Raw genomic sequence first — 140,978 nt, 5'->3', positions numbered from 1 at the left:
CAGGAAACCCTACACCACTTCAGACAAATGGTTATCCAACATCTTCTTAAAAACTTCCAGTGTTGGAGCCTTTGCAACTTCTGGAGGCAAGTTGTTCCACTGATTAATTGTTCTCACTGTCAGGAAATTTCTCCTTAATTCCAGGTTGCTTCTCTCTTTATTTATTTATTTATTTTTCACATTTTTATACCGCCCTTCTCCGGGGACTCAGGTCGGTGTACAGCATAGATAAAACACAAATGCCAAAAAAATTAAAATACAATATATTGTTAAAAATCTAATTCGATAAGCTGAATACTTAAAATAGGTGTGTAAAATTATAAAAATAGAATAAAACCCATTTAAAACCCCACTAAAAAACCCTCGAATTAAAATTTATCATTAGGCCAGCCCTGCTTGATAAAAGAAAAAAGTTTTAAGCTCAGGCTTAAAGGTCCGGAGATCAGGGAGTAAGCGTAGCCCCACTGGTAGTTCATTGCACAGGGCTGGAGCCCCCACAGAGAAAGGTCTCCCCCTGGGGGCCGCCAGCCGACATTGTTTGGCCGACGGCACCCTGAGGAGGCCCTCCCTGTGAGAGCGCACCGGTCGATGGGAGGCTACTGGCGGCAGCAGGCGGTCCCGTAAGTATCCCAGTCCCAAGCCATGGAGCGCTTTAAAGGTGATGACCAAAACCTTGAATCGCACCCGGAAGACCACCGGCAACCAATGCAGCCTGCGCAGGAGAGGTGTTATATGGGAGCTGCGAGATGCTCCCTCTATCCCCCGTGCGGCCGCATTTTGTACCGGTTGGAGCCTCCTGGTGCTCTTCAAGGGGAGCCCCATGTAGAGAGCATTGCAGTAATCCAGGCAGTTTCCACCCATTGCTTCTTGTCCTGCCCTCTATTCTAATTGCTTTGTTTTCCCTGACTTGGATCAGTCCAGATGTGGGGCACTCCAGCCCCACCCCCCATGTTCCCTAATCAGCAAGGTCAGTAACAGAATAACAGAGTTGGAAGGGACCTTGGAGGTCTTCTAGTCAAACCCACGGCTCAAGCAGGAGACCTTATATCATTCTGGACAGATGGTTGTCCAATCTCTTCTTGGAAACCTGCATTGATGGAGCACCTACAACTTCTGAAGGCAACTTCTGCTCCCCTGATTAATTGGTCTGGGATTACAGAACAAGAGAGTTGAAAAGTCTTCTTGAAGGTCTTCTAGTCAACCCGCTGCTCAGACAAAAGAACCTGTACCATTTCTGACAAATAGTTGTCCAACCTCTTCTTAAAAACCTCCATTGTTGGAGCACCCACAACTTCTGGAGGGAAGCCATTCCAGTCCACTGGTTAATTGTTCTCAATGTCAGGAAATTTTGCTTAATTCCAGGTTGCTTCTCTCCTTGGTTAGTTTCAAACAAATGGCTACCCAGTCTCTTCTTGAAATCCTCCAGTAATGGAGCACCCACAACTTCTAGTGGCAAGCTGTTCCACTGGTTAATTGTCTTCACTGTTAGGAAATTCCTCCTTAATTCCAGGTTGCTTCTCTCCTTGATGAGTTTCCATCCTTGCTTCTTGTCCTGCCCTCTGGTGCTTTGGAGAATAGCTTGACTCCCTCTTCTTTGGGGCAACCCTTCAAATATTGGAAGACTGCGGTCCTCCTTTTCGTTAAACCAGAAATGATAGCCTCTGCTGGTTGCAGAGCTCTCTTGAGGTCTGCAGAGTGGGGCGTGAGGGACACAACCGCCTTCTGAAGAGAAAGAAGGCCTGAAGGAATACTTTCCAGAATTGAGACTCTAGAAAGAGTGCAGAGAAGAGCAACAAAAATGATTAGGGGACTGGAAGCTAAAACATAGGAAGAACATCTATGGAGATTCTCAGTCATTCAGGTCATGGTTGTCCCAAAGGTGATTTTTCAAGAGGCAACTGGACTTTCTTTGAAGAAGTTTTGCTTCTCATCAGGGCTGGGTTCTACTTACCTTTACAATTGGTTTGCAATGGGGCCGCATGCGCACGCATGTGCAGAAGCTTTCTGATGACGTCCGGGTCAGTGGGTAGTGCCTCCCACCAGTTTTACTACTGATTCTTGCAAACTGGTCCAAACCGGGGGCAACCCACCATTGCTTCTCATCCCAGAAGCTTCTTCAGCTCTGATTGGATGGTGAGGAATGGAAGGATTGATATTCCTTGCAGACAAAGCTGGTCATTTGCATCCTTTTAGAAGTTCATTGAGGCCACTTGGAGGTTTATCTATGCCCTCAGGCTTTGCACCACTCAATGGTTCTCTCAAAGGAGGCCAGTGACCAGCTGTCTGCAAGGAGTATCAATCCTTCCCTTCCCCACCATCCAGTCAGAGCTGAAGAAGCTTCTGGGATGAGAAGCAAAATGTCTTCAAAGAAGAAACAAGAAAGTCCAGTTGCCTCTTGAAAAACGCACCTTTGGGACATAGGAAGAAGGGTTTTCAGGAATTGGGTCTGTCTACTCCTTCAGCCCCCTGACTGCGAGGGGGTCAGGTCTGGAGCTTGCAAGCCACTCGGGTTAATGTGCAACGGAGAGATGCCATGCTACAAGAAGCAGGATGGGCACCCGTGGCTTTGCACCTTAATGGAGCCATCTGCAATTTGATCATTTACAGGAGGTGTCCTTGATGAGCTGCTTCTGTGTTGACATTAGCCTCAGCTGGATGCCCTCGGGGGGGCCACCAGAGGCTTCGCAGCTGCTTCCGTTCACTTCGACTGATATTCAGCGCTCAGCATCTTTGCAGCAATGTCCTCTTTCTTTGGGACAAGGCGGAAGAACAGCTGGATTTGTAGGACATGGAGGTCCTCTTATTTTAAAGTCTAGGCCGGGAGTGCCCAATCTCAGGGACTTCAAAACCTGTGGACTACAACTCCCAGAATCCCCCAGAGGGTGGTTCAACACTGGAAGTCTTTAAGAAGAGATTGGACAACCATTTGTCTGGAATGGCATAGGGTCTCTTGCTTGAGAAGGGGTTGGACTAGAAGACCTCCAAGGTCCCTTCCAAATTCTGTTATTCTGCAGAGAACCTCTTGACCCCAAGGACTTGAGATTAACCAGTGCTGACAAGAGAAAGTCCTGGGTGCCAGATTCTTAGAATAACAGAGTTGGAAGGGACCTTGGAGGTCTTCTAGTCCAACCCCCTGCTTAGGCAGGAAACCCTACACCACTTCAGACAAATGGCTGCCCAATCTCTTCTTTGAAACCTCCAGTGTCGGAGCATTCACAACTTCTGGAGGCAAGTTGTTCCACTCAAGTTCTTCTTTATCTTCTCCCCAACCAGATGCCCTCTGTCCCATCTCCTCCCCTTCTCTGGAGTTGAAAGACACCACAGGATTCTTCCTGCGAAGTCTCTTTCTCTACTCTTAACCCGACACGGAACAATTGCGGATTTTCAAAACAACGTTTTGAAAGTTCCAGCCTGTTTAATGAAAAGATCAGGAAATTGGGAATTGGCCAGACTGGGGCCCAAAGGACGTTCGAAGAAGCTGAGGTGTGAAGTGTTTAAACAAAGTAATAGTTCCTCTTGGTGAGTAAATACATGCAAACAGGGTGTAGTATCTTACAAAGAGCTTGGCAAATATTCCACCCAGGGGATTCCTAAAACAAACAGCGTGAAGAGCCCATCCAAGCTGACCTTCAGCCCAGGTCTTTGTTCCCTCAGAAACATCCACCTGCAGCACCTGAGGACCCTTGTCCCTTGTCCCACCGCCATTGCTACACCGGAGGGTATCTGCCTGCCTTCCAAGCAGGAGACTCAGTTAAGCTGTCCCTGCCCTTCCTGCAACCTTCGGAAGACACGGCTGCTGCACCCACCATCTGGGCCTGGGGAGGGGAGGGGTCAGCTGGCTGAGTGAAACCGAGATTGGAGAAAGGCAGGCAAGCTGAATGCAGGGTCCTTGGTGGTCTCTGCGTTTGGTGGCTTTCTAGGGAACATCTTCAGTGCTGGAAGACAGAGGGATGTGTGAGGAGGAGGAGGAGGAGGAGGAGGAGGAGGAGGAGGAGGAGGAGGAGGAGGAGGAGGAGGAGGAGGAAGAAGAAGAAGAAGAAGAAGAAGAAGAAGAAGAAGAAGAAGAAGAAGAAGAAGAAGAAGAAGAAGAAGAAGAAGAAGAAGAAGAAGAAGAAGAAGAAGAAGAAGAAATAATACGGGAGAAGGAAAAGAGAAGGAGAGTACGGAGAATGAGAAAGTGGAGAAGTAGAAGTAGAAGGAGGAGGAGGAGGAGGAGGAGGAGGAGGAGGAGGAGGAAGAAGAAGAAGAAGAAGAAGAAGAAGAAGAAGAAGAAGAAGAAGAAGAAGAAGAAGAAGAAGAAGAAGAAGAAGAAGAAGAAGAAGATGGGAGGAGGAGGAGGGGGGAGGGAAAGAATATAGGGAAGAGAAGGAGAATATAGACAGCAGCAGGAGGAGGAGGAGGAGGAGGAGGAGGAGGAGGAGGAGGAGGAGGAGGAGGAGGAGGAGGAGGAGGAGGAGGAGGAGGAGGAGGAGGAGGAGAAGGAGGAGGAGGAGGAGGAGAAGACGATGGCTGTGGGGTCCTTGGTTCTGTCTGAGCTTGGTGGTTTTCTTGCAGACCTTTCATTACCAAACTAGGTAACATCATCGGTGCCAGAAGAGAATGAATGTGTGGAGTGAAGGATAAAGAAAGGAGAATGGCTAGGAGAAGCAGCAGCAGCCTTCAGGAGGAGGAGAAGCATGAAGAAGGAAGGAAGGAAGGAAGGAAGGAAGGAAGGAAGGAAGGAAGGAAGGAAGGAAGGAAGGAAGGAAGGAAGGAAGGAAGGAAGGAAGGAAGGAAGACACTGGGATCCTTGGAGCTCTCTGAACTTGACTGTTTCATGGCAGACGTTTCTTGACCCAACTAAGTAATATTTTCACTTCTAGAACGGGGTAAGGGTTGCTCCCTGTTTATTTATCAGGGAGCTTGTCGGAGTGTTGTTCTCTTCTTGGTGGTTCCGCCATTATGCTGTTATTTACTGCAGCTACTGTATTTAAATGCAGAGCAACCATCTCGCCCTTGTAGCACTGATGATGTTACTTAGTTGGCCCATGAAACATCTTGAAAGAAACAACCAAGCTCAGGAAGGAAGGAAGGAAGGAAGGAAGGAAGGAAGGAAGGAAGGAAGGAAGGAAGGAAGGAAGGAAGGAAGGAAGGAAGGAAGGAAGGAAGGAAGGAAGGAAGGAAGGAAGGAAGGAAGGAGGTCTAACAGCTTGGTGCATTTTATACAAACTTGGTCCAGCATAGAAAGAAGAAAAGGAGAAATACTGACAAGATATCTGCAAATTTAAATCCTGCTGATTTCCTCAGGGAGAGGAGCACTGTTCCAATTTTTGAGGGGCTGCCCCAGAGAGGAGGAAGGGGGTCAAGCTATTTTCCAAGGCACCCGAAGGCCAAACAAGGAATAATGGATGGAAACTGACCAAGGAGAGATTCAACCTGGAATTAAGGAGGAATTTCCTGACAGTGAGGACAATCAACCGATGGAACAGAAGTTGCCTTTGGAAGTTGTGGGACTTTCATCACTGGAGGCTTTCAAGAAGAGACTGGACTGCCATCTGTCAGACATGATATAGGGTCTCCTAGCTGGGTGGGGGGGTTGGACTAAATGACCTATAAGGTCCCTTCCAGCTCTGTTAATCTGCAAATCTGAGCTGCAAAGCCAGCAAGCCAACATTCCTCTTAGAGGACCCGAAACACAGGTCTGAGAGGATGAATCCAGGAAGAGTTTCTGCCAATGGAACTTCCCAACTTTGGCAATTTTAAGACCCGTGGACTTCAATTCCCAGAATTTCCCTGCCAGCGCTGGCTGCGGAATCCTGGGAATTGAAATCCACGGATCTTAAAATTGCCAAGTTTGGGAAATCCTAACCTATTCCCTTCGTTTTTCACTTCTTCCTGACCCACATTCTCTCACTCTCTTCCTATTTCCCATACTCTTAACTTCTTCTTTCCCAGCCAGGAGGTCTACTCCAGTGCTACTCCAGCTAGCAATGGCTTTCAAAAACTCTCAAGCTAGGACAGATCTGAGTGCAAGGAGCTGGTAGCTGCAACGGCTTACTCATCCTCTTCCTTGGCATCTCTCCATCCTGCCCATGTTCCCCATGCCTCGAAACGGCTGCAGGGGGTAAGATGTAAATCTCCACCACCCTCCAGGTGCCTCTGGGTGTTCCCCAGGGGTGTCCCCTCTGGCCCCTCCCTCCGAAACCAGCTTGTCAATCAATTGTGCCCCATACAAAGGCCCAGGCCCAATCAACCACATCAACAAATATCACACTTCACTGGAGAATAACAGTCTCCGATGGGTGGAAATCAGGATTTGTAACTGGTTGGAAACTGGCACCAGCAGACAAATTGGGAAATCGCCCTTGCGACATTCGGCCAGAGTCACATGGGGTGCGGTGGGGTGTGTGTGTGTGGATCTCCGCTGTGGAACAGAAGAGCTGCCATCCAAACCCAGGAAGGTTATTGATGAAAATCTGTTTTCTAGAAAGGGTGCAGAGAAGAGCAACCAAGAGGATTAGGGGACTGGAGGCTAAAACGTATGGAGAACGGTTGCAGGAACTGGGTATGTCTAGTTTAATAAAAAGAAGGACTAGGGGAGACATGATAGCAGTGTTCCAATATCTCAGGGGTTGCCACAAAGAAGATTTGGGAATCAAGCTATTCTCCAAAGCACCTGAGGGCAGAACAAGAAGCAATGGGTGGAAACTAATCAAGGAGAGAAGCAACCTAGAACTAAGGAGAGATTTCATGACAATCAGAACAATTAAATCACTGGATCAACTTGCCTGCAGAAATTGTGAATGCTCCAACACTGGAAGTTTTTAAGAAGAGATTGGACAACTGTTTGTCTGAAGTGGTGTAGGGTTTTCTGCCTAAGCAGGGGGTTGGACTAGAAGACCTCTGAAGCAGAGGTGGGTTTCAGTAGGTTCTGACCCATTCTGGAGAACTGGTAGACGAAAGTTTGAGTAGTTCAGAGAACCGGTAACTACCATCTCTGACTGGCCCCACCCCCATCTATTCTCTGCCTCCCAAGTCCCAGCTGATCGGGAGGAAATTGAGATTTTGCAGTAACCTTCCCCTGCCCTGCCCACCAAGCCGGTAGTAAAAATTTTGAATCCCACCACTGCTCTGAAGTCCCTTGCAGTCCTATGATTCTAGGAGGGAGGGAGGGAGGGAGGGAGGAAGGAATTAAATGAATGCAAACTAATCCAGGAGAGAAGCAACCTAGAACTAAGGAGAAATTTCCTAACAGTTAGAACAATTACAATTGTTCTAACAGTTAGAACAAGTGGAACAACTTGCCACCAGAAGTTGTGGCTGCTCCATCACTGGAAGTTTTTAAGAGATTAGACAGCCATTTGTCTGGAATGCTATAAGGCAGGGGTGTCCAAACTTGGTCCCTTTAAGACTTTTGGACTTCAACTCCCAGAGTTCCTCAGCCAGCTTTGCTGGCTGAGGGACTCTGAGTTAAAGTCAAAGACAAGTTACACCCTACTCTATAAGGTGTCCTGCTTGAGCAGGGGGTTGGACTAGAAGATCTCTGAGGTCCCTTCCAGCTCAGTTATTCTGTTATTCTATTCATTCAGCTGTTGGCATTGTGAGCTAGGATGCCCTGGGCCACTCTGCCAGCAAAGGGCCGGGCACAGCCTTGCTTGGCTGCGTGCCAGGAGGACTCAATTATCTTTGTCATCTCAAATGATACTTTTACACACACGAATCCCAACACAATCAGGTGCGCTGTTGACAAATGGCAACAGGTGATGGAAGCGTTTGGCAGAAAGAGCATAGCGGGAACACAATACTTGCCGCCCGGGTCAACATGGGCAGCTCAGCAAGGAGGCAGGTGAGAGTGGATGGACTCTTTGCTTCTACTCCGGAGAAGAGGCAGATGCCACCCCAAACTGGGAGGTTTTGCGCAAAAGTTGGCAGAGAGCCATCCATCCCCCATGGCCCCACCACACCCCACCTTCCCCAGGTTGGGTTGAGATCCAATTTGGAAGATTTCCAGATGTTTCACAGGCACTCACAATGCTCGCCTCCTCTCCGAAGTTGGCCTCCTTGGAGGTCAGGCTGGCCCTGGCCAGGGGGTTAATTGTTCTCCTCCTGCTGCCTTCCAACTGGTAGTAGGGAGGTAGGGACCTGGAGAAGACCTCGAGCAACCGGCAAGCCGCAGCATTCATCGTTCATCTCTGCCAGTGCAGGTAACAAAGAACTGGAGGAATTGAGATAATGAGCAGCGGAGAAAGAAAAGAAATACTTGGAATATGGTAAATGAGGTGCCCTCGGAGCACGCAGAAGACTGATGAGCTCATTCAGCAAAGGAAGAATGGAAGGGCCCGTTTGCCAACAGAGGGCATCAATCTCGCTCATTCTTCACGGCTTCTGCTGCTCGGTTCCTCCTCCGACCTCTTCTGCAGGAGCCAAAAACTTCTGTGCATCCGCAAGGAAGGGAGGGTGCCTCCAGAAAGACCTGGAGAATGCTGTTGTCCAGCTTTAGAAGTCCACTTTTGGCCAGGGAGAAAGTCCCTTAGATCTGCAGCTGCAGCTGCCAAAAAAGCCAACCCAGTTCAAGGCTGCATCAACAGAGGGAGAGAATCAAGATCACGTGAAGGGTTAATGCCACTTTATAAGGCCTTGGAAAGGCTACACTGGGAATCCTGCAGCCAGTTTTGGTTGCCACGATGTAAAAAAAGATGTTGAGACTCTAGAAAGAGCGCAGAGAAGAGCAACAAAGATGATTACGGGACTGGAGGAGAAAACATAGGAAGAACAGTTGCAGGAACTGGGTATGTCTAGTCCAGGGATGACTCACCTTTTCCATACCGAGTGCCCAAAGCACGCAAATGCATGCACGCGAATCCCCAAAATGCAATAGGTGCATGGCCCCTGCGCATGTGCCCCGCCCTCCCATGCATGCGCTCCACGCCCCCCACCCCCCACCCTCTGCATATGTGCATGCGCAGCTGGCCGGTGGGAGGCATGCGCGCATACGCAGCGGAGCTAAACTGGGGCAACAACTCAAGTGCCATCAAAGAGAGCGCTGCATGCCACCTCTGGCACAGTGCCGTTAGTTCGCCATCACAGGTATAGTCTTATGAAAGGAAGGCCTAGCATTTGAGGGGCTGCTCCAAAGAAGAGAGGGTCCACCTATTCTCCAAAGCAGGGGGCTCCAACCTTGGTCCCTTTAAGACTTGTGGACTTCAACTCCCAGAGTTCCTCAGCCAGCTTTGCTGGCTGAGGGACTCTGGGAGTTGAAGTCCACAAGTCTTAAAGGGACCAAGGTTGGAGACCTCTGCTCCAAAGCACCTGAAGGTAGAACAAGAAGCAACGGGTGGAAACTAATCAAGGAGAGAAGCAACCTAGAACTAAGGAGAAATTTCCTGACAGTGAGAACAATTAACCAGTGGAACTACTTGCCTCCAGAAGTTGTGAATGCTCCAAGACTGGAATTTTTTTAAGAAGATGTTGGATAACCATGGGTGAAGTGGGTGTAGGGTTTCCTGCCTAAGCAAGGGGTTAGACTAGAAGACCTCCAAGGTCCCTTCCAACTCTTCTGTTCTATTTCTATCTTTCTTGTGCAGACTTGACCTGGAGTTTCTTTGAGCTCTTGTGTCTTGCATTCACAGGGTCTCTAAAGGAGGTCGTCACATCGGGCAACTTTAAGACCTCTGGACTTCAACTCCCAGAATACTTCCAAGGTCCCTTCTAACTCTTGTTACTCCTCAACTTACAGCAGTTCATTTAGTGACTGACGTTACCACGGCACTAAAAAAAGTCACTTATGACCGGTTTTCATACTTACGACCGTTTCATACTAGCCTCCCTGGGGTCACGGGATTAAAATTCAGATGCTTGGCAGCGGACTCACATTTATGACGGTTGCAGCATCCCGGCCCCCTTTTTGCGACCTTCTGACAATCAAAGTCTATGGGGAAGCCAGATTCACTGAATAACCGGGTTAAATGAGGAACTGCAATGATTCACTTAGGGACGGTGGCAAGAAAGGTCCCTAAAATGGGGAAAAAGTTGCTTAACAACTGTCTCGCTTAGCAACGGAAATTCTGGGCTGAATTGTGGTTGTAAGTCAAAGACTATCTCTCCTGAGTGAAGGTGAAACTTTGTCGATCATCAGCAGGTCCAGGAAGGACCTAGAAGATGCAGCCTGGAAGATTGTTAGACTGGTTCCTTTTAGTGATTTTCTTGCAGATGTTTCATGACCCAGTTGATGCTGAGCACTGATGATGTAACCTAGTTGGGTCATGCAATGCCTGCAAGAAAACCACCAAGGTCAGAGAGCACCAAGGACCCCACAGTTGTCATTGTCATCGTCGTCCTCCCCCTCCTCCTCCTTCCCCTCCTCTTCCTCTTCCTCCTCCTCCTCTCCTTTCTAGCACTGATGATGTTCCCTAGTTGGGTCATAAAATGTCTGCAAGAAAACAACCAAGCTCAGCTCAAAGCAACAAGGACTCCACATTTCAAGCCTGGCCTACAAATATTCTCTGCTTTGGAGAATTGCAGTTTTGTGTGTCCAGATGTTGTAGAACAAGGCCACTGGGTGAAGTCACTTTTGGGGCACCACCTGTTGGGGCACTGACCTTCGCTTATGCTAAATTGCACAATCCGGCCCCTGTGAACCAGAAACTTGCGTAGATCTCACCTAAATGGAGCAAAAGTCTTTGCCAAGCCCACATTTTTATTCTTCTGCAAGATTCTTCTTCTTCTTCTTCTATTTTTCTTCCCTGCAGAATCAATCATCCAGTCTGGAGCTGGGAGAAACCGAGCTGGCAAAAGCCCATGAAGGTCCTTTTGCAAAAAATCACACCGTAAAAAACACTTATACAATCGGAGCGAAACACAAACAGGAGTGGGCCAGAGACTGTTTGCCTTTGACTTAAGGCTCCTTTGAGCCGCTGCTCCGGGACGGGCTCAGCTTACAGAAATCACCATTGGTTGCTAATGGCCCCGTTTGCGGTGCTGCCGGCCTTTGCCAGCTGGGCTTGGCAGCCTGGGGCTGAACAAAGGCAGGGCAAGGAGTGCCCCACGCCCACCTCGGAGCACAGAACACTCGGCATTTCCTCCACCAACAGCAGCTCAAACCTGCAGGGGTGTCAGGAACTCCCCTCTTGGTATCCCTAGAACAGGGGTGGGTGGGTTAATTTTACGGGGTCACCACGCAGCGTTTCTGAGCCAGGAGAAAAAGAAATGGAGAGAAGCAAGGTAGAAATAATAATAATAATAATAATAACAACAACAACAACAACAACAACAACAACAATAACAACAACAACAACAGAGTTGGAAGGGACCTTGGAGGCCTTCTAGTCCAACCCCCTGCCCAGGCAGGAAACCCTACACCATCTCAGACAGATGGTTATCCAACATTTTCTTAAAAATTTCAAGTGTTGGAGCACTCACAACTTCTGAAGGCAAGTCGTTCCACTTATTGATTGTTCTAACTGTCAGGAAATTTCTCCTTAGTTCTAAGTTGCTTCTCTCCTTGATTAGTTTCCACCCATTGCTTCTTGTTCTACCCTCAGGTGCTTTGGAGAATAGCTTGATTCCCTCTTCTTTGTGGCAGCCCCTGAAATAGCTATCACGTCTCGCCTACTCTTTCTTTTCATTAAACTAGGCATACCCAGTTCCTGCAACCGTTCTTCATAGGTTTTAGCCTCCAGTCCCCTAATCATCTTTGTTGCTCTTCTCTGCACTCTTTCTAGAGTCTCAACATCTTTTTTACATCATGGAGACCAAAACTGGATGCAATATTCCAAGTGTGGCCTTACCAAGGCATTATAAAGTGGTATTAACACTTCACGTGATCTTGATTCTATCCCTCTGTTTATGCAGCCCAGAACTGTGTTGGCTTTTTTAGCAGCTGCTGCACACTGCTGGCTCATATCTAAATGGTTGTCCACTAGGACTCCAAGATCCCTCTTGGAATTTCCAATTCCAAGATTGGAATTCTAAGGGGGAATTTCCTGACTGTGAGAACAATTAATCAGTGGAACGACTTGCCACTAGAAGTTGTGGGTACCCCATCGCTGGAGGTTTTTAAGACGAGATTGGACAGCCATTTCTCTGAAATGGAATAGGATCCCCTGCTTGAGCAAGGGGCTGGACTAGAAGACCTCCAAGGTCCCTTCCAGTGATAGAGCAACCACAACGTCTGAAGGCAAGCCGTTCCACTGAATATAGAATAACAGAGCTGGAAGGGACCTCAGAGGTCTTCTAGTCCAGCCCTGTGCTCAAGCAGGAGACCCTATGCCCTTGATAGAGAACCTATGGCACCGGATGCCCGCTGGAGGCTGGAAACGGCCCATTTGCCGACTTCTGGTGGGCCCGGAAGGCCCATTTTTCATCCACCCCAAGCTCCTAGAACAGGGGTCTCCAACCTTGGTCCCTTTAAGACTTGTGGACTTCAACTCCCAGAGTTCCTCAGCTAGCTTTGCTTTGCTTGCTGAGGGACTCTGGGAGTTGAAGTCCACAAGTCTTAAAGGGACCAAGGTTGGAGACCCATGTTCTAGGAGCTTGAGGAGGGTGAAAAATGGGCTTACTGGGCCCACCGTGCCATCACATGCCAAAAGCCGGGGGAGCACAGCGGGGGGCTGCGTGCATGCACAGGGGGGGGAGAATGGGGCGCATTTAATTATGGGTGTGGGCACTTTTGACATGCGACGGCCATAAGATTAGCCATCACTGCCCTATGCTGTTTCAGACAAGTGGCTGTCCGGTCTCTTCTTAAAAGCCTCCCGCAATTGCTGCTCCTGATCCGAGCAATCTTCAAAAGTTCTCGTTGGAGCTTAGCCATAAAAGCCAGTCCTTCCCACTCAGCCCCAGCCCACCTCGCAGGGCTGTTGTTGTGGGGGGAAACAGGTGCAGGAAGGAGTATCAGATCTATTTATAATAAAAATAATAAAGGAGAGATATAAATAAATTGCAGCATTGAAGCAACGACGCCGTGATATCTTGACTTGTTCGTTTGCAATTCTTCCTGCCGACCTACACAATCCCCAGCAACTGCCAGAATGTTGCAGAATGTTGCCAGATGTGGGAGCGACTCTTCCTCCAGGTCAGTCAGGAAGGCATCGAGTGGTTGGGCCAGTCCAGGGTCTCTGAAGGCTACCAAATGGTCTTTTCCGGATCTAATCTGGATCGGTCATGGGGACAAGAGGTTTTGTCATCCAAACTTTCGGAGGCGAGACGGAGCCTGTCCTCAGGGAACTTCTCTCCAGCAGTCTGTGAACACAACGACAATCCTGCAACATTATCCTGGGACACTGAGATTTTGTGTTGTAAATGTTGTACCTTGATGAAGGTATCTTTTCTTTTATGTACACTGAGAGCATCTGCACCAAGACAAATTCCTTGTGTGTCCAATCACACTTGGCCAATAAAAATTCTATTCTATTCTATTCTATTCTATTCTATTCTATTCTATTCTATTCTATTCTATTCTATTCTATTCTATTCTATTCTATTCTATTTGGTGAAAATGTTCTTTTCTGGAGAAGCTCCTGCTTAGGGCCAAGGCAAGGGCGCCCCCTGGTGGAGATGCTCCTCTCCTTTCTTGTCCATCTTTCCTTTCTTCCCAAGCTCTAACTATTCCCTCAGTTCCAGTTCTTGAAACAGAAAGGCCAAATAAATTCATGACAACAGGTGCAAGTGCCCAATTGAGAAGGGAGGAAGACGTCTAAGTGTTGGGTGGCTTCAGTGGGGTTGGCTTCACCCCACCCAAGCAGGAGAACCCTACACCCTTTCTGACCGATGGCAGTCCAGTCTCTTCTTGAAAGCTTCCAGGGATGAAGCTCCCACAACTTCTGAAGGCAACCTCTGTTCCATGGGTTAATTGTTCTCACTGTCAGGAATTTCCTCCTTATTTCCAGGTTGAATCTCTCCTGGATCAGTTTCCATCCATTGTTCCTTGTCTGCCTTTCAGGTGCCTTGGAAAATAGCTTGACCCTCTTCCTCCTCTCTGGGGCAGCCACTCAAATATTGGAAGATGCTCTCCTTTTCTCCCCTGGTCCTTCTCTTCACTAGACTAGCCCTGCCCAGTTCCTACTGTTTTTTAATATGTGTTAGCCTCCAGTCCCCTAATCATCCTGGTTGCTCTTCTCTGCACTCTTTCTAGGGTTTCCACATTTTTTTTATAGTGTGGTGACCAAAACTGGATGCTGTGTTCTAGGTGTGGTCTTACTAAGGCTTTATAGAATGGTATTAGTACCTCCCCTGATCTTGATCTATTTCAAACCAGCAGTCCTTTCTGTCCAGAATGTGGACTTCACAAGAGTAGCCTTTGTCTTTTAAATGCAGATGGGCTGCTGAGTCTTGTCCCAATGGGATTGTTCTGCTATGTGTGCCATGCGTTTGTGAAGTGGCTGTTTTGTTTCTCCAATGTACAGATCTGCATGTGTCTCACTGCCTTGTGCTGAATATATATCACATCGCTTGGTTTGTGTCTCGGTGGAAAAGCTCCCGCCTTAGTGTAGTGTTGGGTTTAAAGTGTGCACGTATGTATCGTGACCATAGGACTTGCAAGGAATATAAATCCTTCCATTTGCCGCCATTCAGTCAGAACTGAAGAAGCTTCTTGGATGAGAAGCGAAATGTCTTCAAGCAAAAACAAAGAAAGTCCATTTGCCTTTGGGGCATTTTTGAGAAAACCACAGACAGCCAAGAAACAAACCAATGGACACCAACAGGTTGAACAGGTGAGGAAAGAAATGCCTGCAGCTCCTCTGAATTTGAATTCTCCTGCTGCTGCTTTTCCGCTCTTCAGCAGAGGAGGTTGGCCAAAGTTAGGGCAAGAGGAGCAGATTTGAGGGGGGACTCTCAGCAGCAGCCCCATCAGATCCCCCCCCCCCAGCCAGGGGTTCTGACATCTAGACTCAGTCCTGATCAATCCATCAATTGCTTCAACCATTTTTATTGGTTTATTGATTTGATTTGATTTGATTTGATTTCGGCAAACTGCAAACGGAATTAGAGTGGTTGAATTATCCTACAACTTTCAGGCTGCGTTCTTACAACACCCTGGCCCTCTTTTGCAGAATCAGCACACAGACACACAAACAAACACCCACAACTCTTGTTTTTCTCTGCAGTGCACCTGTTACAGGTTCAAACGTGCCTGTTTCAACCTCACAAACCTGGTGGGTATTTCTGTTCGGAGTTCCTTTGGGTCAGCTTCCTTTTGACTCCATTATTTTCTCGCAGGCAACGTGCAAAAGCAAAAAACCGGACTGACTCCGGAGCCCATTTCATGCAACTTCAGGGCCCCTTCCCAGAAAAAGGAAAGAGATTTTGATGAGGGGTGGAAAAGATTCAGTCTGGAAAGGGAGCTGACTGAGCGGTGCAAATCCCCAATATTTATTTTATTTGTGAATCTTGCACAATAGGCTATCTATCTCGTCCAAAGTGGCAAGAGGTTGTTCCAGGCAGAATTACAGAATGAGAGTTGGAAGGGACCTTGGAGGTCTTCTAGTCCAACCCCCTGATCAGGCAGGACACCTTGTGCCATCCAGGACAAATGGTTGTTTCAAACTCTTCTTAAAAACCTCCAGTGATGGAGCACCCACATCTTCTTGTGGCAAGCAGTTCCACTGATTAATTGTCCTCACTGTCAGGAAATTCCTCCTTAGGTCCAGGTTGCTTCTCTCCTTGCTTAGTTTCCATCCGTTGCTTTTTGTTCTACCCTCAGGTGCTTTGGAGAATAGGTTGAGGACCCCCCCCTTTTGGGGTGCAGCCCCTCAAAGATTGAATGACTGCTATCATGTCACCCATAGTCCTTCTCTTCATTAGACTACCCAGGTCCCTCAACCATTCAGAATAACAGAATTGGGAGGGACTTTGGAGTCTTCTAGTCCAGGGGTGTCAAACTCGATTTCATCGAGGGCCGCAGCAGGGTTGTGTTTGACCTCAGGGGTCCAGGGTTGGTGTGGCCAGGGTGGCTGTTGCCAGCTCAATGTCACTCGTGTTGGGGGCTGCCTGTGGTGGCCCCAGCACTCTGCCTGTGAAAATGGGTTCCCGAGCTCTGTTTTTGCCTGTGATGGCCCCCTGCAACTCTCTGCCCACAAAAACAGAGCTTGGGAGCTCCATTTTTGCTGGCACAGGCACTGCGGGCCGGTCCTTTGCTGTTTCCAGGGCGGCCCTGAGGGTCTATGTCCCTTCCAACTCTGTTAATCTGTTAATCTTAATCCATCTCCTTTTAAAGACCTTAAAGTGTTGGAGCGCCCACAACTTCTGGAAGGAAGTCCTTCCGCTGATAAATTGTTCTCACTGGCAGGAAATTCCTCTTTATTTCCAGGTTGCTCCTCCTCTCCTTTTAAAGAGCTTCCACCCTTACTTCTCAGAATAGAATACAGAATAAGGGCCTCTGGTGGCTCAGCAGACTAAGACAGTCTGTTATTAACACAGCTGCTTGCAATTACTGCAAGTTCAAGTCCCACCAGGCCCAAGGTTGACTCAGCCTTCCATCCTTTATAAGGTAGGTAAAATGAGGACCCAGATTGTTGGGGGCAATAAGTCGACTTCGTATATAATATACAAATGGATGAAGACTATTGCTTAACACAGTGTAAGCCACCCTGAGTCTTTGGAGAAGGGCAGGATATAAATGCAAATAATAAAAAAATAACAGAGTGGGAAGGGTCCTGGGAGGTCGTCTAGTCCGACCCCCTGTGCTCATGCAGGAGACCCTGAACCCTTTCAGACAGATGGCAATTGCAGGAAGAGAAGGGGATTTCTCTTCTCCAGTTCCTTCCTCTGACGGGCAGCCGTTTATTTGTTTTACAGCCAGTAAATGTATTTGATTTATTCTGCGCCGTTTCCCCGCGATCAGGCAGAGAATGGAGATTCCTATCGGGCCGAGCAACACCCCGTCCGGGAGTCCAGAGGAGGAGGAGGAGGAAGCGTCCAGCCCAGGTCCACCCAGCCCAACCCCCGGGAGGGCATTCCGACGGCTGGTTTGTCTGCATTTCTCTCCCTTTCTCTTCCCTTGCCTGTCGGGGAGGACAATTGCCCACGCGGGGGATCGGGGAAGGGGCTGAGTGATGCGAGGATACGCCCTGCCTGGAGAAGCGCCAGGGTTGTGGCGCCGGGTTCAAACCATGCTCGGGATCTGGCAGCTGTCCAAAGGCTTCTCTTTGAATGGATGGTGGGCAGGGGGTGGCTCGGGTGGGGTCCCTTTTTCCTGGTCTGGGAAGGAAGGAGAGACCCTCGCAGCCACCTGGCGTCCTTCTGCCGACAGGTGTGCCAATCCAATCCATGCAGAAAATAGAACATAGAATAACGGGGTTGGAAGGGACCTTGGAGGTCTTCTAGTCCAGCCCCCCCCCCCCCCACGTCCAAGATCATAGAATCATGAAATCAAAAGAGTAGAAAGGACCTTGGAGGTGTTCTTGTCCAACCCCCATCCAAGATCATGCAAAGAAGGGTTATTTTTAAAGAAGAGATTGGATACTCATGTCTGAAATAGTACAGGGGTTGGCCTAGAACAGGGGTCTCCAACCTTGGCAACTTTAAGCCGGGCTTTCTGGGAGTTGAAGTCCGCCAGGCTTAAAGTTGCCAAGGTTGGAGACCCTGCCCTGGCCTAGAAGACCTCCACCTTCCTTCCAAATTCTGTTATTCTGTTAAAATGCTGTCCTTCCCAAGCCATCTGACTTCCCTGCCGGGTGCACAGCGACACCTGCTGGCGGAGCCTCAAAGCACAGGGGCTCAGCTAACCCTGCTCTGCCAAACCGGCCAGATGGTCATTGAGTGAATCCAAGGTGGAGGTCAGATCTCAGCCAACTTCCCATAAGCAGCTGGAAAGCCGGCTCCGGTTCTGGTCACCCAAAATATCAAAAGGACGCTGAAAAACAGAGAAATGGGAAGAGAAGGTGAGGGAGGGTGAAATTCCTGCAGAGAAGGGAATGAGAGAGGGAGGGAGGAGGGAATGAGAGGAAGGAAGGAAGGTAGGGAGAGAGGGAGGAAGGAAGGAGATGGGAATGAGAAGAAAAGGAAGGAAAAAGGGAAAGAAAGGAAGAGAAAGAAAAGAAAAAAGAAGGAAAGAGAAAGAAAGAAAGAAAGAAAGAAAGAAAGAAAGAAAGAAAAGGAAGATGAAAGAAAGAAAAGAAATGAAGGAAGGAAAGAAGGATGGAGAGAGAGAGAGAGAGAGAGAGAAGGAAAGAAAGAGAGAGAGAGAGAGAGAAAGAAAAGAAAAGAAAAGAAAAGAAAAGAAAGAAAGAAAGAAAGAAAGAAAGAAATTTTTTGCCTGGGGAATAGAAGGCAGAAGAGATCATCTGGAAGATTGAGGGGAACTCCGTGCCAGAAGGGAGATAAAAGCAACTGGGGGGAGGAGGGGAAGGAGCTTTTCAGGGGAAGATCTGAGTTCAAATTCAGAGGGGATTTCCTGACCGTGAGAGCTACTTCACAGTAGAACAGCCTCCCTCCTGGAATCAGGGGAGGGGTCTCCATCAGTCCAAAATGTTAATCCTGGGAGTGGACTAGAAGATCTCTAAACCCCCAACTCTGTGATTTGATGTTCAGTACAGGTAATCCTTGACTTATGACCACGATAGAGCCCAAAATTTCCACTGCTAAGCAAGACAGTTGTTAAGTGAGTTTTCCCCCATTTTACGACCTTTCTTGCCACAGTTGTTTAGTGAATCTCTGCAGTGGTTAAGTAGGTAACATGGCTGGTAAGCGGATCTGGCTTCCCCGTGGACTTTGCTTGCCAGAAAGTGAAAAAAGGGGATCATGTGACTCTGGGACTCTGCAACCGTCATAAATGTGAGTCAGTTGCCAAGCCTCTGAATTCTGATCACGTCACCATGGGGGATAACTGCAACGGTCATAAGTGTGAAAAACAGTCCTAAGTCACTTTTTTCAGTGCCCTTGTAACTTTGAACGGTCACTAAATGAACCGTTGTAAGTAGAGGACTTACTAAGTAGAGTAAGTAAGTAGAGCACGCATGACGATAAAGTTGGACTTTAATTCCCAGAATTCCCCACCCAGCACTCTTTGAGATAAGTGTACCAGGTCCCATAGCTGGCTGGGGAATTCTGGGAGTTGAAGTCCACCCACCTTAAAGGGGCTGGGATTGAAAGGCAGTGGTGCCATAGACCTTCCGGCATGATTCAAGGCTGCCATATGGGAGACCCTCCAGGGGTCCCACCCCCTAACTGCCAGCCTGGGGTGCAGGGCATCTGGTCAAAGGGGTGGGGGGGGGCAGCATCTCTCCTCTCACAAATCCTCCTTTTGGTGTCTTTTTTTAACTTGGAGAACAGCTGCAGCCTCCAGCCGGCTTCCTTGGCCGGAGGCACCCGAGCTATTTCCAGGGTCTGCGTGTGTCTGGGCTGCGAAAATGCACTTTTTTTGGAGAAAAGCACTGGAGGAGGAGGAGGAGGAAGAAGGGTAATTATAGCAGCACCATTTTTAACTCCAAAAATATGGGGAAAAAATTTGGCATCCATTGTCAAGGCAGAGCAAAGCCGCCTCTATCAGCAACCTTGTTAGGAAATTATTCGTCATGTTTGCAGCCAGGACAACAGAAGGACTGAATTGATGGCTCAAAAAAGGGCATTTAAAAAAAAAAAACAAATTAGGGTCATTCTCAGAGGCTCCCCAGACAAGAAAGAGTCCCTTGTGAACCCACAACTCTCCTACTTTTAAATATCTTCCATTTCCCCTCCCCAAAAAATTCTCCTCTGTCTATTTCTGGAACTCTTCAGTAGCGTCCATTGTATGCGTCGAAGGACGATGGCTATTTTTTTTTTTAAAAAAATAGTTTTTGAATATTTTGAAAAGTGTATTAAAAAGAAACACTGGTGCTCTTTTCAGACCCTTGAAATTCCCCCTAGATGATATGGAGGGGGGGGGCGGTGCTAACAACAGCAGCGACAACCAGTTTTGCAAGAATTAAATATGGTAGGCGAGTATCAGCTGGAGAGTGAGTGAGGGGCCCTGCTGGAGCTTTGGACGGGACTCAAAACAGCCCAGGGTTTCCCCGTGTGTGTGTGTGTGTGTGTGTGTGTGTGTGTGTGTGATTCAAAGGGCCAGAGGAGAGTGGCCCAAATGGGCTTTGACTTTGTCTTGGGCTATTCCAGGGTGAATAAAAAGGGAATAGCTGTAAAAGAAAGGAAGGATGAAGCAGGGGAGGAGGAGGAGGCACAAAGTGAATATACAGCAGCTCAAGGAGGCCATACAAACTTATAAACTGGCTGTTTATTCCGTTCCTTTCTCTTTTTTTCCCTTTCTTTTCCTTTTCTTTTAAGGTTCCTCATCTGTTGAGATTCCTTCATTCCTCCCTTCCTTCCTTCTAAATTTCTTATCTCCTTCCTTCACTCCTTCCTCCTTCCTTTCTTTCCCTCCCTCGCTTCATCAATTTCTTGTTCCTTCCCTCCCTTGCTTCCTTCCTTCCTTCCTTCCTTCCTTCTCCTCCCTCCCTCCCTCCCTCACTCACTCACTCACTCACTCCTTCCTTCATCAATTTCTTGTCTCCTTCCTTTCTTCCTTCCTTCCTTCCTTCCCCTCCCTCCATCCCTTCTCCCTCATCTATCTATCTATCTGTCTTTCTTTCTTTCTTTCTTTCCTTCCTTCCTTTCTTCCTTCCTTCTCCTCCCTCCCTCCCTCCTTCCTTCATCAATTTCTTGTCTCCTTCCTTCCTTCTCCCTCCTCCCTCCCTCCCTCCCTCCCTCCCTCCCTCCCTTCTTTCTTTCTTTCTTTCTTTCTTTCTTTCTTTCTTTCTTTCTTTCTTTCTTTCCTTCCTTCCTTCCTTCCTTCCTTCCTTCCTTCCTTCCTTCCTTCCTTCCTTTCTCTCTGAAATGTTTTGGGTGCTCATCCCCCACCCCGTCCTGTGCTTTTAATTCCCAGTGTTGCCAAACAAAGCTCTTCTGCAGTTCCCCCCTCCTCCCTCCAAGGGTGCAGTTTTCTACATTATTTCCATAAATCCAGACATTTTCGCCCGGATTCCCCTCCCCCCACTCCTGCATTGTATTCTTCTCTTCCGTTTTTAACTGGGGAGCAGCATCTGCGAAAGTGAATTAAGGGCAAATTTTAAACTCCTGCCTTGCTTTGAAAATGCCCAATTATTGGAGATGACATTCGCACTGAAAGGCAAAGCAAACACAATTCTTTCTCCTTCCTAATGGCTCTGTTGATACCAATAAAACTCCTTCCGCAATTCCTGTTTCCATAATTACTAATTATTTCCCAACAATTGCAAACACGCAATCAGTATATCCAGAGCCCTTGACTTTGTTTGAAAGCAGACAAGCCTCTTTGAAACTGGGGGGCTCTTTGTGCCTGAAGGGGTCCCCGTCCTCGATATACGACCACAATTCAGCCCAGAATCTCTGCGGCTAAGCAAGACCGTTGTTAAATAACTTCTGCCTCATTTTATGACATTTCTTGCCATGGCTGTTAAGTGAATCACTGCAGTTGTTAAATTGGTAACACGATTGTTAAGCAAATCCGGCTTCCCCCATTGACTTTTGCTTGTCAGAACGTCTCAAAAGGTGATCACGTGACCCCGGGACGCTGCAACTGTTGTTCTGTCCTCCTCCGCCTCCGTCCGAATGATGGCTTAATTAGCCGGCACTATCAGCTCTGGCGGCAAAAGAGCCAGCGTCTGCCAAGAGCCCTCGTTATCTTCCACGACGCTGGTGAGTCACAAACCTCAGCTCTAGTCAATCCGTGGATTTGCCTGTTACAAAGAGACACAGCAGCTCTGGCTGCCTTTTATATCCTGTGGGGTGTGGCTCCATGACTCAGCACTTCCTAGGCCTGCCCCACCCCTGCTTCTGTTGTTCCCTCCTCTCCTGCCTACGAAACATAGGGTCCAGCCAGGCCTGATTGCCATCAGCCGGGTCTGGAGGCGTGGCCTGGGGGGGGAAAGAGTCAGGGGACGGAGGCCTTGTTATCTCCTCCACCTGGCCTGTTTCTGGCTCCTGGAGCTGAGCCAGGGAAGCCGGTGCTCCCGAGGTAAGTCCTGACGGCCCTTCCCCCTCACTTTCCAAGTCACTTTCTGGCAGGGGGCCCAGCTCGGGGGGGCACAGACACAACAACCGTTGCAACTATGAGTCAATTGCCAAATGTCTGGATTTTGATCATATGAACGTCGGAATGCGGCAACGGTCATGTGTGAAAAATGGCAATATTTTTCATATTTTTTGTAACTTTCAACGGTCAATAAATGAACTCTTGTAAATCAAGAGTTTTGCCTGTATTTACTGTGGCTTTCCTCGCTCCAGAGCAAAACTGGGTTTCAAGTCACTGGATAGGATTCGATTCAGTTTATGGGAATATCTGGGAGTGGGCTGGTTGTTACAGATACAGAGTGTTGGAAGGGACCTTGTAGGTCATCTAGTCCAACCCCCTGCCCAGGTAGGAGACCCTTCACCATTTCTGACACATGGCAGTCCGGTCTCTTCTTAAAAGCTTCCAGGGATGAAGCGCCCACAACTTCCAAAGGCAACTTCTGTTCCGTGGGTTGATTGTTCTCACTGTCAGAAAATTCCTCCTTATTGAAGGAGGTTGAATCTCTCCTTGTTCAGTTTCCATCCATTATTCCTTGTCTGGCCTTTGGATGCTTTGGAAAACAGCTTGACCCCCTTCTTCTCTGGGGCAGCCCCTCAAATATTGGAAGACGCTATCCTGTCTCCCTTGGTCCTTCTCTTCACTAGACTAGCCCTGCCCAGTTCCTGCAATCGTTCATCGTATGTTTTAAGCCTCCGGTCCCCTCATCATCCTGGTTGCTCTTCTCTGTACTCTTTATAGAGTCTCAACATCTTTTTTTATAGTGTGGTGACCGAAACTGGATGCAGCATTCTAGGTGTGGCCTTACTAAGGCTTACTAATTGTTGGGGGTTGTGAACCAGCAATCTCCCAGAGCAACAGCTCTTCCCGCCCCCCCCCACCAGCTGAGCCGGACGTCACACTGATGCCAAAAAACGAGAACAAAAATAGCATTTCTCTCCAACTCTGGCCACCCCCGCAGGGAGAGAGAATTGGGTGGAAAATTCTGAATCCTGACTGTGGTTGCCTCTGTAGGTGCCATTAATATAAAACGAGGTTTTCCCCGCCCCCTAAAAAATCTAATACAGGTAACCCTCAAGTTACAACAGTTCATTTAGTGATTGTTTATTACAATGGCGCCAAAACGTGATTTATGACCGTTTTTTCACACTTAATGACTGTTGCAGCGTCTCCCGTGGTCACGTGATCAGAATTCAAAGACCTGCTAGCTCATTGGTCTCCAACCTTGGTCCCTTTAAGACTTGTGGACTTCAACTCCCAGAGTCCCTCAGCCAGCTTTGCTGGCTGAGGGTCTCTGGGAGTTGAAGTCCACAAGTCTTAAAGGGACCAAGGTTGGAGACCAATGAGCTAGCTGGTCCGTATTTATGACGGTTGTAGTTTTCCTGTGGTCACGTGATCTCTTTTGCCCAGCTGAGGGTGGCTTTCTTGCAGACCTCTCACGACCCCACTAGGTAACATCATCAGAGCTAGAAGGGGGTGAGAACAATTAATCAGTGGAACGGCTTGCCACAAGAAGTTGCGGATGGCTCCAACACTGGTGGTTACTAAGAAGAGATTGGACAACCCTTTGTCTGAAGTGGTGTAGGGTCTCCTGCTCAAGAGATTGGCCCAACGTCACCCAGCTGCCTTTCAGGTCTAAAGCAGGACTCGAACTCATGCTCATTTGCAGTGCCCTGTGGTTTTAAAAAAAAAAACTGGGAGGTTTTTAAGACGAGATTGGACAGCCACTTGTCTGAAATGGCATAGGGCCCTCCTGTTTGAGCCGGGGGTTGGACTAGAAGACCTCCAAAGTCCCTTCCAACTCTATTATTCTGACTTCTGATGGTTTTACCAAAAACTGGTTGTCGGCACAACCGGCCCATAGCAAACCATTAACTCACCAAATATACTTTACAATCATGACGCTTCCTTAAGAGCGACCATAGAAAAACGTCATAAAATTGACTGACCCAATTTATGAGGTCACAATTTATGACCATGTCAGTCGTAAATCAAGGACTACCTGGGATTCCTTTGGGAAGCTGAAAGAGGCAGGTCTCCTCTTCCAAGCCAGTGCCAACGTCAGGGGCACAAAGGGGATAGATAGAAGGAGGGAGGCAGATTCAGGAGGGGGCTTGGGGTGGGGGTGGGGGGGTACATCCTGTTTCCCCTCTGATGACTTCTGCCGACAGCTTCAGGCAGGAATAAATCGAAATGCGCCGTGCGATGTGTGGGAGAACCACGCAGGAATCGCAACTCACAAACACAGATGCTTCTGGAGCCATTCACAGAAATGAAAATTTAATTTTCAACCACTTGGTTTCCAAGCGTTCATCCTCTTCTCTGTTCAAAATAAAATAAAATAAAATAAAATACAGCCCCTTAAAAAAGAAAAGAAAAGAAGACTCTTAAAAACGATTAAAATGTCTTTCCAGATGGCAACGGAGCCGAAGAGAATGGAAAACAAGTCTTGATAAATGAAAGCAACAATTAAAAACCCGTGGATTTGTTTGTTCATCTGAGAGTCCTCCCAGAAACCTTTCTGAGCATCGGCCAAAGAAATTGGGTGGGTGGGTGGGTGGCTTTTGCTGTGTTTAAGTTCTTCTACTGAGCCCCCTCAGCCTGTCTGCGGCTCTGAACCTAAAGCCGAAGTTCGGATGAGCCCACCTGACCTTCTCCCCTCGTTCACCTTCCCACTTTCTGCCTGGACTACCAGACCCAGAATTCCCAACCAAACATCCTGTCCCAACATGGCTGGAATGAAAGAGGAGGGGGGAACGCTGACCTCTAAAACAGGGAAGAACCGTGCCTTCTACAAGCCTCCATGATGGGGGACCTGTTATGGTGGAGACATTTCCCTCAGCTTCTCTTTCATGGCCTGCTCTTAGACATGGTCCTGGATTTCGAGAGACTTGAAATCTCCACCTTGGCCCAGGAAGGAAGTCCCTTGGGGGGGCAGTTGCCAAGCATCAGTCCCCTCCATAGGCAACCACCCACCCACACCCCACATAAATTGTCTCATTGACTGGTCCCGTGGCTTCCAGGAGGTCCTCCATGGAGGTCAGTCTTCCCTCCTTCCTTCTCAGATCTGGCGTTTCCCACCATCGGTGGTTAAAGGACATAGAAGTCATTGTTATTGGACACGTCTGCAAACTGCTGGAGACCCAGCGCAGCCACCTGGGGCTCCAAAGGATGCTTCTTGCCATTCTTCTGGAGGTGGACCACCGCCGAGTCTCCCAGCAGCGGCCTCTGGCATGGCATCTCCTGCTTGGGCTTGGCCGCCGCTTGGCCAGGGCTCTTGAATTGGCGCTTCTCGTTGGAGGAGGCCACGCAGCAGCGGCAGGCCAGGAACGGCTTGGGAGACTGTTTGGTCTTCCTTCTGGGCAAGGAGGCCAGCCCTCTTTGGACGGGGACCCCCTTGGCCTTCGGTGGTGGCCCTTTCAACCTGCTCCTCTTCTTCTGGGCCTGCTCCAGGCTGGTGTCTGAATGAGAGGAGCAGCTTTCGTTCCAGACGGTGTTGCCACAGGTGCCGAGACTCTGGAGAGGCAACGCTAGGCGTAAGGCTTTCCAGAACTTGGAGCCCAGGTGCTTGGACTTCTCACCTTTCCAGACCACGAAGGCTACGGATTCCTTCAGCTGCTGGACGCTCGGGTGGGCTCGTGGCAAAGGCTGGTACTCCACCACCACCAGCTTGGTGGCGATGTTGTTCTGGCAGAGGAGGCCGAGCTTGAACTCCAGAAGGCTGATGCTCTTCTCCAGAAGGTAGTCGGGGCTCAAGACCACAATCATCTTCCGGCTTTTCTGGATGAAGTCAAAGATGGCTTCGGTGATGTCTAAGCAGAAGAGGGAAAACAAAAGTGGTTAGAGAAGGGCAGCCCAAATCTTGATAGCCAGTCTTCCAATATCTGAGGAGCTGCCCCAAAGAAGAGGGCGGTCCACCTGTTCTCCAAAGCACCAGAAGGCAGGAGAAGAAGCAACGGATGGAAACCAATCAAGGAGAGAAGCAACCTGGAACTAAGGAGGAATTTCTTGACAGTGAGAATAATCAACTAGTGGAACAGAAGTTGCCTCCGGAAGTTGTGGATGCTTCAATACTGGAGAGAAGTTTGTCTGGAATGGTATACTCAAGCAGGGGGCTGGACTAGAAGACCTCCACAGTCCCTTCCAGCCCTAGGATTCTATGATCCAACCTAGAATTAAGGAGAAATTTCCTAACCATGAGAACAATTAACTAGTAGAATAGCTTGCCACAAGAAGTTATGGGTGCTACAACACTGGAGGCCTTTAAGAAGAGACTGGACTGTCAATTGTCTGAATTATCGGTATAAGTTCTCCTGCTTGAGCAGGGGCTGGACTAGAAGACCTCCAAGGTCCCTTCCAGCTCTAGGATTCTGTGATCAAACCTGGAACTAAGGAATAATTTCCTGACAGCGAGAACAATTAATCCCTGGGACAGAAGTTGTGGGAACTTCCATCACTGTAGATTTTTAAGAAGAGCCTAGACTTTTGTCTGAAATGGGATAGATTCTCCTGCTTGAGCAGGGGCTGGACTAGAAGACCTCCAAGGTCCCTTCCAGCTTCTTCTTATTCTCCACATGAGCCTTCCCAAGCCCCAGGCACATCACCCGTCTTGAACCACAACTCCCATCAAGTAGAAGAAGGTTACTTTGAACCTCTGGCTAGAAACCGGGTGAAGCTCGGCCACTGATCCAACCCGTGAAACAATAACCCTGACTGAATGGATCTACTTCTCCATAAGATCCCTCAGCACCCTCTCAGGAGTGAAAAGGTTGCAACCGATTCTCAGGGTGCCCACAAAGATGACCGGTGGGTTCAGCCCGGCCCTGCCACCCCCTCCCCAGTCTCCCCCACTGGGCTTGGCAGGAGAACCACAAAGTTTGGGCAGGAAGGCAGTCCTCAACATACGGCCACAACTCAGCCCAGGATTTTCATTTCTAAGCGAGACAGTTGCCAAGTGAATTTTGCCCCATTTGACGACCATTCTTCCCACCGTCGTTAAGTGAACCAGTCTGGTTGTTCAGTTAGTAACACGGCCGTTAAGTGAATCTGGCTTCCCCCGATCACTTTGCTTGTCATTGAGTTGCAAAAGGGGATCACGCGACCCCGGGACACTGCAACGGTCGTAAGTATGAGTCAGTTGGGAAGCGTCTGAATTTTGATCCCCTGACCCTGGGAAGGCTGCAACGGTCGTAAGTGGGGAAAACGGTCATAAGTCACTTTTTTTAGTGCTGTCATAACTTTGAACGCTCCCTAAACATTCTGGAAGGAAGAAGGATTTGTGGAGAGGAGGAGGAGAATTCCCCCTCCTTTCTAGCATGGATGATGTTCCCTAGTTGGGTCATGAAAGGTCTGCAAGAAAACCACCAAGCTCAGAGAGCACCAAGGACCCCACAGTCATTTTTGTCGTTGTCCTCCCCCCTCCTCCTCCTCTTCCTCCTCTTCCTCCTCCTCCTCCTCTCCCTTCTAGCACCGATGATGTTCCCTAGTTGGGTCATGAAATGTCTACAAGAAAACCACCAAGCTCAGAGGGCACTGAAGACCCACGGTGATCCCCCTCCTCCTCCTCCTCCTCACAAACCCTTCTCCCTTCTAGCACTGATGATGTTACGCAGTGGGGTCATAAAACATCTGCAAGAAAAGCACCCATTTCAATTTCAGAGAGCCCCAAGGAGCCCCAAATCCACCCCTGCCTGAACCCCAGATGTTCCCTGCTACAGGTACCCCGTGCGAAGAGGCCAGGAGCCTGGTTGGCCGATTCTCCCCTCCCCCGTTGCTGTGCAATGAGGATGCAGCCAAGCCAACCCTCTGAACCGTAGAAGGAAAGGCTAAACTAATGAAACCCATGTTTTATAATATCCCCAAAGCTGGTTTCCTTCTGCTCCTGTCCTGCTTGTTGCGGCTTTTGTTGTTTTTTTACCTTTTGGTTTGATGCATATTCTGACATAAAGCAAAATGAACTCACAAATTCTGTAAGAGCTCAAAAAGGCCCAGCATTTTCGCTCCCCCCCCCTAACTATTCAAGAAGGAAAGCCAGCGGAAAAGGACTTTGTGTTACAGATTCCTCTGAGCTCTGCTTATGAGCTAAAAGCCCGGCCATCTGAACGGAGTGGTCAATAGGAGAGAAGAGCGGGTTTAATTCCTAAAGTTAATGGCAAGAATCGCTTGTCTTCTTAAAGGCCTCCGACCTAATCTATCTGGACGGGCAGAACAATAGACTTTGGGAAGAGAGTAGATGCCTTTTCCTGGGGCAAATATTTCAAGGGAAAAAAAGAGAGGTGGGAGGAAGGGAACCCTCCGCCTCTAAAAATCAAAGAAATACTGAATTTTGAATGGCTTCATTCATTCCTCTGTGGATGTACGTACTAAGCAACAGTGTCCCTTGTATTTCTTTTCTTAATAATGGTGTTGCCTTATTCCTTTTTTTTTTTTAATCCATAGCCCCAAAACCGCAGCTCATAAAATGTTTTATGAAAGGGGTCCCCAGACTCATTTATTTTTCAATTCCCTAAATATTCCTCCGCCTTGATTTTTAGCGGTTTTAACTTCGGTCCTCCTACAGGTAGTCCTCGACTTAGGACCACAACTGAGCCCAAAATATCCACTGCTAAGCGAAGCAGTTGTTAAGCAAGCTTCGCTCCCTTTTACGACCTTTCTTGCCACAGTTGCTAAGTGAATCACTGCAGCTGTTAAGCTAGTCACATGGTCGTTAAGTGAATTTGGCTTCCCAGTTGCCTTTGCTTGGCAGGAGGTCGCAAAAAGGGATCACGTGACCCCCCCAGGACACTGTGACCGTCATAAATACGAGTCAGTAGGCTACAGTGGATTGAAAAACCTTCTCTTGAACTGGGGGTGAAAATCGTTAAACCCTCAACTCTATGATTTGATGTTCAATACAGGTAGTCCTCGACTTATGACCACTATTGAGCCCAACATTTCCACTGCTAAGCAAGACAGTCGTTAAGCGAGTTTTGCTCCCTTTTATGACCTTTCTTGCCACAGTTGTTGAGCGAATCGCTGCAGCTCTTAAGCTAGTCACATGGTCATTAAGTGAATCTGGCACTTTGCTTGCCAGAAGGTCGCAAAAGGGGATCACGTGACCCCGGGACACTGCGACCCTCATAAATACGAGCCAGAGGCCAAGCGTCTGAATTTGGGTCACGTGACCAGGGGATGCTGCAACGGTCGTAAGTGTGAAAAACGGTCATAAATCACTTTTTTCACTGCTGTTGTAAGGTCGACACAGCGGTCACTAAGTGAATTGTTGTTAAGTTGAGGACTTCTTGCATATTTGAAGGCAGGAATGCTGCATTCTGCGTGTGGTATTTGTACTCTTGACATGTTCTGTAAATAATTCAGGGTCCATGAGTACTAACCATCGTGTAACGCTATTCTAGAAAAGCCCAGAATCCATGTTCCACAGCAGCCACTGATGGGCCCAGGGGCAAATGCAACAGGGTCTTTTCTCCTTCGTTGGGTAGACCCCTTTTGGCCCTTCGGCTGGTCAGCTGCTGTTCAGGACGCCCAATTGGGAGATCTCAGAGGTGATGGGATGCTAGGCTCTCCTTCTTGGGCAGAGGGTTGGACTAGATGACTTACAAGGGCCCTTCCAGCTCTGGAGGGGGAGGGGTCTTATTCATGCCAGCCTTCATCGGGGTGAGTCCAACAACACATCAAAATGCAACCATGGGAAAGCTGGTGCTGACCCTCACAGGAAAGTCTAGTAGGAGAGAATATTTATGGGATGTAGATTGCTAGGGCTGGAAGGGACCTTGGAGGTCTTCTAGTCCAACCTCCGGCTCAGGGTGGGAATCTTATACCATCCCTTGTTAAATGATTGTCTTCTGCCTTTGGAAACCTCCAGTTGAACTGTGGGGGGGGGTCCTTGGTGCTTTCTCAGCTTGGGGGGTTTCTTGCAAATATGTCATGACCCAACTAGGTAATATCATCAGTGCTAGCTAGAAAGGAGTGGGGGGGGGAGAGGAGGAGGAGAACAACTGTGGGGTCCTTGTTGCTCTCTGGACATGGTGGTTTTCTTGCAGACATTTCATGACCCAACTAGGTAACTTCATCAGTGCTAGAAGGCAGTGGGGTTTGCAAAGGGGAGGGGGAGGAGGACTGTGGGGCTCTTGGTAGTCTCTGAGTTTGATTGTTTTCTTGCAAACATTTCATTACCCAACTAGGTAACATCATCAGTGGCACAATGGAGTGAGATTTGCAAAGAGGAGGAGGAGAAGAGGAGGAGGAGGAGGACCGTGGGATCCTTGGTGCTCTCTGAGCTTGGTGGTTTTCTTGCAGACATTTCATGACCCAACTAAGTAACTTCATCAGTTCTGGAAGGGAGTGGGGTTTACTTCCCATTTATAGACATACCCAACGTAGTTGGATAATGAAACACCTGCAAGAAAACCACCAAGCTCAGAGAGCACCAAGGGCCCTATGGTGCTAACCCTGACATAGGCTGGTGGTACCTTAAGGCTGGTTGACGTACCAATGGCCCATCAGATGGAGTCAGCATCTGGAGGATGATGGGGAATCCAGAGGCTGCTGTGATGTGGTTTGGTTGTCAGCAGACGCAAGGGAGGAAGGGCCATCTCGGGCATACAACCAGCTGCCCCATTGCTGATTCCCTCTCCTTCCTCTTTTCCCAGCCCTCCAAGGTGGCCAAGATATGTCTCCACCCCCAAATCCTGAGGTTCTCAAAGTTGATGTCCCACAAGAGGGAAGAGATGGCTTCAATCTAGATCAGAGGTCTTCAAACTTGGCAGCTTTAAGACTTGTGGACTTCAACTCCCAGAATTCTCCAGCCGGCTATGCTATGCTGGCTGGAGAATTCTGGGAGTTGAAGTCCTCAAGTCTTAAAGCTGCCAAGTTTGAAGACCTCTGATCTAGATGGAGCTCTGGGTCACTTAAGCTTCTCTTACCCTTCAGCTGGAGCTGAGAGGCAGGCGGCAGGGAGGGGACGGGGCTGAAGACAAGAGGAAGCCAACAAGGCTCCTCTTGTGTCAGAGTTGTGTGTGAGAAACTCTTTTTGGAACTTCATCCTGCTTCCGATGGAGCTTCACTGCACTCCGCAGATCCCAAAAGGCAACTGGGCTTTCTTTGTTTTTTCTTGAAGACATTTCATGACCCAACTAGGTAACATCATCAGTGGCACAATGGAGTGAGATTTGCAAAGAGGAGGAGGAAGAGGAGGGAGAGGAAGACTGTAGGGTCCTTGGTACTCTCTGAGCTTGGTGGTTTTCTGGCAGACATTTCATGACCCAACTAAGTAACATCATCAGTTCTGGAAGGAGTGGGGTTTACTTCCCATTTATAGACATACCCAACGTGGTTGATAATGAAACACCTGCAAGAAAACCACCAAGCTCAGAGGCACCAAGGGCCCTATGGTGCTAACCCTGACATAGGCTGGTGGTACCTTAAGGCTGGTTGACGTACCAATGGCCCATCAGATGGAGTCAGCATCTGGAGGATGATGGGAATCCAGAGGCTGCTGTGATGTGGTTTGGTTGTCAGCAGGCGCAAGGAGGAAGGGCCATCTCGGGCATACAACCAGCTGCCCCATTGCTGATTCCTCTCCTTCCTCTTTTCCCAGCCCTCCAAGGTGGCCAAGATATGTCTCCACCCCAAATCCTGAGGTTCTCAAAGTTGATGTCCCACAAGAGGAAGAGATGGCTTCAATCTAGATCAGAGGTCTTCAAACTTGGCAGCTTTAAGACTTGTGGACTTCAACTCCCAGAATTCTCCAGCCGGCTATGCTATGCTGGCTGGAGAATTCTGGGAGTTGAAGTCCTCAAGTCTTAAAGCTGCCAAGTTTGAAGACCTCTGATCTAGATGGAGCTCTGGGTCACTTAAGCTTCTCTTACCCTTCAGCTGGAGCTGAGAGGCAGGCGGCAGGGAGGGGACGGGGCTGAAGACAAGAGGAAGCCAACAAGGCTCCTCTTGTGTCAGAGTTGTGTGTGAGAAACTCTTTTTGGAACTTCATCCTGCTTCCGATGGAGCTTCACTGCACTCCGCAGATCCCAAAAGGCAACTGGGCTTTCTTTGTTTTTTCTTGAAGACATTTTGCTTCTCATCATGCAGGAAGCTTCTTCAGCTCTGACTGAACAGTGGAGGATGGAAGGATTTACATTCCTTGCAGATCCTCTGAGAGTCATTGGGGCTACTTGGAGATTTGTCTGTGCCCCTTAAGGTCCCCTGAATAGTGCAAATGGGCGTGTAACCTTCTTGGAACTGCTCAAAGACTGTGTTGTGGGACAGGAAAAGGGTGGTGTTGTATCTGCCCCCCACTCTGTGGAGAGAGCCAGGCTGGAGATAGATGGCCTCTAGGACCCCTTTTTCAAACCAGCGGTCCTCTTTGTCCAGAATGTGGACTTTGCTATCTTCCAAAGAGCAGCCTTGGTCTTTTAAATGCAGATGGGCTGGGAAAGACCAAGGCCGTTCTTCTGAAGACAGCAAAGTCCACATTCTGGACAGAGAGGACTCAGGTAAACCTCCAAGTGACCTCAACGACTCTCAGAGAGAGCACAAACGACCAGAGGATCTGCAAGGAATACAAATCCTTCCTCCACCGTTCAGTCAGAACTGAAGAAGTTTCTTGGATGAGAAGGAAAAGCTCTTCAAGGAAAAAGAAAGGAAGCCCAGCTGTCTTCTTTTTTTGGGGGGGGGGGAGAAGCATCTTTGGGACCTGGATGATTGAGACTCTCCAGAGACATTGTACCCCACAGGACTTGTTTTGGGGTAAATGTGCTTAGTAGAGCCATATATGTCTTCCTTTAACTCTGAGGAGGATTCTCCCTGTTGGACATTACTTGAGGTTCATCCATGCAAGACCATGCAGCTTCTCACCACTCCACAAGCTACTAATAACATTTCATGGAATCTTAGGCCTGGGAGGGACCTTAGAGGTCTTCTAGTCCAACCCCTGCCCACGATAATTGAATCCTAGGCCTGGAAAGGATCTTGGAGGGCTTCTAGTCCAAGCTACCCCTGCCCAAGATCATAGAATCAAAGAATCCTAGGGCTGGAGAGAACCTTGGAGGTCTTCTAAACCAATCCCCTGCCTAATAACATAGAATTCCAGGCTGGAAGGGACCTTAGAGGTCTTCTAGACCAACCATCTGCCCCAGATCATAAAATTAGAGCATCCTAGGGCTCGAAGGGACCTTGGAGGTCTTCTAGTCCACCCCTCTGCCCAAGGCAGGAGTCCTTATTCCAAGCCAGACAAATGGTTGTCCAATTTTTTCTTGAAGACCTCCAGTTTCTCAAATATAATATACCTCCTGAAATTGGGCTCTTGGGTGGTGTCGTACTACAACTCCCAAAATCCTCACCCACACTACCCCCCATTGGGTCCAGCCTCACATGCCAATGGGGTCTTGGGACGCGGTTAACGGTGATCAGATTCGGAAGGGGGAGCAAACAAGGGAACAGACCGCCTCCAAGGCACCTGTGGGTGGGACTGGGCAGGTCAGAAAAGTCAAGATGGCAGCCATCACCGTGTGATCAGACCCCCGTCCCACCCCTTTACCTGTGCAACACCCCCCCCAAAAGAGGAGGGGGTGAACTGTCAAACTGTAGCCAGCAACTTGGCTTTTTTGAACCCCCACCCCCACCACAACTCTCTCTCTCTCTCTCTCTCTCTCTCTCTCTCACACACACACACACATACACACCCCTGAAAGGGCAAGGGAAAAGCAACTGAAAACAGCAGGATGCATCAAAAGAAGCATTTTATTAAAATTCCAAACTGAAAAAAGGAATCAAAATTAGACAACACACAATGTTGTTGACCTCCGAGGCAGATGACATGAATGGAAGAAGAATGGACAATGGAAAAAATAAGAATAAGCAACTTAACAACTGTCGTGCTTAGCAACCAGAAAGTTTAGGGTCAATTGTGGTCATAAGTCAAGGACTATCTGTACTTCATATGCAAGGCACATGTGCATCGTGTCGGTCCATCTGTATCCATCTATCTCTATCTATCTCTTCCTGCCTTCCTGCCTGCCTCTGTCTATCATCTGTCTGTCCATCCGTCTGTCTGTCTCTCTCTCTCTACCCGTCCCTTCCTCCCTCCATCTATCTATGCCTATTTATCTCTTTCTGTTTCGGTCTGTCTCTGTCTATCATTTGTCTGTCTGTCCGTCCATCCATCCATGTTTGTCATCTATCTATCCTTGTCTGTCTGTATGTCTGTATTCATTCTATCTATCTATTTACATCTATCTATCTATCTATCTATCTATCTATCTATCTATCTATCTATCTATCTATCTATCTATCTATCATCTATTTAATTTCTGAACCACCCAGCTCCCTCAAATGGGGTCTCTGGCCATGATATAATAAAACATTAAAATATATAAACAGTAGCTATAAAAACCAAAATCTTAAAAATTCTAGAAGGAAGCCAGAACAATTCATGCCATGCTGACCAAAATAGATGCTGCTTTATCACCCGGATAAAGTTTTGATAAAAGGTGAAAGGCTGATGTGTTTTGACTTGGGGGAACCCCCCCCCTCCCTTGTTGACCATCCCTCCTCTTGCCAGACGCAGCTCCAATCTCGGCACTTTGCACGTGGGCCACGGTGTGGCTCAGGTTGTTAGAAGCCTGTTATTAAAACACAGCTGCTTGCAATTACTGCAGGTTCTAGTCCCACCAGGTCCAAGGTTGACTCAGCTTTCCATCCTTTATAAGGTAGGTAAAATGAGGACCCAGATTGTTGGGGGGGCAATAAGTTGACTTTGTAAATATACAAATAGAATGAGACTATTGCCTTACACACTGTAAGCCGTCCTGAGTCTCCGGAGAACGGCGGGATATAAATGTAAACACAAAAAAAACAACTCTTGGTGTTGTTGTTTTATGAGGAGTTAGCCTCTTAATCAAACCCAGCCCATCTGACCGGCTTCTGCGACAAGAGGTTAATTTATTGTCAGATTAGCCAGAGAAATGGGTGAATTTAACATCTAGGTTTGGTCTGTTGTATGAAGGCAAGTCTGGGATTTAAAAGTGGTCTCTCTCTGCAAGGTTGAATTGACTTTTGGACATCTGGACAGCATGGACTTATTAGCCACTGGAAGGTCCACCTGTCTAAACATCTGCACACCCATCATTCCAAAGGGCCTCTAGCCACTCACTGGGAAGAATTTGCAAGCAGGCCTTTGTGTGTCAATCTGTTATCCAGCAAATAATAATAATAATAATAATAATAATAAAAAAGAATAAATAAGGCAGGATGATAATGCGCAGTGCAAATGGGAAGGGGAGGATTTGGGAGGATAAGAAATAATAGCCCCTCCACAGCAGGGGTCTCCAACCTTGGTCCCTTTAAGACTTGTGGACTTCAACTCCCAGAGTTCCTCAGCCAGCTTTGCTGGCTGAGGGACTCTGGGAGTTGAAGTCCACAAGTCTTAAAGGGACCAAGGTTGGAGACCCCTGCTCCACAGGTTTGTAATTAATAAAAACTATCATAAATAAAAGCTGAGTGTAAACATGGAGGAAGAGGACAGTGGTGCTAGCTCTCTTGTTTTCTTGCAGACATCTCATGACCCAATTAAGTAACATCTTCAAGGAATAAGCAGGGAATAAGACCAGTGGAACAATCAAGCAGAAAACAACACCTAACTAAGGAACTACCAAGGGGAAAACTACACTCCCGTCAACACTGGCAGAGAAGACTACTGGGTATAAGTAGGGATCGAACCCCCCTCCTTTCTAGCACTGATAGTGTTCCCTAGTTGGGTCATGAAATGTCTGCAAGCAAACAACCAAGCTCAGGGAGCACCAAGCACCCCACAGTTCTTCCCTCCCCCTCCTCTCTGCAACCCCCTCTCCCTTCTAGCACTGATGATGTTCCCTAGTTGGGTCTTGAAACGTCTACAAGGAAAGCACCAAGTTCAGCAAGAACCAAGGATGCCACAGTCATTCTCTTCCTCCTCCTCCTCTCTGCAACCCCCTCTCCCTTCTAGCACTGAGGATGTTCCCCAGTTGGGTCATGAATCGTTTGCAATAAAATCACCATGACTTGGAGAGCACCATAGTTCTGGGTGAGTCGGACAGCCCTAAAGCCTGTTGATCCTCATTGATTTACATATCTGAATGGGATTCACAGGATTTCCTGCATGACTTCAACCTCTAACTACACACCCCAGCAATCTTTGGGGCTGGCAACAGGAGGGGGTTGGTAGGGGACCCCAGTGAGCTAAGCAACAACTTTGGGTTATGATCTCTCTCTCTCATTCTCTCTCTCTCTCTCTCTCTCTCTTACACACACACGAACACACCACTGAGTGTCCAGATCTGCCACCATCCCATAGCCAATCCGGTAATGCTATAATACAGAGACCAGGAGTTGGCAGAACAAAAGACCAAAAAATAAAATAAAAAATAAAATAGTTTTTGAAATTCTGCATGGGGATTTGCCCCTCGAGGCTCCTTGCTCGGCTACCGATAAATCTTCGCCCGCCATTCTTGAGTACAACCACTGAATCGGGTGCAACCAAGCCAGAAGCTCAGAGCTCCGGCTTGTGAGCAGGACTGGCCCTTCCGGGGTTGACCGACCCCTGAAAAAATGGCATTGGGCCAATTTAGAAGTTAAACCAACAGTGGTTCCAACAAGGCACCACAATCTGTCCCAAGCAGGCTGCTCTGGCCCAGCTGGCTGAGGAACTCTGGGAGTTGAAGTCCACAAGTCTTAAAGGGACCAAGGTTGGAGACCCCTGCTCTGGCCAGCTGGGACAATTTTGGAGACCCAAAAAGCTGCTTAAGTGAAAGCCCCTGTTCTGTTCCTTAAAAGGACCTTGAGCATTGAATAAAGCAATTCAAATTGTTTAGGAAGGGATCCATTCTGTGCAGCGTGTCACGTCCGTAACTGGGGACATATCCTGGACTTGAAGCCTCCATCTTGATGAAAAGAAGGAAGATCTCATCCTAGAAGTTGAAGAAATGTGACGTCCCAGATTCCACTCCTCCTCTCCCTTCTCCTCCCTACTTACCACTAATACTCTGCTACTAATACTTCAACTCCTGAATTCCTGCTTGGCTTACAACTTGGCTTGGCTTACAACTTGGCTTGGCTTACAACTTGGCTTGGCTTACAACTGCCTGCCTGGGAACCTTTCGAGATTCACTGCTGTTAAGTCCCTCCTGTAAAAAGTCCCTCTCATCCTAGCGGTTACCCACATGAGCTCTGGGATTATGGGGCGTGGGGGGCGGTCCCCAAATCTCCCCTTCCTCAACAGGCTGGTTTAGACAGCAAAGGGGCTACCCCACACTTTCCTGCACTCAGCACAAGAACCATCGCAGTGCACACCCAGCGCAACACGCCATTGTGAAGTGGTTTTTTTGGCCAAAGGAGGCCAAAAGCCAGCCAGGGTTTCCTGTCTCCAGCCCCGAGTCCTGAACGTGTCTGGATTGCAAAGTTTGCAGCGACTGACGGTTGTGGGAACGGAAATACGACACACCTGGAAAAGCTCAGGTGGAGGAAGGCCACTCTGGCCATTCGGGACAACTTTGGAAAGCTGCTTTAGTGTCCAAAGGAAGAGAGCACCTGCCTTCTCCAGTGACCCCTCTGGACCGAGAAGAAAAGGCCTTCAGGTGGACTTCTGTTTTTCCGTCGAAGAACTTGAGGGACACCACGAAAGAGTGAAAGGGAAACAAACGACACTGTGGTGCATCCTTACTACAATTGCACAGGTGTCCCAGACCGCCCGCCTTGCCTCAGCCGCCTGCAAGCTAGGTGGTGCGATTTGCAGGAGACGGGATGGACAGCTCGGCTTCCAATGCAGATGGGGCACCTTCAAAACAGGGCCAGTCCAGGTGGGCGCCTCTGGCCACGCCAGGCCAGAGGTGGAACGTGGATTCCCAGAGACTCCCCAAACCAAGCCCTCTGCTCTCCTCCCAAGCCCAGCTTTGGGGGTTCCTGGCCTCCCCTTTCCTTAGACGCCTTTTGGCGAAAGGGTGATGAGATCTTGTTGAGACGGAAGGTTCTTGGTTCTGCTCTTCACCGGCAATTCGACCAACAGCTCCTTCCAAAACCTTCCCATGGGGTAACGGGACTTCTCCCCTTTCCACTTAATGACGGTCAGGGCCGTCTTGGCTTGCCGGAGCTCCTTCACTTTGCTCTTCTTGATGGGCTTGTACTGGACAAGGATCACCTTGATGGTGCCCTTGGAAGCCATGTTCTCCAGGCCAGCCTTAAACTCCAGCAAAGCCTGGGTGCCCCGCAGGACGTAGTTGGGACTCAGCACTACCAAGAGACGGCGGCTTCTCTGGATGAAGCTCAGAGTTTCATCCGTGACAACTGAGAGAGAAAACAGGCACGTTAGGGACCGGCATGTAAGAACCTTCCCACAGCTGGGAGGAGCAAGGAGAAGTTCACAGTGTCAGCAGGAGATGCCACACGTCTCCTTTCTCAGATGTTACCTTCTCAAGCTCCTGGCCCTCAAGAGAACAAAGTAGGTATGGAGGAGAGCCAGAACACTTACAGTGTTGGAGCATTTACAACTTCTGCAGGCAAGTTGTTCCACTGATTAATTGTTCTCACTGTCAGGAAATTCCTCCTTAGTTCTACGTTGCTTCTCTTCTTGATTAGTTTCCATCCATTGCTTCTTCTCCTGCCTTCAGGTGCTTTGGAGAATAGCTTGACTGCCTCTTCTTTGTGTCAACCCCTGAGATATTGAAAGATTGCTATTATGGCAGCCCTAGTCCTTCTTGTCATTAAACTATGGGGAGAAACAGGCTCAAGCTTAATCCCTCCAAGACGGAGTGGCTGTGGATGCCGGCACCCCGATTCAGTCAGCTGCAGCCGCGGCTGGCTGTTGGAGGCGAGTTATTGGCCCCAAGGGAAAGGGTGCGCAACTTAGGTGTCCTCCTGGATGATCGGCTGTCGTTTGAAGATCATTTGACGGCCGTCTCCAGGGGGGCCTTCCACCAGGTCCGCCTGGTTCGGCAGTTGCGCCCCTTCCTTGATCGGGATGCCTTATGCACGGTCACTCATGCGCTCGTTACCTCTCGCTTGGATTACTGCAATGCTCTCTACATGGGGCTCCCCTTGAAGTGCACTCGGAGGCTTCAGTTAGTCCAGAATGCAGCTGCGCGGGTGATAGAGGGAGCCGCCCATGGCGCCCGTGTAACACCACTCCTGCGCAGACTGCACTGGCTGCCTGTGGCCTTTCGAGTGCACTTTAAGGTGTTGGTTACTACCTTTAAAGCGCTCCATGGCTTAGGACCTGGGTACTTACGGGACCGCCTGCTGCTACCACACGTCTCCCACCGACCCGTACGCTCCCATAGAGAGGGACTTCTCAGGGTGCCGTCCGCCAAACAATGCCGGCTGGCGGCCCCCAGGGGAAGGGCCTTCTCTGTGGGGGCTCCCACACTCTGGAACGAGCTTCCCCCGGGTTTACGTCAAATACCTGACCTTCGGACATTCCGTCGCGAACTGAAGACACATCTCTTTATCTGCGCGGGGCTGGCTTAAATTAGTTTTAATGGGAAATTTTATTAATTTTTAAATGGGGTTTTTTAGTATAGAAATTTTTAATCTCAGGCTAATTTAAATAAGTTTTTTAAATGGTATTTTAATCTGTATATTGTATTGTTTTATTTTGCCTGTACACTGCCCTGAGTCCTTCGGGAGAAGGGCGGTATAAAAATCAAATAAATAAATAAAATAAATAAATAAATAAACTAGATATGCCCAATTCCAGCAACCGTTCTTCATATGTTTTGGCTTCCAGTCCTCTAATCATCTTTGTTTTAATGCTTTAGGCATTGGGGTAAGTAAGGATGGTGTTGGGTACGGTGATGGTTGGGGCTAGATGTTGATTGCTTGAACTTTATTGTGATTATTCTAGTCCGAAAGGCAGAAGGAGAAACAACAGATGGAAACGAATCAAGGAGAGAAGCAATCAAAGAGAAAATTCCCGACAGTGAGAGCAATCAACCAGTGGAACGGCTTACCTCCAGAAATTGTGGATGCTTCACCACTGGAGGCTTTCAAGAAAATATTGGACAACAGTTTTTTTCAAATGGTGTAGGGCTTCCTGTCTGAGCAGGGGGTTGGACTAGAGGACCTCCAAGCTCCCTTCCAATTCTGCTATCCTGTCTCCCCTGGTCCTACTCTTCATTAAACTGGACATACCCAATTCCTACAACCATTTTTTTGTATGTTTCATCCTTCAGTCCCCTAATCCTCTTTGTTGCTCTTCTCTGCACTCTTTCCAGAGTCTCAACATCTTTTTTTACATCATGGTGATGTACACTGGATGCAGGATTCCAGGTGTGGCCTTACCAGGGCATTATACTCCTGGCACCTGCTCTGGTGATTGCAGAACAGTCTAGTTTTCATGTTTCCCTCCCAGTTTGGATCAAAGAGGGCCGGGCCAGATAATATATATATAATATATAACAACAGAGTTGGAAGGGACCTTGGAGGCCTTCTAGTCCAACCCCCTGCCCAGGCAGAAAACCCTACACCATCTCAACCAGATGGTTATCCAACATTTTCTTAAAACTTTCCAGTGTTGGAGCATTTACAACTTCTGCAGGCAAGTCGTTCCACTTATTAATTGTTCTAACTGTCAGGAAATTTCTCCTTAGTTCTAAGTTGCTTCTTTCCTTGATCAGTTTCCACCCATTGCTTCTTAAAGCCCAGAGTATTTTGTACATTGGAACAACTGCAATAGTCACAGCTGTTATTACTAATTGAGGAGAGTCCCAAGGGGGCTTTTTCAGGAGGCACCTCGACTTTGATGGTTGTTTTTTCTCTTGAAGACATTTCGCTTCTCATCCAAGAAGCTTCCTATATAAATCCTTCCATTCCCCACTATCCTGTCAGAGATACAGGTTAACAGAGTTGGAAGGGACCTTGTAGGTCATCTAGTTTAACCCCCCACCCCCACCCCCCAGCAGACCCTACACCATTTTTGACAGTCCAGTCTCTTCTTGAAAGCTTCCAGTGATAAAGAAGCTTCTTGGATGAGAAGCGAAACGTCTTCAAAAGAAAACAAAACAAAACAGAAAAGCCAGGTGCCTCTTGAGAAAGCACTTTTGGGACAACCATGTCCCGGAGGACTGAGAATCTCTACGGACTTTTAATCAAGGAGAGAAGCAACAAGTTCTAAGGAGGAATTTCCTGACAGTGAGAAAAATTAACCAGTGGAACAGAAATTGCCTTCAGAAGTTGTGGCTGCTCCATTAGTGGAGGTTTGTAAGAAGATATTGGACAACCAAAGGAACCAGGCGAAGATAGTGGTGGAAATGGTCCTTGAGGTTCTTCAACCCAGCCACCTCCTTGAGGCAAGGATCCAAGTTAAAATATATTGGACATATGGCTGTCCAGCCACCGTAGAGTCCAGTGGGGCCCATCTCTCTCTGGCTGTTGCAGTTTTCCCTAAAATTCCATCCGGATCGGCCTTTCTGTAGCTTAAATCCATTATTCTGAGAGCTGTACTTGGGAACGAGTGAGAACATCTGACCATCTTCTGTGTGGTCTCCTGTCAAGCACCGGGAAAGGGCCACCATCTGGCCTCCAGGTTAATCGCGCTCAGTTCCTCCATCACTTCTACTCCTACTTCTGGTCTACCTTGCTGCCTTTTTCTGAACTGTCCCCATCTTAAAATATAGCATCCAGAACGGGACCAAAAACATGAGTAGGTCAAAGAGATATCTTTGGTGGTCCCAAAGGTGCTTTTTCAGGAGGCAGCTGGACTTTCTTGTTTTTTTTTCTTTGAAGACGTTTTGCTTCTCCTCCAAGAAGCTTCTTCAGCTCTGACTGGATGGTGGGGAAGGGAAGGATTTATACCCCTTGTAGACAGCTGGTCATTTGCATCCTTTTAGTGGGTTGTTGAGGCCACTTGTAGGTTTATCTGTGTCCTCAGGAATAACTGGGACCTGGATGGCTGAGAATCTCTACAAATGTTTAGTTATACAGTTTGGGATGAAGACCCTTGGAATGGGGTGGGAGTAGGAAGGGATTTCCAGAGAAAACTTGCAGACTTACGGAAGCATTTGCATCACTCAGGTGGCCCTGAGGACACAGACAGGCCTCTTAAGTGGCCTCAAGGACCCTCTCAAAGGATGCAAATGACCAGCTGTCTGCAAGGAGTCTCAATCCTTCCATTCAGTCCCACCATCCAGTCAGAGCTGAGGAAGCTTCTGGGATGAGAAGTGAAACGTCTTCAAAGGAAAAACCAGAAAGTCCAGGTGCCTCTTGAAAAAGCACCTTTGGGACAACCAGGACCTGGAGGACTCTCTACAGTCTTTTGGCTACACAATTTGGGATGAAGACCCTTGGGTGGGAGTAGGAATGGATTTCCAGAGGAAAAACTGCAGACTACAGGAACTATTTGCCCCACTCAGGGGACCCTGAGGACACAGACAGACCTCCAAGTGGCCTCAAGGACCCTCTCAAAGGATGCAAATGACCAGCTGTCTGCAAGGAGTATCAATCCTTCCATTCAGTCCCACCATCCAGTCAGAGCTGAGGAAGCTTCTGGGATGAGAAGCAAAATATCTTCAAAAGAGAATATCCAGAAAGTCTAGTTGCCTCTGAAAAAGCACCTTTGGGACAACCGTGACCTGGTTGACTGAGAATCTCCATAGACTTATATCTCTGGTGGCTTCCCCTCAACTGGGCTGCTCCACTGAAGGTAGGCATGGAACAGGATGACCTTGGCTCTACATGCCCAGAATTTCAACCCTCTTCAAGAGAAGTTGAGAGAAAGACCGACGCCACAGACCTTGTTGTGACTCCAGCCCCCAAACCTGGCCCCATGCCTGAAAGTGACTCCGAGAGTGAGGGGGAAGGGCCGGTAAGGCTTACCTCGGGAGCACCGATTCCTTTGGCCCGGCTCCAGGAGCCAGAACCAGACCAGCCGGAGGACGTAATGAGGCCATCATCCCCTGATTCCTCCCTTCCCCAGGCTACGCCTTCAGACCCAGCTGATAATAATAATAATCAAGCTTGGCTTGACCTGCGCTTCAGAAGATTAGAGAGGCAGCATCATCAAAAGGAGCCCCACCCCACAGGATATATAAGGAGCTTTGGGACTGCTCTCACTCCACGGGAAGCAAAGTTTAGCTGATACGTTTCAAAAAGAGCTGAAAGTCATTTGTTTGAACTTTGGCAGGCAGCTGCGATTTCTCTGCCAGGACTGATAAGAGCCTTGAATCCACTGGCTGAAGGCCAGCTCGTGGGTCCGAAGTGGGGAAGGAGACAGAACAGACCTCCTGACCTACCATCTTAGCTTCTCCCTTCCGTAACCAGCTTCCTTCAGACCCAACATGGAGCCAAAGATGGCTGCGTTCCCCTAGCGCTTCTCCTTTCCTCAAGCTAGTCTCCTCTCCACGGGGCCTGCTGCAATTTCCCCTCAACTCGTTCCAATGACTTTAGGAGCATCCCCAGCCAAGATGGCAGCGCGTTGACCCACATTAAAAAGGGTTGAGGCTTCAATTATGCGGTTGGCAGTCTGATTTTTTGGGGGTGGGGGAATCCCCTCCTATAGGGACTCACTTAAAAGTGGTCAACCCTGCATTACATGCTAAAACAGAGGTCATCAAACTTGGCCGCTTTAAGACTTGTGGACTTCAACTCCCAGAATTCACGAGCCCAGCTATGCTATAATAATGCTGGAGAATTCTGGGAGTTGAAGTCCACAAGTCTTAAAGCGGCCAAGTTTGAAGACCTCTGTGCTAAAATATAATGAATATTGGTAGAAATGTTAAAATATTGCCAGAAGAACCAGGCTACTGGGGTTCTTCCCTCTCCTCCTGTCCAGATGCGCTTGGTGCTGCTATCCCTGGTACAATCCAGTCCAACTGGCTGTTGGTCTCTGCTGCTGGGAACCATGGGAGTCAGTGTCCCAATGGACTTCCGCTTGGGGAAGCTTTTCTAGAATTCCCAAATCTACCCTGTGCTCTTTTAAAACTAGGTTGCTTTTAGACACAGAGCTGGGGAAACATCATTTAAAAATCGGCAGTTCTGAATTTAATGGACCCCCCAGAACGTCTCTGAGCATAAACAACACCCCAACTCAGGAAATCTGAACATCTGGACCCAAATGTGTTTCCTGTTACCTTCGGTCACACCGTTCGCCTGCAGCATAAACTGGAAAAAGTATGTTGGACAATTAAAGCAAGGTCCACCTCACAGTGGAATTGCTATACTTTAAATCAGTGTTTCTCAACCTCAGGAATTTTAAGTTGGGAGAACTTCAACATCCATAATTCCCCAGCCAGCATCGGTGAAACCCAGAATCCCCGGTCCCAAGATGTGTGAACTTCAACTCCCAGAATTCCCTAGCACCAATGCATTCCTTTTGATGTGTATCCCCATTGTGTCCTGCATACTCTCTTTTAGTCCCTTCCTCTGCAATCTCTCTGCTCTAGGCGATAGGAGGGGGGGGGGGGGAAATTACAAGCATGGCTGACTGGGGAATTTGGGGAGTTGAAGTCCTCCCGTCTTAAAGTTCCTGCGGTTGAATGACACTACTTTAAGCCAAACATGGGCAACTTTTGGCATCTGTGGCTGACAAGGAATAATTTAGGAGACAAAGGAAGAATTGGCAGTAGTGCAGAATAAACATCAACTAAGCTTCCCATTTTTCCTATAGGGACCAGGCCAAACTCCCTTTCTTTCAAAACTGCTGTGCCTTTTTTAGGGTTTAGGTCTCAGTCTCCTCGTTTCCTTATCCCCCCCCCCCCAAAAAAAATCAGAGCTACAGTTTGCACTGAACCTCCCCAGCCTCCTTTCCTGTTTGGCCTCAGCTATCTTTGCAAAAGCTCCTCGTGTCCTCAGTTCTCCAGCCAGGAAGTGGGGGGGGGGAGGAAGCCCCAGTGATCAAAAGCCCTTCTGTTGGGGAAAGAGACGCAGCTGCCATCTCCAAAAAAAAAAACCAAACAAAAAAAACCCACAACCCTTTCACTCCAACCGAATTCCCTTGCAGAGCCAACAATTCCCTTCCTGGAAGGGGCTCTGGCCCCATCAGCCACAGCTGTGCATGCACATGGAGGGGTGTGTGTGTGCAGGAGCCAGAGAGAAAGGGGGAGGCAGCCCAGCCTGACCCCTCCAGAGAGAGGATTAGGGGTTTTGGGATACTCACTTCCCCCAGGGAGACTGTCTCGGTCAAAAATGCACAGCTTGTAGCCGTATTCGTTCTCCAAAACGCCCCGGAGAGTCAACAACACGAAGTCCTCTTCTTCCATATTCCTGGCGTAGGAGACGTAAATATCGTATTCCTTCCCATCTGGTGGCCGCAGGGAGTGAGTGAGAGAAAGAGAGAGAGAGAGAGGGAGGGAGGGAGGGAGAGGGAGAGAGAGAGGCAGAAAGAGTTAGGGGCAACCAATGTCTCCGGGGTCTTCCGACTCCATAAACTTGGCTGCTTATTAAGTCTGCATCCCCGGGTTGCAAATCAGGATTACAGAATGACAGAGTTGGAAGGGACCTCGGAGGGTCTTCTAGTCCGACCCATTTCTCATAATATAGGATAACAGAGTTGGAAGGGACCTCGGAGGTCATATAGTCTGACCCACTGCTCAGAATATAGAATAACAGAGTTGGAAGGGACCTCGGAGGTCTTCTAGTCCAACCCCCGGCTCAAACAGGAAAGGCCCTACGCCATTTCAGACAAGTGGCTGTCCAATCTCTTCTTAAAAATCTCCCGGGTTTTTTTTTTTTTAAAACCGCAGGACACTTCAAATGAGCGTGAGTTCGAGTCCCGCCTTAGGCCTGAAAGGCGGCTGGGTGACGTTGGGCCAAACTCTGTCTCTCAGCCCAGCCCACCTCACAGGGTTGTTGTTGCAGGGAAAATAGGAGGTGAAGGGAAGAGTATTAAGACGCCTGACTGAAGGGACAAGGGGACACGGCAGTGGGCCAAGCACAAGGCAGGAGGGGAAAAAGCCAAGACCCCTGTTGGAGACCCAAGGGAGGAAGACGACGGTCGCAGGCAAAGCAGAGGAAGGGCTCTGGAGGCCGAGGCTCCCTTACCAAGGACGGTTTCGTCAGTCCCAAAGTGAGCGCGGTAGAAGAGGACCATTTCCAGCCAGTAGAAGTGGTAAATGACCGTCAGAATGACCACCAGCAGCACAGTGGCCCCCAGGCCACAGGCGAGCTCCACGGTGTACCTCAAAACTGGGGCTGAAGGGAAGAGGAAGAGGAGGAGGAAGGAGAGGAGATGAGGAAGAAGGGGTATAAAGTGGAGGAGGAGGAGGAGGAATGAGATGAGGAGAGGAAAAGGAGGAAGAGGAAGAGGAAGAAGAGGAGGAAGGAGAGGAGATGAGGAGGAGGGGGTATAAAGTGGAGGAGGAAGAATGAGATGAGGAGGAAGGAGAGGAAAAGGAGGAAGAGGAAGAGGAAGAAGAGGTATGGAGGAGGAGGGAGGAGGAGAAGAAGGGGAAGGAGAAAGAGAAAGAGATTATTATTATTATTATTATTATTATTATTATTATTATTATTATCTTTATTCATTAAACATGAAACTCAGTCAACTGAACATTCAAAAATGCATCACAAATACCATTGACTGGTGCTAAGAAAACTGGTGTTTTCTTCTCCAGAAACACTACACTACTAACCAGAGCATACAAAACATTTGCTAGACCGATTCTCGAATACAGCTCGCCTGTTTGGAACCCTCACCACATCTCTGACATCAATACAATTGAACGTGTCCAGAAATATTTTATAAGAAGAGTTCTCCACTCCTCTGAATACAACAAAATACCTTATGCCACCAGATTTGAAATCTTGGGTTTAGAAAACTTAGAACTCCGCCGCCTTCGATAGGACCTGAGCTTAACTCATAGAATCATCTGTTACAACGTCCTTCCTGTCGAAGACTACTTCAGTTTTAATTGCAACAATACACGAGCACACAATAGATTCAAGCTTAATGTTAACCGCTCCAATCTTGATTGCAGAAAATATGACTTCAGTAACAGAGTTGTTAATGCTTGGAATGCACTACCTGACTCTGTGGTCTCTTCCCAAAATCCCCAAAGCTTTAACCAAAAACTGTCTACTATTGACCTCACCCCATTCCTAAGAGGTCTGTAAGGGGTGTGCATAAGAGCACCAACATGCCTACCGTTCCTGTCCTATTGTTTTCTTTCGTTATATCCAATTAATATAGTTATTACATATTCATACTTATATATATGCTTATATATTGTATAATTATTTCATGCTTATGCTTATATATACTGTGTGACAAAATAAATTAAATAAAAATAAAAATAAATAATTGTTGATAGAGGTTGCTGCCAGCGTCCTAGGTATCAACCAAGGATCTTCTTAAGATGTACAATGTTCCAAGTTTTAGCGCAGTTTTTGCTGTTCCGCTGGTGTTATTGCAGGAAGCTGCAATTTGTTGATGTATCTTATAAAATTTTTGGACATGGTTATTTTATTTACACAAAATGACAGTATACACAGCAAACAAGATAATTATGCTGGATTTTGTATCACAGATCACTAGTCGAACACTTCCCAAGCGTTTAGGACTGCGTGATGTATCGGCGAATTATGCGAGCAGATCATGCTCGCATAGCATGGTTGTTGTTGTTGTTATTATTATTACTACTATTATTATCTCTTTTATTATGATTATCATGATTATGATTATGATTATTATTTATTGGATTTTTATACCGCCCTTCTCCCGAAGGACTCAGGGCGGTTCACAGCCGAGATAAAACAGCAATAATATACAAATAAAACATAGATTAAAAAACTTATTAGACAAAGGCCAAATTAAAACATTTAAAATCATAAAAACCCCATAAAATTTATATCAAATATTAAAAGCTATTTAAAATTCCTATGCCAGTCCTGCGCGAATAAACAGATAAGTCTTCAGCTCGCGGCGGAAGGTCCAAAGGTCCAGCAATTGACGAAGTCCAGGGGGAAGTTCATTCCAGAGGGTGGGAGCCCCCACAGAGAAGGCCCTTCCCCTGGGGGCCGCCAGCCGACATTGCTTGGCGGGCGGCACCCTGAGAAGTCCCTCTCTGTGCAAGCATACGGGATGGTGGGAGGCATTCGGTAGCAGTAGGCGGTCCCGTAAGTACCCTGGTCCTAAGCCATGGAGCGCTTTAAAGGTAGTAACCAAAACCTTGAAGTGCACCCGAAAGACCACAGGTAGCCAGTGCAGCCTGCGCAGGAGTGGTGTTATATGGGAGCCATGTGCGGCTCCCTCTATCACCCGCGCAGCTGCATTCTGGACTAACTGAAGCCTCTGAGTGCACTTCAAGGGGAGCCCCATGTAGAGAGCATTGCAATAATCCAAGCGAGAGGTGAAAAGAGCATGAGTGACTGTGCATAACGCATCCCGATCAAGGAAGGGGCGCAACTGGCAAACCTGGTGAAAAGCTCTCCTGGAGACGGCCGTCAAATGATCTTCAAAAGACAGCCGTCCATCCAGGAGGACGCCCAAGTTGCGCACCCTCTCCATTGGGGCCAATGACTCGCCCCCAACAGTCAGCCACGGCTGCAGCTGACTGTACCGGGATGCCGGCATCCACAGTCACTCCGTCTTGGAAGGATTGAGCTTGAGCCTGTTTCTCCCCATCCAGACCCGTACGGCTTCGCTGGGGTGGCCTGGAATTTATTCATTAAACATGAAACTCAGTCAACTGAACATTTAAAAAGGTGTCACAAATATGATTGACTGGTGCTAATGGTTGATACGGGTTGCTGCCAGCATCCGAAGTTGTTGTTGTTGTTGCTGTTATTATTATTATTTTCACAACAAAAGTGAAACACCCTGAGGCTGGCCGTTTCTAGAAGATCAAAGCACCCCAACTATACCCTGACTTTTCAAACAAGAGACAGTTTCCCTGGAAGACCAACCTGCCCCCAAAGTGGACATGAACGGTGGGGGCTGGGGGGAGAGGACATCTAAACTTCTACTTAATTCCACCCAAAATCCCTCCTGGCGCACATCACTTGGGATCACTCGGGATCCATTCCCAAGCTAGTTCAGAAGCCAGGTGCCCCTCATCACCTTGAACGTGTCTCCTGCTTCTAAACTTCCACAGGATCCGAGGTAAAACATCTAAACCAGCGGTCCCCAAACTTGGCCGCTTTAAGACTTGTGGATTTCAACTCCCAGAATTCTCCAGCCAGCATAACTGAAGTCCACAAGTCTTAAAGCGGCCAAGTTTGAAGACCTCTGATCTAAATGATCAAGGAACGAGCCTCTACCCCACATCTTCAGCGAAACTCCAGGGGATCTGAGCCAAAAGATCCAAGGGCCGTGGGTGGCTCAGGCTGTAAGATAGCCTGTTATTAAAACACAGCTGCCTGCAATTACTGCAGGCTCGAGTCCCACCAGGCCCAAGGTTGACTCAGCCTTCCATCCTTTATAAGGTAGGTAAAATGAGGACCCAGATTGTTGGGGGGGCAATAAGTTGACTTTGTAAATATACAAATAGAATGAGACTATTGCCTTACACACTGTAAGCCACCCTGAGTCTTCGGAGAAGGGCGGGATATAAATGTAAATAAAATAAAATAAAAATAAAAATAAGTGATTCACAAAACTTCCAGCGCACCGCTCAGCTGCTACCGGCCGACGCTGCTTTCTCTGGCCGCTGCTACCATCATCTTTAGCCTCTGAGCCCAGCCGCCCTCCCTCTCCCCCACGAGGGTCTTCCCTTCCCAGCAACCCTACGGCTACCTGAACACACAGAGATCTTCCCTTCCAATCCAACCCCACTCCTCTGTTCCTGCTGTGAGTCCAGTCGGGAGTAGGAACCAAACCCAAATGAAGTTCAGAAGCACGCGAGAAGTTCTGGACCGGCGTTCAGCAGCTCACCTATTTCTTGTTGGGCCAAGCAAGGTTGAGATTTCTGATCTGTACAATAAGCCAGCAAAACCTGGCACAAATTTATTTCTTTAAATTTGCGGACTTCTCTAAGCGCACAAACCCTTTAAAAACCTAATTCCCGCCCCTCCATCTTCCAAGGGTCCTTGTTGCAAATGTGGCCTTGGAATCCTTGATTGACATATGCAAAAAAAGTTCGGACGCAGGGACAAGGGTCCCCAAATGGCACTAGCCAGGTATGTTGGCTTCGGATCGCATAATTCATAGTCAACATAATGTAGAAACGTTAAGAGTGGTGTGGTGGCCTAGAGGTGGAGCTCTTGCTTCACAATCAGGAGGTTGTGAGTTCGATCCTAGGTAGAGGCAGATATTTCTCTCTCTGGTCACAATGAGAATATATCTGCTGAACAAAACTTGGCATTGGCGACAGGAAGGGCATCCGGCCTGTAAACACTCTGCTAGCTCCATTCAGTTGCCCAGACTCCACTCTGCAAGGGATTATGGGTTGGTTAAAAGAAGAGGATAAAGTAGAAACGTAGATCTAGAGGCACTCAGCAAAGGGTGGACAAATAGGGGAAGGGGCTGCATCCTGATCTGCCTTCTTGGGGTGTCTCCTCTCTCTGGGAAGGGCAGCCCACCTAGAGGGGCTCCCGGGCAGCCCAGGGACTGGCCAGTCTATTTTGGAAAATGACTGGAGGCTTTCAAAAACAGACTGGACAACTCTTTGACTGGGACGGTGTAAGAAGCCTGCTTTGAACAGAGGGATGGACTAGAAAACCTCCAAGCTCCCTTCCAGCCCTAAGGCCTCCTTACGTTTCATCCTCACAACCGCCTGGGCGTGCACAATGCCTCTGTTGTTCTGCGCGAAGCACGTGAAATTGCGTTTCAAATCCTTCTCCGTCACACGGGGCACAATAAGCCTCTTTTCGATCTTGGTCCCTCCGATCGTTAATGGGGTCTCCCTAGAGAAGGTCCAGGAGAGAAAGAACATGGGAGTAGGAAGAGTGCAGAGAAGAGCAAGTAAGAGGATTAAAAGCCTGGAGAATTAAAATATACAAAAAAACAGTTGCAGGAACTGGGTTTGGCCAGTCTAGAGAAAAGGAGGACTAGGGGGGACATGATAGCAGTCTTCCAATATTTGAGGGGCTGCCACAAAGAAGAGGGAGTCAGTTTATTCTCCAAAGCAGCTGAAGGCAGGACAAGAAACAATGGATGGAAACTAATCGAGGAGAAAAGCAACCTGGAATTTAGGAAAAATTTCTTGACAGTGAGAATCATTAACCAATGGAACAGCTTGCCACAAGAAGTTGTGGACGCTCCAACACTGGTAGTTTTGCTGGCTGAGGAATTCTGGGAGTTGAAGTCCACAAGTCTTAAAGTTGTCAAGGTAGGAGACCCCTGCTTTAGCCTCTCCTGCTTGAGCTGGGGGTTGGACTAGAAGTTAAGGATTAAGGTACCAGGCTAGAAAGCAGGAGATAGGGAGTTCTGCTCCCACTTTAGGCATAGAAGCCTTCCGGCTGACTTTTGACCAATCACCAGTAGGCTGGGAGTTCTAGTCTTGCCTTAGCCATGAAAGCCAGGTGGGTGATCTTGGACAAATCACCAGGAGAAGGTAAATTCTAGTCCCGCCTTAGGCATGAAAGCCAGGTGGGTGACCTTGGGCCAAGAGACCCACCAGGGGCCTCTGGTGGCTCAGCAGACTAAGTCTGTCTGTTATTAACAGCAGCTGCTTGCAATTACTGCAGGTTCTAGTCCCACCAGGCCCAAGGTTGACTCAGCCTTCCATCCTTTATAAGGTAGGTAAAATGAGGACCCAGATTGTTGGGGGGCAATAAGTTGACTTTGTATATAATATACAAATGGATGAAGACTATTGCTTGACATAGTGTAAGCCGCCCTGAGTCTTCGGAGAAGGGCGGGATATAAATGCAAATTAAAAAAAAATCTCCCCAATTTCAGCTGTACCTCCCTCCCCCCCCACTGTCCCTAGAGAAAACCATGACCTTCCCCTTTGAGCCCACCGGACAGCCCTGGTCTCTTACGTGGTGGACACGTTGAACTTGAAGTCGGTGACATCATCTGAGTGTTTTCCATCAATGGCCCACCAGACCTCCTGGGGAGAGTCCTTCAGGAACGTGAAGGTGACCTCACAAGGGAGGCGGAGTTGTTCTCCTGGCACGGGAAAGAACAAGAAGGTTATCTCTCGTAAGGTCCACCCGGAAGCAGAACCATCTTCTGAAAGGGGTCCTCCTGGACCAGCCTGTCATCCCCTCAAGGAGGTTGGGACGACCCCATCTGTCCTCCCCATCCAATTCCCAAGCCAGGCAGCCTGAATGAAGGGAGTTTGCTGAACTATCAGTTTCAGAAGTTCCTGGAGAGGAAGGTTGTGGGAGCTTCATCCCTGGAAGCTTTCAAGAAGAAGACTGGACTGCCCTCTCTCTGACTGAAGTGGTGTAGGGTCTCCCGCTTGGGAGGGGAACCCTAACCCTATTCTGAATGGAAACTGAATTGCACTAGGAATCTGATGGCTGGACCATTACCTGGCTTGAGTTCATAGGCAATCCGCTTTGTTGGGGAGATGATCACTGGAGGCGTTGATTTTTCTGGTGCTCCTACAAACCGAGTTAAAAAAACAAAAAGTCAGAGAAGAGGCGCGTGGAATTAATTTCTTTCTGTAGCCTCCCTTATCTGTTTCCCAACCGTGGCAGCTTGAAGATGGGCAGGCTTCACCGCCCAGAATTTCCTGCCACTCATGCATTCCTTCTGATATGTATACTCATCTTGTAATCCCTTCCTCTGCAATCTCTCTGCTGCACGGGGTGGTTTTTCCCAGTCAGACATCTATGAGCTTTGCATTCCTTCATTTCTGCTACCACCGCTTCCACTTCTCCTTCTCCTCTTGGCTATTCCTTCTTTTTCATACCTCCAATCCTTTCTCTCTTCCCTGGACTGCATTGCCTCTCATCCTCAGCATCTGCCTGGAAGTGCTTTGAACTCTGAACTTCCCTGATTTATTTATTATTTATTTTATTTTATTTTATTTTTTTATTTTGTCAAATACATATTAAATAATATATATATAAGTATAAGCATGAATTGAATACAACTAAAGGGAACATTAGGACAGGGACGGTAGGCACGCTGGTGCTCTTATGCACGTCCCTTACAGACCTCTTAGGAATGGGGTGAGGTCAACAGTAGACAGTCTTAGGTTAAAGTTTTGGGGGTTTGGGGAAGAAACCACAGAGTCTGGTAGTGCATTCCAGGCATTAACAACTCTTTGGGGCCTTCTATATTTTAATCTTTAGGACAGTGTCTCTCTCAAGTTTAGTGGCTTGAGGGTCGGTGGATTTCAACTGCCAGAATCTCTCACCCAGCATGTGTGAACTTCATCAGCCAGAATCCCCAAGCCAACATGTGTGAACTTCAAACTCCCAGAATTCCCTGGCACAAATGCATTCCATTTAGTGTAATCCCCATTGTGGCCTGCTTACTCTCTTATCATCCCTTCCTCTGAAGTTTCTAGAGGATAGAAGAAGAAAAAAAAAAAAACCAGGCATGGCCAACTGGGGAATTCTGGGAGTGGAAGTCCACCCATTTTCAAGCAGGAAATGGAAGAGGAACACTGCTTTCAATCCAGCAGTTGAACACATCTCGATACCAGATAGGTTAAAATACGGGATACGCATCTTTCCATATCTCCGTTCACTGTATTTTGGGGGCATCCATAGCTTTAGACTGAACCCCAGGAATTGTAGTCACAGATCAGAAACCCTACACCTCAACTCAACTGATTCCCCTCTGGAAGGACCATGTCCAGCCACATTCTCCTTCCTTGGCACAGTCTCAGCACCAACAACCTTCTACACAACTGTAGTAACCTTCTACACAACACAAGTACAAAGAGGGTAAAAACTGTTTGAAACTCAAGAACCCCGAGGTTGCTCCAGGCTGTGCATCTTCGTTACAACGGGGAACCTACTGGAAGAAAAATCAAAGCAGGCTCCCAACACCTGTCAGGTTTCCTAAGGTTGAGAGTTGCCTGCCAGTTCTTTGATTGGTTGATTGGCACCCAACGGGCCGGAGAAGGGAGCGGAGAGCCTTGAGGAAGAGCCCAGCGAACCGTTACCAAAGAGATGAGACGAGAAATGTAGATGAAGTCTGGGAAAATGTGTGCAACTGTCTCAGACAAGACGCCTCTCTAATTCATGCGGTTACAAAAATAATATTTTTTTAATAAAAAAACCCTTGTTTTGTAAGCATCCCTACAAAGAGGGCTGGATTTGCATATCCGGGCTGAGCTTTTTAAAGTGCTAAATATTTCTGCAGGGCAGCTTAGCAACCAGCCCCCGAAGGATGCAAAGTTGCCACGACACCCCCAGACGCCAGCAAATTTTTTTTTTACTGCCAGCTGAGAGGCTCCAGATGTGAAGGAGCTGCTAGAAGGTACCGGGTTGGGGAAGCAGGCTTGCAAGAGAGGCTGGCAAGGAAGGCTCAGCCCACATCGAACCGAATCAGGATTTGAAAGCAGAGGAAGCAAGACTGAGGTTTTACCCCGTGCGTTTCGAGGGACTCACAATCAGGGGTGAAATCCAGCAGGTTCTGACAGGTTCTGGAGAACTGGTAGCGGAAATTTTGAACAGTTTGGAGAACCGGCAAATGCCACCTCTGGCAGGACCCAGAGTGGGGTGGGAATGGGGATTTTGCAGTATCCTTCTCCCAGGAGTGGGGAGGGAATGGGGATTTTGCAGTAACGTTCCCCTGCCACACCCACTGAGCCAAGCCCATCGAACTAAACCACGCCCACCAAGCCCCGCCCACAGAACCAGTAGTAATAAAATTTGGATTTCACCACTGACTCACAATGGATTGTGTTTCTGCAAAATAAATAAATAAATAACTTGAAATCAGTTGAAACCAGACTTGAAATCCTAGGCTTAGAAAACTTGGAACTCCGTCACCTTCGACAAGACCTAAGTTTAACTCATAGATCATCTATTACAATGTCCTTCCTGTCGAAGACTACTTCAGCTTTAATTGCAATAATACAAGAGCAACCAATAGATTTAAATTTAATGTCAACTGCTTTAATCTAGATTGCAGAAAATACGACTTATGTAACAGAATCATCAGTGCTTGGAATACTTTACCTGACTCTGTGGTCTCTTCCCATAATCCTAAAAGCTTTAACCAAAAACTTTCTACTATTGACCTCACCTCATTCCTAAGAGGACCATAAGGGGCGTGCATAAGCGCACAAACGTGCCTACCGTTCCTGTCCTATTGTTTTTCTTTTCTTCTTCCTATATATATATATATATATGCTTATACATCCTTATATTTACTCATATATGTGTTTATATACTATATAATCTTTTTGTATGATACCTACATATATTGTTGTGACAAAAATAAATAAATAAAATAAATAAATCTACCACTCATCGAGATAACAAGCAACCATGTTGCTGAGCCTGTCTGCTTTGCCCAGATGAGGCGAAAGTTTAATTTCTCTGCCCAGATGTGATATCCAATACACCCCCTAATGGTCTGTAGATATTCTCAATCATCCAGGTCCTGGTTGTCCCAAAGGTGCTTTTTCTGGAGGCAACTGGACTTTCTGGTTTTTCTTTTGAAGATGTTTCGCTTCTCACCCAAGAAGCTTCTTCAGCTCTGACTGGATGGTGGGACTGAATGGAAGGATTGATATTCCTTGCAGACAAAGATGGTCATTTGCATCCTTTGAGAGGGTCGTTGAGGCCGCTTGGAGGTTTGTCTGTGTCCTCAGGGTCACCTGAGTGGTGCAAATGGTTCCTGTAGTCTGCAATTTTGCCTCTGGAAATCCATTCCTCCTCCCACCCCATTCAAAGGGTCTTCATCCCAAATTGTATAGCTTAAAGGAGGACACAGATAAACCTCCAAGTGGCCTCAAGGACCCTCTAAAAGGATGCAAATGACCAGCTGTCTGCAAGGAGTATCAATCCTTCCATTCCCTACCATCCTTTCAGAGCTGAAGAAGCTTCTGGGATGAGAAGCGAAATGTCTTCAAAAGAAAAAACAAGAAAGTCCAGTTGCCTCCTGAAAAACCACCTTTGGGACAACCCCTAAGGCAACAACAAAGGAAGCGTCTCTGCAAATCATTCCAGCAAATGACACCCGTTAGAATACAAAACCTCACACCTGCCAAGAAGAAAAGCAGGCAAACTGCACAGCCAGGAAAACAAACAAACACTGTTTTCACACTTTTAGCAAGATTGGGGCACCGGTGATGGTTCAAGATCCTGGCTTATGGGTCACCAGTAGATCCCAGTTTCCCCACCCACTTCAGCCAGTAAAAGGCAAAGAGTCTTCTTCTCCCAGTTGTTAAAAACTCCAGGTGAGAAGGCAGGAGGTCATGAGTTCTAGTCCTGCCTTAAGCATGAAGAGCAGAATAATAGGAGTTGGAAGGGCCCTTGGAAGTCTTCTAGTCCAGGGATCTGCAAACTTGGCTCTTTTAAGACTTGTGGACTTCAACTCCCAAAGTTCCTCAGCCAGCTTTGCTGGGAGTTGAAGTCCACAAGTCTTAAAAGAGCCAAGTTTGCAGACCCCTGTTCTAATCCAATCTGCTGCCCCAAATTATGGAGGTTGGAGGTCTTCTAATCCAACCCAAAACAAGTTAAGAATGAGGACCCAGATTGTTGGGGGGGCAATAAATTGACTTTGTAAAAAATATACAAATAGAATGAGACTATTGCCTTATACACTGTAAGCCGCCCTGAGTCTTCGGAGAAGGGCGGGGTATAAATGTAAACAAAAACAAAAAAATAAACAAATCCTTGTGCCAGGAGAGACATTTAAAATTGCCCAGAACATTTAAAGCTGCCCCCACATGATGGGAGGGATGGGCAGCATGAAAAATTAATAAATCAATAAAAATTAAAGGAGGAAGACCAAGAACCTGCTTCCAGAAGTTGTGGCTGCTCCATCACTGGAGGCTTTTAAGAAGAGACTGGACAACCATTTGTCTGAAATGGGTATAGGGTCTGCTGCTTGAGCAGGGGGTTGGACTAGGAGACCTCTAATGTCCCTTCCAAAACTGTTATTCTGTTATTTGCTTCTGACGGTCAGGTTGCGGGAACCCCGGCCTCTCGATCTCAGGCTGGAGAGAAGCTAAGGCTGACCTGGAGCAAGGCTGAGCCTTAGGCAGTGAGTGGCCCCCGACCCCCACCTCACCCCCTTGCCTTTCCCCTAGATCAGGTGTCTCCAACTTTGGCCTCTTGAAGATGGGTGGACTTCAGCTCCCAGAATTCCTTAGCTAACTATGCCTGATGTTTGTTTTTTCCCCTCTCCCATCCACTAGAGAGGAGAGATTGCAGAGGAAGGGATTACAAGAGAATAAGCAGGCCACAATGGGGATACACATCAAAAAGAATGCATTAGTTTGAGGGAGTTCTGAGAGTTGAAGTCTGCATATCTTAAAAGGGCCAAGTTTGGAGTTTGGAGACCCTCTTGCCCTAATTCTCCTTACCTACCACCCTGACTCTCATCGTCCGTGTCAGGGAAAAATCCCGGCTGTTCTCCCGGTAACTTGCCACGCAGGTGTACTCGCCCTCGTATGTTGCTAGGACAATGCCAAAAGTGAGGTTGAGGCCATTGGGGATCCGATCATGATACTCATATTTCATCAGGTGGCACTCCTGGAATGGGGAGAGGATGGCAAACAGGGTCACACGCGAGTGTAAATTTTCAGAGTAGCAGCTGGCTACAAAACCGAAGCCATGGCCTGGATCCTGGGATGGAGATCAGACAACCAGGTGAGGCAGGTTAGGGAAAGACTGGATGGCTACGTTCCCACCCAACCTGAAGCTTGTTCGGATTGAACTCTGATCAGTTTCATGTCGGCTAGAAGGAGGTGTGAAACTAGGCAGGGCTTCCAGATCCGAGCAATTACACAACCGTGTAAAAACAGATTACAGATAGTCCTCAATTTATGCCAACAACTTAGCCCAAAATTTCAGTCGCTAAGCAAGCCTTGCTTCTTCTTCTTCTTCTTCTTCTTCTTCTTCTTCTTCTTCTTCTTCTTCTTCTTCTTCTTCTTCTTCTTCTTCTTCTTCTTCTTCTTCTTCTTATTATTATTATTATTATTATTATTATTATTATTATTATTATTATTATTTATTGAATTTCTAGACCGCCCTTCTCCCAAAGGACTCAGGGTGGTGTACAGCCAGGCTAAAAAACATACATAATATACAATTTAAAAACTAAATTAAAAAACTTATTACACAATTGGCCGAGAAATTAAAATAATTAAAATCTAAAAACCCCAATTTAAAACATAAATAGAATTTAAAATTTAAAAACTAAACAGTTTAAAAAGTTTAAGCTAGCCCCGCGCGAATAAACAAATATGTTTTCAATTCGTGGTGAAAGGTCTGATGGTCAGCTATTTTGCGTAAACCAGGGGGAAGTTCATTCCAAAGAGTAGGAGCCCCCACAGAGAAGGATCTTCCCCTGGGGGCTGCCAGCCAACATTGTTTGGCGGATGGCACCCTGAGAAGTCCCTCTCTGTGAGAGCGTACAGGACGGTGGGAGGCATGAGGTAACAGCAGGCGGTCCCGTAAGTACCCAGGCCCCAAGCCATGGAGCGCTTTGAAGGTGGTAACCAGAACCTTGAAATGCACCCGAAAGGCAACAGGTAGCCAGTGCAGTCTGCGCAGGAGAGGTGTTACATGGGAGCTACGTGGAACTCCCTCTATCACCCGCGCAGTTGCATTCTGGACCAACTGAAGCCTCTGAGTGCATCTCAGGGGGAGCCCCATGTAGAGAGCATTGCAATAATCCAGGCGAGAGGTAACGAGTGCGTGAGTGACCGTGCATAAGGCATCCCGATCAAGGAAGGGGCGCAACTGCCGAACCAGGCGAACCTGGTGGAAGGCCCTCCTGGAGACGGCCGTCAAATGATCTTCAAACGACAGCCGATCATCCAGGAGGACACCTAAGTTGCGCACCCTATCCTTTGGGGCCAGTAACTCGCCTCCAACAGTCAGCTGCGGCTGCGGCTGCAGCTGACTGAATCGGGATGCCGGCATCCACAGCCACTCCGTCTTGGAGGGATTAAGCTTGAGCCTGTTTCTCCCCATCCAGACCCGTACGGCTTCCACACACCGGGACAGCACTTCAACAGCTTCATTGGGGTGGCCTGGGGTGGAAAAGTACAGCTGAGTGTCGTCAGCGTACAGCTGATATCTCACCTCGAAGCCACTGATGATCTCACCCAGCGGCTTCATGTAGATGTTGAACAGGAGAGGCGAGAGAATCGACCCCTGTGGCACCCTACAAGTGAGGTGCTTCGCGGTCGACCTCTGACCCCCTGTCAACACCGTCTGCGACCGGTCGGAGAGATAGGAGGAGAACCACCGATAAACGGTGCCTCCCACTCCCAACCCCCCCAACCGGCGCAGCAGGATACCATGGTCAACAACTGTCCCATCAGCAACAGATATTTCCGGCTCATTTGTGATTGTAAATTGAAAACTATCAGTATATGAATCTCTCCTTAACAACCTCTTGCTTAACCTCGGGGATCCTAGTCCCAGTTGTGTGGTAAATCAAAGACTATCTATTTGCTACATAAATAAAGAAATAAAAATATTTCTGTTCCTTCCCTGTGTTGCCTTTTCTGACATTTTCGTGAGAAAAGGGTCATAGGGGAAGAGAGAAACACCTGGGCAACATCTCCTCAAATGTTCACATTGCACGTTGAATAACAGAATAAATTGGGAGGGACTTTGGAGATTAAATCAAAATAGAGCTGGAAGGGAGCTTGGAGGTCTTCTAGTCCAACCCCCTGCTCGGGCAGGAGATCCTATATCATTTCAGACAAGTGGCTGTCCAGTCTCTTCTTAAAAGCCTCCAACGATGGAGCGGCCACAACTTCTAGTGGCAAGCTGTTCCACTGGTTAATTGTTCTCACCGTCAGGAAATTTCTCCTTAATTCCAGGTTGCTTCTCTCCTTGGTTAGTTTCCGTCTGTTGCTCCTTGTCCTGCCTTCTGGTGCTTTCTTTGGGGCAGCCCCTCGGATCGATGCTTGTCATTGAGGCTGTCCCTGATGGCTGGCTATCGCTGCCCATCCCATCCTCCTCAGTCTCTGCGGGGCCCGTTGGAGAAAGAGGTTTTATGCCACTCCTGATAGAGTTTTATTAGCCGGATAAACGAGCTGTCATCTGCAAATTTATTTCCACTGGGGATTTAGTTGTGCTGGGCTAATAGATGGCAGAGATTTGAATTTTAATGGATGATGCCCTTCAGCCTAATGAAGTAATTTCTCTTGTCTCGTGGGAGGAAAGCTGGGATGGCTCAAAAGATAAACAGCTTTCTACCCAGACCCTTCAAACAAGTTGGGGGGTGCCAGCTGTTTTACAGGAACTGGGCCTGGCTGGTCTAGTGAAGAGAAGGACCAGAGGAGACGAAGCAGCATTTCCCAATATTTGAGGGGCTGCCACAGAGAGGAGGAAGGGGGTCAACCCATTCTCCAAGGCACCTGAAGGCCAGACAAGGAAGAATGGATGGAAACTGACCAAGGAGAGATTCAACCTGGAAATGAGGAATTTCCTGACTGTGAGAACCATCAACCCATGGAACAGAAGTTGCCTTCGGAGGAACTTCACCCCTGAAAACTTTCAAGAAGAGACTGGACTGCCATCGTTCAGAAAGGGTGTAGGGTTCTCCTGGTTGGGTGGGGGGTTGGACTAGATGACCTCCAAGGTCCCTTCCAATTCTTCTCTTCTCTTCTCTTCTCTTCTCTTCTCTTCTCTTCTCTTCTCTTCTCTTCTCTTCTCTTCTCTTCTCTTCTCTTCTCTTCTCTTCTCTTTAGACCAAGGGACTGGAGGCTATAAAACATATGATGAACTGTTGCAGGAACTGGGCATGGCTGGTCTAGAGAAGAGAAGGACCAGGGGAGACAGGAGAGCATCTTCCAATATTTGAGGGGCTGCCACAAAGAGGAGGAAGGGGGTCAAGCTGTTCTCCAAAGCACCTGAAGGCCAGACAAGGAAGAATGGCTGGAGACTGAACAAGGAGAGATTCAACCTGGAAATGAGGAGGAATTTCCTGACAATGGGAACAATCAACCGATGGAACAGAAGTTGCCTTCAGAAGTTCTGGGAGTTTCATCCTTGGAGGCATTCAAGAAGAGATTGGGCTGCCATCGGTCAGAAATGATGTAGGGTCCCCTGCTTGGGCGGGGGGGTTGGACTAGATGACCTACAAGATCCCTTTCAACCAGAGGTGGGTTTCAGCAGGTTCTGACCAGTTCTGGAGAACCAGTAGCGGAAATTTTGAGTAGTTCGGAGAACTGGTAAATACTACCTTTAACTGGCCCTGCTCCCATCTATTCTCTGCCCGAGTCCTAACTGATTGGGAGGAAATGGGGATTTTGCAGTATCCTTCCCCTGCCACACCCACCAAGCCACACCCACTAAGCCAAGCCACACCCACAAGCCACACCCACTAAGCCAAGCCACACCCACTAAGCCAAGCCACGCCTACCAAGTCACACCCACTAAGCCAAGCCACGCCCACCAAGCTACACCCACAGAACCGGTAGTAAAAAAAAATTGAATCCCACCATTGCTTCCAACTCTGTTAATCTGTACAAGTGCGACCGTGCACCAGAGTGAGGAATACAAATAATCCTTGACTTTTGACCACAATCGAGGCTAAAGTGTCTGTTGCTAAGCAAGACAGTTGTTCAGTGAGTTTTTGCCCCGTTTCCTGCCATGGTTGTTAAGCGAACCGCTGCCATTGTTCAGTTAGCCACACGGTTGTTAAGTGAATCGGGCTTCCCCCATTGACTTCGCCTGTCGGAGGATCGCAAAAAGGGATCACGTGACCCCTGGAACACTGCAAACGGTCATAAATGTGAGTCACTTGCCAAGCGGCTGATTTTTAATCATGTGACCCTGGGGGTCAGAGGCAGGAAGTGACCTTCGTTAAACAGAAAAACAGCAGGGGCTGAGATCTGACAGATCCCCCCACCCCCCACAAACTAGGGTTGAAATTCAGCAGGTTCTGACAGGTTCTGGAGAACCGGTAGTGGAAATTTTGAGTTAGTTTGGAGAACCAGCAAATGCCACCTCTGGCTGGCCCCAGAGTGGGGAGGGAATGGGGATTTTGCAGTATCTTTCCCCTGCCACGCCCACCAAGCCATGCCCACACAATCGGTAGTAAAAAAAAAAATTAATTCCTCGACTGCCCCAAACTGGACGTGAGATGGCTCAAAAGACCCGCAAAGTCTTCTCTTTGCAAAAGTCTCCAGCACTTGGAATTAAAACTAAGTTTTTACTTTAAAAAAACAAATGCACAGGTACAGACTAGGTCAGGGGTCTCCAACCTTGGTCCCTTTAAGACCTGTGGACTTCAACTCCCAGAGTTCCTCAGCCAGCTTTGCTGGCTGAGGGACTCTGGGAGTTAAAGTCCACAAGTCTTAAAGGGACCAAGGTTGGAGACCCTCTGGACTAGGTGAGATTTGGCTCAAAAGAGGGAACCAAGAGCAACCAAGAGGATTAGGGGACTTGAGGCTAAGACACATATTGGTCCGAATTGAGTATGTCTAGTCTAACAAAGAGAAGGGACCAAGAGTGACATGATAGCAGTGTTCCAATACTTGAGGGTCTGCCCCAAAGAAGAGGGGGTCCATTTATTCTCCAAAGCACCTGAAGGCAGGAAAAGAAACATGTCTACCCTGCGCCGTTCCAGACAAGTGGCTGTTCGGTCTCTTCTTAAAAACCTCCAGTGATGAAGAGGCACCCACAATTTCTGGTGGCAAGCAGTTCCACTGGTTAATTGTTTTCAACGTCAGGAAATTTCTCCTAGGTTGCTTCTCTCCTGGATTAGTTCCCATCCGTTGCTTCTTGTCCTGCCTTCTGGTGCTTTGGAGAATAGGAGGACCCCCTCTTCTTTGGGGCAGCCCCTCAAATATTGGAAGACTGCTATCATGTCCCCCAGGTCCTTCTTTTGCCCAGACTAGCCAAACCCAAATCCTGCAACCGTTCTTTGTATCTTTTAGCCTCCAGTCCCCTAATCATCTCAGTTGCTCTTCTCTGCACTTTTTGAAAATATGTGGGAAGCCGTCCGTGCAGACCAGAGGTGGGTTTCAGCAGGTTCTGACCCGTTCTGGAGAACCGGTAGCGGAAATTTTGAGTAATTCAAACACCCGGTAGTAAAAATTCTGACTGGCCCCACCCTCATCTATTCTCTGCCTCCCGAGTCCCAGCTGATTGGGAGGAAATGGGGATTTTTGCAGTAACCTTCCCCTGCCACACCCACCAAGCCACATCCACAGAACCGGTAGTATACATTTTTGAAACCCACCAATGGTGCAGACCCCAATCCACCAGGATCCCCCAGCTCCCCTGGACCCCCCAGCCCAGCCCTTAATCTTTCAAATGCTGTCCAGCTGGCTGAGAGGGGTGGTTTCCTTCCACACGGAGATCCTTCTCCACTCACTCACCTTGTACCAGCGGACCTGGGGCTCAAGTCCGGCGGGAATGAAGCTCTCCACATCAGGGCAGGTGAGGTTCCATTTGACCCTGTCGTAGTACATGAGGACCTCTTCCGGCTTGACCGCTTGGCTGAGGCAGGAGCCGGGGTCCTTGTGGACCACCTCCAAGGGGACGGCAATTTTGCTGCAGTAAGTGGCATTCCTGCAAGAAAGGCAGGCGGGGGGAAAGGGGGTGGTCACCAAAGAATGCGGTTGCCGGTCCAAGAGAAACAACAGTAACTGTCACACACACCACAAGGAGGTTAAGACCGCAAATATCGCTCTAGGGCAGAGGTCTTCAAGCTTGGCAGCTTTAAGACTTGTGGACTTCAACTCCCAGGATTCTCCAGCCAGCTATGCTGGCTGGAGAATCCTGGGAGTTGAAGTCCACAAGTCTTAAAGCTGTCAAGCTTGAAGACCTCTGCCCTAGGAAGCCTGTGGAACTCCAGGCCACAAGATCCTACAAGGGATTTTTGAGAGGTTACGTTTGCGGAAGGCAGACTCACAAACGCACGGCTAACCACACAAACACACATTTCAAGGTACCTTATGCAGAGCGTGGGAAACAGGAAGTTGGTAAAATTCAAATCAGGGAGTAAGAAAGTTCAAAAAAGTAAATTAACTTGACACTGGCTCCTTTTCTCTCTCTCCAGGTGGCCCTCCACGGACAGCCATTCGTTTAGTGACTGTTTGAGGTCACAACAAAAGGGATTTATGACCAGTCCTTGTCTTACGACCGTCACAGGACTCCCACAGTCCCCTGATCAAAATTTGGATGCTTGGCCAAACTGGCATCTATTTATGACGGTCGTGGCTTCCCTGGGACACGCAAATCCCCTTCTGTGACCTTCCCAGCCAACTTCTGACAAGCCAAAGTCAATGGGGGAAAGCTGCATTCATTTAATGACTGCATGACCCACTTAACAACTTCAGTGACTCGCTTAACAACCGGGGCAAGAAAGACCAAAAACGGGTGTGGCTCACTTAGCAACAGGCTCCATTGTGATCTTAAGTCGAGGGCTACCTGCATCACCAAGTGGGCAGAAGCCCCTCTTACCCCCAGCCCCTTTTCTGCTCGATGGATAAGCATTCCTGCTCACAACAGCCCACCCCTCCTCCACCAGCCCCCAGCCCCTCTCAAGCGTCCCCCCCCTCCATTTCACCCCATAATTAGAAGGGAATATCCGATCAAGGCAAACCAATTAATCTGCAGCTTTAGTTTTGTGTAACTCACAGCCGTTTGCTCCCCAGCCTCTGTCAAACACAATTACTGCAGCCCATGAAACGTTAATTTTTAAATCCATACTCCATATAATCTAACACGGGCCGCAAATCACTGAAAACATGTCCTTCTCTGCATATAATAACATAAGCCCACGCGTGTTTTGAACTCTTATCTCACCTTGGTTTGTTCTCCATCCTTTATCATCTTAATCTGCCTTTATATTGGCAACTTTAACCCTTGGCGGACTTCAACTCGCAGAATTCCCCAGCCAGCAAGCTCTATCTTTCACAGGAGGTCCTCAGACTTACGACCACAATGGAGCCCCAAATTTCCGTAGCTAAGAGAGACCCGGGTTAACAGAGCTCTTCCTCATTTTATCAGTGCAGCGAATCAGTGCAGTTGTTAAGCTAGTCACATGGTTGTTAGATAAATCTGGATTCCCCATGGATATTGCGACCGTCATAAATACGAGTCAGTTGCCAAATGCCTGAATTTTGATCACGTGACCAGGGGGATGCTACGACGGCCATAAGTGGGAAAAGAGTCATAAGTCACATTTTCAGTGCCGTCGTAACTTAAAACGGTGGGGTGGAAGTTGAGAACTACCTGTATTAGACTACAAGCCACCCAGCATCACCTCAAAGCATGATATGGGTGGCCTATAAATTCAATCAAGCAATATTAATCAAGCAATCAATCATAACCTGTTCACAAGACGACACCTGGAATACAGCATCCAGTTTTGGTCCCCACATTGCAAAAAAGAGGTTGAGACTTTTGGAAAAAGTGCAGAGAAAAGAAACTAAGATGATTAAAGGCCTGGAGACTAAAACGTATGAAAAACAGTGGCAGAATTTGGGTATGTCCAGTCTAGAGAAAAGAAGAATTGAGGGAGGGGACATGATAGCATCCTTCCAATATGGGGAGGGACTGCCCCAAAGAAGAGGAGGGGGTCCATCTATTTTCCAAAGCCCCAGAAGGCAGGATAAGAAGCAACGGATGGAAACTCATCAAGGAGAGAAGCAACCTGGAATTAAGGAGAAACTTCCTGACAATGAGGACCATTAAGCAGTGGAACTGCTTGCCACAAGAAGTTGTGGATGCTCCAACCTTGAAGGTTTTTAAGAAGAGACTGGACAGCCATTTGTTTGAAATAGTATAGGGTCTCCTGCTTGAGCAGGGGGTTGGACTAGAAGACCTCCAAGGTCCCTTCCAGCTCTATTCTGAATTTAAAATCATACATTTCATCCCAAAAGGGGACACAGCCCTGTTTTAATCCCTGTCTGGTGTCAAATGATTTGCAATTTGTTTTCTTTTCCCTTCTTCTGGAGTTACTGCCATGTGCCACCAAATCCCAAACTTCTCATTGTTCTTCAACCCTATTAAAACTCTCCTAGGATTTCTCCAAATCCCCAAATACGTAAATATTATTTTTCTTGTACCCAAAGATTACTCAACAAACTCAACCAAAAAAGAAAAAAAAATCTGCCTTGCACTGCTCGGGCATAAAATCCAGTGCAGAAACTCCTGATTTGCTCTTTTTTTATTTTTATTTATTAAATGTATATGCCTCCTCTAGCACCCTTTCATGCAAAATTCAGCCAGGCCTTTCCCCAGCAGGCTTCACAAACAAAATTTTTGCACGCCGAAAAGGACCCAGGAATGTTACACATGGGACATTATTTGTCGTGCGGCACAGACACAACCTTAAAGCAATCACACACGGACCCTCCCCAATAAGAAACCCACCACAGGTGGGTTTCGACAGGTTCTGACCTGTTCTGGAGAACCGGTAGCGGAAATTTTGAGTAGTTCGGAGAACCGCTAGTAAAAATTCTGACTGGCTCTGCTCCCATCTGTTCTCTGCCTCCCGAGTCCCAGCTGATTGGGAGGAAATGGGGATTTTGCAGTAACCTTCCCCTGGATTGGGGAGGGATTGGGGATTTTATAGTATCCTTCCCCTGGAGTGGGGTGGGAATGGAGTTTTTATAGTATGCTTCCCTGGAATGGGGTGGGAATGGAGATTTTACAGTATCCTTCCCATGCCACGCCCACCAAGCCTCGCCCACCAAGCCACGCACACAGAACCGGTAGTAAAAAAATTTGAAACCCACCACTGGAACCCACCCACCTCCCCGTTTACCCCAATTCCACCCTCTAACTAACAGCCTTTTCCAAACCTTCTTGCCGCATTTATGACTTTCTTTTAATCCATTTTTCTTTTCCCTGGACCCTCAAATTTATTGCATGCATTTCAATTGCGGACTTCGACAGCTCATTTCCATATAAATATTCCTTCCAGCTGTTCCCACATGAGTTCCCTCCCTGACCTTTCCTCTCTTGAATTTCTACTTCCATTTGCTGTGCTGGAGACTTTGTCCTTCGGCCTTTTCGCTCCCTTTCTAAACCGGTTTGACTCCCCTTTGCTTCATGTCTCTGGCGATTCTTAGTCCTCCAGGTCATGGCTGTCCGAAAGGTGCTTTTTTTCCAAGAGACAACTGGGTTTTCTGGGTTTTCTTTTCAGCTCAGAGCCGAGGAAGCTTCTTGGATAAGAAGCGAAACGTCTTCAAAGAAAAACCATAAAGTCCAGTTGCCTCCTGAAAAAGCACCTTTGGATCAGATCTGATTAGTGCTTGGAGGGCTGTAGGCTCGACAGGGAAGGTGGGAAAAATGTGACTTAAAAGAGGGGATTTGGGGCTTTTGGGGGGACTGTGGTGCTCTCTGAGCTTGATGATTTTATTTCTATAATATAACAACAGAGTTGGAAGGGACCTTGGAGGCCTTCTAGTCCAACCCCCTGCCCAGGCAGGAAACCCTACAGCATCTCAGTCAGATGGTTATCCAACATTTTCTTAAAACTTTCCAGTGTTGGAGCATTCACAATTTCTGCAGGCAAGTCGTTCCACTTATTGATTGTTCTAACTGTCAGGAAATTTCTCCTTAGTTCTAAGTTGCTTTTTTCCTTGATCAGTTTCCACCCATTGCTTTTCTTTTTCTTTTTTAATAAAGTTTTTTATTTTATACACATTAAAGACAAAAAACAAGACATACAACGTTAACATATACATATCACTATTTATCAGCTATTTCAAGGCAGTCCATTCCTATTATTTATACATATTTTAATTCTATCTTATTTTACTCTTATTCATCTGTTGTTCTTTATTTCATCTACATTTTACTTTGTTGTTCGGTTTTCTTATCTTGCCTATTTCCTAACCATTCGTACCATTTGCACCAGATCTTATAGTAATCTATTAGAGCTTGATGATTTTCTTGTAGACGTTTCATGACCCAACTAGAGAACGTAATCAGTGCTAAGATTACCACTGATGATGTCACCTTATTTGGGTCAGGAAACATCTGCAAGAAAATCATCAAGCTCAGACAGCATCAAGGATCCCCCCACTCCTCCTCCTCCTCCTCCTCCACCTCATTTTCCTCCTCTCTGTAAACCCCTCTCCCTTCCAGCACTGAAGATGTTCCCTAGTTGGGTCATGAAACGTCTGCAAGGAAACCCCCAAACTCAGACAGCACCAAGGACCCCACCGTTCTTCTCCTCCTTCCTCGGTCTCCTCCTCCTCCTTCTCCTCCCCTTAAAACTCACTTCCTCGTAACACTGATGATGTTCCCTAGTTGGATCATGTAAGGTCTGCAAGGAAACCGCCAAGCTCAGAGAGCACCAAGGATCCTCAAAATTCAACCCTGAGCTACAAAGATTCTCCTTTATTGAGAGACCACCTTGCTTGGATGAATTGTGGGAAGCATCACAAGGTTTCCTCTCCCCCTCCCCCTCCCCCTCCCCAAGGGAGCAGGAGAAGGAACAATTGTCAAGGCTTACCTGAGCATACAGGTGTAATTCCCGGTGTCGTTGAGCAGGGCCGGGCGGAACCAGAGCATGTCCTTCTCCTTGCTGATGTGGTTGTCGGGATGGCGGAAGTTGATGGGCTCCTCCAGGTCCTGGCCCTGCCCGATCCAGTACCAGATGAGGGTCAAGCCGGCCGAGTGGGCAGTGCTGTAGTTGTACTTCACAAAAGCCACAAAAAGGGGGCACTTGATCTTGGCCGGTTCCCCACTGTAGACCGGCTTGTGCTTCATGGTGTCGACCCCCCAGTCATCGCAGCGCTCTGGAACGGACCCCCCACAGCCCCCCCAAAAGAGAGGATTAAACACCGGTCACCTACATCAGATACCTGCTCTTTCCAACTCCCAAAGAGGTTTGTGGGGGTTGGACTAGATGACCTACAAGGTCCCTTCCAACTCTGTTAATCTAATAATTTAATAGGGGAACTCTTTCCCAAAATTCTCACAGGCCAGGGGAATTCTGGGAAGTGAAGTCCACTCACAGTGACCGTTGGACAGCCTGGATCAACCTCTTTCCTTTTCTTATCTCTTCACCTAACCTGCAAATCCAGAGCCTGAGTTTGGTGGGACTCGAACACGGACCCCAGAAACAATACTCAGGGGTAGAAGGGAATTATTAATACAGGTAGTATTAATCCCTGACTTGCGAGCTCAAAATTTGTGTTGCTAAGCAGGGCAATTGTTAAGTGAGCTTTGCCCCATTTTACGCCCTTCCTTGCCACAGTCGTTAAGTGAATCACTGCGGCTGTTAAATTAGTAACATGGTTGTTAAGTGAATCTGGCTCCCCCATTGACTTTGCTGGTTGGAAGATTGCAAAAGGAGATCGCCTGACCCTCTAGGACGAGGGTCTCCAACCTTGGCAATTTTAAGACTTGTGGACTTCAACTCCCAGAGTTCTTTGCTGGCTGAGGAATTCTGGGAGTTGAAGTCCACAAGTCTTAAAATTGCCAAGGTTGGAGACCCCTGCTCTAGGATGCTGCAACCGTCACAAGTACGAGTCAGTGGCTGAATTTTGACCATGGGATGGTCGTAAGTGTGAAAAATGGTCATAAATTACTTTTTTCAGAGCCGTTGTAACTTCAAACGATCACTAAATGAATGTACCACCTGTATAATAGGGGAAGTCAAGGACCACCTGTATAATAGGGGAAAACTCACTTAAAAACTGTCTCACTTAGCAGCAGAAATTTTAGGATCAATTGAGGTCATAGGTCAAGGACTATGTCTACTGGCCTAGGACGGACTGGGGCCTAACACCTGGGAAAAATCGAACAGCAATCCAGAGGGGTACCTAACCCTCTGGGCTGAGTTAGTTAGTTAGTTAGTTAGTTAGTTAGTTAGTTAGTTAGTTAGTTATTTTGTCATGTTTCTGTGGTGTATATTGGAGGTGGTGACCCTTTGAGAGCTCCATGCAACCGAATTTCATTTTAATCTATGCCAGTTAGTGAACATTTAAAGTGGCCATAAAGTTATTCTAAGTTCTAAGCACAGGCACCACTTGCCCCCCATAGGCAGGGCACCTTCTGATGCCCAGTTGGGCACCCCGTGGTGAGTCTCCCCGGCCTATTTTAATTCATTTTGAGACTCTAGAAAGAGTGCAGAGAAGAGCAGCCAAGATGATTAGGGGACTGGGAGCTAAAACACATGAAGAACGGTTGCTGGAATCAGGTTTAGCCAGTGATCTCCAAAGAGAACAACCTGTTCTCCAAAGCACCTGAAATCAGGAGAAGAAGCAACGGATGGAAACTAACCAAGGAGAGAAGCAACTTAGAACTAAGGAGGAATTTCCTAACAGTGAGGACAATCAACCAGTGGAACAGCTTGCCACAAGAAGTTGTAGGCGCTCCATCACTGGAGATTTTTAAGAAGAGACTGGACAGTCACTTGTCTGGAATGGTATAGGGTCTCCTGCTTGAGCAGGGGGCTGGACTAGAAGACCTCCAAGGTTCCTTCCCACTCTTTTATTCTCCTATTCTGTTCAACTGCATATCTAGAGCAAAGGATGGAAACTCATCAAGGAGAGAATCAACCTGGAACTAAGGAGGAATTTCCTGACGGTGAGAACAATCAACCAGTGGAACAGTTTGCCACAAGAAGTTGTAGGCAGGCGCTCTATCACTGGAGGTTTTTTAAGAAGAGATTGGACAACCATTTGTCTGAAATGGTATAGGGTTTCCTGCTTGAGCTGGGGGCTGGACTAGAAGACCTCCAAGGTCCCTTCCAACTCTGTTATTCTATTCTATTCTATTCTATTCTATTCTATTCTATTCTATTCTATTCTATTCTATTCTATTCTATTCTATTCTATTCTATTCTTCTCTACTCTACTCTACTCTACTCTACCCTACCCTACCCTACCCTACCCTATTCCTATTCCTATTCCTATTCCTATTCCTATTCCTATTCCTATTCCTATTTCTATTTCTCTTCTACTCTTTCATTTTTTCCCCATGCTCTCCTGAACCTCCCAGACAGCAAGCCAACTGACCCCCAAACCCGAAGAGGGAAATGAAATTAGCCGCAGGCCTTGCAGCTAAGCCCAGGCTTAATCCCTGCTTTGGATGCTGTCCCCGTCTTGTGACGAGGCTGGAGGGAGGTGGGGGGGGGGGAAATGGGGAAATTGTCAGGAGGAAATCCCTCCTCTTAGTTCACAGGAGGAGGGGCCCTGCGCAAGATGACAACGATAACCTCAGGAGGAGTCAGGACCCGGGGCTCGGGCGGTGTGTGTGTGTGTATATGTGTGTATGTGTGTGTGTGTAATGAAGAGGGGGCAGAGAATGGGGTCTGCCTCCTGGAAATTTAGAGGGTGGACATCAGGCTTATATGGAAGTCAGGCTTGTATGAGCTCAGGACAGCCGCCTCCTCCTCTTCGAATGCCCTTAAAAGCTCAGAGCTGGAAAGGGACCTCAAAAGGTCATCAAGTCCACCCCTTGCAGGATTCACGACACCATTCCGCTCGATAATTCTCCAGCCTCTGTTGGGAAATTCCTGGTGGAGGAAACCTCTCCACCCAGGAGCTTTTTCCAAGAATTTAGAGGATTTTTTTTCCCTCTCCAGAAAGTTTCATCTGCGGGGAAAGCCAGTTCACTTAACCACCGTGTGGCTGGCTAAACAATTGCCGCGATTTGCTTAACGACGGTGGCAAGGAAGTTCGTAAAACGGGGGCAAAACTCACTTGGCGGCTCTCTTGCTCTGACTCGCTTAGCAACAGAACCTTCGGGCTCCACTGTGGTCGTAAGCCGAGGACTACCCGCACGAAAACCAGAGACTGTAATTGAGCTTGTTGTCATCACTCTCACCATCAATAGCCCCAAACTTACACAAGGTTGTCATTGTACTCAGACACAGCAACGAAGAGGGATGGGTCGGTTTGGGGAAAGAATGAATCCTCCAGTGAAAAAGGAAAGATTGATGTGGCACAGAATACAGGGGGGGTCCTCGACGTACAACCATAACTGAGGCCAACGTTTCTGTTGCTAAGCGAGACAGTTGTTAAGTAAATTCTGTCCCATTTTAGGACCTTTCTTGGCACCGCGGTTAAGCGAATCAACGCAGTTGTGGAATTAGTTACACAACTGTTAAGTGAACCTGGCTTCCCCATTGACTTTGCTTTTCAGGTGGTCACAAACGGGGATCACTTGATCCCGGGAGACACTGCGACCGTCGTAAGTATGGGTCAGTTGCTAAGTATCCGAAGTTTGATCACGTGACCCCGGGGATGCTGCAACGGTCATAAATGTGAAGAATGATGAAAAGTCACTTTCTTCTGGTGCCGTTGTGACTTCAAACGGTCACTAAATTGAAGCGTTGTAAGTTGAGGACTACTTGTACTTCAAGAAGCGGAGGGCTGGGGTGCCAGATTTTCTGAGGGCCCCTTTTCTGATTTCTAAAGACCCTTCCCACCATTTACAGGGCCAACACACCTGTACTCGGGGGAAACCCGAGGGACCCTTTAAAAGAGGAGTCTCCGAATTAAATAAGTTGGAATTGTGTAAAGTCGGGACTGCTCGGTAACCACTCCCGAAGGGAAAGGGTAAGGAAAGAGGAGTAAAGAAGGAAGAAAGTAGGTAGGTAGGTAGGTAGGTAGGTAGGAAAGAAGGGAGGGAGAAGAAAGGATAGGAGGAGAAGAAGAAGGAGAAGATAGAGGGTTAGAAAGGATGGTAGTGAGAAGTGGGGAAGAGGAGGGGAAGTAGGAAAGCGAGGAGAAGGATGGTGGGGAAAGTAGAAGAAGGATGAGAAGGGTAGAAAGGATTAAGGGAGGGAGTGGCGGTCGAGCAGCCCTGATTGAGTATAATTTGAGTATAGGATCGATTGTTGGATAAGTGATTGTACTGTACACTGGTCAAATTGTGGGAATTATTATGGAAAAATAAAAATTTTGCCCTGGAAAAATAAAACAGGGGTCTCCAGCCTTGGCAACTTTAAGACTTTTGGACTTCAACTCCCAGAATTCTTTGCTGGCTGAGGAATTCTGGGGGTTGAAGTCCACAACTCTTAAAGTCGCCCAGGCTGGAGACCCCTGCTTTAAAGAAGAGCTTATGAAGCGTGGGAATCCTATGAAAGCAGCTGCATCTTTTGCATAAGAACAGCAACTGCATGAAGTTGGGAAAAGACATGGCTGCTTTAATAATCCCAAAGTGTGTGTGGGTGGGTGTGGGTGTGAGAGAGAGAGAGAGAGAGAGCGAGTGGGTGGGTGGCTTTCTCTTTCATAGCCCCACTGCAGAGTCCCGATTCTACCCAGCCCAGCCTGGATGATTTCAAGAAAACGAGGTAGAGGAACAGCCGGTTCATCCCTGGATGGAGAACCACTAGGCGATCCCAAGGCTGGGCTTGATACGGGTGAACTGGAAAAAAAAAAAACCTCTCAGGAAAGGACACGGGTGAACAAGTCCACGTTTCTGCCAAGACAACTCAAATACATCTTAACAGAATAACAGAGTTGGAAGGGACCTTGGAGGTCATCTAGTCCAACCCCCCACCCAAGCAGGACACCTCACCACACCATTTCTGACAATGTCTCTTCTTGAAATCCTCCAGTGATGAAGCTCCCACAACTTCTGAAGGCAACTTCTGTTCCACGGGTTGATCTTTCTCACAGTCAGAAAATTCCTCCTTATTTCTAGATTGAATCTCTCTTTGATCAGTTTCCATCCATTATTCCTAGTCTGGCCTTCAGGTGCCTTAGAAAACAGCTTGACCCCCTTCCTCCTCTCTGTGGCAGCCCCTCAAATATTGGAAGATGCTCTCCTGTCTCCCCTGGTCCTTCTCTTCACTAGACCAGCCAGGCCCAGTTCCTGCAACCGTTCATCGTAGGTTTTAGCCTCCAGTCAACCCCCTAATTCTCTTTGTAGCTCTCTGGATGTGTCCATGAAATCACATGGAATCAAATGAAATTTGAACTACAATATCCATAAATCTCAGCCAACGACTAGCAAATAGAGCTCCTTTCACTCTTCCGTCTCTCTGAGGGGTGAGATATGGTTGCATGAGATCATTTTCCATCATCAGATTCATTAAGATGAGTGCAAAGATGCGTTCTCTTGGCTGGGCTTTTTTGGGCAACTTTCCCGTTTTCCAAAGCTGGCCTTCTGTTCCCCCCTAACGACAACTCTCGCTAATTGTCCTTCTGTGCGCCTGGATTCAAAAGCAACTTTTTTAAACAATTCTCCAGGCCTGGTACCCATCTATCTTTATGTTCCCCTTTAATCTCTTCTCTTATCAGCTCTTTGCTTTCCCCATTTTTTAATCTCCTCTCTATCAGCTCTTTCGCTTTAAAGAAAAGTTCTCTTTGGAAGCCAAAACCTTAACCGGCACTAGGGATTCCTGACAATTTTCCAATTAGATAAATTAAATTTCCTCGTAGTTTCCAGTTGGTTCAATAACATTTCTTCCTTGCATTAAATTCTGGGCAATGCTTCAGATGACTCGTTTCTCAACCTCAGCAAATTTAACAGAGGGGTGGGTGGGCTTCGACTCCCAGAAATACCCCAGCTGGCACGATTTGAAGTTGCTCAAGACTATCACAAAGCTACAAAGATGATTAGGGGACTAGAGGGTAAAACATATGAAGAACGGTTGCAGGAATTGGGTATCTCTAGTTTAATGAAAAGGAGGACCAGGGGGGACATGATAGCAGTATTCCAGTATTTGAGGGGCTGCCCCAAAGAAGAGGGAGTCAAGCTATTCTCCAAAGCACCTGAAGGCAGGAGAAGAAGCAACAGATGGAAACGCATCAAGGAGAGAAGCAACCTGGAATTAAGGAGAAATTTCTTAACAGTGAGAACAATTAACCAATGGAACAACTTCCATGCAGAAGTTGTGGGTGCTCCATCAATGGAGGCTTTCAAGGAAGAGATTGGACAACCATTGGTCTAAAAATGATATAGGGTCTCCTGCTTGAGCAAGGGGCTGGACTAGAGGACCTCTAAGGCCTTTTCCAACTCTGTTATTCTGCTATTCTGTTATTCTGAGGGGCTGCCCCAAAGAAGAGGGGGGTCCACCTATTCTCCAAAGCACCAGAAGGCAGAACAAGAAACAATGGATGGAAACTAAGCAAGGAGGGAAGCAACCTGGAACTAAGGATGAATTTCCTAACAGTGCAGAGAAATAACCAGTGGAACTGCTTGCCACCAGAAATTGTGGGTGCTGTATCCCTGGAGGCTTTTAAAAAAGAAATTGGACAGTCATTTGTCTGAAATGGCATAGGATTTCCTGCCTGAGGAGGGGGTTGGACTAGAAGACCTCCGAGGTCCCTTCCATAATTAGTCTGTTATTCTTTTATGCCTTTTTATTCTGGTTGACTCTGTGAGTTGCCATGACACCCGAGTGAAATAGGATGTGTGGTTTGCACACTTCAGCAGATGCCACAAGTTCCCGGAATCTGAGAGGCCATTTTTAGCAGGAAACAGGCTGCCATTGGCAGGAACAGCTTTTTCAGGAAAAGTGGCATTAATCGAAATTTGCATGGGCACCCTCAGTTCTCCTGCAGATAAATAAATCTCTTTTAAAGGGAAAGAAAGCCATAACCCTCCTACCGATTTCTGTGTCACAACACGCAAAGCTTTTCCCAGGATGAAAAAACAGATCAAGAACAATTTGGATAGGGATTGTGAGAGGCAGCTTCTTCTCAATACAGGCAGTCCTCACTTAGCGACCGCAATCAGGAACACCAAGCAAAGAGGTTACTAAATGAGAAACCACGTGGTTTCCCTCTTTCCGGCTCCAAAATGACAAAAATACGCCTTGTCCTCGACTTACGCCCATTCGCTTAGTGACTATTACGACAGTGCTGGGAAAAGGGTTCACTTAACAACGGTGGCAAGGAAATTCGTAAGTCGAGTGCTTCCTCCATTCCCAATTGAACGAAAGGAGAATATGGTTGCACATCTTGACTGTGTTCATACACACAACACATGCAGGTCATCAAAAGGCCTGCGGGAGGCTCAGTTCAGCCCCCCGGGTTTAATCTTTGGGTGTGTGGGCACATCGGCCGCACCCCGTTTTGGTGTGTTGTGTGAATGCAGCCTTGTATCTTCAGGGGCTCAACTCGTGGGCGCACTCACCAGAGGTGCTGACCAGAAGGTCCGGCGCGTGGAGGCAGACGACAACCAGGAGGACTTGCTGGGCCCTCATCCTGCAGGGCAAACAAGAACAGAAAGGTAGAGGTGTTGAGGGAGAGTCTAGAGATTTATTTATTTTATTTATTTATGTTGTCGAGTACATATTAGATCAGGGGTCCCCAACCTTGGTCCCTTTAAGACTTGTGGACTTCAACTCCCAGAGTTCCTCAGCCAGCTTTGCTGGCTGAGGGACTCTGGGAGTTGAAGTCCACAAGTCTTAAAGGGACCAAGGTTGGAGACCCCTTTATTAGATAATATATATAAGTATAAGCATGAATTGAATACATAAAATGAATACAATTAAAGGGAACATTAGGACAGGGACGGTAGGCACGCAGGTGCTCTTATGCATGCCTCTTATTGGCCAACTGTTCTGCCTGGTGGCTCTATGGACCCCTTGGGGGTCCCTTGCAATGCCAGCCACGTGGTCACCCTGAGGAGAAGGAGAGCGGAGGGTGGAGGAGAAGGAGAAATGGTGGTGATGGGGAAGAGGAGGAGGAGGAGGAGGAAAACAAGGAGAAAGAGGAGGCATGATGGTGGTGGAAGAGAAGGAAAAGGAAGAGGAAAAGGGGAGGAGGAGGAGGGAGAAGGGAGGAAGGAGAAGGAGAAGGAGAAGGAGGAGAAAGAGAAGGAAGAGGAGAGGGGGAGGAGGAGGAGGGAGAAGGAAGGAAGGAGAAGGAGAAGAAGGAGGAGGAGAAGAAGGAGAAGGAGAAGGAAGAGGAAAAGGGGAGGAGGAGGAGAAGGAGGGAGGAAGGAGAAGGAGAAGAAGGAGCAGGAGAAGAAAGAGAAGGAAGAGGAAAAGGGGAGGAGGAGGAGGGAGAAGGAAGGAAGGAGAAGGAGAAGAAGGAGCAGGAGAAGAAGGAGAAGGAGAAGGAAGAGGAAAAGGGGAGGTGGAGGAGAGGGGGGGAGGAAGGAGAAGGAGAAGAGGGAGCAGGAGAAGAAAGAGAAGGAAGAGGAAAAGGGGAGGAGGAGGGGGGAGAAGGGAGGAAGGAGAAGGAGAAGGGAGAAGGAGAAGGAGAAGGGAGAAGGAAAACTGGTGGTGAAGGAGAAATGGTGGGAGGGAGAAGGAAAACAAGGAGAAAGAGGAAGAGGAGAAGGGAGGAAGGAGAGAGGGTAGGAAAACTGGTGGTGAAGGAAAAGAACTGGTGGTAGAAGAGGATGAGGGGGAAGAAAGGAGGAGGAGGAGAAGGAGAAGAAAGGAGGAGGAGAAGAAAAGGAGAAGAAAGGAGGAGGAGGAGGAGGAGGAGGAAGAGGAGGAGGAGGAGGAGGCCAGCCATAGAGATTCAGAGCAAGGAAGGAGACCCTCTCCTTGCTGGATGACATCTCAGGAGCCCCCTCCCTTCCTCCTTGCCCCTTCCCAGGCTTTGCATGCAAGGTCTGTTGCCCACTCCCTGCCCTCCCCCCCCTCTTATTTCTGGCGAGGCTTTGACCAAGATCTCCACCGCCTCCTTAACCAGGCCTAGCACCACCTTCAAAACCAGCCCTCTTCCCAAAGACAAACCCAGCCGAGGAAAGACGCCCACAAAACTGCCAGAGACGCAGCCAAGACGAGGAAGCCACCTCGAAGGGCTTCCCCGGAGCTACGACACAATCCTCCCCATCATTCCCTCGTCTGGCATTAACACGCATGTTCTTCCTGTTTCTCCAACTCGCACGTCACAGCTCAAGACACAGCAAGACACAGACTGAGTCAATTCCCCCCCCCTCCCACTCCGCAAGCTCGGGTGGCAAAGCAGGTCTACCAGGCTGGCGGTGGGCACAGAACCACCCCACGCAGGGTCTACAAGGACCCTTCTCTGTTTTTGTGTTTTTTTTTAAAAGGGGGCAATGCACAACATGCTTCCAAGTACAATCCTCACCCGGCAGCTTCACTACTCATGTCTGAGCATTCAGCACAAGTAGCAATGCAATAATATCTGATTATTATTTTATTTTTTAAGCAGTAGAAAAAAAACCCCACTAACCCTCCCTGAGGTCATTTTTTTGTTCCTCTTTGGGGGAAAACATTACTAAAAAAACAAGCTGTACGTATTTAGCATTCTTCACGACGTTTCCCCACCTTGGCAGCTTGACGATGTGTGGACTTCAAATCCCAGAATTCCCTAGCCAGCCATTTTTTTTCCTCCTACCCACTAAAGCGGAGAGATCGCAGAGGAAGGGATTACAAGAGAGTGAGCTATGCTGGCTGGGGAATTCTGGAAGTTGAGAAACGCTTGTTTTATAAACACACAAAGGAATTAAGTGTCTTTATTACACGTTCAGTGCATTGTATCATTTGGCTTGCTCATAAAAGTGCATGGGGAAAATAAAAACTTGGAAAGGTAGCCCATTCAGGCAAACACACTCATAAATTGAATTTACTTTGTCACTAAATGAATTGTTGTAAGTTGAGGGCTATGCGCGCTTCAGCGTCTCTTCTTCATCTTTTTCTTGTTTTTGCATGACTCTGTCTCCTAACTTCCCCGCCCCCGCTTTGCAGAAACTTAGTCCGTCAGGAAGAAACCCTGTTCCCTGAGGTGCTAGTTTTCCACATGCGGGGGCCTTTCCCAAGCCTCTCCCCTTGACCTTCCATCTGCGTGGCTTGAAGCAGGACCAGAGATGGAGTTTCATTCCTGCATCGGCCGGGGTCTCAAGACCTGGATTGTGAGAACTGAGCTGGGGGATAGGTAAGGAATGTTTAGCCATGCTGGCATTTTTAAAAAGCATTTGAAGCTTTTTCCCAGCGTTATACTTGTCCCCAGTGTGAGGGATGGACACTGATCCGGTCCTCCCCAGTTCTACAGGTAGACCTCGACTGTCAATGTAGGGTCTCCTTCTCGAGCAGCGGGTTGGACTAGAGGACCTCCAAGGTCCCTTCCAACTCTATTATTCTATGCTACTGGCATTTGGGGAATCATATGACCCCCAGGACGCTGCAACCGTCATAAATACACGCCAGGTGCCAAGTTTGAAAACGGACATGTCATTAAAAAAATAAAAGGAAAATAAAAACGCAACAATGATAACTAAATCAACCAACAGCCAATGGGTTGGACTCGATGGACCACAAAGGCATTTTTCTGCCGTCAGTTTTCTCTTTCTGTTTTTTTCAGTGCTGTTGTAACTTCGGTCACTAAACGAACGGTGATTAAGTCGAGGAGCACCCATACAAAGCCCCCAATGATCTCCCCCCCTCTTTGCAGCCCTAGAGGCTTGGAAAAGGGGCAGCTATGGGGGGGGGGTGACCTTTCCCTTCCTTGGCACAGCCTGCAGTTCTTCCTCTTCCAGATGTGAGTGTGGCACAGCCTCCCCCAACCTCCCCCCCCTTCCACGCTCAACTGGGACTTGTTTTTTTTTAATTATTATTTTTTATTTTAATTTGAATTTATATCCCGCCCTTCTCCGAAGACTCAGGGCGGCTTACAATGTGTTAAGCAATAGTCTTCATCCATTTGTATATTATATACAAAGTCAACTTTTATTGCCCCCAACAATCTGGGTCCTCATTTTACCTACCTTATAAAGGATGGAAGGCTGAGTCAACCTTGGGCCTGGTGGGGCTTGAACCTGCAGTAATTGCAAGCAGCTGTGTTAATAACAGACTGTCTTACCAGTCTGAGCCACAGAGGCCCCTGTGAGAGCTTAAATAAGGCCCATCCGGAGGGCGCCAGGTTGGGGAAAGAGACCCCAGACCTTCTCTTTGGATGCTCCCAGGTCTTTCCGTTTTGCAGAGATGCGAGTCTCTTCACCCCTCGGCATCATTTAGATGTGGGACCCTGCCTTCCCACACACTCCAGAAAAATACTTCCAGCTGCAAGGAAGATCTGGGGAGGGTCTTCCCAACCCGGACCTCCTCCCCCCTCCTTGGACATCTCCTGCTCGCTTTGTGTCTCAAGCACCTGGCGAAGGCTGCCTGGCAGCATTTTGTCATTCTGCAAACATAGCAACCGGAGCCAAAGGCCCTGGCAACCAACCTTTGCCAAAGCACTGGAAAATCTATTTTCATTTTCTCTTCATTACAAAGAGGCCACGGCGGGCTTCGAGACCACCTGGAAATGACCTCGAAGGACAAAAGGGGCTTGGGGTCATCAGTTCCAGGTTCAGACAGGCTCTGGGTCGATGGACATGCGTTGGGGGGCTCTGGGTCTGGGGGAATTTCGGCCCAGAGCAATTCGTGATGCTTGGTAAAATATGGTTTTTTTTAACAAAAATCACTTTAAAACCAATCCTTGCATTTAAAGCGAGGGAAAGTTGAATGGAGATCATGAGTGCCGTCATGGTTTCACTTAGCGTCCGCTTTGCTTAATGACAAATTTCTGATCATTGGGCTTGCTTAATGAGGATTACCCATAGGATTTTGTAAGAATGATCTTGAACTTTCCGAGCGTCCTTTGCAGGCTTGGCAAATTCATCGATGAGGTTTTTGTTTTTTAAAAAAGGAGTTCTTTATTATGGACATTTAAGAATTCAGAAATCTCTGTGAGAATTTGCCAGGGCCTTACTGCACATTCATAATATTACAATATTTTAATTGTGTCTCAACGAATTGCATCGATTGCTCCTGTAACGGTGAGTGGGTCTTCAGACTTGGCCTTTTTAAGAGCTCTGTGGAGGACAGGAGAGGATCTGGAAAGGATCTTGGAGGTTATCTAGTCCAATCCCCTGCCTGAGCAGGAGACCCAAGATCATTTCAGACAGGTGGATGTCTAGTTGCTTCTTAAAAACCTCCAGTGATACAGCGCCCATGATTTCTGGTGTCTACCTGTTCCACTGGTTAATTGTCCTCACTGTTAGGAAATTTCTCCTTAATTCCAGGTTTATTCTCTCCTTGATTAGTTTCCACCCGTTGCTTCTTGTCCTGCCTTCAGGGGCTTTGGAGAATAGCTTGACTCCCTCTTCTTTGGGGAAGCCCCTGAGATATTGGAACACTGCTATCATATCTCCCCTAGTCCTTCTTTTCGTTAAACTAGGCATACCCAGTTCCTGCAACCGTTCTTCGTATGTTTTAGCCTCCAGTCCCCTAATCATCTTCGTTGCTCTTCTCTGCACTCTTTCTAGAGTCTCCACACCTTTTTTGTAATGTGGTGACCAAAACTGGATCCACAGTATTCCAGGTGTGGCCTTACTAAGGCTTATAAAGTGCTGTGAATACTTCAAGTAATTTTTATTCCATGCCTTCGTTTACACAACCAAGGATTGTGTTGGCTTTTGTGGCTGCTGCCGCACGCAGCTGGCTCCTATTCAAGTGATAGAATAGAAGAATAGAATAGAATAGAATTTTTATTGGCCAAGTGTGATTGGACACACAAGGAATTTGTCTTGGTGCATATGCTCTCAGTGTACATAAAAGAAAAGATACGTTCATCAAGGTACAACATTTACAACACAATTAAGTTACAGTCATACAGTCATAAATGGGAGGAAATGGATGATGGGAACGATGAGAAGATTAATAGTAGTGCAGATTCAGTAAATAGTCTGACAGTGTTGAAGGAATTATTTGTTTAGCAGAGTGATGCCTTCGGGAAAAAACTGTTCTTGTGTCTAGTTGTTCTGGTGTGCAGTGCTCTATAGTGTCGTTTTGAGGGTAGGAGTTGAAACAGTTTATGTCCAGGATGCGAGTGATCTGCAAATATTTTCACGGCCCTCTTCTTGACTCGTGCAGTATACAGGTCCTCAATGGAAGGCAGGTTGGTAGCAATTATTTTTTCTGCAGTTCTAATGATCCTCTGAAGTCTGTGTGATCGTTCCCTAGGACTCCAAGGTCCCTCTCACAGTTCCTGTTTTTGAGCCAGGTCTCTCCTGATCTGTTGACATCCATTTCCTCATCCTGTCCTTTTAACAGACTCTTGGATTTGAGGCTCCGATTTAAAGATAATCCTCAATTTACAACTGTTCGTTTAGTGAATGTTCAAAGTTTTTTCCAGGCGCTGAAAAAAAGGGACTTATGATGGTTTTTCATACTTATGACCACTGCAGCATCCCCCTGGTCACGTGATCAAAAAATTCAGACTATGGCAACTGACTCGTACTTATGACGTCTGCCATGTCCCGGGGTCACGTGATCCCCTTTTGTGACCTTCTGACAAGCAGAGTCCGGGGGGGGGGGGAAGATGGATTCGCTTAACAACCGTGGCAAGAAAGGCTGTCAAATGGAGCAACTTAACAACTGTTTTGCTTAGCTATGGAAATTTTGGTCGTAAGTTGAGGACTACCTCCATTCCAAGAGAGGCTTTCTCCAATCAGCAAATGGGATCAGCGTTGAGGTGCAAAGCCTCTCTGAACTCTGCAGAGATGAGTGATGGAGAAGAAACCCACTGTTGTGTCTGCGCCCCCCGAGCTGGGGCCCCTGCCAGAAAGTGACTCAGAAAGTGAGGGGGAAGGGCCATCAGGACTTACCTTGGGAGCACCGGCTCCCCTGGCTCAGCTTCAGGAGCCAGAGGCAAGCCAGGTGGAGGAGATAACGAGGCCTCCATCCCCTGACTCTTTCCCCCCCCAGGCCACGCCTTCAGACCCGGCTGATGGCAATCAGGCCTGGCTGGACCCTAGGTTTCGTAGGCAGGAGAGGTGGGAACAACAGAAGCAAGAGTGGGGCAGGCCTAGGAAGTGCTGAGTCATGGAGCCACACCCCACAGGATATAAAAGCAGCAAGGGCTGCTATACCTCTTCGTAGCAGGCAAATCAACTGCTTAACTAGAGCTGAAGTACTGTTTGTTCCTGGTTGACTCATCGGCATCAAGAGAGATAACAGAGACACTTGGCAGACGCTCGCTAGTTTGCTGCCAGAAGCTGATAGTTGCCGGTTAATTAAGTCATCGCTCAGACTGAGGCGAGGGGGACAGAACACCCACCCAGATACAACCCAAAGCCCTCCCCCTCCCTGACTGCCCTCTAGGAAGGGACGATGTGTTCAGGTTGCATTCACACAACACACTCGCCCTGACCCAGTTTCTGCACCGATTCATTTTCTGGGTTCGCTGGCAAAATCAGTCAGGAATCAATTAACTTCCAGGCCCTCCAAAAACTCCAGAGAGAATTCCTGGAAGCCCCTGGGGGTTCTACAGTTCAACCTTGCGTCTTCCGTCAGGTCCTCAAAAGTCTGACACTCAGACAAACCAGCCATCGGGAGGCACACAGAGATAAGCAACGTCTCTGCATATCATTCAGAAGAGACGATCAAATTGCCCAAAGGGAAACAAAACCTTTGCCAGCAATCTACGTGCAGATCAAGATCAACACCAGGCCAACAATCAAGGAAAGGCCAACTCAGAGAAACAAACAGTAAACAACAGCTGAACCAAGGAACCAACAATTACACCCCTCTGGCCCTGACAGGGCAAGCTATATACAGTTATATACAGAGAGCAAACCCCCTCACTTCTAGCACTGATGGCATTACCTAGTTGGGTCATGAAACGTCTACAAGAAAACCACCAAGTTCAGCGAGCACCAAAGACCCCACAGTCCTCCTCCTCCTCCTCCTCTCTGCAAATCCTCTCCTTTCTAGTACTGATTGTACTACCAAGGGGAAAACTAAACCCCCACCAAGGCAGGGAAGACTACTGTGTATAAAAAGGGAGCATATCCCACTCCTTTCTAGCACTGATGATGTTCCCTAGTTGGGTCATGAAACATCTGCAAGAAAAACACCAGGCTCACAGAGCACTATGGACCCCACCCTCCTCCTCCTCCTCCTCCTCCTCCTCCTCCTCCTCCTCCTCCTCCTCCTCCTCCCTGGAAACCCCCCTCCCTTCTAGCACTGGTTGTGTTACCTAGTTGGTTATGAAATTGCAGGAAAACAACCAAGCTCAAAGATTCTTTTCTATTGGAAATCAACTAACTTATCGTTGGCTTAACCATAGCCACGTTTAGCATGCCATGCAAATGGAGTCCTTAAGCTGCCCCCTTCAGGGTGTGAAGTCATCCCAGCCAAAGCTGAGCTACCTTTTAGCAACCTGACAACCTGCCTGCAATTACTGCAGGTTCTAGTCCCACCAGGCCCAAGGTTGACCCAGCCTTCCATCCTTTATAAGGTAGGTAAAATGAGGACCCAGATTGTTGTTGGGGGCAATAAAGTTGACTTTGTATATAATATACAAATGGATGGAGACTGTTGCTTAACACAGTGTAAGCCGCCCTGAGTCTTCGGAGAAGGGCGGGATATAAATGCAAATAAAATAAAAAATAGGGAACAAATAAGCCATCAGGAAACAATATCAATATAAATTAGTGGCATCATCTTATTTTTACCCCACCTGCCAAGCCTTCTGATCCAATCAGTGCAGAAAATGCTGTTGCGTAATTGGTTTTCCAACAGTTGCCAAATCTGTTTTTTCCCTCATGCCTCGATCATCACCACTTAAGCAACAAGGCAGGAGAAGAGTATCTGCCAAGTGTGTCACAAGGGCCAGAAGAACCTGGGAGCAGCTTTCAAAGGGCATCTTTGGGCTCAAGCCAAGCCCAGCTGCACCTGTGCAATTATAGAGAGGAAGAGCCCAAGGAAGATGTTGAGACTCTAGAAAGAGTGCAGAGAAAAGCAACCAGGATGATGAGGGGACTGGAGGCTAAAACATATAAAGAACGGTTGCAGGAACTGGGCATGGCTGGTCTAGTGAAGAGAAGGACCAGGGGAGACAGGAGAGCAGCCTTCCAATATTTGAGGGGCTGCCCCAGAGAGGAGGAAGGGGGTCAAGCTGTTCTCCAAAGCACCTGAAGGCCAGACAAGGAACAATAGATGGAAACTGACCAAGGAAAGATTCAACCTGGAAATAAGGAGGAATTTTCTGACAGTGAGAACTTCACTGGGCCTCTTGTGGCTCAACAGGCTAATGTAGTCTGTTATTAACACAGCTGCCTGCAATTGCTCTAACATTCCAGTTGCTCTAACATCTGTAGCCATGAAAACCTTTGAAAGGCTAGTGCTTTCCTACCTGAAATCCATCACGGATCCGCTGTTAGACCCCTTGCAATTTGCATACCGAGCAAATAGATCAACAGATGATGCTGTTAATATGGCTCTGCACTACATCCTACAACATCTTGAGTCTCCAAAGACCTATGCAAGGGTCCTTTTTGTAGACTTTAGTTCAGCATTCAATACCATCATTCCAGACATTCTTCTAACTAAGCTAAACCAGCTACAGGTACCGGAACAGACTTGTAAGTGGATCACAAGCTTCCTAACAAACAGGAAGCAGCAGGTGAAGCTAAGCAAGATCACATCAAATACCTGTACAATTAGCACAGGGGCCCCCAAGGCTGTGTGCTCTCCCCACTTCTCTTCTCTCTGTATACCAATGACTGCATCTCCAATGATCCATTTGTTAAGCTACTGAAGTTCGCAGATGACACAACAGTGATTGGTCTCATTCGAGACAATGACGAATCCGCATATAGACGAGAGGTCGAACGACTAGCCTTGTGGTGCAACCAAAACAATCTGGAACTGAACACACACAAAACCGTAGAAATGGTGGTAGACTTTAGGAAAAACCCTTCCATACTTCCACCTCTCACAATACTTGACAACACAGTATCAACAGTAGAAACCTTCAAATTTCTGGGTTCTATCATATCGCAAGATCTCAAATGGACAGCTAACATCAAAACATCATTAAAAAAGGACAACAAAGAATGTTCTTTCTGCGCCAACTCAGTAAGCTCAAACTGCCCAAGGAGCTGCTGATCCAGTTCTACAGAGGAATTATTGAGTCTGTCATTTGCACCTCTATAACTGTCTGGTTCGGTTCTGCAACCCAACAAGAAAAACACAGACTTCAGAGGATAATTAGAACTGCAGAAAAAATAATTGCTACCAACTTGCCTTCCATTGAGGACCTGCATACTGCACGAATCAAGAAGAGGGCCGTGAAAATATTTGCAGATGCCTCACATCCTGGACATAAACTGTTTCAAGTCCTACCCTCAAAACGACGCTATAGAGCACTGCACACCAGAACAACTAGACACAAGAACAGTGTTTTCCCGAAGGCCATCACTCTGCTAAACAAATAATTCCCTCAACACTGTCAGACTATTTACTGAATCTGCACTACTATTAATCGTTTCATAGTTCCCATCACCAATCTCTTTCCACTTATGACTGTATAACTATAACTTGTTGCTGGCAATCCTTATGATTTATATTGATATATTGATCATCAATTGTGTTGTAAATGTTGTACCTTGATGAACGTATCTTTTCTTTTATGTACACTGAGAGCATATGCACCAAGACAAATTCCTTGTGTGTCCAATCACACTTGGCCAATAAAAATTCTATTCTATTCTATTCTATTCTATTACAATTACTGTGGGTTCGAGTCCCACCAGGCCCAAGGTTGACTCAGCCTTCCATCCTTTATAAGGTAGGTAAAATGAGGACCCAGATTGTTGGGGGGGGCAATAAATTGACTTTGTATATAAATATACAAATAGGATGAGACTATTGCCTTACACAATGTAAGCCGCCCTGAGTCTTCGGAGAAGGGCGGGATATAAATTCAAATAAAAAAAACAACAGAGAAGCAGTTGAATGGCTTAACTCCAGAAGGTGTGGGTGCTTCAACGCTGGATGTTTTTAAGAAGAGAATGGACAACCATTTGTCCCAAATGGTATCAGGTCTCCTGCTTGGGCAGAGGGTTGGACTAGAAGACCTCCAAGGTCCCTTCCAACTCTGTTATTCTAAATAAGTTAGGCTAAATCAGGCTAAGCATAAGGTCAAGCTATTCTCCAAAGCACCTGAAGGCAGGAGAATAAGCAACGATGGAAACTAATCAAGGAGAGAAGCAACCTGGAATTAAGGAGAAATTTCCTGACAGTTAGAAGAATTAATCAGTGGAACAGCTTGCCACAAGAAGTTGTGGGTGCTCCAACACTGGATGTTTTTAAGAAACCGGACAGTCACTCATCTAAGATGGTATAGGGTCCCTTCTTGAGCAAGAGGTTGATCTAGAAGACATCCAATGTCGCTTCCAACCCCATTATTCTGTATTCTATCAAGGACAAGAAGTAATGGGCAGAAGACCATTAGAGATCTAATACAGAATTAAGGAGAAAATTTCATTAACAGTGAGAACAATTAGTCAGAATGGCTTATCTTCAGAAATTGTCACTGCTGCATTACTGGAGGTTTTCAAGAAGAAATTGGACAACCATTTCTCCAGGATGGGGTTTCCTACTTGAGCAGGGGGTTGGTCTAGAAGACCTCCGAGATCCCTCCCAACTCTGTTATTCTCTATTCCAATATTGGGGGGGGGAGCTGTCACAAAGAAGAGGGAGGGGGGGGTGTCGACCTATTCTCCAAAGCACCTGAAGGAGGACAAGAAATAACAGATGGAAGCTTTTTAAATCCAACCTAGAACTAAGGCTAAAGGGAAATTTCCAGACAGTGGAAAGAGTGAACCAGTGGAATGGCTTGCCACCAGAGGCTGTGGGTGCTCCGTCTTCTCTAAAGAGGTTTTATAGGGTCTCCTGTCTGAGTAGGGGGTCAGACTAGAAGACCTCCAAGATCCCTTCCAACCCTCTTATTCTGTAATCTCCTTCAGATAAATTTCCAAGGAATCTCATCCTCAACATTTCAGCTCCTTTGGGTTCCTACAGTGGAAGCTGGAAAGGCTTTCCTTGGATAAGAGAAGAACAATTTCGCCCTGCTGGATGCCCCTTTAAGTGGGTGACCTCCCCCCCACCTCACTCCTTGGGTGGATATCATGGGGAGATCTACCTGCTTTTTTCCAGCTCTGAAAGGAACGGAGTTTAAATGCTCTAATCAAGGAATAATAATAATAATAATAATAATAATAATAATAATAATAATAATAATAATAATAATAATAATAATTATTATTATTATTATTATTATTATTATTATTATTAATATTAATATTAATATTTATATTTATATTTATATTTATATTTATATTTATATTTCTAGACCGACCTTCTCCCGAAGGACTCAGGGCGGTTTACAGCCGTATAAAAACAATATTACAAACATTAAAATATTTTAAAATGAAATATTTAAATTTAGGCTAACTCCATTTAAAACCCATTTAAAATTCCCAATTAAAACTATCAGGCCAGTCCTGCGCGATGAAACAGCCATGTTTTCAGCTCGCGTCGGAAAGTCCGGAGATCAGGGAGTTGGCGAATACCAGGTGGTAATTCGTTCCAGAGGGTTGTAGCCCCCACAGAGAAGGCCCTCCCCCTGGGGGTCGTCAGCCGACATTGTCTAGCCGACGGCACCCCAAGGAGGCCCACTCTGTGGGAGCGCACTGGTCGCTGGGAGGCCATCGGTCGCAGTAGGCGGTCCCATAGATAACCAGGTCCCATGCCATGAAGCGCTTTAAAGGTGGTAACCAATACCTTGAATTGCACCCGGAAGATCACCGGAAGCCAGTGCAGCCTACGCAGGAGTGGTGTTATATGGGAGCCTCGACTTGCTCCCTCTATCACCCGCGCGGCTGCATTCTGGACCAGCTGGAGCCTCCGGGTGCTCTTCAAAGGGGGGCCCCATGTAGAGAGCGTTACAGTAGTCCAGACAGGAGGTGACAAGGGCATGAGTGACCGTGCATAGGGCATAAATTGCAAAATTAAGCTGCGGACCATAAAGATTTCATCAGGGAGCTGTGAAGAGCTGGAGAAGCTACCGCAGTCGGGCAGTGGGAGGCGAGCAGAAAATGCAGGTGGGTGACCCAGACCTTGAGGGACCCCAACAGTGGCCCTATTTCTCTCGGTGTAGCCTCTGAACTGAATGAAAGCAGAAGCAACAGGGCTCCCTGTAGAGATTTCCCAGTTGGACTGGCGACCTATTTTCAATCAATCAATCAGAATAGAGCTGGAAGGGACTTCGGAGGTCCTCTAGTCCAGCCCCATGCTCAAGCAGGAGACCCTACACCATTTCAGACAGGTGGCTGCCCAGTCTTTTCTTAAAGACCTCCAGGGATGAAGCAGCCACAACTTCTGTAGGTGATTTCTGTTCCACTGGTTGATTGTCCTCCATGTCAGAAGTTTCTCCTTAATTCCAGGTTGCTTCTCTCCTTGGTTAGTTTCCATCTATTGCCCACCTTCCTTCCTTCCTTCCTTCCTTCCTTCCTTCCTTCCTTCCTTCCTTCCTTCCTTCCTTCCTTCCTTCCTTCCTTCCCTCCCTCCCTCCCTCCTTCCTTCCTTCCTTCAATTATCATAGAATTCTGGGCTTGGAAGAGACTCAGAGGTCTTCTAGTCCAGCCCCCTGCTCAAGCAGGAGACCATATATAATCCCAGACAAATGGCTGTCCAGTCTCTTCTTAAAAGCCTCCAGTGATGGAGCAGCCACAACTTCTGAAGGCAACTTCTGTTCCACTGGTTGATTGTCCTCACTGTTAGGAAGTTTCTCCTTAATTCCAGGGGAAGTGAAGAAAATGTTGGAAAGTGGATAGGAAGCAAATTGTTTTTCAGGGGAAAAATAAGTCCAGTTAAACTTCAGTTAAAACAATGAAGCTTGTGGGATGAAACAAAAGGAAAAACCAAGAAAGTCCAGTTTCCTTTTGGGGGAAAAAAACCAAAACTCTTTCGGGACAACCATGACCTGACCTGGATGATTAAGGAGGTAGGTCTCTGTTATTTGCTGGTCCTCAGAGAGTTTGCATGGCTGGTTTGAAGCCCAGCAAGTACTGGATCTGCCTCCTGAGGTTGTTTTGCATTCCAGAAGGTGAGTCATTGTTCTTTGGCCTTGTGCCATCCTGAACAATGCCTCAGTCCAGGATTACGGCCACTTCCTGGAACGGAAGCTGAGGACCGGCGTCTTCTTCATCAGGAGCAATTGGAGGTTTTGACTTCTCGTTCTTTTCTTTTGGGTTCATGTGAGGCACTGACTGACCCAGAGTGAAAGGGTCACAGTTTCTGCAACTCATTCAATGCGCTGCCTTCCCATGGCATAATGCACTACAGTAGAAGCCAAGGGGGGGTGGACTAGAAGAGCTCCAACTCTGTTATCCTATTAGGGTCCCCAGCTTGGGTGGGGGGTTGGACTGGATGACCTCCAAGGTCCCTTCCAACTCTGTCCTGAGTTTCTGTAAGGGTCTCCTGCTCGAGCAGGGGGGGTTGGACTAGATGATCTCCGAGGTCCCTTCCAAGTCTGACTGCAATGCCTGGGGGTGCCTGGGCTCATGTGTGCATCTGCAGCAGATCTAATACTGGCCCAAAGCTTCCGTTCTCCCCTCTTAATCGTCTTAATCTTAATCCTCATCTCTTCTCAAATCATCACTTCCACTTATTTTCTCTGGAGCGCACAAACATTCGCAAGCGTTCTTGCTCCAGAATTCAGGTCAATCCTTTTCTTACTACAACTCTGTAACGGAACCCAAGTCTGCGCCAAATCTTTGAAACTAGGGACTTGGAGGAACTGAAATTCGGGAAGAAAATTGAGAAGTCATTGGAGATTTTAAAGAAGAGATCCCTAAAATGCTCGAGGGGCTCCTGCTTCAGCTAGGGGTTGGATTAGAAGACCTCCAAGGTCCCTTCCAACTTTGTTCTTCTATTAGGGTCTCCTGCTTGGACGGGGGGTTGGACTAGTTGACCTCCAAGGTCCCTTCCAACTCTGTTATTCTGTTATTCTCCTCTTTCACTGTTATTCTGTCATTCTGTGAACATAATTTCTAAAGAACAGCTAGCAAAGGAAAAAGACACAGCTAGTCCTCAACTTACGACAACAATTCAACCCAAATTTTCATTGCTAAGCGGGACAGTTATTTTTGCCCCATTTCACAACCTTTCTTTCCACCGTCGTTAAATGAATCACTGCCAGCCGGTAGTCGTACAGTCGTTAAGCGAATCCGGCGTTTCCCCGTTGACTTTGCTTGTCAGAAGGTCGCAAAAGGGGATTGGGCGATGCCCCCCTCCCCCCGGGATGCTGCAACCGTCGTAAATACGAGTCAATTGCCAAGCGTCCAAATTCTGATCACGTGACGCTGCGGATGCTGCAACGGTCGTAAGTGTGAAAAACGGTCCTAAGTCACTTTTTGGGGGGGCCGTTGTCACTTTGAATGGTCACTAAACGAGTCAAGGACTGCCTGTGTGGAGTTTTCCATGATTTCATGGATGTGAAAAAAAAATTATTCAACTTTTTGAATAACTGGGCCTCTGGTGGCTCAGACTGGTAAGACAGTCTATTAACACAGCTGCCTGCAATTACTGCAGGTTCTAGTCCCACCAGGCGCAAGGTTGACTCAGCCTTCCATCCTTTATAACAGGGGTGCCCAAACTTGGTCCCTTTAAGACTTGTGGACTTCAACTCCCAGAGTTCCTCAGCCAGCTTTGCTGGCTGAGGGACTCTGGGAGTTGAAGTCCACAAGTCTTAAAGGGACCAAGTTTGGACACCCCTGCTTTATAAGGTAGGTAAAATGAGGACCCAGATTGTTGGGGGCAATAAGTTGACTTTGTATATAATATTGCTTAACATAGTGTAAGCTGCCCTGAGTCTTCGGAGAAGGGCGGGATATAAATGCAAATAAAAATAAAATAAATAAATAAAAATAAAATAAAACTGTTTCTGGAAGTTTTTACTGTGGGAGAAAATTGCAGGAGCCCCATTTGGGTTCCTTGAGTGAGGGGCTACAAAGGGGCTTCTGCTCAGCCCCCCCACTTCCTCCCCCCCCCCTCAGAGTCTCCCACTTTATGATATAAAGTTTGCTGGGAATGTATAGAAAGGGGCAAAGAGGAGACCCAACCAAAGGTGCTTTTTGAGGAGGCAACTCGACTTTCTGGGTTTTTCTTTTGAAGACGTTTTGCTTCGCATCCTCATCACTGAGAATCTCTACCGACTTTTGGCAAAAAGGAGAGTTTGCTTTGGCCCCCACAAACCCCCAAAACAGAGCAATCCAGGCAGAAAATCTCTCCCAGCAGCTGTTGCCTCCTGCATGTACTAAAAAAGAGAGAGAGAGAGAGAAATATAAAATAAAAGGCAGAAACCTCTCAAGGTCACCTTGCAAAAAATAAGAAAATGAAAGAATATCCCTGTGTTTTTTTTTTTACAGACTACAGGCGATGATGAATCATTCCGGCTCCTAATTTTGCAGTCCAAACCGTTCAGTGGAAATCCCAATTGCAGACAAGCAGATAAGGAATGGCCAGGCCTATAAATCACAGCAAAAGCTGGTTTTTGGGTTTTTTTTGCCCTTTTGAGAAAATCTCCAGACGGAGGAGGCCCCTTAAATGTGTGAAGCCGGAGAACTTTCGGTCTCTCCCAAATCAGGCCTCGTTGTTGGGACATATGTGAAGCCTTTGGCACTCCCGGCCAGCAATGAGCGTGCGGAAGTTCGGAGCAAGAGGAGAACCGGCCCTGCCACGACTCTGGAATGTGGCTGTGCAGGCAGGGCTGGGTGTTGTGAAACACCGATAGGTGACAAGACTGCTGGGTGAGCTGTTTTGGTCCATCCGAAGACACTGGTGGCTTGACGTTTGGTCTGGTGGTGAAGGCTCCAGGCTAGGAACCAGGAGACTGGGAGTTCTAGTCCAGGCTTAGCCACCAAGCCTAAGATGACTTTGGGCCAATCACCAGGAGATGGTGAGTTCTAGTTCCACCTTGGTCATGAAAGTCGCTGGGCGACTTTGGGCTAAGTACTAGGAAATGGTGAGTTCTAGTCCCACCTTAGGCCGCAAAGCCAGCTGGGTGACTTTGGGCCAATCACCAGGAGACGGTGAGTTCTAGTCTCATTTTAGACATGAAAGCTAGCTGGGTAACTTTGGGTCTATCACTATAGAGATGGTGAGTTCTAGTCCTGTCTTAGGCATGAAAGCCAGCTAGGTGATTTTTGGCCAATTGCCAGGAGATGGTGAATTCTAGTTCCACCATTGGCATGAAAGCAACTGGGTGACTCTAGGCCAATCACCAGGGAACGGTGAGTTCTAGTCCTGTCTTAGGCATGAAAGCCAGTGCAGTGATTTTGGGCCAATTGCCAGGAGACAGTGAGTTCTAGTCCCGCCTGAGACATCAAAGCCAGTTGGGTGACTTTGGGCCAATCGCCAAGGAGACCGTGAGTTCTAGTCCCACCTTAGGCATGAAAGCCAGCTGGGTAACTTTGGGCCAGCCCTTCTTTCTCAGCCCAACCCACCTCACAGGGTTAGGTTTTTTTAGGGAAAATAGGAAGAGGAAGGAGTTTTGGATATGTTCACCCCCTTGAGTTACTTATAAAGTAATAAAGGTGGGATATGAATGAGTAAAAAAATAAATAAAAATTTAAAAAGAACCGTAGATCTGATCCAAGATGGAATTCGGGCATCTTAGCCCTCCCGCAACCGTGGAAGGCGGTTGCATCTGTATCTCGAACTTCAAGAAAGCAGATTTTAATTAACTCAGCGCCATGCTAAGTCGGGCTTCAGAGCAGCAGAAGGTAATGGGAAAAGACCCTCGGGGAGGAGGGGGGGGAGATTCCTCAGGAAGGAGATATTAAAGCAAAATTGCAGATCATCCCGGAGAAGAAGAAAAATGAACGACTTCAAAACGAGCCCCTGTAGCGGCCTTAAAGAAAAAAAAAAACGAAGCTTGGAAACGATAAAAGGGAATTTGCACGGAACGGGAGGGACGTGAGGTCAGAAAGGAAGAAGAGCTTGGGCCAAAACCATACAGCGTTTGTCCCAAAAAAAAGAGAAAGTTCAGGAAGAGCTGAAGTTGGACGCCAAGAGCATCGAAAAGGGGAGGTTCAAAATCAAATTAAGAAGCCAGGAATTAAGGTGCAAAACCGCTGAGGTAAGGTGTCAAAATTCTCGAAGGCGACAGAGAAGAAGCAGAGAAGTTGTCAGTGGACTGAAAAATGAACCCAAAGGGACTCCAGGATGTTAGCCATGCTCAGCCTAGGAAAGGCACTTTTGAAGCCCTCCTAATTGGTGGCCTTCGTGACATGGCAGAACACCATTTCCAGCAGGTTACAACCCATCAGAGAGAAAAGCAGGCGGGAAATCTCAGCCTGCAGCTTCTTCTCCGGCAAACTAAAGTGAACTTTTCAGGAACTGAGCGCTCCAGGAAGAAACTCTGGGTGAGTTGCAGGCTTTCACACCAGACATCCTGTTTTCACAATAGCTGGCGATGTGCGTGGAGTCTGGGAACTCCAGCAATTAACTGGTACTCAAGGAAAAGAGAAGCAGGAAGAAGAGGGCAGTGCAGAAGGAGTGGTGGTGGAGGATGAATTACGGGAAGGAGGAATGGGTGGGGGTAAGAGGAGGAGGAATGGTGGTGGTGAAAGAGAAAGGAGAAAGGAGGAGGAGAAAGAGAAAGGAGAAGGTGCTGAAGGAGGAGAAAGAGAAAGGAGAAGGTGGTGGAGAAGGAGGAGGAGGAGAAGAAAGAAGAGGAAGAATTGTGGTGAAAGAGGAGAAGGAGAAAGGAGAAGGAGAAGGTGGAGGAGGGGAAAGAGGAGGAGGAGGAATGGTTGTGGCAAAAAAGGAAGAGGAGGAGGAAGGGTGGTAGTGAAAGAGGAAGAGAAAGAAAAGATGGAGAAGATGGAGGAGGAGGAAGAATGGTAATGGCAAAAGAGGAGGAGGAGGAGGAGAAAAAGGAAAAGACAAACTATGGTTGAAGGTGCACTGAAGACCATTTGTACCTGACAAACTCCCGCCTGTCTTTCGTAGCTCCATGGGCAGATGCCCCCTCATTTCTTCCAAACTCTCCCGGATCTCTGCCGATCCAAGGCCTGGGAAAAGGGTCACCGAGAGACGCACCCCAAAACCTTGCAAGATCCCATCAGACGCAGAGAACGTGGAGGCGGGGGAGGCGGGTGCAACATTCTTGCTTTTTAAATAAGCTCCTGCAACTTTCCTCCAGATGATTTCATTACATGGAGGCTTCATTAAGTTGCCCGCCATGAATCTCTCCCTTAATTTCTCCCAGACCAACATTGGAGCAATCAACGCTCCGAAGAGACACCCGGAATCATGAATCAGAGGCGGTGCTGGCCCCCGTCCAAGCCTTCCTTCGGAGGTCAATGGCTGGATCTTCTCAAGGAGAACAGACAAGCAGAGACCCACAAGACCCATCTTGAGTCAGCAGCGGTCCGGATCTTCAGCCAACACAACACACATTCACACTTCAAGCCCAAGAAGGCAGAAGCTTGTCCACCCCAAGGATAAAGCACCCAGACGCAAACTGAGCAACGAGGTAGATGCAGTACAGTGCAGAGAGCCCTGTGCAGATCTGTCCATTGGGAAAACAAAACAGCCACTTCACAAAGGCATGGCACAACATTCTGGGCTGCATAAACAGAGGGATAGAATCAAGATCACGTGAAGTGCTAGTACCACTTTATAATGCCTTGGTAAGGCCACACTTGGAATATTGCATCCAGTTTTGGTCCCCACGATGTAAAAAAGATGTTGAGACTCTAGAAAGAGTGCAGAGAAGAGCAACAAAGATGATTAGGGGACTGGAGGATAAAACATATGAAGAACGGTTGCAGGAACTGGGCATGTCTAGTTTAACAAAAAGAAGGACTAGGGGAGACATGATAGCTGTGTTCCAATATCTCAGGGGCTGCCACAAAGAAGAGGGAGTCGGGCTGTTCTCCAAAGCACCTGAGGGTAGAACAAGAAGCAATGGGTGGAAACTGATCAAAGAAAGAAGCAACTTAGAACTAAGGAGAAATTTCCTGACAGTTAGAACAATTAATAAGTGGAACGACTTGCCTTCAGAAGTTGTGAATGCTCCAACACTGGAAATTTTTAAGAAAATGTTGGATAACCATCTGACTGAGATGGTGTAGGGTTTCCTGCCTGGGCAGGGGGTTGGACTAGAAGGTCTCCAAGGTCCCTTCCAACTCTGATGTTATGTTATGTTATGTTAAACCCATCAGGACTAGATTCAGCAATCCATCTGCATTTAAAAGACACAGGCCACTCGTTTGAAGACAGCAAAGTCCTTATCTTGGACAGAGAGGGCAGCTATTTGAAAGAGGGGTCCAAGAGGCCATCTATGTCCAAATTGAATAGCTTCTCTCCACAGAGGGAGAAGGGATAGGATGTTATCTATCTCCTGTCAACCACACAGTCTTTTCAACAGTTCCAAGAAGGCTCCCCATCCATTTGCACCACTCAGATGATCTTGAGGACACAGATTAACCTCCAAGTGGCCTCACCGACTGGCTAAAAGAATGCAAATGACCAGCTGTCTGCAAGGAGCATATATGTCTGCAGAGATTCTCAGTCATCCGGGTCCTGGTTGTTCCAAAGTTGCTTTTTCATCAGGCAACTGGACTTTCTTGGGTTTTTTTGAAGACGTTTCTCTTCTCATCCCAGAAGCTTCTTCCGTTCTGACTGGATGGTGGGGAACGGAAGGACTGATACTCCTTGCAGACAGCTGGTCATTTGCCTCCTTTTAGAAGGTCTTTGAGGTCACTTGGAAGTCTGTCTGTGTCCTCAGGGTCACCTGAGTGGTGCAAAGAGTTCCTGTGGTCTGCAATTTTTCTCTCTCTGGAAATCCCTTCCTCCTCCCACCCCATTCCAAGGGTCTTCATCCTAAACTGTATAGCTAAAAAGTCAGAGCTGAAGAAGCTTCTTGGATGAGAAGCGAAACGTCTTCAAAGAAAACCAAAGAAGGTCCAGTTGCCTCTTGAAAAAAAGCACCTTTGGGATAACCAGGACCTGAATGACGGAGAATCTCCATAGACATCCAGAAGGAAGAGTATTCAGACATGAAACATCCCGAAAGGCCAGCCTAGGGGGAGATTAAGGGACCAGCAACCCCACACAACAAACGCTGTTCTCGCATCACGTCAAGATGCAGCCATGTTGGCCAACTGATCAGAATCAAAGTTGGGTTGTTCTTCTACCTTCAGCTTCATCTTGACTTTCAGAAACGAAAGCTCCAGGTGGCTTCCACACTACACTGAAGTCAGATTATGGGTAATCCTCAACTTTTGACCGCAAGTGAGCCCAATTTTCTGTTGCTAAGCAAGACATTAAATGAGTTTTACCGCCCCCCTTTTATGACCTTTCTTGCCACCATTGTTAAGTGAATCGCTGTTCTTAAATTAGTGACATGATTGAGTGCTTGTCAGAATGTCGCCAAAGGACACTGGACACTGGAACCCCTTATAAATAGGAGTCAGTTGCCAAGTTTCTGAATTTTGAACTCGTGACCATGGGGATGCTGCATTGGTCGTAAGTGTGAAAACGGTCATAGGTCACCTTTTCAGTGATGTTGTATCTTCAAACAGTCACTAAACAACTGGTTGTAAGTTGAGGATTTGCCGGTAGAGTCTCTGTTTCTAGTGCATCAAGCCAGTGGGTAAAAGCCCTACACCCAGAAGATAGCTTCACACAACCCCTGGAATCTGGGTTTAGCAAAATGCAATGATTGTGCTCACATGAAGGCAAGGTTTTCAACCTTGGCAAGTTGAGTAGATTTCGACTCCCAGAATTCCCCAGCCAGCCCGCCTCACTAATTGAATCAGGTTCTGCCCCATATTGGGAGGCAAACTCGCTTGTAGTTCTAGCAACTTGGAAGACTAAAACACAGAAGAACAGAACTGGAAGGGACCTTGGAAGTCTTCTATTCCAACCCCCTGCTCAGGCAGGAAACTTAAACCATTTCCAGACAAGTGCCTATCCAATCTCTTGGTCCAGTGATAGAGCAGCACCCACAACTTCTGGTGGCAAGTTGTTCCACTGGTTATTTTTCCTCACTGTTAGGAAGTTTCTCCTTAATTCCAGGTTGCTCCTCTCCTTGATTAGGGTTATAAGGCCTTATAGAGTGGTATTAGAATTTTTTTTTTATTGGCCAAGTGTGATTGGACACACAAGGAATTTGTCTTGGTGCATATGCTCTCAGTGTACATAAAAGAAAAGATACGTCCATCAAGGTACACTTCAAGTGACCAACCGAGACGCCACCACGAATGTCCCTCTGTCATTCTCATCTTAATCCGCCAGTCCGGACTCCGATGCAAAAGCTGACAGCTTCCAAATATCCTTAAAACTTCTCCCAGTTTGGCAGCCCTGGCAGCTGGAGAGGCCACCCCTGTGAGTAATTGCAGCCCGGATGCCCGCAGGGGAGAAAGAGACAGATTAATCTGTGCAAAATTCATTTCTCTCTCCTACGGTGACATCCCTGCAGGACAAATGTCACCATTTCTGAAACTGGACAGGCAGGAAGACAGGCAGCCAAGCACAAGTTTGAAAACTTTTTTTTTTTAAAAAAACCACAAATCCTCTTTTGAACACAGGGACTCCTCAACCGTACGACCACAACAGAGCTCCAAATTTCCGTGGCTAAGCTCGACGGCCGTGAAGAGAGTTTTCCCCCATTTTATGACCTTTCTCGGCACAGTCGTTAAGTGAATCGCCACAGTAGTACAGTCAGGAACACGGTTGTTAAGTGAATCCGGCTTCCCCATTCGCTTAGATCGCCAGACGGCAAAAGGGGGATTGCACGACACTGCGACCGTCATAAATATGAATCGGTTGCCAAGCGTCTGCATTTCGATCATGTGACCCTGGGGATGCCGCAACGGTCATAAGTATGAAAAACGGCCCTAGGTCCCTTTTTTCAGAGCCGTTGTAACTTCGAACGGTCACTAAACGAACGGTTGTAAGTCCAGGACAGCCTGCATTGCAAAAAGTTTGGGCCTCTGTCTGAATCACACGTGAATAATAATACTGATGCACACAGAAAAGAACCATTTCCTCGCTTGGGAAATTGCAAAACTCAGATTCGGCAAATGCCCGAGCAGCAATCCTGCCTAGTGGTGAGAGTCACGAATCACTCTTCACAAGTTTAAGGACAGGAACCGAGGGGCAAACGACACGGGTTTTGTAATTGGTTAAGGAACACAGTTCCTTTGCATTTTAATTTAATTTCTTTTCTCTCTTTTAAAACGGATGTTCAGGTTTATTAGCTTCTAACATTCCTAAACTGATAAACAAGCTGGAGACCAGCTCCAGATAAGAAAAAGTTTGTTAGTACAACTTGGGGGTCTGGTTTAGAATAGAATAGAATAGAATAGAATAGAATAGAATAGAATAGAATAGAATAGAATAGAATTTTTATTGGCCAAGTGTGATTGGACATTTATCTGTTTTGTGAACTCCAAGTAATCTTTTTTCCTTACAATGACGCTCCTTCTGATGTCAGACCTCATTTTAGGGAACCCGTGTGATATTATGGGATGCAAATATGTAACGTGTTTGTCTACATGTGACTGGCTGCCCCTGCAAAGCGGAGGGGGGCTGCTTTTACCCTTCTTCCAATCAACTTTCCTCTCGCCTTTTTCTTCGTCCTGTTAATTTATTTATTTTTTTATTAATTAAACTTTTATACCGCCCTTCTCCCGAAGGACTCAGGGCGGTGTACAGCCAAGATAAAAAGCAATAAGTATACAAAGTTAAAAATCAATTTAAAATACCTATTCAATAGTGGCCGAATTAAAACCGTCAAATTGACCAACCTAAAATACCCCATATAAAATTACAGAAGATTTAAAAATTTAAAATTTAAAATTTAGAAATTTAAAAAATCTAAAAAATCAGTCCAGTCCCGTTTGAATGAATAAATGAGTTTTTAATTCCCGACGAAAGGTCCGAAGGTCAGATATTTGGCGCAAACCGGGGGGAAGGTCGTTCCAGAGAGTAGGTGCTCCAACAAAGAAGGCCCTTCCCCTGGGGGCCGCCAGCTGGCATTGCTTGGCGGACGGCACCCTGAGAAGACCCTCTCTGTGAGAGCGTACGGGTCGATGGGAGGCATAAGGTAACAGCAGGCGGTCCCATAAGTACCCGGGCCCTAAGCCATGGAGCACTCTAAAGGTGGTAACCAGAACCTTGAAGCGCACCCGAAAGACCACAGGTAGCCAGTGCAGACTGCGCAGGAGTGGTGTTACCCGGGAGCAACGTGGTGCTCCCTCAATCACCCGCGCAGCTGCATTCTGGACTAGCTGAAGTCTCCGGGTGCACCTCAGGGGTAGCCCCATGTAGAGAGCATTGCAATAATCCAGGCGAGAAGTGACGAGAGCATGAGTGACCGTGCATAAGGCATCCTGGTCCAGAAAGGGGCGCAACTGGCGAATCAGGCGGACCTGGTAAAAAGCTCTCCTGGAGACGGCCGCCACATGGTCTTCAAACGACAGCCGTCCATCCAGGAGAACGCCCAAGTTGCGCACCCTTTCCGTCGGGGCCAATGACTCGCCCCCAACAGTCAGCTGTGGTTGCAGCTGACTGTACCGAGATGCCGGCATCCACAGCCACTCCGTCTTGGATGGATTGAGTCCGAGTCTGTTTCTCCCCATCCAGACCCGTACGGCTTCCAAACACCGGGACAGCACTTCAACAACTTCATTGGGGTGACCTGGGGTGGAGAAGTACAGCTGAGTGTCGTCAGCGTACTGATGGTACTTCACCCCAAAGCCACTGATGATCTCACCCAACGGCTTCATGTAGATGTTGAACAGAAGGGGCGAGAGAATCGACCCCTGCGGCACCCCACAAGTGAGGGCCCTCGCGGTCGACCTCCGCCCCCCTGTCAACACCGTCTGCGACCGGTCAGAGAGGTAGGAGGAGAACCACCGATAAACGGTGCCTCCCACTCCCAACCCCTCCAACCGGCGCAGCAAGATACCATGGTCGATGGTATCAAAAGCCGATGAGAGATCTAACAGGACCAAGGCAGAGGAGCAACCCCTGTCCCTGGCCCTCCAGAGGTCATCCACCAACGCGACCAAAGCTGTCTCCGTGCTATGCCCGGGCCGGAAGCCGGACTGGAACGGGTCTAGATAGACAGCTTCCTCCAGGTACTGAGGAAACTGCCATGCCACCACACTCTCTACAACCTTCGCGATAAAGCGAAGGTTGGAGACTGGACGGTAATTACCCAAAATAGCTGGGTCCAGGGAAGGCTTCTTGAGGAGGGGTCTCACCACCGCCTCTTTCAAGGCAGCGGGGAAGATCCCCTCCATCAAAGAAGCATTTATAATCCCCTGGAGCCAGCCTCGTGTCACCTCCTGAGTGGCCAGCACCAGCCAGGAGGGGCACGGGTCCAGTAAACATGTAGTGGCATGCAGCCTCCCCAGCAGCCTGTCCACGTCCTCGGGAGTCACAGAATCGAACTCATCCCAAACGGTATCAACAAGACGTGCCTCAGTCATCTCATCCGGATCATCGCAATCTTGGTCCAAGCTATCCCGGAGCTGAGCGATTTTATCGTATAGATAACCGTTAAACTCCTCGGCACGTCCCTGTAAGGGGTCATCCCGCTCCCCCTGGTGAAGGAGGGAACGGGTTACCCGGAACAGGGCGGCCGGGCGGTTATCTGCCGACGCAATGAGGGAGGAAGCGTAGGAGCGCCTCGCCACCCTCAGTGCCACTAGGTAGATCTTTGAAAAAGACCTAACTAGTGTCCGATCAGCTTCGGAACGGCTGGACCTCCAGGTGCTCTCTAGGCGTCTTCTCCGGCGTTTCATCTCTCTCAGCTCCTCAGAGAACCAAGGAGCTAATTGAGATCTGCGCCGGGTCAGAGGCCGCAAAGGCACGACACGGTCCAAAGCCCCAGCCGCGGCCTGTTCCCAGGCCGCGACTAGTTCTTCGGTCGTGCCGTGGGCAAGATCCTCAGGAAACGGCCCAAGCTCCGTCAGGAGCCTCTCAGGGTCCATCAGGCGCCTGGGATGGAATTATAATTTTATAATTATAATTATAAAAAGGAGTGTTAAGTGGGGTCTCAGGGGTCTCCCTCTTCTTTTTCATAGACATAGAGAGATCCCACTTCACCAGGGGACCCTCATAAACTGCTTCTAAATGAACTTCTGGCCCAGGTGCTTATTGGGAAGGTAAACTGAGGCAGAGGGCCAGATTTGGCTTTCAGAACTCAAGTAGCCCCAACTGCCTTCGCCTTCTTCGGGCTAAAATTATGGGTTTGGGGTTGTTATTTTTTTATAGAGGGGTTTTACCGCAGAACAAGTCACCTCTGGAAATGAAGCACCCTCTCTCCTTATCGCGCTTTATGAGAAAGCTTAAAATATATTTATTTACACACACACACACACACACACACCATTTGCTTGTGACTGCTTTGGTTGGTGTTTTCTACACATTGCACCTTGACACCAATTTTTTTAAAGGGATAGTTTTGCTTAACATCCACATGATTCACTTAACAACCTCAGTGATTCAATTAACAACCCCGACCAAAAAAAAACCCATCATCCAAAAGAGCCCAGCTCACCAAACAACCTCCTTGCTTAGTGACAAAAATTCTGGTCCCCCTGTTGGTTGTAAATCGAGAACTATCTATATCTCCATCTACCCTACCAGGTTGTTGTAAATGCCACAACCAACTCGCACAGCAAGAACTTGGGAAACTTTGCATGTTATTCTTCCGGAAAATGCAAAACCATTTTCACTCCAGGTTGACTGAACTCCCACCTCCAGATGTCTCTTAAAAGAACATTCTGCTTTTCTCTACTTTCAGACAAATGGTTGTCCAATCTTTGTTTAAAAAAATCTCCAGTGCTGGAGCACCGACTTCTGGAGACAAAGTTGTTCCACTGATTAATGATCTGGGATTACAAAATTACAGGTCATCTAGTCGAATCCTGTGCTCAGGCAGAAAACCTTAAATTGTTTCAGACAAATGAATCTCTTCTTAAAAATTTCCAGTGTTGCAGCATTCACAACTTCTGGAACCAATTAATTGTTCTCACTGTCAGGAAATTTCTCCTTAGTTCCAGGTTGGACCTCCCTCTGACTTAACTCCTAGAATTCCCCAGCCAGCATGCTTTAAGATTGCTAAATATAGAATCCTAAGGGACCTTGGAGGTCATCCAGTCCAATCCTCTGCTCAAGCAGGAGACCCTTTCCCACCCCAGTCACATAACTGTTTTAGTCTCTTCTTAAAAACCTGCAGTGATGGAGAACACACAAATTCTGAAGGCAAGTCATTCCACTGGTTGATTGTTCTCACTGTCAGGAAATTTCTCCTTAGTTCTAAGTTGCTTCTCTCCTTGATTAGTTTCCACCCATTGCTTCTTTTTTTTTTTCTTTACAAATTTTTTTTATTTTCCATAATAGTTCCCACAGTTTAACCAGTGTACAATACAATCACTTATACAACAATCGATCCTCTACTCAAATTATGCTCAATCCGGGCTGCTCGACCGCCACTCCCTCCCTTAATCCTTTCTACCCTTCTCATCCCTTCAACTTTCCCCACCATCCTTCTCCTCACTTTTCTACTTCCCCTCCTCTTCCCCACTTCTCACTACCATCCTTTCTAACCCTCTATCTTCTCCTCCTTCTTCTCCTCCTATCCTTTCTTCTCCCTCCCTTCTTTCCTACCTACCTACCTGCCTATCTACTTTCTTGGTTCTTTACTCCTCTTTCCTTACCCTTTCCCTTCGGTAGTGGTTACCGAGCAGCCCGACTTTACACCATTCCAACTTTTTTAATTCTACCATTATTTCTGTACAATGGCAATCAATCAAGATATAATCTTCCCCTTCCCCCCCCCTCATTTCTCCCCCTTCCCCCCCTCCCCCGAGACTTCCCAGAACAGAATACAGGGTATTGTAACTAACAAACATAATCTAGTCTAAAATATAACATAAAACATATTCCATTTCACACCATTACACCATCACACTATCAATTCCCTTCTTTCTTAAACTCTAATACATGTCAATTTCTAACTTCACTCAAAAACTAATTGATATTTTTTAATCTGATACCTATTTTGAATATAATCAATCCACTTTCTCCATTCCAAAATATTACTTCTTGTCCTGCCTTCAGGTGCTTTGGAGAACAGCCCGACTCCCTCTTCTTTGTGGCAGCCCCTGAGATATTGGAAGGCTGCTATCATGTCTCCCCTAGTCCTTCTTTTCATTAAACTAGACATACCCAGTTCCTGCAACCGTTCTTCCTATGTTTTCGTAAGCCTGCTCTCATGTCCCCCTCCCCCAATCCTTCTCTTCATTAGGCTAGTTAGACATAACATGATTCTATTCATTCCTAAGAATGAATCCATCTTTAAAACTCTTTATGATCTTTTAAAAACCACCAGTTCGGATCAGAGGCACCTTAGAGGTCAGAAGGAGCTTTTCCGACTGGCCAGTTTTCTTCCATAGCCACAGCTTGCGTGAGCTTCCGCTTTGGAATAAAACTGGCCAGTCGGAAAAGGCGCCACCAGGTGCCCTTCTGTCTTCCAGCCACCGTTGATTAATCCAGCTCTCCTCCTCCATAATTAAAATTCAAAAGCACCAGAAAAGGAATGAGGTTCACGCACGAAGTCAAAGCAGCTCTTGAACGATGGGAAAAGAGTCACATTCTAGGCCAGACTTTTTCCAAAAGGCAACTGGACTTTCTTTGTTTTTCTTTGAAGATGTTTCGCTTCTCATCCAAGAAGCTTCTTCGGTTCTGACTGAATGGTGGAGGATGAAGGATTTATATTCCTTGTGGTCATCTGGCCATTAGCACTATCTCTGAGAGTCGTTGAGGCCATTTGGAGTTTTAACTGTACTCTCGGGGTTGCCTGAATAGTGCAAATGGGTGTGAAACCTTCTTGGAACTACTGACTGCAAGGTGTATAAATCCTTCCATCCTCCACCATTCAGTCAGAACTGAAGAAGCTTCTTGGATGAGAAGCGAAACATCTTCAAGAAAAAAACGAAGAAAGCCCCATTGTGTTTTGAAAAAGCATCTTCAGAACAAACATGACCTGGATGACAGGGAATCTCCATAGAAGAATGGAGGTTGGCTAGCGCATAAACCAGAGCAGCTGCCTACATGCAAAATTTTAACCTGGTTAAAAATTAGTTTATTTCTGGATTTGCAAAACACCCAGTTTAGTTGGTGATCAAAGACCAGGTTCACTGATTTATTTGTTTAATTTATAGGCTGCCCTCTCCCCAATACGTTGATAATTTGGACAACCTCAAGACCAAGGTTAAAACTAATCAAGGTTAGCAGTTTGTGTTATTCCATGGCCAGCCAAGACAATTATACTTTTACTTTAAGGTTACTTTGGGAGCAAAGATATCAAGAATATTAAATGGACAGCCACAAGGTCCAAAGCCAAAGCTCAACATTTTAGATGCTTTGAAACAGGTGAAAATTCTATTTCACACCCATTTGCACTATTCAGGGGACTCCGAGGGTACAGATAAATCCCCAAGTGGCCTCAAGGACTCTCAGAGAGAGCACTAATGGCCAGAGGACTGCAAGGAATATAAATCCTCCCATCCTCCACCATTCAGTCAGAACCAAAGAAGCTCCTTGGATGAGAAGCGAAACGTCTTCAAAGAAAAACAAGAAAATCCAGTTGTGTTTTGGGGGGAGGGAAAAGCACCTCCTGATCTGATTGATTGAGACTCTCCTTGGGGGTGGGGTGGGGGGTCTTTGCATGTTTGTCACACGTTAGGGTTTTTACTTTTCCAAATCTCTGAAATCCAATCTCAGTGCAACTTCTGGAAAGGCTGTGCAGGTAAGCCAGTTTAAACCTGGTTCTTCTGCATTGCGGAAGCCTCCAACAGCTGCAAGCAGCAGGACTGGTGAACCATCTCTAGCCCCAAGGACAATGGACCTTCCTTGCCAGGCTCTTCTGCACGTGGAACCCCAACAGCTCATCTGCATTGCTGAGGCCTCCAACCACGGAAGCTGGTAATCTACCTAGAGCAGGGGTCTCCAACGTACCAACTTTAAGACTTATGGACTTCAACCTCCAGAATTCTCTGCTGGCTGGGGAATTCTGGAGGTTGAAGTCCATGAGTCTTAAAGTTGCCGAGTTTGGAGACTCCTAACCCAGAGGAACAAGGACACTGCAGCCAACCTTCCTCGCCCGCTCGACTTAACCACGTGCCAGCTTGGCAGCCTCGACCCCAAACCACATTTAGACCTTAGAAGAGAAGCCAAAAGGCAGGTGGACGCATGAGCTCATCCCCCTGGAACCGGTTGCCAAGAGGGTTGGCTCCCCCACGAGCGATAAAATCGGTGGCCGGAGGGCAGGCATGGCGTTGCCCGAGTGACAGATGGTGTCACCGTGCCTCCCGCCGTCTCTGGCGGCCACGCGAGCCAACAATTCTCTTCCCACCAACAGGGTCTTCAGCGAGTTGGCAGGAGGTCACCCGGCCGTTTCCTGGGCCCGGTGAAGAGGCCAAGATGGCATATGAGACAGGCAGAAATAAGTCAGGCTGTGCAGGTAAGCCAGTTTAAACCTGGTTCTTCTGCATTGCGGAAGCCTCCAACAGCTGCAAGCAGCAGGACTGGTGAACCATCTCTAGCCCCAAGGACAATGGACCTTCCTTGCCAGGCTCTTCTGCACGTGGAACCCCAACAGCTCATCTGCATTGCTGAGGCCTCCAACCACGGAAGCTGGTAATCTACCTAGAGCAGGGGTCTCCAACGTACCAACTTTAAGACTTATGGACTTCAACCTCCAGAATTCTCTGCTGGCTGGGGAATTCTGGAGGTTGGAGTCCATGAGTCTTAAAGTTGCCGAGTTTGGAGACCCCTAACCCAGAGGAACAAGGACACTGCAGCCAACCTTCCTCGCCCGCTCGACTTAACCACGTGCCAGCTTGGCAGCCTCGACCCCAAACCACATTTAGACCTTAGAAGAGAAGCCAAAAGGCAGGTGGACGCATGAGCTCATCCCCCTGGAACCGGTTGCCAAGAGGGTTGGCTCCCCACGGCGATAAAATCGGTGGCGGAGGGCAGGCATGGCGTTGCCCGAGTCACAGATGGTGTCGCCGTGCCTCCCGCCGTCCCTGGCGGCCACGCGAGCCAGCAATTCTCTTCCCACCAACAGGGTCTTCAGCGAGTTGGCAGGAGGTCACCCGGCCGTTTCCTGGGCCCGGTGAAGAGGCCAAGATGGCATATGAGACAGGCAGAAATAAGTCAGGCTGTGCAGGTAAGCCAGTTTAAACCTGGTTCTTCTGCATTGGAAGCCTCCAACAGCTGCAAGCAGCAGGACTGGTGAACCATCTCTAGCCCCAAGGACAATGGACCTTCCTTGCCAGGCTCTTCTGCACGTGGAACCCCAACAGCTCATCTGCATTGCTGAGGCCTCCAACCACGGAAGCTGGTAATCTACCTAGAGCAGGGGTCTCCAACGTACCAACTTTAAGACTTATGGACTTCAACCTCCAGAATTCTCTGCTGGCTGGGGAATTCTGGAGGTTGAAGTCCATGAGTCTTAAAGTTGCCGAGTTTGGAGACTCCTAACCCAGAGGAACAAGGACACTGCAGCCAACCTTCCTCGCCCGCTCGACTTAACCACGTGCCAGCTTGGCAGCCTCGACCCCAAACCACATTTAGACCTTAGAAGAGAAGCCAAAAGGCAGGTGGACGCATGAGCTCATCCCCCTGGAACCGGTTGCCAAGAGGGTTGGCTCCCCCACGAGCGATAAAATCGGTGGCCGGAGGGCAGGCATGGCGTTGCCCGAGTGACAGATGGTGTCACCGTGCCTCCCGCCGTCTCTGGCGGCCACGCGAGCCAGCAATTCTCTTCCCACCAACAGGGTCTTCAGCGAGTTGGCAGGAGGTCACCCGGCCGTTTCCTGGGCCCGGTGAAGAGGCCAAGATGGCATATGAGACAGGCAGAAATAAGTCAGGCTGTGCAAGGGGGCTAGCCGCACCAAAGACTGTAAAACGAAGTGTGTGTGTGTGTGTGTGAAGACCACTCGCAAAAGAAGTCCCTTGACAAGTCCAGGCTGGGAATGCAGTGATGGCCTGTGGTTTGCTTATTATCGTGTTGACCTTCTTAAGTGGATGTCACGCAGGCCAGCAGCATTTCCTCATTTCCTCATCAAGGGGTTGGGAGGGAAGAACCAGAAGAGCCAAAAAAAAGGAGGGGGGAGATTTTTGTGGCTTGGAGTTGAAGTGTGTGCTGGAAGAGAGGGGGCAGGGGTTGAAGAGAGGAGGAGGAGGAGGAGAGAGGAGGAAGAGAAGAGAAGAAAAGAGAAGAAAAGAGAAAAAAAGAAGAGAAGAAGAAAAATTGCCTTACACACTGTAAGCCGCCCTGAGTCTTCGGAGAAGGGCGGGATATAAATGTAAACAAAAAAAAAAGAGAGAGAACTGTGGGGTCCTTGGATCTCTCTGAGCTGGGTGGTTTCCTTGCAGACCTTTCATGACCCAGCTAGGTAACATCATCAGTGCTGGAAGGAGTGGGGCTTGTGGAGAGGAGGATGGGGAGGTGGGAGGAGGAGGAGGAGGAGGAGGAGGACCTTGGTCCTTGGTGCTCTCTGAACTTGGTGGTTTCCTTGCAGACCTTTCATGACCCAGCTAGGTAACATCATCAGTGCTGCATGGGAGGGGGTTTTACAGGGAGGAGGAGGAGGAGCAAACCTGCCTCTTTTCAATGGAAAAGCTGCTTCCCAATTTTAGCTACAAGGACCCTTTCACAAGGACTTGGCTTCCTCCCAGAAAGACCCACCTGCCCAGGGACAAATCCCCTTGCGGCTTTCTGTTCTCTCCTGGTTTGATGAATGGCAGAACGGAAGAGGTGGGGGGGGGACACCAACAAAAAAGGAGAGAGAGCCAACGAGCATAATCTCCTAAAAGCCAGGGCAGCGACTCAACTCCGTTTGCAAGCTCTGTGCGCTCCTGCCAACACGCCTGGCCGAAGGAATCCTTCTCCAAAATGCCAGCTGTTCTTCTCGTGGGAATCCATGGCTGGTCCTGGCTCCGAGGTCATGAATTGTCCTCACATGTCTCAGGCCGTTCAACCTCACCTACAAACTCCATGGCTTTAGCTGTTTAAAGCGCATTTGACAACAGAGCTGATCCTTGATTTACCATAGTTTGCTTAGTGACCGTTCAGAATTCCAAGGGCACCGACAAAAGTGACTTAGGACCGCTTGTTCATGCTTACAACCGTTGCATTACCTCCACGGTCACATGATCAAAATTCAGACACTCGGCAACTGACTCATACTTATGACAGTCGTAGCGTCTCGGGGTCATGTGATCCCCTTTTGTGACCTTCTGACAAACCAAATCAATGCGCTTAATAACCCGGTTACTGCAGGGATTCACTTAGCAACTGATGCAAAAAGGTTGTAAAATGGGGCAAAACGAATTTATCAAATGTCTCACTTAACAACGGAAATTCCAAGCCACACCCACAGAACCGGTAGTAAAAAAAATTTGAAACCCCACCACTGCCTGAATTTAAAGATGGTTTTCCACTCATCCACTCATTCCAATATCTCAGGGGCTGCCCCAAAGAAGAGGGAGTCGGGCTGTTCTCCAAAGCACCTGAGGGCAGGACAAGAAGCAATGGGCGGAAACTGATCAAGGAGAGAAGCAACTTAAGAACTAAGGAGAAATTTCTTGACAGTTAGAAAAATTAATAAGCGGAACGAGTTCCTGCAGAAGTTGTGAATGCTCCAACACTGGAAGTTTTTAAGAAAATGTTGGATAACCATCTGTCTGAGATGGTGTAGGGTTTCCTGCCTGGGCAAGGGGTTGGATATTACTATAACTCTGTTGTTGTTGTTGTTGTTGTTGTTGTTGTTGTTGTTGTTGTTGTTGTTATTATTATTATTATTATTATTATTATTATTATTATTATTATTATCCCCTTGTCCCAAAGGGCCTTTTCTTTCAAGAGGCAACTGGACTCTCTTGTTTTGCTTTGAAGACATTTCGCTTCTCATTCGAGAAGCTTCTTCAGTTCTGACCGGAGGGTGGGACTGAATGGAAGGATTTATATTCCTTGCAGACAGCTGGTCATTTGCATCCTTTTAGAGTGTCCTTGAGGCCTCTTGGAGGCTTGTCTGTGTCCTCAGGATCACCTAAATAGTGCAAATGGGTATGGATCCTCCTCAAAGGATCATGTTGTAGACTGGAGATAGATGAGGTCGTATCCCTCCCCCTCTGTTGAGAGAGGGGCTGTTCACCTTGGGCACAAAAGGCCACTTGGACCCCTCTTTCAAACCAGCGGTCCTCTCTGTCCAAAATGTGGACTTTGCTGTCTTCAAAAGAATGTCTTTTAAGTACAGATGGACTGCAGAATCTAATCCTGATGGGTTTGTTCTCTTATGTTGTGCCATGTGATTGTGAAGTGGGCCGGATAGCTCAGGCTGGTAAGGCCTGTTATTAAGAACACAAAGCCTGCAATTACTGCAGGTTCGAGCCCGGCCCAAGGTTGACCCAGCCTTCCATCCTTTATAAGGTAGGTAAAATGAGGACCCAGATTGTTGGGGGGGCAATAAATTGACTTTGTAAAAATATACAAATAGAATGAGACTGTTGCCTTACACACTGTAAGCCGCCCTGAGTCTTCGGAGAAGGGCGGGGTATAAATGTAAACAAACAAACAAAAAAAAGTGGCTGTTTTGTTTTCCCCAAAACAACAAAAAAGCACCTTTGGGACAACCATGACCTGGATGACTGAGAAACTCCATAGATGATCATCCCCTTCTTTAACCCTCACTCGATAATAAGCTTCTCTCAGTTAAGAAGTTGGCCAAGATGTTTGCGGAACATATTTTACAGGATGCATGGAACCCCCAAAAGGATCATCTCGGTGACTCTCGAGCAGGGGACGTAGCTGCCCGTGTTTCACTCTTGACACTGCCCTGTTGGGCAAACCCAGCCCCTGTTCTGATGAGTGTGGAAAAATCCCTGACAATTTCTCCACCTACACACACACACACAGGCACACACACAGAGAGAGCAAGATTTCCTTCTGCAGTAAGCAACACGCTGTCCAGATGCTTCAAACATGCGTGACGGAAACGGTTGATAACCTACAAGGGAAGATTGGATTTGTCCCACTGACTGCAAGAGACGAGATGACATGTTGGGGGGAAATCTAGGCGGAGGGTCTCCGCCCCCACCCCCATCTCTCTTAATCCTACACCATCTAAAACTCAACATTTTTGGTAACAAAAGCCAAGGACTCAATCTTTCCAAAGGAAGATTTCTAGCTCTCTTGGTGCAGAGCAAAGAATCGTTTCCATTATTAGTGTGGTTTGTCGCTCCGTAAACCAGGTGTTCAGACTGGATATATGGCCTTTTTGTCCACCCCTGGAGTCCGTCCCAAGGACCCAGGAGAGAGCAGATGTGGATGACGATGATTATTATTATTATTTATTTATATTTCTAGACCGCCCTTCTCCTGAAGGACTCAGGGCGGTTTACAGCCGTATAAAAACAATATTACAAACATTAAAATAATTTAAAATGAAATATTTAAATTTAGGCTAACTCCATTTAAAACCCATTTAAAATTCCCAATTAAAACTATCAGGCCAGTCCTGCGCGATGAAACAGCCATGTTTTCAGCTCGCGTCGGAAAGTCCGGAGATCAGGGAGTTGGCGAATACCAGGTGGTAATTCGTTCCAGAGGGTTGGAGCCCCCACAGAGAAGGCCCTTCCCCTGGGGGTCGCCAGCCGACATTGTCTAGCCGACGGCACCCCAAGGAGGCCCACTCTGTGGGAGCGCACTGGTCGCTGGGAGGCCGTCGGTCGCAGTAGGCGGTCCCGTAGATAACCAGGTCCCATGCCATGAAGCGCTTTAAAGGTGGTAACCAATACCTTGAATTGCACCCGGAAGATCACCGGAAGCCAGTGCAGCCTACGCAGGAGTGGTGTTATATGGGAGCCTCGACTTGCTCCCTCTATCACCTGCGCAGCTGCATTCTGGACCAGCTGAAGCCTCCGGGTGCTCTTCAAGGGGAGCCCCATGTAAAGAGCATTACAGTAGTCCAGACGGGAGGTAACAAGGGCATGAGTGACCATGCATGATGGATGCTGTTACAGATATTGTCCCAGGATGGAAGCTGTTCCAAGTAAAGCCGCCTTTTGCAATTGACAGATGGCAAATTTGTCAATGACGATGGGGCTCAAGCGTTTATATTTAGCAATAGCAATACCACGCAGACTTACACACAGCTTCACAATGCTTTATAGCCCTCTCTAACAGTTCACAGAGACAGCATCTTGCACCCAACAATTTGGGTCCTCATTTTACTGACCTTGGGAGGATGGAAGGCTGAGTCAACCTTGAGCCAATCAGGATTGAACTCCTGGCTGCGAGCAGAGTTTTCCTGCAATGCTCTATTCTAATCACTGTGCCACCACGGACGGACGGAAGGAAGGAAGGAAAGAAGGAAGGAGGGAGGGAGGGAGGGAGGGAGGGAGGAAGGAAGGAAGGAAAGAAGGAAGGAAGGAGGGAGGGAGGGAGGAAGGAAGGAAGGAAGGAAGGAAGGAAAGAAGGAAGGAGGGAGGGAGGGAGGAAGGAAGGAAGGAAGGACGGATGGAAGGAAGGAAGGAAAGAAGGAAGGAGGGAGGGAGGGAGGGAGGAGGGAAGGAAGAAAGGAAGGAAGGAAGGAAGGAGGGAGGGAGGGAGGGAGGGAGGAAGGAAGGAAGGAAGGAAGGACAGACGGAAGGAAGGAAGGAAGGAAAGAAGGAGGGAGGGAGGGAGGGAGGAGGGAAGGAAGGAAGGAGGGAAGGAAGGAAGGAAGGAAGGAAGGAAGGAAGGAAGGAAGGAAGAAAGGAAGGAAGGAAGGAAGGAAGGAAGAGCACTTAGACTTATCCACTGCTTTGTAGTGCTTTACAACCCTCTCTAAGCAGTTTACAGAGTCAACCTATTGCCGCCAACAATCTGGGCCCTCATTTTACCAACCTCGGAAGGACGGAAGGCTGACGCAAGCTTGAGCCGGTAAGGATCGAACTGCTGGCAGCCGGCAGTCAGCAGAAGTAGCCTGCAATACCACATTCCAACCACTGCACCACCACGGCTCTTAATATTATTGTTCTTGTTGTTGTTGCTCCCATAGTCAGCCAGATGTTTAGTCTGGATTTGGCCTTTTTGTACACTTATCAAATCCTTGCCAAGGACCCGGGAGAAGCAGATGTGGTTGTTAAAAGTTCTTGTCGCAGGATTTAAGCTGTTCCGAGTGAAGCTGCCTTTTGCAATTGACTGGTGGGGATTCTGTCACGTGATGATCCAGATATTTTGGGGTTGCACCCAAGGCGCCTATCACTATTGGGGCTACTTCTGCTTTCTTTTGCCACAGTCATTCTATTTCTACTTGCAGGTCTTTGTATTTTGTGATCTTCTCCTGTTCTTTCTCTTCTCTTCTGCTGTCTTCAGGCACTGCAACATTCACTATCCATATTTTTCTGTTTTTCTTATCAAAAATGTTTCTGTCTGGGGCGTTGTGTGGCAGGTTCCTGTCTGTTTGAAATCTAAAATCCTAGAGCAATTTAGCTCCTTTATTATTCTACTACTGTCTGAGAGGCATGCTGGCCTAGTAGTGAAGACACTCGCCTCCCACTTGGAAGGTTGAGAGTTCAATCCTACCTAGCAGCAATTATTTCCCTCCTAGGATGCAAAGAAAAAATATCTGCTGCTAACTCCATGTGGTGTCAGGAAGGGCATCCAGCCTGTAAGCGCTCAGCTCTATTCAATCGCCCTGATTCTACCCCCAATTAAGGGATTACACGATTGTAAAGGGGAATTTTAAAAAATTTTCTATGACTTTCTCTATTTTATGGTCCCACCAGTTGTCGATGGAGCTTCTCAGTCATCCAGGTCCTTGTTATCCCAAAGGTGCTTTTTCAAAACGCAACTGGACTTTCTGGTTTTTCTTTGAAAACATTTCGCTTCTCATCCAAGGAGCTTCTTCAGCTCTTCAGAGAAGCGAAACGAACAAGAAAGACCAGTTGCCTCTTTGAAAAAACACCTCTGGGACAGCCCCACCAGTTCTTGCCTGCAGGCAAATGATATTTCTCACAGATCTTCCTATGCACCATTGTTGCTACTTTATCATGCTGCTGCTTGTGGTCAGTCTGTGCGATCTTCTTGCAACTGCTTACCAGGTGATTCACTGCTTCTTCAGCTTCTTTGCAAAGGTGGCACTTGCTGTCTTCTCAATTCTGGCTTGGATGTATGTATATACTTTAGTCATTAAACATAAAACTCAGTCAATTGAACGTTCAAAAATGCATCACAAATACCATTGACTGGTGCTAATGGTTGATATTGGTTGCTGCCAGCATCCTAGGTATCAATCAAGTACCTTCTTAAGATGTACGATGTTCCAAGTAGCACAGTTTTTTGCAGTTCCGCTGGTGTTATTGTGAAGCAGGACCCCAATGCTTTAATAATACAAGTGCCTTATGTTTATTTGTTAGGATTATAACAAGATGTATTAGAGATAGAAGTCGACGTGTCACATAAAAGCGGAAGTATATTGTTGGCAGAGGTGTGGTGTTGCAAGCTTTCTGTAAAGCACAGGAATATTTCTACATGCTGTTCTTTGTAACCTGTTCCAGTAACTATATGTGGTAAGAAAGGAGCATCGATAGCAACATATGCATCAACATATGTATCCGGATGGTGTATGATAATGGTAGTCCATATATGGGCTTTTGTCTGTGACAACCAATTAGAATAGAATAGAATAGAATAGAATAGAATAGAATAGAATGGAATGGAATGGAATGGAATGGAATGGAATGGAATAGAATAGAATAGAATTTTTATTGGCCAAGTGTGATTGGACACACAAGGAATTTGTCTTGGTGCATATGCTCTCAGTGTACATAAAAGAAAAGATACCTTCATCAAGGTACAACATTTACAACACAATTGATGGTCAATATATCAATATAAATCATAAGGATTGCCAGCAACAAGTTACAGTCATACAGTCATAAGTGGAAAGAGATGGGTGATGGGAACTATGAGAAGATTAATAGTAGTGCAGATTCAGTAAATAGTCTGACAGTGTTGAGGGAATTATTTGTTTAGCAGAGTGATGGCCTTCGGGAAAAAACTGTTCTTGTGTCTAGTTGTTCTGGTGTCCAGTGCTCTATAGCGTTGTTTTGATATTAGGATAACTTCTTCTTTTTCTTATGTGATATCTGTAACCAAAGGTATAAACGATTATGCTTGAGCCTTGCTCGAGGCTCAGACCTTTGTTTTCCACCTGAGTGGGGGTCTGTGTCCTATTTGCGCAAATAATAAATTAATTCTTGTTTCTCAAATCCTTCGTGATCTTGTCTCCTCACTTTAAGACGAAAGATTTCTATTATAATTGCAGGAAGCTGCAATTTCTTGATGTATCTTATAAAATTCTTGGACATAGTAAAATATTATTCATCTGGAATGGTATAGGGTCTCCTGCTTGAGCAGGGGGTTGGACTAGAAGACCTTCAAGGCCCCTTCCAACTTTGTGATTCCGTTATTATTAAATTTATTTGCTACCCATCTTACGGTTTAAGGTGACTGTTACGCAGAATGGAAACTTTGATTTGTAATGGTGAAATTCCACCAAGATTATGTTCTCGCTCGATCACACCCTACTGGCTCTCCCAGATCCCATCTGATCTTCAGCATATAGAATTAATCTACTTTCTGGATTTGCATAAGTGCACCAAATCATAATTTTCACAAAAGGGCTGGGTTCAAGCATATTCACTCCGCCACCAAAAATAAAAGCAGAGTTTTCCAAAATGTTTATCTGAGAGTTATCGGCTCTGCTCGTTTTAGCACACAGAAGGGCGTATTTTTGGAAGGGGATCTGAATATATATATATAAAAAAAAAAACAGAAAAAACCTTCCACAATCTGGCTCCTGTAGCTAAAAAGTCCTCTATTTGACGGAGGTTATTTTAAAACCGAAATGCATCAGTTAGTTTTTGCAACGGGGATCTGTGCCAACTTCGTAAAAGTTATTAGGTTCACCCCAACACCTGTGTTGATTTGACACACTGTCAAGGCCTTCCTTTCACCGATTGCTTTCTCTCCTTCCAAGGTTTTCTCAAGGCACAAAAGTAGCACACCACAAAAGAGACATGTAAAAAACCCATTAATACGGGGGTTTCAAAGAAACAAAGTTCTGATTTCTTTGGATTTTTTTTCCAGAGCCAAAAAAGAGAACATTCACAACATATTTTGTACGTTGCAGACTTCGGTGGTATTGATTTTATCTTCTCTTTTTTTTTTTTTTGCAGCAATTCCTGAAGAGCTCTCTCTTCCAGCCACAGGCTCAGCCACACACATCATTTGCAAAAAAATAAAAGCAATGGGTGCATTTCCACAACTTGCTAAGCTGATCTAGGCTTAACCTTGGGGGTTTTTTTTTCTCTCTCTCTCAAATAATGCATGTGGTTAATGTGTGGTGTGAACCCAACCTTGGTTAATTTGGGAACTAACATTGTACACAAAACCAAGCAAAAGCGTTTAATCCAGCAAGTCAGGCAGGCACGATGGGTAAATTCTTTGCACCCTGCCAGAAAATAGCAATTAGTCCAGGTACTTCCTCGTTTAGGACCTTGCAAGCTGCACTTTGGGAAATTGTGTTGTAGGCTTTGGGTGATTTCGCATGATCTCAAATAATAATAATAAATAAAATAATAATAATAATAATAATAATAATAATAATAATAATAATAATAATAATAATAATAATAATAATGATGATGTTTTAATTTGTATACCACCCTTCTCCCGAAGGACTCAGGGCGGTGAACAGGCAAATAAAATACAAACAAACATACTCAATAATTAAAACAACCCTTAAAAAACTGATTCAAATATGCCAGAAAATTTAAAATAACATTACACCCCATAAAATTACAGAAATTTAAAACCCATCAACAATTCAATTAAAATTTAAAATTAAAATCAGGCCAGTCCAGCCATATGAAATAAATAGGTTTTAAGTTCGCGGCGAAAGGTCCTAAGGTCAGGTAATTGTCGAAGCCCAAGGGGAAGCTTGTTCCACAGGGTCGGAGCCCCCACAGAGAAGACCCTCCTCCTGGGGGCCGCCAGTCGACACTGTTTGGCTGACGGCACCCTGAGGAGTCCCTCTCTGTGGGAACGTACCGGACGCTGGGAGATAGAAGACGGCAGTAGATGGTCCCGTAAGTAGCCTGGTCCTAAGCCATGGAGCGCTTTAAAGGTGGTAACCAATACCTTGAAGCGCACCTGGAAAACAACAGGCAGCCAGTGCAGTCTGCGCAGGATAGATGTTAGGTGGGAGCTCCGAACCGCTCCCTCAATAACCCGCGCAGCCGCGTTCTGAACTAGCTGAAGTCTCCAGGTTGACTTCACATGTCCTCCCTCTGCCAGCTTCTGATATTCTGAGGGAGGCTGAAGGCGGGGAGAGAAGTGACGGACAGGAGATTCGGTTGTTGGTTGGGGCAGGAGAAGGAGTGGGGGAGTCAAGAGAGGAAGTAGCCGAGAATCCCTACGTAGCCACAAATGGACTTAATCCAAACTCTCTTGAATCCTATTAACCCCTATTTAACCCCTATTTAGCATAAACCAGGTAGTCCTTGAATTACAGGAGTTTGTTTAGCGACCGTTCAAAGTTACAACAGCACTGAAAAAAGTGACTTACGACCATTTTTCGCACTTACGTCCGTTGGTCACGTAATCAAAATTCAACCACTTGTCAACTGACTCATATTTATGACGGTAGTAGTGTCCCCGGGGTCACATGATCCCCTTTGGCGGCCTTCCGACAAGCAAAGTCAGCTGGGAAGCCAGATTCACTTAACGAACGGGTGGCTAACTTAACAACTGCAGTGATTCGCTTAACAACCGTGGCAAGACATGTCTCAAAACGGGGCAAAACTCACTTAACTGTCTCGCTTAGCAGTGGAAATTTTGGGCTCCCTCGCAGTCGTACGTCAGGGATTCCTTGTAGATGCACTAAATGCAGGATGTCCTCGACTTACAAGCATTCATTTAGTGACTGTAGTTACGACGGCACCGAAAAGGGGACTTATGACTGGTTTTCAAAACCACGGCAGTTACGAGCTCAAAATTGGAATGCGAGGCAACCGACACGTATTCATCCCAAAGTGCCGCTTGTGTGGCGTTTAGCCAGCCGGCTGACCGCAGAGAGCCACATTCACGGACCTCACTCAAACCGGAGCACAAAAGCCAGCGAGGATCCTGGGCGGGGGGGGAAAGGGGGGGAATCTGTCTTGGGGGCAGAATTATTCCACATTTTTATTAATGATCTGGCTGGCATGACTGATGGGCTGCTTATCCAATTTGCAGAAGAGACAGAACATGGCAACTACCCATGGCAACCACGCTAGACGGCAGGCTAAACTGGGCAGGTTGGCAGGCTGGGCTGAGAGCACAAGATGTCCTTCCAGAGGGAGACATGGAAGGCATTACAGTCCTCGAGATACGACCACCATCGGAAGCTGGGACTGCCATCCCTCAGCGAAGCGGTCACGGAGTCGTGCCTGATTCTACGACCTTTTCGGTGTTGGTCATTAAACAGATTCAACTTCCCCACTGATTTCGCTTGCAGGAAACCAGCTGGGGAGATCAGACCTACAGATCACGTAACCGTGGGGACGCTGCAAATGTTATAAGAGCGAGGACCGGTTGTAAGTCGCTTTTTCCAGTCCTGCTATAACTTCACATAGATACGAAACGAACGGTTCTAACTTGAGGACTCCCTGCCACTTTCTGTGGGCAGAACAAAACATTCCCGCATCGTGCTCGGCTTACTGAATCAATCTATTTTTCTGGGGTTTTTTGCAATACCCTAAATCAGGAGTCTGCAAACTTGGCTCTTTTAAGACTTGTGGACTTCAACTCCCAGCTTTGCTGGCTGAGGAACTCTGGGAGTTGAAGTCCACAAGTCTTAAAAGAGCCAAGTTTGCAGACCCCTGCCCTAAATTAAGCAAGCACGACAATTGCTGAGGGTCCAAATCTGACCACATAACCACGGGCACGGGGAATGGTTCTAAGGCCAAAAACCAATTGCAATTCACTTTTTCGAGCACCATCGTAACTTCAGACATTTGCTAAATGAATGGTTGGAAGTATAGGTACAGAAGGAAAATACAAGGCATGCATCCAAGTTGTGAGGGGAGGGGGGTTAGGGTTAGGGTCTCATGGCTTGGAAAGTCTACATGTAAGAAGTTTGGGGACATGACACAACTGTTAGAAGAGTGAACACACTTCTGAGTTGCATTAGAGGAAGCATTGCCACCAAAAATTGTCACATTATTATTCCCCTGGTCCTATTAGTGAGGTTGTACCCGGAGCCCTTCATATAATATAACATCCAGTTCTGGCCACCATGATGCAAAAACGATGTTGAGACTCTGGAAAGAGTGCAGAGAAGAGCAAAAAGATTATCGGTAACTATGAGAAAGATCTTAAGAATCCTGGTGGACGATCACTTAAATATGAGCCAGCCAGCCGTGTGCTGCAGCAGCCCAAAAAGCTAATGTAATCCTAGGCTACATTAACAGAGAGATAGAATCAAGACGGTGGTAAAATCCAAATGTTTTTACTACCGGTTCTGTGGGTGTGGCTTGGTGGGTGTGGCAGGGGAAGGATGCTGCAAAATCCCCATTCCCTCCTCACTCCTGGGGGAAGAATATTGCAAAATCTCCATTCCCACCCCACTCGGGGACCAGCCAGAGGTGGTATTTGCCAGTTCTCTGAATTACTCAAAATTACTGCTACCGGTTCTCCAGAACCTGTCAGAATCTGTTGGGTTTCACCCCTGAATCAAGATCACATGAAGCGTTAATACTGCTTTATAAGGCCTGGGTAAAAATCACACTTGGAATATGGCATCCAGGTTTGGTCACCACACTATAAAAAAAATGTTGAGACTCTAGAAAAAGTGCAGAGAAGAGCAATCAAGAGGATGAGGGGACTGGAGACTAAAACATAGAACGGTTGCAGGAATTCGGTATGTCTAGTTTAATGAAAAGAAGGACTAGGGGAGACATGATAGCAGTCTTCCAATATCTCAGGGGCTGCCACAAAGAAGTGGGAGTCAAGCTATTCTCCAAAGCACCAGAAGGCAGGATAAGGGAGATAGGGCGGTATACAAATGTGATAAATAAATAAATAAATAAATAAATAAATAAATAAATAAATAAATAAATAAATAAATAAATAAATAAATAAATAAGAAGCAACGAGTGGAAACTAACCAAGGAGAGAAACAACCTGGAATTAAGGAGAAACTTCCTGACAGTGAGGACAATTAGCCAGTGGAACAGCTTGCCACAAGAAGTTGTCCTTGCTTCATCACTGGAGGTTCTTTAACAAGAGACTGGACAGCTACTTGTCTGAAATGGTGTAGGGTCTCCTGCTTGAGCAGGGGGTTGGATTAGAAGACCTGCAAGGTCCCTTCCAACTCCGTTATTCTGTTATTCAGTGGAATGGCTGGTTTCCAGATGTTGTGGGTGCTCCATCGCTGGAGACTTTCAAAAAGAGACAACCATTTTTGTGACGCGGCACAGGGCGTTCTGCTTGAGCCAAAGGTTGGGCTAGAAGACCTCCAAGGTCCCTTCTTATCCTATTATTCTACGTTCCACGTTCTATAATTCTGGATACTCATTTCCCCAAAAGTTACTGTATTGCCCGGTTAGGGCAGGTTGACTGGACAGCCAGGCAGAGGTTGCTGGGGGCTGAGGACCGGGAGAGGTTCAGCCAAGGGAAAAAGCACACTTGAGCTGAGAAATTATATACCCAGATTTAGATATATATATATATCAAGGAAAGCCCCGGGGAAGAAAGCCGAGAACCCTTTTCCATGGCTACCGAAAGTAGGGCAAGAAATAATGAGGATAAGTTTGCAGCTGCCTCCTTTTTTTTTTTTTTTTTTTAATATTATGGAAAACTTCCTAATAGGTAAAAAAAATCTGTGTAATAGCAGAGCAGCTGACACGAGAGCTGAGCAGCGACTTGACAACTTTCAAATGGACGGACTTCAATTCCCAGAATTCCCCAGCCAGCATGGACTACAGGCGGCCCCACAATGGAGCTTCGGCTGCTCAGTAATAGTAATAATAACAATAATAACAATAATAATAATAATAACAATAATAACAATAACAATAACAATAATAATAATAATAATAATAATAATTTAATTTTTATAATGAGCCAGTGACGTGCACTTTGCTCCATTTTATGACCTTTCTTGCCACCGTTCTTAAGTGAATCGCTGCAGTCGTTAAGCAAGTCACCTGGTTGTTCAGTGAATCCGGCTTCCCCGTTGACTTCGCTCGGCAGAAGGTCACAAAAGGGGAATCATGTCACCACGGGGACATCGCCACCGTCATAACTATGAGTCGGTTGCCAGGTGTCTGAATTTTGCGCACGTGACCCTGGGGATGGGGCAGAGGTCGTAACTGTGAAAAATGGTCCTAAGTCACTTTTTTCAGCACCGTTGTAACTTGAAACACTCACTAAGCGAACTGTTGTAAGTAGAGCCTGTATGTGCAGTTCAGGGAGTTGTGGGTATCCTGATGTGCTGTCTGAACATCTGGAGAACATCTCAACCTTAACAATTTTAAGGTGGCTGGCCCTCAACTCCCAGAATTCCTCAGCCGGTGGCCATTTTCAGGTAGATGGACTTCAACTCCCAGAATTCCCCATCTGCCTGGCCATTTTCAGATAGGTGGACTTCAATTCCCAGAATTCCCCAGCCGGCTGCCCACTTTCAGATAGGTGGACTTCAATTCCCAGAGTTCCCCATCTGCCTGGCCACTTTCAGATAGGTGGACTTCAGCACAGCCGGCTGGAGAATTCTGGTATTCTGGGAATTGAAGTCCCCCCATTTGAATGAGGCAGAGGCTAAGAAACACAACAAAAGTTGTGTGTTCTTCATTTCTGAGGTTGTTAAGGAGAGCCTGGAAAATCACCTCAGCTGAAAGTTTAATTGCATTTTTTTCCCCTGCAAGCTTCCAAGGGTCAGACTCAATGACCTTTGCCTTCCCTTAGCTCTCCAACTCCACAGCTCTACGACAGGCCTTTCCAAGCAGCCAACACCAGAGCGTACGCATTTGACAAACATCACAACAACATCTTGCGTGTGGTGAAATTAATCTGCCTGTAAGGTCTCCTTGCCCCAAAGTTGTTAAAGCATCTCCTTAAAAAATCTCTGACGGTTTCGAAAGGAGACACACATTCACAAACGATGGAAAAGACACAAATGTTATCCACGGGGCCGATGGACCACAACCCACAAAACGAGCAGCTGTGCAGACAGTCCTCGACTTACAACGGTCTGTTTAGTGACCATTCAAAATTACAACAACATTGAAAAAAACGGACGGTTTTTCAAACTGACAACCGTTGTATTATCCCTATTGTCAGTCTCGCGATCAAAATTCAGACGCTTGACCACTGACTCGGGTTTATGGCGGTCGCAATGTCTCCAGGGATTATGCAACCCCCCTTTTGCGACCTTCTGACCAGCCAAGTCCATGGGGAAGCACCAGATTCACTTAACGACCGGGTTAGTAGCTTAAGAACTGTGGTGAATCACTTAACAACCGTGGGAAGGAAGGACCTCAAAGGAGGCAAAGTTAAAAGGAGACAGTTACTTAGGAACTGTCTCGCCTAGCAACAGAAATTTTGGGCTCGGTTTGAGGTCATAAGTCAAGGACCAACTGTTATGACCAGAGCACAAGCAAAGATGCAGCTCTACTAAGTGATCCGAGCTGAATGTGTGACCCATTTCCAACCACAGGTGCTGCCAGAACGGAAGACAGAAAATCTGATGCTGAATAAATTTAATTCCCAGTCCCCAGGTTGTAATTTGCTGGATTTTAGCCTCCCCGCAACCCTGAAATATGGAAGCTCAGACGCTTTGCATATTCTAAAAGGATCCCATGAGGACCAGGGGAAGGGAAGGGAAGGGAAGGGAAGGGAAGGGGAAAAAAACAAAACACAGACTGGCTCGTAACTTGCATAACTGACCTGCTGCAACGGCGCTTGTGAGCTGCAGACTGCAGACCCTGATCTCACACAACCCAGCCGAGGCTCCCACCACTCTCCCCGCTCGGCCAGGCTCCCTGCGCAGCAAACCTGCCAGAAGATCAAGGGGATGAAGGGCTGCCCCAGAGCAGGACCCATGGCAGGAAACTTTGGCTAGGAAGCCGGGAAGAATATTAATAAAAGGATATAGGAAGGGGGATGGGGGATGCGGGGTGGGAAGGGATGGGATACAATGCGATGGAATAGAATAAATACTGGAATGAATAATTAGACTAGACTAGACTAGACTAGACTAGACTAGACTAGACTAGAATAGAATAGAATAGAATAGAATAGGAAATGTGCAATGGAATGGAATGGAATGGAATGGAATGGAATAGAATAGAATAGAATAGAATAGAATAGAATAGAATAGAACAGACAGTATAAATAGAGGCACAGAATCAAAATCATGTGAATTATTAGTACCACTTTATAAAGCCTCAGTAAGGCCACACCTAAAATACTGCAACCAGTTTTGGTCACCACGTTACAAAAAAAGATGTTGAGACTTTGGAAAAAGTGCAGAGAAGAGCAACTAAGAGGGTTAAAGGCCTGGAAACTAAAACACATGAAGGACGGTTTCAGGATTTGGGTTTGGCCAGTCTAGAGAAAAGAAGGACCAGGGGAGACATGATGGCAGTCTTCCAGTATTTGAGGGGCTGCCCACAAAGAAGAGGGGGTCAAATTATTCTCCAAAGCACCAGAAGGCAGGACAAGAAGCAACAGATGGAAACTAATCAAGAAGAGAAGCAACCAGGAATTAAGGACAAACTTCCTAACAGTGAGGACCATTAGCCAGTGGAACTGCTTGCCATAAGAAGTTGTGGGTGCTCCGTCACTGGAGGTTTTCAAGAAGAGACTGGACAGCCACTGGTCTGAAATGGCATAGGACCTCCAGTCTGAGAAAGGGGGTTGGACTAGAAGACCTCCAAGGTCCCTTCCAACTCTATTCTGATTGATTGAGATGACTTTATTTGGCTAAGTGTGATTAGACACACAAGGAATTTGTCTGTGGTGCAGAAACTCCAAAATGTGCATGCAGACCAACAGAATAATGATAATCATAATATATTGGCATATAAGAAGGATTATTGAAGAAGTGGCTCTTCATTCCGGTTGCTTTCGAGCATTCCTCCAACTTCCTGGAAGCATCTGGGTCAGAAGTCTAGGTAGTCCTCAATTTGCAGTGGTTCATTTAGTGACCATTTGAAGTTACAGCGGCACTGAAAAAAGTGATTTATTGCAGGTTTTTTTACACTTAACAATCGTTGCAGCATTTCCGTGGTTGCATGGTCAAAATTTGGACACGTGGCAACTGGCTCACATTTATGGCGGTCGTGGAGTCCCGGGGTCACGTGATCCCCTTTTGCGACCTTCCGACAAGCAAAACCAGTGAGGAAGCCGGGTTCACTTAACGACCGTATGACTCACTTAAGAACAGCAGGGAGTCCCTTAACAACTGTGGCAAGAAAGGTCATAAAATAGGGCAAAAAACTCACTTAACAACCATTGACATTTTGGGCTCAATTGTGGTCTTACATCGAGGACTGCCTGTAGAGAAGGAAGGTGAAGGGAAACGGGCCCTGCCTGCAAGTCGGCCTCACAAATGGGCTGGGAAGTGGCTCAGGCTGTTAATGCAGTCTGTTATTAACACAGCTGCTTGCAATTACTGCAGGCTCGAATCCCACCAGGCCCAAGGTTGACTCAGCCTTCCATCCTTTATAAGGTAGGTAAAATGAGGACCCAGATTGTTGGGGGGGCAATAAGTTGACTTTGTATATAATATACAAATGGATGAAGACTATTGCTTAACACATTGTAAGCCGCCCTGAGTCTTCGGAGAAGGGCGGGATATAAATTCAAACAAAAATAAATAAATTAAATTAAATTAAATTAAAAACTAATCCCCACTCCTTCCCTCAACCCCTTCCCCCACGCATCCGGCTCTCTCCTTTTCCCATCTTGTGTTAATGCTTTTTTTTTTTTGTCTGCTCTGTGGTCTTACATTTGGCAATTTGAATGTTTTCTTCTAATGTTTATTACGCTGTAAGACGCCCAGAGTTAATTTTATTTAAATAAAATTAAAATGGAATGGAATGGAATGGAATAGAAATGAATAGAAATGAACAGAAATGAACAGAACAGAACAGAATAGAAATAGAAATAGAAATAGAAATATATAATGAAATGAAAAAATCCAGGCAGGGAAGGAGGAAGACCCACCAGGGAGACAAGGAAATTATGCATCATAGAGAAAGCAACTTTGGGTGCCAGCATAGGGAGGGGGCTGCACTCAGCTGCACAAAAATAAAATCCACAACCCGGCAAAAATGACTTTTTTCTCTTTCTCTGCCTTTCTTGTCCTCTCACAAAATATTCCCTTTGCTCTTTTAATTCTTTTTTTTTTCTCCAGGTCCAAAACCGATTGTCAAATGTAGGCAGTTCTTGCTTTACGACCATTCGTTCAGGGGCCATAGGAAGTTTCAACGGCACTGAAAAAGGGACATGGCCGCATTCCCACAATCGCAGGATCGAAATTCGGGTGTTTCGCCACTGACGGTCGTAGCATCCAGGGTTGTGTGATCACCATTTGCAAACTTCCCAGCCGGTTTTCAAGAAACAAGGGATTCACTTACTGACCAGGTGATTTATCTAACAACTGCAGTGATTTCCTTAAGAATTGTGGCCAAAAAAAAGGCCATAAAATGAGGCACAAATTATTTAACAACCATCTTGCTCAGCAAGATTTGGGAAATTCTAGCCCCCAATATGCCTCCATTGCACAAGCAACTAATGAAGCTTATTTAATAAGTTTCTCAGCTGAAGGCTACTCAGTTTGGTCTGCTGGTTAAGGCACCGGGTTAGAAAGCAAGAAATTGGGAATTCTAGATCCGCCTGAATCCTGAAAGCCAGCTGGGTGACTTTAAGCCAATCACCAGGAGATGGTGAGTTCTAGTCCCGCTTTATGCATGAAAGCCAGTTAGGTGACTTTGGGCCAATCACCAGGAAACTGGGATTTCTAGTCCCACCTTAGGCATGCCAGATGGCTGGGTGACTTTGTGCCAATCACCAGGAGACAGGGAGTTCTAGTCCCGCTTTATGCATGAAAGCCGGCTAGGTGGCTTTGGGCCAATCACCAGGAGACAGTCAGTTCTAGTCCCACCATAGCAGGGGTGAAATCCAGCAGGTTCTGACAGGTTCTGGAGAACCGGTAGCAGAAATTTTGAGCAGTTCGGAGAACCGGCAAATACCACCTCTGGCTGGCTCCAGAGTGGGGTGGGAATGGAGATTTTGCAGTATCCTTCCCCTGCCACGCCCACCAAGCCAAACCCACAGAACCGATAACAAAAAATTTGGATTTCACTACTGCACCTTAGGCATGCCAGATGGCTGGATGACTTTGGGCCAATCACCAGGGGATGGGGAGTTCTAGTTCCGCCTTAGGCATGAAAGCTGGTTGGGTGACTTTGGGCCAATCCCTCTCTCTCTCTCTCTCAGCCCAACCTTCCTCACAGGGTTGCTGTTGTGGGAAAATAGGAGGAAGGTGTGTTGGATATGATCGCTGCTCTGAGTTATTTGTAAAAAATAATAAAGGGAGGATACAAATAAACCAAATCAACTAAATAAAAAATAAAATTAAAAATTAAAAAAAAGATAAAAACAAAATAAATAAAATAAAATAATAAATAAAATAAAATAAACATTAAAAATAAAAAGTAAGATAAAAATAAAGAAATTATAAAATAAAATAAGGTAGAATAGAATAATAACTTTATTGTCACTTTGAATGTACACTGATCAGCAGACGTTATTAAAATGAAATTTCGTTGCATCCGGCTCTCAAAGGATTCCCACCTCCAATATACATTGCATCAGCATGACAGAATTAATGAATAAATGGATAAATGAATAAATAAATACAAAATTATGTATATATATACCCACATATATTATATCACACACACACACACACACACACAAAATAATAAACTAAATAAAAATAAATAAAAATAAAATAAAATAGTCACAGACTGATACAGGACCGAACCCTCCGCAAGATGGAAAGGGGAAAACCCTTAGCACAACCACAGGAGGAACAGGGGGGGGGGGGTGTCGTGTCTCCCACAGCAGCAGCCAACAACCTCCCGCCTCCCAGGCCAGAAGCAAAGCCAAGCAAGGCCAGGCAGCCCAGAAGGGGATCCTTCAGCAAGAACACCCCCATCCCCAGAACCAAAAAACCCCTCCTTTCATCTAAGGAGACCCCTCCCCTCCTATTGAGGTCACTTGAAGACCTCATGGCTGCATTCACACAACAGTCAAAGCCATCCTTTGGGGTCAAACACCAGATTTCAACGGCAGGGGGGAGACAGAAACAAGGGGGGAGGGGGGCGTCAGAAGGGGACGATGGACCCAGCTTCCTAACCCATGTGCTCAAAACCGTGAAAACATGATTCTTCCTTGGTTCCATGTTTGGACTGTCCCAGAGATCCCCAAGCAAGGCGCAAGATCCCTCCCGAACCGCACACAATGTTCCTGCGACATTGACCAGGTGAAGAGGTCAGAAGAATAGAATAGAATAGAATAGAATAGAATAGAATAGAATAGAATAGAGGAAGAGGAAAGAAGGAAGAATAGAATAGAATAGAATAGAATAGAATAGAATAGAATAGAATAGAATAGAATAGAATAGAATAGAATAGAACAGAACAGAACAGAACAGAATAGAATAGAATAGAATTTTATTGGCCAAGTGTGATTGGACAGACAAGGAAATTGTCTTGGTGCAGATGCTCTCAGTGTACATAAAAGAAAAGATACCTTCATCAAGGTACAACAAATAGGAATAAAATAGAATAGAATAGAATAGAATAGAATAGAATAGAATAGAATAGAATAGAATAGAATAGAATTAAGAATAGAAATAGAAATAGAAATAATAGAACAGAACAGAACAGAACAGAACAGAACAGAACAGAACAGAATAGAATAGAATAGAATAGAATAGAATAGAATAGAATAGAATAGAATAGAATTCTTTATTGGCCAAGTGTGATTGGACACACAAGGAAATTGTCTTGGTGCAGATGCTCTCAGTGAGCATAAAAAGACAAGATACCTCCGTCAAGGCACAACACTTACAACACTTAATGATAGTCATAGGCTACAAATAAGCAAATCAGGAAAAGGGGAAAAGAAAAGGTGGAAAAAGGACCACAGGTGACTCACTCCTAACTCCGTTGGCCCTTTTCACACAATACGCTCCATCCGGTTTCTGCATGGATGCCTTTTGAAAACACCCAAAAAGCACCGGTGTCCAAGATTGGGCGCTTTAAAGACCTGTGGACTTCAACTCCCAGAATTCCCCAGCCATTTTTGCTGGCTGGGGAATTCTGGGAGTTGAAGTCCACAAAAGTCTTAAAGCGCCCAGGCTCGGCCACCCAAGCAAAGCCCGTTCAGCCTTAACCAGGTTAGCACAAGCCACCTTTCCCAAGCCTTCCCGGACCAGACCTGCCAAGCCCCATCTTGGACCAACCTCCCATCATCCGCAGCCGCCGCCACCGCGCGCCTCGCCTCGCCTCGTCTTTCTTACCTGGCGGAGCTGTCTCCGAGAGCGTCGGACGCATCAAAGAGAAGGCGGCTACTCCGGGCGAGCGGGCAGCGGCAGCGGCAGCATCCCCGGGCTTGAAGGGGAGAGAAGCGGGAAAGAGGGACGGCCGGTCACAAACGCAGGCTGGCAGCGGGCGGGGGCGGGGGCGGGGGGTCCGACTAGAGGACCTCGTGGGGTCCCTTCCAACCCGGCGCTTGGACGCATGCCGATTTCAGCAGCTTCTCCACGTCGCTTCCCAAGACCCCGCCGTCCGGGAAAGCCCGGACGGCTCCTCGCCCATCAATGGCGCACCCGCCAGCCGCCCCCGCCGGGAGAAAAGAGCCGAATCGAGCCCGACTGAAGGGGCTTCACTTCTTTTCCCTTCCCTTCTCCGGCAAGGCCGAGCCGATCCCCCGGTCCGCAGCTGGGATGGCAAGGCGGAGAACGAGGCGCCCGCCCGCTTGCTTCCAGCCACCGATCGCCGGCTCAGCCGCTTCGGGATCTGCCCCACTTCCCCGCCGCCGAGCTCCGCCCCTCGGGCGCGCTGATTGGAGGAGGAGGAGCCGCCCAGGACACACCCCCTCCCCGCCCCCTCACACCCCCTCCCCGGGCAGAGGAGGTGGAGGAGTTGCGGGGGCGGCTGCGGGCTCTCTGCTGCTTCTACTGCCGCCACCGGTTGCGCAAGGCTGGCGCTGGAAAGTCCGCGCTGGGCGGGGAGGGGGGGGAGAAGGAACTACAACGCCCATCGTCCACCGCCCCGGGGGTTGGGGGAGTCCCAGGGACGGGAGGAGGGGGACGTGGGAGGAGTGGGGGGGGCGTTTTTTCCAACCCTACCCCTGCAAGACTTGCCCGGCTGCCGGCGATGCGCCTGGAGGGACCCTCGCTCCGCGCTTTCGGGCCGAAGGATGCGCGATCTCGAGGGAAGCGAGGACGGTGTGGTTGTGGGTCTGCGTGTGTGTGTGCAAGGAAACACACACGCTCTGGCTTTCCCTTCCTTCCCTTGCCTGGCCGCCCCGCCTTCTGGAGCTTTGCACAACCCCGCCGCGCTTCCTGGCGTGCGAGAGGCGGATCCGTTTGCAACCCTGCGGAGAAGATCCCAACCTGAGAGGATCCGTGCAGCTGCCGGCGGGGCTGAGCCGAGGGGGTGCGGGGGTGGGGGTTTCTTGCAGACGTTTTGGGACCCCACTAGGGAACATCATCAGTGTTAGAAGGGAGGGGGGGTTTGCAGAGAGAAGGAAGACGAAAGCAAAACAACTGTCTCGCTTAGTAACAAAAAACTGGGGCTCCATTGTGGTCGCAAGCCGAGGAGCAGTCTCCAGGGGTCATGTGAGAGAGGCAAGGAAGAAGGCTGGATTCAAATGTGTGTAAAAAGTGAGTAAGACAACTCAGAGCCCTTGGGGGGGGGGAATGAAGAGAAAAAGGAGGGATTTAAATGACAAGGAAGTAGATCTCAGCTGGATCTTGGGAGGAAGATCCCTGGGCAGGGAGGGAGGGATGGATGGAAAGAGCAGCTGCACAGGCCTCTTGCCAGGGCCGCTCTCCTCTCGGATTCCTGCCCTGGCAAAGGGTCAGACTAGATGGTCTCTGGGGAACCCCCCCCCCTTTCGCCTTGTATGATTCTGTCCTTCGGTCACAGCCGGGAGGAAACTTAATTCAAAGAGAGGAATTCCGGAAGGAAATGCGTAGTACACGACCCCCACACCAACACTCTCATCTATAAAGAATTGATCTACACACAAAAACACACCCATAGAAACAGAAAACTGATCACAACTGCCCTGAGAGTTTTCTTCTTCTTCTTCTTCTTCTTTTTAATTTTAATTTTTTTGTGGCAGTTCTCGACTTACAACCACAATGGACCCCGGAATTTATGTTGCTAAGTCAAGATATTTGTTAAGTGAGTTTTGCCCCATTTTAGGACCTTTCTTGCCACGGTTGTTCAGTGAATCACTGCAGTTGTAACACGGTCGTTAAGTGAATCCAGCTTCCCCCACCCCCCCATGGACTTGGCTCGTTGGAAGGTCGCAAAAGGGGATCACGTGACCAGAGGGACACTGCGACCGTCATAAATGTGAACCAGTTGTCAAGCATCGTCATGTAAATCATATGACCCTGGGGATGCTGCACCGGTCATAAGTGTGAAAAACAATCTTAAGTCTCTCTTTTCCGTGCCGTCGTAACATTGAACGGTCACTAAACAAACTGTTGTAAGTCGAGGACTACCTGAATTTATCCCAAGCATGTTTAAATTCAAATTCCTGACGATGGAGCCACCACCTCTGTTGGACGTTGGTTCCAAAGCTTCCACCCAGGTCCTTGACTTACAACCGTTCATTTAGTGACCGTTGGAAGTTACAAAAATATTACTTCTGATACGTATTTCACACTTATGACTGTTGCCGCCTCCTTTGGTCACGTGATCAAAATTCAGACACTGAGCAACTGATTTATATTTACGACGGTCGCAGTGTGACCGACTTCTGACAGGCGAAGTCAACTGGGAAGCCAGATTCGCTTAACGACCACAGAGATTCACTTAACAACGGTGGCGAGAAAGATTGTAAAATGGGGCAAAAGTGACTTGATAACTGTCTCAGTTAGTAACATAATTTTGGGGCCTCAATTGTGGTCGTAAGTCAAGGACCTGTATTCTTTCTCATATGACTCTTGAGCTTCCCTCTGGTCACTTCGAATTTTTAACTTCCTGTTCTTAATTTTTGCTTCAAATTTTTTTTATTAATTTTTTGTTAATTACATTTCTCAGTGCTTAATACACATCGTGTTGTCTCCCTGTTCTTAATTTTTGTTTAATATTGAAAATGCTGCCTTCGGGAACAATAATTCACACCCTTCATATATTTAATATATTAATTTATACATTACACACACACACACATATATAATATATATTTAAAAGTTCCAATCCTCTCCCTCCTTATAGGCTAGACCCAGGCAGTCCTCAAATTACGACCAGAAATTCAGAGCAGAATTTCCGTTGCTAAGTGAATCATGGCCAATTCCGTGAACTTTTTTTGGGGGGGGGGGAAACGAAGTCACAATTTTCTTTTAAGCAAATCGCCGGCGTTAAGCGAATCACTCAATGAATCCGGCTTCCCACTTTGCATCTTAGAAACCGCCTGGGAAGGTCACCAGCGCCTGACCGCAGGACTATAAAACGGTCACAACTATGAGTCAGACACCTGAATTTTGATCCCCATGGGGGGGGGGTCATGGCTGCTACAGTCATAAGTGAGAGGATTAAGTCGCTTTTTTCAGAGCTGTTTTGAGTTTGGATGGTCACTAAAGGGTAAGTCGTAAGTGGGGAACTACCTGTGTTAAATATTCCTCATCCTCTCCTTCAAAATGGACTAGTCTAGAAGACCTCCAAGGTCCCTTCCAACTCTGTTATTCTAAAATTGCCTCAACTCAGAGGTACGTTGTCATGGCCTTGGGGGGGGGAGTGGGGGGCTTCCTCCCACTCACCTCATTTTAGCAAAATGACCCTTCCTCAAATCATGTTTCCCTCACCTTGACTGGCTACAGATCCTTGTTTAAAGAGTCCAAGTTTGTGGCTGGTTGCAACTCTCTCCATCACGCAAAGTCTTAAATTAAAGAATGGGAAATGGCTGCAATTAAAACCCCATCGGTGATTTATTCCGCTCTCTCATTTCAGCACCCCTGCGGAGATAACTGGCAGGAGGAAACTCAAGGAGCCCACATTATTTTAAATTAAACAATCGCTGCTTCTCCCCAGCAGAGAAATTTAAAAAATAAAAATATTGTGGCCTCCAGATTCCTAACTTCTAATTTTTTTTTTTCCGGGAGAACATTTCCTTTGTACTTTGGCGCTTTGATGAATCCGCTAATGAGCTCCACTTTTATAAAAGTGCTTTAGATACGCCGGAGAGACCGTCTTCCAGTCCCCCAAAACTTAAATTCTCCACTTCCAGCCACACCAGAATTAAATCTGGGAGCCCAACAGATTCGGGAGCAGCTTTTAAAAAGCCACAAAATTTGGTCTCCAGGTGTGTTTAATGGCCAAAGCTTTTAATGGCCAAAGCTTTAAATGAAGGACAACAATTAAAAAAAGGAAATGGAAATGAGGTGAGATTTTGCAGCAGGGAAGAAAAAAGAATTAAAAAAACAATAACAGAATGACAAAAATTGGAAGGGGCCTTGGAGGTCTTCTAGTCCAACCCCTTGCATGAGCAGGAGACTCTACATGATTTCAGACAAATGGTTATCCAGGAAAAAAACACCAATCCAAGCTTCATATCTGTATTATTATTATTAGTGGTAGTAGTAGTAGTGTTGTTATTGTTATTGTTGTTATTGTTTTATTTTTTAAATTAGATTATTATCATACTCTACAGATAATCCTGGACCTACAACAGTTTGTTCAATGACCGAAGTTACAACTGCACTGAAAAAAGTGATTTTAAGACCATTTTTCACACTTATGACCATTGCAACATCCCAAGGATCATGTGATCAAACATCAGCTGCTTGGCAACTGACTCATATTTATGATGGTCGCAATGCCCTGGTTTTGTGTGACCCCCTTTTGCGACCTTCTGACGAGCAAAGTCAACAGGGGAAGCCAGATTCCCTTAACAACCGTGTTACTTGTTTAACAACGATGGCTAGGATGGTCGTAAGATGGGGCAAAACTCACTGAAAAACCATCTCGCTTAGCAACCTAAGTTTTGGGCTCAATTGTGGTCATAAATCAAGCACAACCTGCGTTAATTTACAAGTAATTCAAGACAGCGAGCATACCTTCAAACAGCTTCCTCCTCCTTTTTTCCCCACAACAACAACCCTGTGAGGTGGATTGGGCTGAGAGAGAAGGACTTTCCTGTTCAAAATCGGCTTATTTCATACAGTGATTGTGGCTTTCTCCCTCCCTCCCTCCCTCCCTCCTTCCTTCCTTTTCTCCTTCCTTCCTTTTCTCCTTCCTCCTCCCTCCCTCTCTCCCTCCTTCCTTCCTTCCTTCCGTCCTTCCGTCCTTCCTTGTGGGTGGCTTTCCATATTCAAATTACAAAACAAGTGGAACGGTAAAAATAACATAATAAATAAACAGCTTGCCTGCAGAAGTTGTGAATGCTCCAACACTGGAAGTTTTTAAGAAGAGCTTGGATAACCATTTGTCTAAATTTGAAACGATAGGGGGTTTCCTGCAGGGGGTTGGACTAGAAGACCTCCAGGATCCCTTCCAACTCTGCTATTCCACTGTATTCTAAAACAGTATGTAAAATCCAGGAAATAAATAGAGAGAAATAAAGCTTTCCGACTATCCTGGACATCCGGCTGGATACAACAATGTGTTTAGGCAACAACACTTCTGCTTTTTTGGAACAAGGGGAATTTTTGTGCAAATTTGCATCCTCTCCTTTTATAGGGCAGGCCCTTCCTAGGTTTTCGTTTGCTTTTTTTTTTTTTAAAGGACACCAAAGCCCATTCTCAGCTCCCTGCCCGGATCTGCTCCCTTTTAACTGTTCTGGTTGTCTTTTTCATTTTTTAAAATTTTTTTTGAGAAATGAAACAGTCTCCCTTAAAAATAAACTGTTCTTCGAAATAATTTTATTAAAGAGCAACAAGCCTCAGAAAGGCCCAATATTCCTTACTTGGTATATTATATATTCCTGGAATTTGGAAAAAAAAAGTGGGGTGGTGGTGTGTGAGGAGAGGTGAGAGGCTTTCAGAGGCGATGGCGCCCTCTGGTGTCCAAAACCTTCTTTTTTCCCCTCCCAATAAGCATACAGGTAGTTTTTGACTTGATTAGTGACCATTAAACGTTCCATTGGTACTGAAAGAAAGTGACTTATGACCGTCTCAGCATCCTCATGACGACCTGGAACAGCTTTTTTTTTAATTTGCATTTATATCCCTCCCTTCTCCGAAGACTCAGGGCGGATTTCAGTGTGTAAGGCAATAGTCTCATTCTATTTGTATATTTATATACAAAGTCAACTTATTGCCCCCCCAACAATCTGGGTCCTCATTTTACCTACCTTATAAAGGATGGAAGGCTGAGTCAACCTTGGGCCTGGTGGGGCTAGAACCTGCAGTAATTGCAGGCAGCTGTGTGTTAATAACAGACTGCATTAGCCTGTTGAGCCACTTCCCAGCTTTTGCCTTTAGAAGTTGTGGGAGCTCCATCACTGGAGCCTTTCAAGAAGAGACTGGACAGCCATCTGTCAGAAATGGTGTAGGGTCTCTTACTTCGGCAGGGGGTTGGGCTAGATGACCACCAAAGGTCCCTTCCAACTCTGGTATTCTATATTCAAAGGAACAGAAGTTGCCTTCAGAAGTTGTGGGGGCTTCATCCCTGGAGGCTTTCAAGAAGAGAGAGGGCTGCCATCTATTAGAAATGATGTAGGGTCTCTGTTGTGCCTCGTCCGCCCCCCTCTCCGCAGCCGGGCCCCTCCCATCTCCTGTTATCTGAGCCAGAGACTGATAGTGAAGAAGAATGGCCTGGCATGCCTCCAACCCCCAGCTCTGGCACTATGCCCGGACAGACTGAGCAAACAAACCTCCCTCCGATAGCATGTGCGCCTGAAGCCAGCCATGAGCTGGGATTACCAGCAGCTGGGGACGAAACGATGCAATGGATAGATCCACGCTTCCGGAGGATGGAGAGGCGACGTCAGCAAAAGGAAGGGAGGGGCAGGCCTGGATAAGTGCTGAGTCATGGAGCCACACCCCATGGCCTGTATAAAGGATCTGCTTTCTGGCATTCCTTGAGTCAGGGAAAGTCTCATCTGGTTGCTGAAGTCACACCTTGGATTCCTGCCTGCCCTGAGAACTCTGACAGGAATTTGGCAAAGCTGCAGAGGCTTCGTGGCCACGCTGGATACAGACTTCCCAGACCTGGCCGTCAGAGGAGGAATGGGACACGACAGTCTCCTGCTTGGGTGGAGGGGTTGGACAAGATGACCTCCAAGGTCACTTCCAACTCTGTTATTCTATTCTATTCTATTCTATTCTCCAGTGGAACGACTTGCCACCAGAAGTTGTGGGTACTCCATCACTGGAGGCTTTTAAGAACAGACTGGACCGCTATTTGTCTGAAATGGTAAAGGGTTTCCTGCTCAAGCAGGGGGGCTGGACTAGAAGACCTCCAAGGTCCCTTCCAACTTATGCTGTTACTATCGTGCTCTGTGCATCATCTTGGCTATTTTGACCACAACCTAGGGACACTCTTGCCATCTTACATCATCGCAAAACTGCACCACGCAACGGCACAACATCTACGCTGCTCTCGTGCTCCGTTTGGGAACAAAAGTTGGCTCTGAATTGCCTCCCCCCCCTTCCGTTTCCCCTCCCCCGGGTGAATGGAAATAATATTTGGACTGCAGAAGGACGTACTTTTCAAGTGGGACTAAAAACAAAACACAAAGAAAACCGAAAAACTTGAGTGTGCTTGTTAAGAATCCTCTCGTATCAAACAGGCCACTTCAATATTTATGCGCTAATTAATGTGTTCTGCTGGCTGAGCTCCTCTTCCCACTAAGGAACGGTTGTTCCCTGCCGATTCTTTCAAGTTTTCCTCCAATTAAGGCCCAAGGGACTCCCTCCGCAGAGACATCGTCCGGGAACACGTGCTTTGGACATGTGGTCCTCGACTTACGACCACCATCAACCCAAAATTTCTGTTGCTATGTGAGTTCAGTAAGTTTTACCCCGTTGTATGACCTTTCGTTGTTAAGGGAATCATCGCCATTGTTAAGTAAGAATCTGGCTTCCCCGTTCACCTTCCTTCTCAGAAGGTCGCAAGAGGGGATCACGTGACACTGCAACCGTCGTAAGTGCAGGTAGTCCTCGAGTTACAACGGCAGTCAGGCTGAACATTTCTGTTCCTAAGTCAGACATTTGTTAAGTGAGATCTGCCCAGGGATGAAATGCTCCCGGTTCAGACCGGATCGCCCAATCTGGTAGCGATGGCGGTGGGTGGTTCGGAGAACCGGTAGCAAAAATCCCTGCCCCCCCCCGCCGCTGCCCCAGCTGAGCCGTGTGATCGTCAGAGGTTTTTTTAAAAAAACTTTTAAAAGCATTTTTTCTTCGGCCGAAAAAATGCTTTTAAAAGTAAAAAAAAAGGCCTCTGATGATCGCGCGGCTCAGCTGGAATCGTCAGAACTCTTTAAAAGCATTTTTTCAACAACCTCTTCGGCCGAAGAGGTTGTAGAAAAAATGCTTTTAAAAGTAAAAAGAAAAAGAAAAGAAAAGTTGGCCACACCCACCCAGTCACATTACCCCCTTCACCAAGCCACGGCCACAGAACCGGTCGTAACAAATTTTACGTTTCATCCCAGGTTCTGCCCCATTGTACAGCCTTTCTTGCCGCCGCTCTTAAGAGAATCACTGCCATTGTTAAGTTGGGCCATGGTAGCTCAGGCTGGTAAGAAGCCTGTTATTAAGAACACAGTAGCCTGCAATTACTGCAGGTTCGAGCCCGGCCCAAGGTTGACTCAGCCTTCCATCCTTTATAAGGTAGGTAAAATGAGGACCCAGATTGTTGGGGGGGCAATAAGTTGACTTTGTAAAAATATACAAATAGAATGAGACTATTGCCTTACACACTGTAAGCCGCCCTGAGTCTTTGGAGAAGGGCGGGGTATAAATGTAAATAAATAAATTAAAAAAAGTTAGTAAACCCGGTCCTTCAGTGAATCTGGCTTCCCCGTTGCCTTTGCTTGTCAGAAGGCTGCCAAAGGAGATCAGGCGACCCCCCTGGGACACTGCAGTGGTCATTAAACACGAGTCAGTTGCCAGGCATAATCATGCAAAAGTCGTAAGGGTGAAAAACAGTCATAAGTCACCTTTTTCAGTGCCGTTGTAACTTTGAATGGTCGCTAAACGGACTGTTGTAAGTCGAGGACTATCTATACACGCTCAGGGTGCCCCCCCCCCTCGTTTTTGATTGGCTTTTCCCCGGGGGAAAGTTTTGGCCAGCTGTTCGTCTGCCGCTTTGTCCTTCTCCTCTTCTCCTCTTCTTCAAATCTCTGGGCACCGACCGGACGGTTGTCTGTCCTTCAGAAAAGGAGCGGAAGCCCAGCCTGGAATCAAAGGGAGATTGTTCTGGAGTTAATGGTGAGCATTTAAACCTAGAACCTAGAATAACAGAGTTAGAAGGGACCTTGGAGGTCTTCTAGTCCAGCCCGCTGTTCAAGCAGGAGACCCTACACCATTTCAGATAGGTGGCTGTCCAATCTCTTCTTAAAAAGTGTTGAAGCACCCACAACTTCTGGTGGCAAGCTGTTCCGCTGACTGATTGTTCTCACTGCCAGGAAATTTCTCTTTAATTCCCGGTTGCTTCTCTCCCTGATTAGTTTCCATCCGTTGCTTCTTCTCCTGCCTTCTGGGGCTTTGGAGAACAGCTTGACTTCCTCTTCTTTGGGGCAGCCCCTCAAACTCTACTATGTGGCATGTAACAATAGCATTCCTTCGCATCCCATAATATTCTTAACATGATCTGGTTTATACTCATCTTCTTCTTCAGGTGTTGTCCGTGTGCCAGATCCTGGAGATTCCTTTTGCGAGGCCCTTCTCACCTTTTCATGAGCTTGCAGCTAACAAGTTGATAGAATCAAGATCACGTGAAGTGCTAGTACCACTTTATAATGCCTTGGTAAGGCCACACTTGGAATATTGCATCCAGTTTTGGTCGCCACGATGTAAAAAAGATGTTGAGACTCTAGAAAGAGTGCAGAGAAGAGCAACAAAGATGATTAGGGGACTGGAGGATAAAACATATGAAGAACGGTTGCAGGAACTGGGTATGTCTAGTTTAACAAAAAGAAGGACTAGGGGAGACATGATAGCAGTCTTCCAATATCTCAGGGGCTGCCACAAAGAAGAGGGAGTTGGGCTGTTCTCCAGAGCACCTGAGGGTAGAACAAGAAGCAATGGGTGGAAACTGATCAAGGAAAGAAGCAACTTAGAACTAAGGAGAAATTTCCTGACAGTTAGAACAATTAATCAGTGGAACGACTTGCCTTCAGAAGTTGTGAATGCTCCAACACTGGAAATTTTTAAGAAAATGTTGGATAACCATCTGACTGAGATGGTGTAGGGTTTCCTGCCTGGGCAGGGGGTTGGACTAGAAGGCCTCCAAGGTCCCTTCCAACTCTGATGTTATATTATGTTATGTTAAGTCCTTGACAGCTTTCAGCCAATTTTATTATCCGGTGGTACAGATAGTTCTCGATTTACAAGAGTTCGTTTAGTGGCTGTTCAAAGTTTAAGGGTGCCGCACAAAATGACTTACGACCTTTTTTGCAAAAAGTTTGCAAGGATAGGAAGAGGGGGAGAAAGAGGGAGGGAGAAAGAGAGGGAGGGAGGGAGACGGGGAGAAGTTTTGCCGTGGGCAGCTTGGTTGATGGGTGGAGAGGGAGTCAAGGCTGGGAAGTGACCCTGCTTGTCACACTGGTGTAGAACAAGAGGGAGGAAGGAAGGAAGGAAGGAAGGAAGGAAGGAAGGAAGGAAGGAAGGAAGGAAGGAGGAAGGAAGGAACGAGGAAGGGAAGAAGGGAGGGAGGAAGGAAGGAAGGAAAGGAGGGAGGGAGGAAGGAAGGAGGAAGGGAGGAAAGGAAGGAGGGACACAAAAAAGGAAAGAGGGAGGGGGGAAGGAAGGAAGGAAGGAGGAAGGGAAGGAGGGAGGGAGGAAGGAAGGAAGGAAGGAAGGAAAGGAGGGAGGGAGGAAGGAAGGAAGGAGGAGGGAGGAGGAAGGAAGGAAGGAGGGACACAAAAAGGAAGGAGGGAGGAAGGAGGAGGAAGGAAGGAAGGAAGGAGGGAGGGAGGAAGGAAGGAAAAGGAGGAAGGGAAGGAGGGAGGAAGGAAGGAAGGAGGGAGGGAGGGAGGGAGGAAGGAAAGGAAGGAGGGACACAAAAAAGGAAGGAGGGAGGGAGGAAGGAAAAGGAGGGAGGGAAGGAGGGAGGAAGGAAGGAAGGAGGGAGGAAGGAAGGAAGGAAGGAGGGAGGGAGGGAGGAAGGAAGGAGGGAGAGAGGGAGGGAGGGAGGAAGGAAGGAAAGGAAGGAGGGAGAGAGGGAGGGAGGAAGGAGGGAGGGAGGAAGGAAGGAGGGAGGAAGAAAAGGAAGGAGGGACACAAAAAAGGGAGGGAGGGAGGGGGAGGGAGGGGGGAGGAAGGAAGGAAGGAGGAAGGGAAGGAGGAAGGAGGAAGGAAGGAAGGAAGGAGGAGAGAGGAGGGAGGAAGGAAGGAAGGAAGGAGGAAGGGAGGAAAGGAAGGAGGGACACAAAAAAGGAGGGAGGGAGGGAGGGAGGAAGGAAGGAGGAAGGGAAGGAGGAAGGGAGGAAAGGAAGAAGGGACACATGAAGGAGGGAGGGAGGGGGAGGGAGGGAGGAAGGAAAAGGAGGAAGGGAAGGAGGGAGGGAGGAAGGAAGGAAGGAAGGAAGAAGAAGGCAGGAGCACCTCTCTTGAAGCTCTTCCACGGCTGCTGTGTGGCTGCCATCTTGACTTTTTTGACCGTATCCTGGAGATTCTTCTGGTTCCTTTTGTGGGGCTGCTGGGTTCCCCCATTTCTCCCGGCCAGCCTCCTGCCTCCCTCCCACTTCCTCCCTTCCTCCTTGGCCCCTCTCAACTCTTCTTTTTTAAGTCACAAATTTTATTAAGTTCCATTATTAAAAAAAAAATAATGTAAAAGTTGGACAAAGAAGAGGGAAAAGTGCAAAGAAGGAAGGAAACATTCTTTGATTCAGCGGCTTGCAAAAGTCCCGCAGCCTCGACCTCTGACCTTGCCTTTCAAGCCATAACTGCAAAATCCTTCTAATCATTGAAACCTAACATCAAAGTTTCATTTCTGCCCCCCACCCGCCCACCCCCTCCTCAGTTTCAAGCTTCAGCCCAGCCCATCCCTCGGCTCAAACAACCCACCTGCCATTCAGGGAGAGGGGGGGCTTCTGACCCTCAATTAGCAATCTCCCCCCTGCAGGGTTGCTCAACACATAAGCCATTCATGGCCCCTGCAAAAAATAATAATAATTCCAAGAGATTAATTTTCCAGGCTCTTTTGGGGGGGGGCGCTCAACCTGCGGGAACCGAGAAGCCAAAGTGCCGAGGGCCAAAATGCGCACTTAATAGAAAGTGCAAAATGGCTTTTGGGTCAAGCAATCAGCATAATTCCTTGCAATGGCCGGTTTTGTGCAGCCAAGAAGCTTAAAACGGGCTTCCCTTCGCCAACTTCCCTGCTTTTAAGGGCTGGCAACCAACTGGCTTTAATGCTGACCTGCTTTCCTCTTGGGGTGCTTTTTTTTAATTCGCAGGGCAGGTAATGGAAGCAAAAGAGGGGAGGGGGTCCATTTACATAAGCAGGGGGGCTTTTCTGCTGCCCACAGACCCCCAAGATGAAATGCAGATTAATTTGGGGAAATCAAAGCAGCAGCAAAGGAGAGAAACAAAGGCCAAAGCAGGTGCCATAGTAACTTGAATAAAGGGCACAAATATTAGCTTTTGCAGCCTTTTGATACATTTCCAAGGAGAAGTTCAAAGGGGAAGAAGAGGGACGGGAGGAGGAGGGAGGGGGGCTATTCTAGAGGCAGAAAAAAAGGGCCCCCGTTGCAGCCCCTGGAGAAGGGAAGGAGATCCACCCAGATTCCAGAAGGTAAAGGGTAGCTCA

The 140,978-nt window shown here is 47.3% G+C and overlaps 1 protein-coding gene across 8 annotated transcripts; it reads right to left on the bottom strand.

Moving 5' to 3' along the window:
* Nucleotides 1–24,319: 24,319 nt before the first annotated feature.
* On the bottom strand, nucleotides 24,320–129,455 carry IL1RAP (interleukin 1 receptor accessory protein). 8 transcript variants are annotated; one of them, XM_058188923.1, is made up of 13 exons: nucleotides 129,179–129,414; nucleotides 128,348–128,438; nucleotides 126,130–126,277; nucleotides 76,001–76,071; nucleotides 68,415–68,700; nucleotides 63,319–63,511; nucleotides 57,334–57,502; nucleotides 52,367–52,438; nucleotides 51,869–51,998; nucleotides 50,640–50,788; nucleotides 45,992–46,141; nucleotides 45,108–45,251; nucleotides 24,323–25,809 (listed from the first exon to the last, which is right to left on the bottom strand). In XM_058188923.1, the coding sequence occupies exons 4-13, from the start codon at nucleotides 76,068–76,070 to the stop codon at nucleotides 25,088–25,090; spliced, it is 2,085 nt and encodes a 694-aa protein (XP_058044906.1). In that variant the 5' UTR covers nucleotide 76,071; nucleotides 126,130–126,277; nucleotides 128,348–128,438; nucleotides 129,179–129,414; the 3' UTR covers nucleotides 24,323–25,087. The 8 variants fall into 8 exon arrangements, 7 of the variants coding, with proteins under 7 accessions (XP_058044911.1, XP_058044908.1, XP_058044910.1 ...); XR_009155798.1 differs by lacking the exons at nucleotides 24,323–25,809; nucleotides 126,130–126,277 and adding exons at nucleotides 35,357–35,377; nucleotides 36,708–38,305 and having other exon boundaries at nucleotides 129,179–129,455; XM_058188928.1 differs by lacking the exons at nucleotides 126,130–126,277; nucleotides 129,179–129,414 and adding an exon at nucleotides 128,657–129,075 and having other exon boundaries at nucleotides 24,320–25,809.
* Nucleotides 129,456–140,978: the final 11,523 nt, after the last annotated feature.

This window comes from Ahaetulla prasina, chromosome 6, assembly GCF_028640845.1.
Source record: "Ahaetulla prasina isolate Xishuangbanna chromosome 6, ASM2864084v1, whole genome shotgun sequence".
In the NCBI taxonomy this organism is placed as follows: domain Eukaryota; kingdom Metazoa; phylum Chordata; class Lepidosauria; order Squamata; family Colubridae; genus Ahaetulla; species Ahaetulla prasina.
This window is presented reverse-complemented; position numbering and strand designations above follow the sequence as displayed.

What these genes read in the sequence shown, in the direction of transcription:
- IL1RAP (XM_058188925.1), bottom strand. Translation starts at nt 76,070, where the DNA reads ATGAGGGCCCAGCAAGTCCTCCTGGTTGTCGTCTGCCTCCACGCGCCG. An exon ending in GGCGGTTGTGAGGATGAAAC is followed by an intron (nt 46,142 to 50,639) that starts GTAAGGAGGCCT and finishes TCTTCCCTTCAG; the next exon opens with CCCCAGTTTTGAGGTACACC. An exon ending in GACTGACGAAACCGTCCTTG is followed by an intron (nt 45,252 to 45,991) that starts GTAAGGGAGCCT and finishes TGCGGCCACCAG; the next exon opens with ATGGGAAGGAATACGATATT.